Below are 144,179 nucleotides of genomic sequence, written 5' to 3' on the forward strand. Positions count from 1 at the left end.
ATCGAATGGTATTTATGATGTGCAGTCCTGCGTTGACGTGGTGCTAAGGGCCATATGAGGAAAGGTAGACCGTCTTGAGGCTTTTCCCTTAGGAGCTTCCATTTGGAAAGTGAGCACTGAAGCATACGTAAAAGTTATGACCCAATTCACCATGTACAGTGTGGAGCAAAAATGTAATTAACTTTGATTTATTGCGCGTAGTACAAACCTCGATCTACTCAACCTTTCTGGGCCACCAGAAGGTCTTTTTTGTTTCAATCATTTAATATCTTATAGATCGGTCTTGGGCCCCCTTTCCTATTTAGGAAGCAGAGTTTACCAATTATAATCTTATCTTTCTTGGATGGCCAAGGATCTTGCGGTATCAGACTGATGTTTGTAAATGTTCTTTTGCTCCCTGAACTCCGTGGTGGACTGGGGATTAAGGCGACTGGCTTTGATGTCAAAACCTGGCTCTGTTGCTTATGGTTCTGTTGCTTAACTTAACAAGCTGGGTGGCCTGGGGCAAGCTGTGTCACCAGGCTGAGCTTCTGAGCCTTAGTGTTCTCATCTGTAAAATGGAACTGATAGTAGTTCCTTGGCTAGGATTAGAGATGATGAGTGTAGATTCTTAATCGTAGTATCTGCTACGTTTGTTGTTCATTCACTAACTTGTGTCTAATTATTTCTGACCCTATGGACTCCAGCGTGCCAGGCTCCCCTGTCCTTTACTGTCTCCCAGAGGTTGCTCAAATTCATGTTCATTGAGTTGGTGCTGCTATCTAACCATCTCATCCTCTGCTTCCCTCTTCTCTTTTTGCCTTCAGTCTGCTACATAAGAAGCACCAAACAAATCAGAGTTCTTATCCATTGTGTCAAGATAGGATAGAATGCGAATAGAGCTCAGATAGATCTCTCCTTGGAGAAGGCAATGGCACCCCACTCCAATACTCTTGCCTGGAAAATCCCATGGACGGAGGAGCCTGGTAGGCTGCAGTCCATGGGGTCGCGAAGAGTTGGACACGACTGAGCGACTTCACTTTCACTTTTCACTTTCATGCATTGGAGAAGGAAATGGCAACCCACTCTAGTGTTCTTGCCTGGAGAATCCCAAGGACGGGGGAGCCTGGTGGGCTGCTTTCTATGGTGTTGCACAGAGTCAGACATGACTGACATGACTTAGCAGTAGCAGCAGTAGCAGATCTCTCCTACCCTAGAAATATTGACTGCTGGTAGTGAATACTATTATGCCTGCCCAGATCCCCTTCTCAGGGTTTAGCCACCTGTCCTTAGCAGCTGGAAACATCAGCTGCTGACCATTCACAGTTGTGTTCCTGGCTGGGTACAGCCCATAGCCATCAGGCACTGTCTGGCCCAAGGTTATACTCCCTCCCAGGCTGGATGACCTAGAGACAGCCCCATTGCCTCAGTTTGGTACAATTCTGAAGGGCTGCCCCGGCTCCTGAGTTGCCCGTCGGATCAGCTAAGGCCTCAGATGCAGGTCAGTGTCTCCTTCTGCTGTGAGTTTCCCCTTACAGGTGCACTTGCTGAGAGCTCTCCCCAGGACACCTGCGGCCCCCAACTTTTCCAGTTGAGAGTCTATCTCAATCTAAGATCTCGCTTGAAAGTACATTGTTGATTTAAAATTTTCTTGAAATTTGTATGTTTCTCTTAAAAGTAATAAGCAGTAAAAAAATATTAGTAGATTGTATTTTCTGGTTATTTAGGTCTCAGTTATCTGTATTTGTTTCCTATTGCTACTGTGACAAATCATATCACCATCAATTTAGTGGCTTAAGACAGCACACATTTATTATTTTAAATACTATAGTCTGTAAGTCTGAAGTGGGTCTCATCAGGCTAAAATCAAGGTCTCAGCAGGACTCTGTTCCTTTTCAGAGGCTCTAGGGGAGAATCTATTTCCTTGATCTTTCCAGTTTCTAGGAGCTGCCCTGGTTCCTTGGCTCTTGGCCTTCTTCCTCCATTTTCAGGGCCGGCGGTAGTGGATCTACTAAAATTTGACATCACTCTGACCTCCTCTTCTGCCTGTCTTACACTTTTAAGGACCTTGGGATAACATTTAGGCCTACCTGGTTAATCCAGGGTTATCTCCCTGTGTTAAAGTCAACTGATTAGCAACCTTAATTCCATCCGAAACTTTAATTCCCCTTTGTCATGTAATGTAACATATTCACAGGTTCCTGGATTAGGATGTGGACATCTTTAGAGGGTCATTATTCTGTCTACCACACCAATCAAAGTTTTACTGTTTAACTTGATAAGACAAATGGGAAGCAGAGCAAAGTAAGCCAAGATGGACTTACTTGGGCAATTACAGTGTGCATACATTTTGTCGTCTGGGATGTTTCAAGGTTCCGAACATCTGGGAAGCACAGTCTGGTGAGAGGGGGAGCTTTGGGAGGAAGTGGCAGTAGCATAGGCAAAACTAAGCGTGACAAAAGCTTGAAGGCCCCTAACTTATGCAATGCAAGAAACTAGAAGGTTGTGCTTTGAATATATTTGAAAAGAGAGTCTGATGTAACGGCTAAGCCCAGTTATGTCTTTGGGCTATGTTAGCTATCCTGACTTATCAAGAGTTGGAGGCCAAGAGAGGCTATGGAAGGATGGTACCCTTTGTCTGGCATGAAACTGATTGTCACATGGGCAACCACATGAAGAAATTTTGTCTAAATTTAACCAGCACTGTTTGGGATCAAATGCAACACCAGATTTCCAGCATTTGGGAGGCATTTAAATTTAGGATAGCTCCATCAGTGAGAGAATTGCTGACTTCCAATACTCTTATTTGTGTCTTTAGAGCCCAAGACTCTCTAGTTACTATTAGTAACTGACATCTCTGTCTTGTTGTTGTTCAGTTGCTTAGTCATGTCTGACTCTTTGTGACCCCATGGACTGTACCATGCCAGGCTTCCCTGTCCTTCACCATCTCCTGGAGTTTGCTCAAACTCATATCCATTGAGTCAGTGGTGCCATCCAACTATCTCATCCTCTGTCATCCCCTTCTCCTCCTGCCTTCAACCTTCAACTGCCTTCAACAGCATCAGAATCTTTTCTAATGAGTCAGCTCTTGGCATCAGGTGGCCAAGGTATTGGAGCTTCAGCTTCAGCATCAGTCCTTCCAATGAATATTCAGGCTTGATTTCCTTTAGGATTAACTGATTTGATCTCCTTGCAGTCCAAGGACTCTCAAGAGTCTTCTCCAGCACCATAGTTCAGAAGCATGAATTCTTCGGCTCTCAGCTTTCTTTATGGTCCACCTCTCACATCCACACATGACTACTGGAAAAACCATTGCTTTGACTAGACAAACCTTGGTTGGCAAATTAATGTCTCTGCTTTTTAAATACACTATCTAGGTTTGTCAGAGCTTTTCTTCCAAGGAGCAAGCATCTTTTAATTTCATGGCTGCAGTCACCATCTGCAGTGATTTTGGAGCCCCTCAAAAAATAAAATCTGTCACTGTTTCCATTGTTTCCCCATCTATTAGGGCTCACCATTACAGGACAGAAAGCAGGTTCAAGGTGCATATGAGGATGGTGTCCCTCTCCTCAGTGAACCCTTTTGTTCACATTTATAATCCACTAAATAAGAGCTTAAAAGTCCAGGCAAGATGCAGTTGAAAAAGGCTGGATGATCTGATCAGGTTCCTCTGCTTTAGCAGAGCTGAGTGTCTGGGGCTTCCAGGCAAGTTACTTGTGAATATATATAAGGAAATCTAAGGTATGTTTTAAATAAACATACCAGAGCATATGCCTCCCACATGACTCTCTCCTTTAACACAGTCCCCTTGGAAGATGAATCACTTATTCCAAAGATACCGTTAAATACAATCTGGATCATTTCTTTTTAGACACTTAAGTGCATACTTTGGAGTATCTTGATGGAGGCAAATGCTTATCCTTTAAAGGTAGATTTGATTTTTACCAACAGTCAAAACTCATTTGTATCAAAGTCTGGGAAATCAGGTGACTAATCAAATGAAGTTATACCATTTTAGATTAAAGATGAGTCTGATATAATTGAATGAGACTAGTTTTCTCCTGAGGATTGTAGATGGCTCTGAGTAAGAACAATGGACTTATTGATGGGGTTATTTGGCACTTTTCAAAGTGATTTCATTAAGACATTGTGCACAGTTGAGAGTAGTAACTTCTAGAATTTGTCTTAAAGTTTATTACTTCGAAGAGACATTGTATCTTAGTGAGTAAAAGCACAGATTCTAAAGTCAATCCTGGAACCAAAGTTCAGCTCCATAATTTTTCAGCTGTATGACCTCAAGCAAGTCACTTATCCTCTCTGAGCTTCATTTTCTTCATCTGAATAGGAGGCTACCCTCAAGATACACACACCTTCCAGGGAGAGAGCAGTATCGCTGCTCTGAAAGCCTCTGGTGATAGCCTAAGTATGGAAAACAGCCTCACTGATAGTGGGAAATTCTCCTGAAAGTGGGCAAAGTGTTTCCATCAGATTGTGGCCAAATTCCAGGGGAGGCGGAGGAGGTGACAGACAGAACCACTTAGTGTTCCTTCTCGGTCCACAAGTTGACACTCTGATCGAGCACTTTTCCTAACGCATGTTCCTGGAGAGCAGTTTGTTATCTGGGGTGGAGGGGGCTGCTGGCTGCCCACCCCCATTCCTGCCTGGAACTGCCCCCCACCTCCTCATGTAGTCCCTTCTCACATGGTGACTTAAGAAAAGCCCTGAGTGGCCAGAGGAAGCATAGCATCGGTTGCAGCTTATTGTCCTGCTGGTCTTCATTTGTTCATTCATTCATTCACCTTTTGCAAGAGAGAAGTCAGCAAACAATCTTGCAGCTAAGAGGCCTATTATGGGCTGAAATGTGTCTCCTCCAAATTCACATGCTGAAGTCCTACTCTCGGTATGTCAGAATGTAAGTGTATTCGGAGATAAGACCTTTGAAGAGGTAATTAAGGTAAAATGAAGTCATATAGGTAGGTCCTAATCCACTATAACTGGTGTCCTTATAAGCAAAGGGAATTAGGACACAGATAACAGGCTGAGGATATAGTGAGAAGGTATCTTCTGGAAGCCAAGGAGTGGCCTCAGAAGAAACAAACCTTGCAGATGCCTTGATCTTGGGTTACTAGCCTCTGGAACAGTTGAGGAAATAAATTCCTATGTTTATGCTACCCAGCCCATGATATTTTGTTAGGGCATCCTGAGCAAACGAATACAAGGCCTAAGCTTCATTTTTGGGCCTGAACTTAAGGTTTGGGGAGGGTGTGGAGGCCTCCCAGAAGAGTCTGGCACAGAGATACTCTCAGAAGATCTGGGTGCCAAGGCCGAGTGGTGCTGGGTATTTGGTACAAATACCTCCTGGGTTTTCCATCCCACCAATGACCTGGCTGTTCCATCTGCACCCGCTGAGTAGCCTTCTTGACTTCTAAGCCAGTCCAAGGCAGCTCACCCAGGTGACTCCACACTAGACTGCCCTGAAAACTGAAAGTGGCTTTCAGACCTCTTGGGAGTGACTCAGACCAGGAGGACACTCTCAGTTCAGTTCAGTTCGGTTCAGTCACTCAGTCATGTCCAACTCTTTGTGACCCCATGAATCGCAGCACGCCAGGCCTCCCTGTCCATCACCATCTCCCGGAGTTCGCTCAGACTCACGTCCATCGAGTCAGTGATGCTATCCAGCCATCTCATCCTCTGTCGTCCCCTTCTCCTCCTGCCCCCAATCCCTCCCAGCATCAGAGTCTTTTCCAATGAGTCAACTCTTTGCATGAGGTGGCCAAAGTACTGGAGCTTCAGCTTTAGCATCATTCCTTCCAAAGAAATCCCAGAGCTGATCTCCTTCACAATGGACTGGTTGGATCTCCTTGCAGTCCAAGGGACTCTCAAGAGTCTTCTCCAACACCACAGTTCAAACGCATCAATTCTTTGGTGCTCAGCCTTCTTCACAGTCCAACTCTCACATCCATACATGACCACAGGAAAAACCATAGCCTTGACTAGACGGACCTTAGTCAGCAAAGTAATGTCTCTGCTTTTGAATATGCTATCTAGGTTGGTCATAACTTTCCTTCCAAGGAGTAAGCATCTTTTAATTCCATGGCTGCAGTCACCATCTGCAGTGATTTTGGAGCCCAGAAAAATAAAGTCTGACACTGTTTCCACTGTTTCCCCATTTATTTCCCATGAAGTAATGGGACCAGATGCCATGATCTTCGTTTTCTGAATGTTGAGCTTTAAGCCAACTTTTTCACTCTCCTCTTTCACTTTCATCAAGAGGCTTTTTAGCTCTTCTTCACTTTCTGCCATAAGGGTGGTATCATCTGCATATCTGAGGTGATTGATATTTCTCCTGGCAATCTTGATTCCAGCTTGTGCTTCTTCCAGCCCAGCGTTTCTCATGATGTACTCTGCATAGAAGTTAAATAAGCAGGGTGACAATATATAGCCTTGACGTACTCCTTTTCCTATTTGGAACCAGTCTGTTGTTCCACGTCCAGTTCTAACCGTTGCTTCCTGACCTGCATACAGATTTCTCAAGAGGCAGGTCAGGTGGTCTGGTATTCCCATCTCTTGAAGAATTTTCCACAGTTTCTTGTGATCCACACAGGCAAAGGCTTTGGCATAGTCAATAAAGCAGAAATAGATGTTTTTCTGGAACTCTCTTGCTTTTTCCATGATCCAGCAGATGTTGGCAATTTGATGTCTGGTTCCTCTGCCTTTTCTAAAACCAGCTTGAACATTAGGGAGTTCACGGTTCATGTATTGCTGAAGGCTGGCTTGGAGAATTTTGAGCATTACTTTACTAGCATGTGAGATGAGTGCAATTGTGTGGTAGTTTGAGCATTCTTTGGCATTGCCTTTCTTTGGGATTGGAATGAAAACTGACCTTTTCCGGTCTGTGGCCACTGCTAAGTTTTCCAAATTTGCTGGCATATTGAGTGCAGCACTTTCACAGCATCATCTTTCAGGATTTGAAAGAGCTCAACTGGAATTCCATCACCTCCACTAGCTTTGTTCGTAGTGATGACACTCTACTGAAGTGATTAATTTTTTTTTTTTTACAAAAACAGGCTTATTTACACGATCCTATCTGCTAACTGCTTTTATCCATTCTTTGCTGTTGCTTGCATAAGAACCTGTTAAATGACCCAAACTGGACCTTCTATCTGCCTTTTGAAAGGACAGAGTCACAAACTTAAATGCATATTGAGTAAAGGTGCTTTATTTTCCAAGAGAACAACTATATGATCTGGAACTGACTATACCCAGCCATGATTATTTTTTTCTGAAATTCTTCTCCATCTGTCTGTTTCTCACCTCATGGGAAGTCAGATGCTGTCCTAGTCATAGAGCTCACTCAACAAGTCACTGTGAGCATCAGCTGTTATGAATACAGACATATTCCTACGTGGTCAGCACCAATTTGTAACCCAGGAAGTTTTTGTTGAATATTGAAATGAAAATGGCTTCCCTGTGGTGGTATTTCCATTTCCTCATCTGTAAATAAGGAGCTTTAAAGTGATTTCTAAGATACCTTCCCTCTGCCAAGATTGTGATTCTGTTCTATAAGATGGGCAAATGTGTGAGTCTTTCTCTGCGCTCACCCAGCAAGCCATCATTCTAACCCAAATACCATTTATTGCATTCATTAGCTTAATAAATGCTGTGAGTGAGGGACAGAATTAATTAATGAATGCCTACTGAGTTCCTAGCCCCAGGGAACACACAGATAAATAAGACAGTTTCTGCCTGTCAGGAGCTCATACTCTGAGTGGGGAGACAGATGTGTAAACAGATGTGCTGCTCAGTTCGACTTTCTTTTCAGTTAGTTTTACTTATTACGATAATAAACACTTTAATTTATTTCATGCCTTCTCGGCATCAAGCAATCTGATGGGTGTTGTACAATGAGTCCTCATACTCACTTTCAAGGTATTGTTATTAAAGGTTAGAAAACAAAGGTCAAGAACCTGTGTCTGGTTAACTCCCCGTCCACAGATGTGAGAAGAGCTACATGAGCTTTACTGATTCTGGAAAGAAGAGCCAAATGACACCATAACTCCATCTCAGTGAAAGGCAGCAAGTGCGGTTGATTTTATTTTCCATTCATTTGCTTAATCAACATTTATTGTGCATCTTCTCAGGGTCTGTAAAATTTTAAAATTAAGTAATCTTCTCTCCTGCTCCTGGTGCAGATGGTTTTAGCAAAGGAGAAAAAGAAACGTCAGCTAGTGATTACACCAAAATGGAACAGGGTGCTCTGGGATCCCAGAGGAGAGAGCAGCAGCTAACTCAGGGCTGGAATAGTCGGGGAAGATGAACTTTGAGCTGAGTTTTGAAGGATAGATAGGAAGAATTCATTAGGCAGAAGGAAGAGGTGGGATGCTTCAAGCAGAGGAAACAGAAAATACAAAACGTAGTGATGTGAACAGAACACGGCATTTGGGGAACAATGAGCAATTCTGTTTGGCTGAGCATGGAGGAAGTGAATGAGCCTTGAGGATGGAGGAGCCAGATGGATAGGTTGGAAAGGGTGGTGTTGAAGGGTCCCGTTCAGAATTTATCTTTTGACTGATGGAGTCTTTTCCCTGGGGGATGGTGACATCATCTGATTTGCTTCAGTGCAGAGCAGTGTTTTTCAGTCCTCGCTGCACATCAGAATAACATGGGGAGCTTTAAAAAAAAAAAAAAACATCCTGATGCCAAACGCTGCACTTCAGTTCAATCAAGCAAGAATTCCCAGAAGTAGGATTCAGGTATTCGGTAGTTTTAAAAAGCTCTCCAGGCGATTCCAATGTGCAACCAAGGCTGAAAACCACTAGTGTGGAGAATTACTCCAAAGAAGAAAGAAGTTGTGACCAGAAGGCCAGTTAGGGGACTACTGGAGGCCTGGAGAAGTGCTCCAGGGCAGTGGTTTTCCAACTTCAATGCATCAGGATCACCTGGAAGCCTTGTGAACTTGCTGAGCCCCTGCCCCAAGCTTCAAGAGGTCTAGGGTGAGACCAAAGAACTTACATTTCTAGCCATTTCCCAGGTGGTGCCAATGCTGCTGGTGCAGGGACTTCATTTTGAGAACCACAGGTCTGTGGCTAGGCTGTGGGATGGAGAGGAGAAAAAGGACTGGGAGGTATTTTAGAGGCAGGGAGAGGGGGATCCGGCAACCAGCTGAATGGTGAGGCACTGATACTAACCAAAATGGGAGCGGAGAAGGCCTTTTTGTTCTGCTTATGATATGGGAGAGAAGATGATTGGGCATGTCGGACTAGACTTATTTGTCGGGAAGATCTAGGCGAAGGCAACTAGACAGCATCTGGGAATACTTCTCTAGCTATCTGGGAGAAGTGAGGCAAATTCTGGGACGAATCAGGACCTCAGATTCAACCTAATTCAAGATAGTTATGAACTGTTGACTCTGCACTGCTTGAGAGTATATACTACTTCTACTGGAGCCACATTTTTCTGGTTATGTTTAATCAATAAAAGACTGCGGTGATGTCTTTGGAACCACTCTATAAAAACAAAAGATCCACATTACACAAAACCCATTAAACCTGGTAGTTAAATATACATAAGTCAAAAGTTAAAACCACCTCCCTCCGTTTTTTTGCATTTATCTTCACACACGAATGCGAAAAGCCAAAAAAACCCACCCAAACCCTTTATTTCTCTATTAGATTGGTAATTTTATGTTTTCCTCTAATTTGCGAGCAGAATCCAGGACCCTTGGCTGAGCCTCAGTTCTTCAGTGGGTTGGATTTACTGGAGTGGGTTGCCATGCCCTTCTCCAGGGATCTTCTTGACCCAGGGATCAAACACACGTCTCTTATGTCTCCTGCATTGGCAGGTATGAGCTTTACCACTAGCGCCACCTGGGAAGCCCAGCAATGGCTCAGGATGCTTTTCAACTCCAGTGTTCCTCCAGTTTTCCTTTGAGTCAGTGTCAATTTTACCAGAAGGATCTTCAGGAGCTGGTAACACTGGTAAAGTTTCTGGGTTTTTTTTTTTTTTGCCCGTTTGAATTTAACTTTTTCAGAGTACATTTCTATCAAAAAATAGTAAGGCCCTATTGTCAGAGCTCTGTCCTTAAAGGTATTTCCAAACTTGTTTCTTATTCCTTACTTGACAAGTGCTGTCACAGAGCTCCATCACTCCTGGCCTAACAGCTACCAATAAACAGAAAATTATTTCTAACCAGCTAACATGCTGTTTACTTTCCAGAGAAATTGCACTTTCCAATCTGACAGTTGATCAAGGGGTATCCCGCTGCTGTCAGCAGGGAGAATGTTTAAACACAGAGATGGGAGTTTAAACATTTTCTCATTATCACAGAATAAGGGGGGAAAAAACACAAATAAATAAATAAGTAAAAATGGCAACCAGACTCTCTAACCCCCCGCTGGGAGCGTAATGAAGCTGCATCATGTGACCAAGAGGAGCGGGCTTTTATCTCTGGCCCCAGTACTGTTACTCAAGTGACACCTGTCACATGACCCAACTTCCGTCTTTTATCTGCCTTCCCCAGCCACCCTTGTGGGGAATTGTCTTTTCCAGAGATGTGTGGCCCGTGGTGGCCATTGTAGTGGGTTCTGTCAGTGCCATCAGCCTGGCCTTTTGCATTTCCTGCCTTGAATCCCCTAGATGTCTCCTCAAACCTTATTTAAATATGAAAAATCACAAAAACCCTCCAAACCTAAAAGATAAAAAAAAAAAAAAATCTCAGGGAGGGCAAAACACATCAGTGCTGTTATTATATTTCATACAAGTTTGCAGGATTTGGAATTCGGAGAGAAACAAATTGTAGAACACTAACCTTCATTTCTGAATGTTTATTAGAGCAGGGGGTTAATAAAACACAAGTGTACTTTGTTTACGGGCTTCCCTGGTGGTTCTGATGGTAAAGAATCTGCCTGCAATGTGGGAGACCTGGGTTCGATCCCTGGGTTGGGAAGATCCCCTGGAGAAGGGAATGGCAACCCACTCCAATATTCTTGCCTGGAGAATTCCATAGACAGAGGAACCTGGTGGGCTGCAGTCCATGGGGTCACAAAGAGCTGGACACGACTGAGCAACTCACACACACACACTTCTGAGAATGCCTGCAACTTTAACTAGCAAGGCTCCCACAGAGAACCACAGTCACAAACAACCAGCGCTGGGTGTTGCAGCTTTTCCTCCCCAGCTTCATTCTAAATCCCAATTTAACTCTTTTACTTGATTTCTTTTTTAAAAATATTTATTTGTTATTTAAGTATTTGACTGCACCTGGTCTTCATTGTAGCATGTGGGGTCTTTTAGTTGCTGCATGTAGGACCTAGTTCCCTGATCGGGGATTGAACCCGGCCCTTCTGCACTGGAAGCTCAGAGTCTTAGCCACTGGACCTTTAGGGAAGAGGAATAAGAAACCTCTTTTACCTGGTTTCTCATTGTCCTTCTGGCCTCCTGCATCACTTTGCTAGCTAGAACCCTATGGCTTTGAACCTTTCTTTTCCCTGGTCCTTTTATCTTCCGCTTTCTTATGGCTATGATGGGAACCAACCTGACATTCATCACAACCACCATCCCTGAACACCACTACCACCACAAGTTAGCTGATTTTTATAGTGCTTACTGTCTGCCAGGCACTGTTTAAAATACTTTAAATGTATCAACTCATTTGATCCTCACAAGCAAGGCTGTGACATAAACATTATTATTATCCCCATTTTACAAAGGAGGAAATGAGAGCACAGAGAAGTGTAGTAACTTGTCCAAGGTCACACAGCCAGATCCAAAAGCTGTCTGGCTCTTAATCCTGCTCCACATGGAGCAGTCTTCAGTCTTTCCTCAATCTTTACCCAGGCACTTTTCTTTTTTCCCTGTCATAGAGGATGCATGTCTCTTATCCTCTTCCAGGCAAATGTAAGCTCTTAATCTCATTTCCTTCAATCTATGATTTTTCACTGATTCATTCGTTATGTATTCCACTAATATTTATTAAACACAGATTATGCATCATGCACAATTCTAGATGCTTGTGATACATCAGTGAACAAAACATTAAAATCCTTGCTCCTGTGGGACTCATTTTCTAGTAGGGGGAGAGAGAAAGTACAGTTGACCCTTGAAAAACCTGAGTTCGAACATGGGTCCACTTATACGCAGATTGTTGTTTTTTTTTCAGTGGTGAACAGTACAGTGCTATAAGACCTGCGGTTTGTTGAATCCATGGGTATGGAGGAACCACCACTATAGAGGACTGACTATAGTTTTATTTAAATTTTTGATGGTGTGGGTGGGGTCGATGCCCCCTAACCCCTGAGTTGTTCAAGAGTCACTTGTAAACAATAAATATAAAACATCAATATGTCATATATAAAGAAAAAACCCAGAGTCAAGGGGGTAAAGAAGGGTGGGGTCACAATTAAACAACTGGCAGACGAGTTCATTCATGCAAAAGATATTTATTAAGGACCTACTATGTACAACGGACTATTCAAGGTGATCAAAATACATCAGTGAATAAAACAAAGTCTCCTATCCTCATGAAGCTTACATTTTAGCAGTGGTGAGAAAAACAATGAACACCATAAATAAGTAAACCATAAATTATAGAGTATGAAATCCTGTGATATCTTGCTTTAGAAAAACCAGACAGGGTCAGAGGGATTTGTGTGCAGGCAGCTTGGGTGTTGAATAAGGGTGGCTGGGGTGGGCTTCACTGATAGATGGCATTGGAGCAAAGGCTTGAAATTGGTAAGAGCATTGACTGTGTGGATAATTGTGGAAAAGAGTTCCAGACAGAGGAGCCAGGCAGAACCCTAAGGAGGGAGCACATCTGTGTATTTAGATTAGCTGCTGATTCTCCCAACTTTTTTCTTTTTCCTTCATTTCATAAAGTGCATAGATCTCTCCTGTGCTTAGAAAAGAGAAGGACCCTCTCAGTGCTTTCGTATTCTACCTAGTACTCCATCTTATTTATCTTCATGATAGGGTTTCTGAAAGATATGTCCTGCTGCTACTTTCTTATCACTCCTTCTTTAATCCATTGTGTTTTTCTATGACCACAATTCCATGGAAACTGCCCCCCCCCCTTTGAGGTAACCCATGGCCAGTAGCCATAAAATCCGTGGACTGCCTTGGATTGCGCCTTCCTGATATTTTCTCTGTAGGCCCCGCAGTCTACAGAGAAACGGTACTGAAACAGTCTTCTTGACTCTTGTCACTCAGAATGATTCTGGTTGCCTGCCCCACCCCTCCAGTTTCTAGACATTAATATCCTGTCTCTTTTGCAGATTCCTCCTTCTCCCACCCTTGTGCTTCTTCTCTTTGTATTTGTCCTTTGGGGTACTCATATCTTTGGGACTTCAGGGACTTGCATGTAGGTGATAACCACATGTAGCTACTCTTCATTTCCTTAGTCCCAGGTCAGCAGTTCCAATTATCTGATGCACACCTACAACTCAAGATGTCCAGAAATGAGCTCATAGCCTCTTCTGCTGAAATAATTGCTTGACTTAAGATGCTATAACAAGTCATCCAGGTTCCCAGACTGGAAGCCTTACAATCATTCTTCCTCTCCTACCGCATAGCCAATTAGTTGCTATGGCAGTTCCTTTGGTTGACTGTCCAACAGCCATTCTCCCTTCCTCTCCAGCTAAAAGAAAACTGATTATTCAGGAACTTGCCTCTCAGGAAAAGGTGATTCGCTGCTTCAGATGAGTAGCAAATCCTGACTATTTTAAAGCTGTCATCTAATTTCTGTTGCTAGCAGTTTAGGAGTGGATATGTGACAGTTTGATCAGTAAGATATGAAGAGAGTTCTGCTTTCTTTGAAAAAGAAGCAGACAGGAAGAGACACTCTCTCTTCAACTGGGCATTGTCAAACCTACATATGATCCCTGGGGACCGTGGCAGCATCTTGTAACCATGATGGGAACCAGCCTGAGAATTAAGGCAACAAAGGACATGAAGATGAATTAAAGAAAGATGGATGGAAACTGGGTTGTTGATAATGTCATTGACCCATCAATTAATCAGTCATTGAACCATATACTTCTTGATTTCTTATGTGAACTAATATTCTCATGGATTAAGCCATTGGATGGGGTTTTTCTATTCTTAACAGCCAAAATCATCTGTCCTTTCTTCCTTTCCCAATTGCCTGCCTGGCCAACTTTTATTTAAAGACAAAGATTAATTGCCATCCTCCTTTATGACAATGAAGAATGAACTGTCATTAGATCTTGTATTTATTTCCAGCTAATGTCCCATGCAACTACAAGATCCTTGGGGGAACTTTAATCTTTATATTTCTACTGTCCTGATGTTTGTGGAATAAATCAATGAATAGATGGTTCAGGTTTATATTTTGGTTCAGTTTGGGGCTCCCACAAGGTTTTCTTGTAATACCCAATGAAAATTCTTTCAAAAGAAACAATTGTTTACAAGGATGCTAATAAACTTGAATGAATTCATTACCTAGTATGTCAGATCATTTACCAGGTGCCCACAAACCTACTTAGGGATGGAGAGGAGTTAGAAGGAGAAAATGTGAATAGGTTTAGAGAAGAGAACTAAAATAAAACTACTCTGGGAATTTATTTATGAAAGGCATTGAGAGAAACAAAAAGGTGTTAGTCAACATCAGTCAGTTCAGTTCAGTTCAGTCACTCAGTGGTGTCCGACTCTTGCGACCCCATGAATCGCAGCACGCCAGGCCTCCCTGTCCATCACCAACTCCCAGAGTTCAGTCAGACTCACGTCCATCGAGTCAGTGATGCCATGCAGCCATCTCATCCTCTGTCATCCCCTTCTCCTCCTGCCCCCAATCCCTCCCAGCATCAGAGTCTTTTCCAATGAGTCAACTCTTCGCACGAGGTGGCCAAAGTACTGGAGTTTCAGCCTCAGTATCATTCCCTCCAAAGAAATCCCAGAGCTGATCTCCTTCAGAATGGACTGGCTGGATCTCCTTGCAGTCCAAGGGACTCTCAAGAGTCTTCTCCAACACCACAGTTCAAAAGCATCAATTCTTCAGTGCTCAGCCTTCTTCACAGTCCAACTCTCACATCCATACATGACTACTGGAAAAACCATAGCCTTGACTAGACGGGCTTTTGTTGGCAAAGTAACATCTCTGCTTTTGAATATGCTATCTAGGTTGGTCATAACTTTTCTTCCAAGGAGTAAGTGTCTTTTAATTTCATGGCTGCAATCACCATCTGCAGTGATTTTGGAGCCCCCAAAATAAAGTCTGACACTGTTTCCACTGTTTCCCCATCTATTTCCCATGAAGTGATGGGACTGGATGCCATGATCTTCGTTTTCTGAATGTTGAGCTTTAGGCCAACTTTTTCACTCTCCACTTTCACTTTCATTAACATAACCTTTATTAAAGTCTGAGCACCTTGGTTCTAAGAAATGTAACTTCTCAGAGTCATTTATTTTCTTCCAGAGATAACCTCTATTGGGTGTTCACAGATGTTTTGTCATAAAAAAGGCAAAAATTTTTGAGTAGAACTCCAAGGTGGTATTAAGCACAAGCTGGAATCAAGATTGCCAGGAGAAATATCAATGACCTCAGATATGCAGATGATACCACCCTTATGGCAGAAAGTGAAGAACTCCAGAGCCTCTTGATGACAGTGAAAGAGGAGAGTGAAAAAGTTGGCTTAAAGCTCAACATTCAGAAAATGAAGATCATGGCATCCGGTCCCATCACTTCATGGGAAATACATGGGGAAACAGTAGAAACGGTGGCTGACTTTATTTTTCTGGGCTCCAAAATCACTGCAGATGGTGATTTGAGCCATGAAATTAAAAGACACTTACTCCTTGAAAGGAAAGTTATGACCAACCTAGACAGCATTTTGAAAAGCAGAGACATTACTTTGTCAATAAAGGTCCATCTAGTCAAGGCTATGGTTTTTCCAGTGGTCATGTATGGATGTGAGAGTTGGACTATAAAGAAAGCTGAGCGCCAAAGAATTGATGCTTTTGTACTGTGGTGTTGGAGAAGACTCTTGAGAGTCCCTTGGACTGCAAGGAGATCCAAGCAGTCCATCCTAAAGGAAATCAGTCCTGAATATACATTGGAAGGACTGATGCTGAAGCTGAAACTCTAATACTTTGGCCACCTGATGCAAAGAGCTGACTCATTTGAAAAGACCCTAATGCTGGGAAAGATTGAGGGCAGGAGGAGAAGGGGATGACAGAGGATGTGATGGTTGGATGGCATCAATGGACTCAATGGACATGGGTTTGCGTGGACTCTGGGAGTTGGTGATAGACAGGGAGGCCTGGTGTGCTGCAGTTCATGGGGTCACAAAGAGCCTGATCTAACTGAGCAACTGAACTGAAAAATACCAAGAAATGTTAGAAGACAACATTACAAACTCTCATGAAAATTCTACTACTCTATGTCCCGCATCATGTAATGAAGACCCTATGCGCCACACTAAAACCCGAAGCAGCCAAATTAATATTTTTTTTAAAGTGTGATGGATAGAGTTAAATTTAGCAATAATTTAGATGTGATCTGACTAATTCCCTTCTCTGGGACACCATCCTATTCCTTCATTTATATCACCAACAAAAGTGAAAGTGAAAGTGAAGCCGCTCAGTTGTGTCCAACTCTTTTGTGATCCCATGGACTCTAGCCTACCAGGATCCTCCATCCATGGGATTTTCCAGGCAAGAGTACTGGAGTGGGTTGCCATTTCCTTCTCCAATCACCTGCAAGTATTAGCATTATTTTTGTGGTCAGTCAAACCTACTACTGGGGCTTCCCAGGTGGCGCAGTTGTAAAGAATCCACTGTAATGCAAGAGACAGAGGAGACACAGGTTTGATTCCTGGGTTGAGAAATCCTCAGGAGTAGGAATGTCAACCCACTCCTGTATTCTTGCCTGGAAAATCCCATGGACAGAGGAGCCTGGTAGGTTACAGTCCATACAGTCACAAAGAATCAGACACAACTGAGCTCACAAACACACAAACATACTATTAATTCATCAGTTCAGTTCAGTCCTTCAGTCGTGTCTGACTCTTTGCGACCCCATGAATCGCAGCACGCCAGGCCTCCCTGTCGATCACCAACTCCTGGATTTCACTCAGACTCACGTCCATCGAGTCAGTGATGCCATCCAGCCATCTCATCCTCAGTCATCCCCTTCTCCTCCTGCCCCAAATCCCTCCCAGCATCAAAGTCTTTTCCAATGAGTCAACTCTTTGCATGGCCAAAGTACTGGAGTTTCAGCTTTAGCATCATTCCTTCCAAAGAAATCCCAGAGCTGATCTCCTTCAGAATGGACTGGTTGGATCTCCTTGCAGTCCAAGGGACTCTCAAGAGTCTTCTCCAACACCACAGTTCAAAAGCATCAATTCTTTGGTGCTCAGCCTTCTTCACAGTCCAACTCTCACATTCATACATGACCACAGGAAAAACCATAGCCTTGACTAGACGGACCCTAGTCGGCAAAGTAATGTCTCTGCTTTTGAATATGCTATCTAGGTTGGTCATAACTTTTCTTCCAAGGAGTAAGCGTCTTTTAATTTCATGGCTGCAATCACCATCTGCAGTGATTTTGGAGCCCAAAAAAGTAAAATCTGACACTGTTTCCACTGTTTTCCATCTATTTCCCATGAAGTGATGGGACCGGATGCCATGATCTTCATTTTCTGAATGTTGAGCTTTAGGCCAACTTTGTCACTCTCCTCTTTCACTTTCATCAAGAGGCTCTTTAGTTCTTCCTCGCTCTCTGCCATAAGTGTGGTGTCATCTGCATATCTGAGGTTATTGATATTTCTCCCGGCAATCTTGATTCCAGCTTGTGCTTCTTCCAGTCCAGCGTGATGTACTCCGCATAAAAGTTAAATAAGCAGGATGACAATATACAGCCTTGACATACTCCTTTTCCTATTTGGAACCAGTCTGTTGTTCCATGTCCAGTTCTAACCGTTGCTTCCTGACCTGCATATAGGTTTCTCAAGAGGCAGGCCAGGTGGTCTGGTATTCCCATCTCTTTCAGAATTTTCCACAGTTTCTTGTGATCCACACAGTCAAAGGCTTTGGCATAGTCAATAAAGCAGAAATAGATGTGTTTCTGGAACTCTCTTGCTTTTTCCATGATCCAGCGGATGTTGGCAATTTGATCTCTGGTTCCTCTGCCTTTTCTAAAACCAGCTTGAACATCAGGAAGTTAACGATTCACGTATTGCTGAAGGCTGGCTTGGAGAATTTTGAGCATTACTTTATTAGCATGTGAGATGAGGGCAATTGTGTGGTAGTTTGAGCATTCTTTTGCATTGCCTTTCTTTGGGATTGGAATGAATAGTGACCTTTTCAGGTTCCTGTGGCCACTGCTGAGTTTTCCAAATTTGCTGGCATATTTAGTGCAGCACTTTCGCAGCATCATCTTCCAGGATTTGAAACAGCTCAACTGGAATTCCATCACCTCCACTAGCTTTGTTTGGAGTGATGCTTTCTAAGGCCCACTTGACTTCACCTTCCAGGATGTCTGGCTCTAGATGAGTGATCACACCATCGTGATTATCTGGGTCGTGAAGATCTTTTTTGTACAGTTCTTCTGTGTATTCTTGCCACCTCTTCTTTATATCTTCTGCTTCTGTTAGGTCCAGACCATTTCTGTCCTTTATCAAGCCCATCTTTACATGAAATGTTCCCTTGGTATCTCTAATTTTCTTGAAGAGATCTCTAGTCTTTCATATTCTGTTGTTTTCCTCTATTTCTTTGCACTGATGGCTGAAGAAGGTTTTCTTATCTCTTCTTGCTATTCTTTGGAACTCTGCATTCAGATGCTGATATCTTTCCTTTTCTTCTTTGTTTTTCGCCTCTCTTCTTTTCACAGCTATTTGTAAGGCCTCCCCAGACAGCCATTTTGCTTTTTTGCATTTCTTTTCCATGGGGATGGTCTTGATCCCTGTCTCCTCTACAATGTCACAAACCTCATTCCATAGTTCATCAGGCACTCTATCTATCAGATCTAATCCCTTAAATCTATTTCTCACTTCCACTGTATAATCATAAGGGATTTGATTTAGGTCATACCTGAATGGTCTAGCGGTTTTCCCTACTTTCTTCAATTTAAGTCTGAATTTGGTAATAAGGAGTCATGATCTGAGCCATAGTCAGCTCCTGGTCTTGTTTTTGTTGACTATATAGAGCTTCTTCATCTTTGGCTGCAAAGATTATAATCAATCTGATTTCAGTGTTGACCATCTGGTGATGTCCATGTGCAGAGTCTTTTCTTGCATTGTTGGAAGAGGGTGTTTGCTATGACCAGTGCATTTTCTTGGCAAAACTCTATTAGTCTTTGCCCTGCTTCATTCCGCATTCCAAGGCCAAATTTGCCTGTTACTCTAGGTGTTTCTTGACTTCCTACTTTTGCATTCCAGTCCCTTATAATGAAAAGGACATCTTTTGTTGGTGTTAGTTCTAAAAGGTCTTGTAGGTCTTCATAGAACCGTTCAAACTTCAGCTTCTTCAGTGTTACTGGTTGGGGCATAGACTTGGATTACTGTGATATTGAATGGTTTGCCTTGGAGACGAACAGAGATCATTCTGTCGTTTTTGACATTGCATCCAAGTACTGCATTTCGGAGTCTTTTGTTGACCATGATGGCTACTCCATTTCTTCTGAGGGATTCCTGCCCGCAGTAGTAGATATAATGGTCATCTGAGTTAAATTCACCCATTCCAGTCCATTTTAGTTTGCTGATTCCTAGAATGTCGACGTTCACTCTTGCCATCTCTTGTTTGACCACTTCCAATTTGCCTTGATTCATGGACCTGACATTCCAGGTTCCTATGCAATATTGCTCTTTACAGCATCGGACCTTGCTTCTATCACCAGTCACATCCACAGCTGGGTATTGTTCTTGCTTTGGCTCCATCCCTTCATTCTTTGGAGTTATTTCTCCACTGATCTCCAGTAACATGTTGGGCACCTACTGACCTGGGGAGTTCCTCTTTCAGTATCCTATCATTTTGCCTTTTCATATACTTTAAATATAAATATCCACTAAGTCACAACTTTATTTAACTTGTTGACATTTTTAACCTAAATTTTAAGAAATTAAACCATGAAATATGGTAGAAATGTACTGGCTTTCTGTTCATTAGGCTTTTTTATTTTCTGTGTTTTAAAAAATTTTTCAGTATTTATTTTTCAGAGCAACTTTAGGCTCAGAGGAATATTCAAAAGAAGTTACAGATTTCCGGTATACACCCTGCCCCCACACATGCACAACCTGCCATTATCAACATCCCCCACAGAATGCTACTTATGCCACACTGTGTGAACCTACACAGACTCATCATTGTCATCTAAAGTCCGTTTCACAGCAGCATTCAGTCTTGGTGATAGTCTATGGGTCTGGACAAATTTATAACGAATGATGTTATCTACCATTACGGTATCATATGTAGTTGCCCGGTCCTAAAAGCCCTCTGTGCTCTGCCTATTCATCACTCCCTTCCTCCTAACCCCTGGCAACCAGCAATCTTTCCACTGTCTCTATAGTTGTGCCTTTTTCAGACTGTCAGTTGTAATCATGCACTATGTAGCCTTTTCAGACTGGCTTCTTTTACTTAGTGATATTCATTTAAGCTTCTTCCATGTCTTTCAGGACTTGACAGCTCCATTTCTTTTTCCTGTTGAATAATATTGTCTGGATGTACCACAGTCTGTTCATTCATATGTTGTGACTGAATGGCATGTGGCCTTCTAAAGGCCATGTAGAGGTCTTTGGTTTCTAGGCTACTACATTTCCTGAGTAGATGATCCTCAACCAGAACAGCATCTTGGTTGTTTCAAAGGTTTGGGGATTATGAATAAAGGTGCTATAAACATCTGTGTGCAGATTTTGGGGGGACATAATTTTTCAGCTCCTTTCGGTAAATAGCAAGGAGCGTGCTTAATGGATCTAAGAGTGTGGTTAGTTTTGTAAGAAACTGCCGAACAGTCTTCTAAAGCAGCCTCTACAATTTTGCATTCCCACCAATAATTAGGGTTCCTGCTGCTCCACATCCCTGGCAGCATTGGTGCTGTCAGTGTTCTGGAATTTGATCATTCTAAATCCAGAACGAATGTGTAGTGTACGCATCAGCTTTTAGCAATGCTCAGTCTTTTGAATCATGATCCAATGCTAAACATCAGCTGCTTCTTTGAGAGTTGTGTGTTCTACAGATTTGATAGGTACATGATGACTGGAAAGATCATCGACCTTGAAGAGAGCCAGGCCTAAGAGCTGTACCTTAACTCTGGTATACTACTATGGAGGAGTTAGTTAACTTCTCTGAGCCTCAGTTTCCTTCTTCTGTAAAATGGAAGTAATAAATGAATGACGACAGTACTTACTTTAATGAGTTGTATGAATAAATTACATGCCTTCTCTGATTTTATTCAAGTGATTAATAAAAACATTTGACCAGAATAGCACTCAGGGCTGAACCTCATACCACACCACTTCCAGCCTTTCTCCAGCAAGGCCACTGTTCTTTGAGCACACACATCCCATCATCCAGCCCACACAGTTCCCTCTTTCAGGTATATCTGAACAGGCTTTGCTAAATGCCTTACTAAAATCGAATATTCAGTAAAGAAGATTATTTTGGACTATCTGTATGTAGTTTCATCTCAGACTTTGAGTGCATAGGTACTATTTTTAAATTCTCTCTTAATTAGTTCCTCCTTGTTCTTCTAAAGGCCATATAGAGGTCTTTGGTTTCTAGGCTACTACATTTCCTGAGTAGATGATCTTCAGATGAAGTAATCTGAGTTTCCCCAGCTTCTTTCAGAAGGACCCATTGTAGAAAATGAAACATGTGTTAGCTGAGACAGATCTCTCATTTTATATGAGGCTTATGTGTGTGCACACATGCAAGTGTGTGGTGCAATAGGATTTGAATTACTACTTTGGAACTCTTGGCCTTTATCTTGGCCTTTATTCCGTATTTCTGCCATCAAATCAGAGCTGAGATTCCTCATCACTTTTGCTATCATCACAGACAATAGAGTTCAGCAGAAGAGGACAGCCTGGAATTTAATTTTAACCAGCAGCTCAATCCAAACTCCTACTGAAGTCTAGCTGGGATGTGTTTTGATAATCCAGTTAGCGAAGGAAGAGGCGCCCCCTAGGAAATCATAACAAAGAGTCTTCAGCAAGTACTTTTGTTGACAACTTTATCCAAGAAACCACCTTCCCTGGAGGCTTTTTTAAACTTTAGCCTAATCCTCTCCTTGGCTACAGAAGTTCTTTTGTTGGGGAAAATCGTAAGTGAACACAGGAGTGACAGGCCTCTGTTAAGCATGAGCTCTCTCTCCAAAGTCTTTCAATTGTCCCCATCTGTCCTGTTCTTCTGGCCCAAGGATCTCTCTATCAAACAATAAAATGGATGAAATTATTCAGAAGTCCTCTTCTCAGATGATTTCTGTCTATGTCTAATTTTTGAGCCAATCACTGTTAAATTCTAGGCAAATGACAATAGCAATAACTGTTCACTGCTTTTTCTTCAAGTATTGAGCGCTGTTGGCTTGGACATTGTATTTAAAATGTTCCACATCACAGGTGATGGTATAAAACCCTTGGTCCAGTGTGGAGTTAGATTTGAAGCTTCTTAGTAAGCTGAAGCCGGAGAAGGCAATGGCACCCCACTCCAGTACTCTTGCCTGGAAAATCCCTTGGACGGAGGAGCCTGGTGGGCTGCAGTCCATGGGGTCACTAACAGTCAGACACGACTGCGACTTCACTTTCACTTTTCACTTTCATGCATTGGAGAAGAAAATGGCAACCCACTCCAGTGTTCTTGCCTGGAGAATCCCAGGGACGGTGGAGCCTGGTGGGCTGCCATCTATGGGGTCGCACAGAGTTGGACACGACTGTAGCGACTTAGCAGGAGCAGCAGCAGTAAGCTCAAGCAAATTAAAATTGAAGCAATAGTAAAGTAGCCCTGGAAGTGAACAAAGAATAAAAAAATGAAAATCATGAGTAACATCTTACAGATTGAGTGGGGAAATTCTGTGTAATATTGTTGCAAAGTTATTGATGGAATTACATAGATATTGATAGAAAGCTTGATAACAGATATGAACAGAGGTAGCATCTTACCCTGGTAATAAGAACTAAGAAAGCTTTCCCTAAGAAAGCTTTAAAAATAATAAAAATTTATCTCCAAATGTACAAACTATAGTTATACCTCACCACACCCTAACTGTTCAAAACACATCAAGCTTTGAAGCACTGTTTGTAAAGCGCTTGGCACATGTTATGGTGCCAGTAAATTTTAGTCCTATTTCTTTATTGTAGATGTTAATGTACATTTTTTCCATACCTGAAACTGACATTTTGAGGATCTTTTCAGAGTCTTAATTTTCAGGCATTGCTGCTAGTTATAAGTCCTAATATCCCAATTTACATTTTGAATCTCCTGAAAAGTGAATATTTTAACATAAATTCAATTTAGTGGAAAAGATTTACAGGCCCCAAGTGTCCATGTGAAAACCACTTTTAGTCCCTCACTCTGGCACTTCCAGATTTTGATCATCCCAAGCCATTTATTAAACAGTTTAATTGCTCCAGCCTTTCCTTATTGTGGTTCATCTTCTACGGGTTTATCTCCTTACATTAGTACCGAAGGCCTAGGGACATCAGATTACTCCAATGCATATTCAGCCTGCCTTCTCGCTTCTTCAATTGCTGGCATAGGCATCACGTTTGTCATGCTGCTTTTAATTGATTTTCTATTGTGACCAATATACACCTACAGGTAATGATTCTTTGACTGTAGTTCAGAGAGGCGGATAATCTCCCTACCTTCTGGCTGCTTAGTAAAACAAAATAACAACTCAATAGAATTAATTATTAATTCTTATGCAGCACTACCATCCAAGACCATTTCCATCAATGTCTTTGATAATTTTATCAAGGGCAAATCCTTCATGCTATAGAATGTAGCTAAAGTACATCCTACTCTCATAACTAGTGGGTTTAAAAATGACATAATTACATAGTAAAATCTCTGCTCTAGAAAATATTTTACTTGGGAAATACCATATTATTATTGTATTGCGCATTGTAATTCCAGTTGTATATTGTCAAAATATAAACTTCAGAATTATAGCTGAGGAAGAACTATAATTCTAAACTTCCCTGATCTCCCCAAATTTCTAAACACAATGATCCTAGAAAATCCAAAAGGCAGACATTCTTGATGTGTATATGTCTTTAATAGAGAAACTGGCAAAGAACTGAATCCTGCTATGCGAATGACGTTAGGGCAAGGGTGGTGCAGGGCGCGTGCCAGTCATTGCCATCTAGACCCCAAAAGTTCTGTTGGGAAGCATGACAAGCTGTGGTTGCCTGATGTATAGTCTGGGGTATAGCCAGAGTCACCTACAGGGATGGCTGGCTCTGGGCATGGGTCTCATCTTGACTCCTCTGTCTAGATTACTGTCCCCTCTACTCACCGTGGAAATGCTCCTACAAGATCTACGAATGTCTGGACTATGGTGGCTTTAGGAGCTGTCCCTCCTGGCTTCCTGTGCCTATCAGCAGAAGTCTACGGTATGGAAGCTCTGGGAAAAACCTCCACAGCACCCCTGTCCCTCAGGATTGCCTTGGAAGCTTGGGCTGCCCTGGGCTGATGGAGGAGACTCCTGAGAGCAGCCGAGTCTGTGACATTGGTGGATGGCTCCTGTCTCCCAGGACCATGAGGTCCTGGTGGTTCCCAGAGCGCACCCTGGAGAGGACACTCTATAACCAGTGGTGCAAAAGCCTGTAGTGGTGATGACTGGATTTTTACAGTCCTCCAAAACCACCTCCTAGGTGGGGCTAGACTCTGAATCAGGTCTTCTCTGGCACCTGGGGGCAAGCCAGGTAGTAATTTGTACCGCTATGGTGACCAACCATCCTGGTTTATCCAGGACTGTGTCTGTTTCGGCACTGAACATCCCACATCCTGGGGCACCCCTTGGTCTCAAGCAAATGGGGACAGCTGGTCACCCTGACCTCTGATTTTTGTCTTGTCAGCTGACAGTGAGAACTACATAGTTAAGGGAACTTAACATGCCAATGGCGGAGAAGGCAACGGCACCCCGCTCCAGTATTCTTGCCTGGAAAATCCCATGGATGGAGGAAGGAGCCTGGTAGGCTACAGTCCATGGGGTCGCGAAGAGTCAGACATGACTGAGCAACTTCACTTTCACTTTTCACTTTCATGCATTGGAGAAGGAAATGGCAACCCACTCCAGTGTTCTTGCCTAGAGAATCCCAGGGACAGGGGAGCCTGGTGGGCTGCCATCTATGGGGTCACATAGAGTCGGACACGACTGAAGTGACTTAGCAGCAGCAGCAGCAGCAGCAAATGCCAATGGAGTCCTGTATTCCAGTGCATCAGCTCAAGGCCTTACAATGACATGTAAGGGTCATCTTAGGAGTCTTGTCCCTCCCCTGGGAGGAGGAGCTGATGTACGCTGATGCCACCTCCTCTCACAGCCTGTGGAGCCTAGGCCTCTGTGCCCAGAGTGAGAATGAAGAGCCAGGCACAGGACAGAGGTCTCTGAACCCAGGAACCAGGTCTTCACTGGATAGTGAATAACTTTCAGTTCCATCCATAGGGCCCACACTGTTGGAACCACTTACCTGGAAGATCTTGGTAATCTCACCCTTTCTTTTTACCAGCATTTGCTAAACCCGGCTGGGTGGTGACCTTTCCGGTAGGAGGCCAAAAGGTCACACATTTCTGGCTTCAGCCTCACTCCTGAAACTGTAAACAATGATTCCTCTGTAGGAAACAAAAGAGAAAAGCACCAACATATTATTTCCTGGGATTTTTCACGGTGTGTTTTTTATGTCTGTTGTAATATTTGTCACCCAAAGAGATGTCAAAATGTGAGCCGGATTTATCCACCAGTAACTTATACTGACTCACAGATAACTCACTTTACTGAATAGCTGTTAAGTGCCTTCTGTTCGATTCAATTCATTTCAATGCATATTTACTGGATGAACACTTGGGTAAGGCATTAGGCTTGGTGTTGAGGGTGGTAAAACTAGGAGTAGAACTGGGAGGCACACACACACTAACAACAAGGGCCAGAATCAAGCCGAGGAGTCCCAGTGACAACCGGCAGTGAGCCTGGTGCTAGGCCAGATACATTTTGGAAAGTTTCAAATTTCTGTTATATTAGATTCATTTGGCAATCTATTTAAATAGACTCTAAAGTGTAACTTTTGTAAATTAAAAAATGGGGGGCGGAATATATGTATATTATACATTTGGTTAGCTCAGAATGCTGGCAGTTTGCATATTTATAAATGGATTAAATGGGTAATATTTGTTTGTTTGTTAAATGGGTATTATTCCTGGGTGCTTATTATGCTAAAGATATGGGCCAAGTTCCCTAAAAGTTAACATTTTAAGGAGCTCACTTGCAAAATGGGGATAATAAAACTTCGGGGCAGATTGCTGTAAGTTTAAAGAAGATAATACATGCCAAACATCTTGGGTTGTTCTGATACTATATATATGTGTGTGTGTGTGTATGCTAAGTCATTTCAGTCATGTCCAACTCTTTGTGACCCTAAGTACTGTAGCCCACCAGGCTCCTCCATCCACGGGATTCTCTAGGCATGAATACTGGAGTGGGTTGCCATGCCCTCCTCCAGGGAGTCTTCCTAACCCAGGGATTGAACCCATGTCTCCTGTGTCTTTCTGCATTTGGCAGGTGGGTTCTTTACCACTAGGCCCATCTGGGAAGCCCATTTATATATATAATTAATTAAATTAAATTCCTTTATTATAGCTTTTATTGGGGTTTCCAGAGCAGTGCAATAAGATACACATGCTATACCTTGCTGCTTGTGGCATCTTAGCTCCCTGACCAGGGATGAAACCTGGGCTCCCTGCAGTGGAAGCATGGAGTCTTAATCACTGGACTACCAAGTGAGTCCCACACCCTATATTTTTAATAACTAGTAGCAACTGTTATTAACTAGTTATTAACTAGTTAACTAGCCACTGTTATTAGCTAGTAGCATCAGCACAGATACCATCTGAGAAAAATCTCCAGGGACAGCAGCCACATGTCACGAAAGCACATCGATAAAACCTGCTCAGGACATCTTTCTACCTGGGCACCCGTTTTCCAAGGCTCACAAGCTGCACAGACCAGTTGCTCTAAATCCTGCACAACTTCACAAAAAGAGAAGACCCAGCTTTGGTGCACCACAAGCCTAAAATGCATCAATATTGTTTGCTGGAAGCTCCTCACACCAAAAGGGGAGAAATAAACCTGCAATGCCTGCTCTGTCTCAGCTGCCTGGGATAAACCCTGACTCCTTGGGTTTGGAATTACATATCTGCCAGACTGGAAAGGGGAGGCATCAAGTCTTGTTGATATGCATAATGTATTTTCCCAGGCACATTATGATGCGCAATTTTGTATTCTACTTTCTTTTCAGCTCCTGTTGTAGCATCAACAGTTCAAATAAGCAGTGCATATTAAGCTTTACAGATAACTCTCAAATTGGCTCAAGTCCAAATCATTTTGGGAACTTCCCTCAGGGAGATACATCCTCTTGCCTTGGGGACAGTGACATGAAAAATGTCCCTCAAAATCAACAGTTCCTCAGCACCAATGAGGGAGATGGGGGAGAGAGAGCAGAAAAAGGGAGGGGAGGGAGAGAGAGGAAGAGAGAGACAGATAGGGAGGGAGAGAGAGGCAGAGACAGAGAGAGGGAGGGAGAGAGAGAAAGAGAGAGACAGAGAGGGAGGGAGGAGATGGGAAGGAGGATTGGTGGGGTGGGGGTGGGGGGGACACGTGTGGCAGAACAGTGCTGGGAAAGCAACCAGTTAATCAAAGGGATTCCAATTTGGCCACGGACTGCTCGACTCTCCTTCCCAACTCATAGAAAAAGAAAAAGAAAACAAGAGGGAAGAAAAAAAAGAAAAAAGGAAAAAAGCAGCCGAGTGGTTCTCCTGTAGCAATCTCACAAATGCAAAACCTTCCATTCGCTGACTGCTCATTAGCTTACTGAATCTGACAGCATAATTATCGAAGCTGCTTTGCGCTTAGAATAAATAAATACAAAAGCGAGTGTTAAAAATTTTTTCGAGAAGGGAAATTCAGTCATCTAGACAGTCAGTAGGACAAGTTTATTTAAAACTTTTAGATTCTTATGTATTTAGATCATTTCGGAATGAGATAATGAGAGAGTTATCTTTCAGTCTAATTGAGTTCTAAGCTCCTGGCTGTTGGCTGTCACCGCTCTCAAACTTCGCTTTAACTTTCCTTCCTTTAGAAATCTGATCCTGGTGTCTCCATTTACTCTTCCTGGGCTGATAACCTGGTGGAGTCTCAGTGCACTGGAGTGCAGAGAGTGACTTAATGGGATTGAGGGGCTAAATAACCTTTCACAGGAAACAAGATAATCAAATCTCTTCTACTAGCCTGTTGTGGCTGAAAGAGAAAGCCCAAGTAGAAAAGAAAGCTTGGAAATTAAACCATCATTTCTAAATGTCTTGTAATTTCCCTTGTCACGTGGTTTTTGCGCTGCTCTTGCACATCATCAGTCCATCAGCTGGAGTTGCTTAGTGCATTTAATCATTCAGAGTGCACACAGCCTCCGTGACTGCGCGGTAATTTTAGCTCATGTGTATGTATATAGGCTTCATATCTTCAAAGCCCAAAGGATCACACAGTACTTTAAACTGAAGTTGCTAACTAACACGGAGTGCACTTAAAACTCTGACTAGGGGCATAGCACATATGCATTTCCGATTAAAGCAGCTGATCTTTCCTTTTAAAATTAATTAGTGCCTATTTATCTTTTCCTCTCCCTCCCTCCTCTCATTCTCCCAGGACCACATTTACATTGAACTCTTGAATTCAGTGAGTTAAAAGCTGTATAAAATAAACATTCTGTTAATCTGGGGTACAGGAAACTAATGTTAACCCATTGTGCAGACTGAGAAACTGAGATTTATGAAGGCCAATAATGCATGTGATGCTGGAGGAGAAAAGAAGAAAACTTAGGTTCTTTAACTCTCGATTCAGAGCTTGAACTCCCTGTACCATTTGTCTTACCTCATTCCTTTAAACACTAAGGGCAATATAACATCTACATGAAAGAAAACTGAAAAAAGGAAAAAATTACCCACCATTCCCTTTAACTAGAAGAGCATTTTTAGTTTTGTACTCTACATCCCAGTTTTGTTGATATGCATAATACATTTTCAGTGGTGCGTTATAATACGCAATTTTGTATCCTACTTTCTTTTAGCTTGTGTCATAGCATAAACATTTCCATACTACTCCACACTCCTGCGGATTACCATTTTAAATGGTTATATAGTACTATATGCTGAGTCAATATAATAGTATCTATTCAACCAGTTCTTCTGTTGAATATTTAGTTTCTTTATTTAAAAAAAAATTATAGGCAACACTGCAATGAACATTTTTATGCATCTAGGGTTCCCCCCCAACCCCATTCAATTGTTTCTTTGGATGATTTCCAGGAACCTGAGTATAAGGTTGAATGTTATTTTTATGGCTCCTGGTAGGTATGGCAAAATGCTTTGCAAAGGCTGCCCGAACTAAAACCACCTTCTGCAAAGAGTCATCTTACTACAACCTCCCCAGCACCGGGAGTCATTCAGTTGAAGGGAAAAATAGCTACTATAACAGTTATTTGTATTTATTTAATCACTAGTTCGACTGCCTATTTATCCCATGTGTTAGTGTGCTCTTTTCATTTCCTTTGTGTAATTTGCCATTTTATATGTTTGCCCAATTTTCTGTTGGATTTGATTCCTGATATTTTTCTGACAAAACTGAATAAGTAATGCTGCTGCTAAGTCGCTTCAGTTGTGTCCGATTCTGTGCGACCCCAGAGACGGAGGCCCACCAGGCTCCCCCGTCCCTGGGATTTTCCAGGCAAGAACACTGGAGTGGGTTGCCATTTCCTTCTCCAACGCATGAAAGTGAAAAGTGAAAGTGAAGTCGCTCAGTTGTGTCTGACTCTTAGTGACCCCACGGACTGCAGCCCACCAGGCTCCTCCGTCCATGTGATTTTCCAGGCAAGAGTACTGGAGTGGGTTGCCATTTCCTTCTCCGAATAAGTAATAGTAAGGAAAAAATAATAACCACCACTGATTAAGAAATCTTAAAACCCAAGGGTGACTGTGTTACTTCCCACCTCCACCCCACCCCCCACCGCAAAAAAAACCCAACAAAACAAAACCCTAACAAAGACAAGATAACATTAAAGACTAAGGAAGAGATCAGGAGTTTGAATCTTTATTAAAGATAAGATTGAGTCCTCTTAGTTGTGAGATATTAAATATGTTACCTGGGGGCATGTGACATCTTCCCTAGGATGAGGAGTGGAAGAGAGTGGCTTGGGAGTCTGACCTACAGTCAAATCTTGCCTTTCCCACTTACTAGCTATATAACTTTGAGTAATTGGCCCCCATTTTTTAATATGTAATATTAGGAAAACAGCTCCATCCCTGCCAGTTACTATCTATACTGAATGAGAATTTATGTAAAACACATAGATGTCCAAGAAATAGCAGACATTCTTCTTCTTCTATGGGTATTAGGGACTCATCCATATAATGAAGATATAGAACAGTGAGTCCCAAGATCCTTTTCTTGTCAAAGGGTCTCTAACTCCTTCTTGAAGCATTTATCTTTATTTGGAGATTCAGTTCATGATGCTAACAAATTTAACCAACTTAAGAGCTTGGTAGAGCTGAGGAACTTGGTTAAGTCAGACTTTTCCTACCGAGGCAACTCTACACAACACATAAGCCAAATCACAACCCTATAACTTGTATGCTAGTGTATTAAAATGGGCTGGGGACAACACTGAGCATAGAAGGTGAAGAAGTGTGTTATAGAGGATACTTTCTAGCTTGCTTCTTCAGTACTGATTAGTGGAGGATTTAAAAAGTAGACAGTCAGTTCAGTTCAGTCGCTCAGTCATGTCTGACTCTTTGTGACCCCATGAATTGCAGCACACCAGGCCTCCCTGTCCATCACCAACTCCTGGAGTTCACTCAAACTCACGTCCATTGAGTCGGTGATGCCATCCAGCCATCTCATCCTCTGTTGTCCCCTTCTCCTCCTGCCCCCAATCCCTCCCAGCATCAGAGTCTTTTCCAAAGAGTGTAGACAGAGTGGTCTGAGTTAAATTACAAACTCCTAGAAATAGAATAGGATTGAGAGACTTGGCTTGGAATCTCCCTTCCCCACCAAACCCAACCTCTAAAACCTAACCTGTGGAATGACAAAATATTCTGGTTAAACTTTGACTAGACTAGACAATAAAAGCAATAAACACAGTACGATTTGATATCATTAGCACACAAACAGTGAAACTAAGCTTTTCTAGTACATGTTAAAGAATGTTTAAATTGAATGCCATTGCAAGAAGGCATACACTGACAAAGAGTAAAACTTAGGATGGAATATGAGTCAGGATTGCACTATAACAAAGAAGACACCTTTGGATGACATTAGATGGCATTCAGAGGAGGATGACTTTCCTCTCCCTGGATATCCTTCCGCCCCATCATCTTTCAGGGCTTCCCTGATCCTCAGTTGGTAAAGAATCTGCCTGTAATACAGGAGAGCCCAGTTTGATTTCTGGGTTGGGAAGACCCCCTGGAGAAAGGATAAGGCTACCCACTCCAGTATTCTGGCCTAGAGAATTCCATGGACTGCATAGTCCACAAGGTCACAAAGAGTTGGACACAACTGAGCGACTTTCACTTTATCATCTTTCAAGACCTCGTAGACCCATCCTGGGCCCCTACAGCTGGAGTTTAATCTCACCTCCTTTGAACTCCCAGAGCACTTCACACGTGGTCTACGGCTGCTCATCTTCTTGTCTCATTTCCTTAAGGACTGCAAGCTTTTTGAGGACAGAGTCTAAGACTGATTCATTTTTGTGTCCTTCAGTCTCCTATCTAATCTTCAAGTGCTTAGTTGCTCAGTCTTGTAACTGCATGGACTGTAACCTGCCAGGCTCCTCTGTCCATGAGATTTTTCAGACAAGAATACTAGAGTGGGTTTCCATTTCCTTCTTCAGGGGATCTTCTCGACTCAAGGACTGAACCCGAGTCTCTTATGTGACCCTATTAGCAGGTGGATTCTTTATCTCCAAGCCACCAGAGAAGCCCCTCATATCTAATAGATCCTCAGCAAATCTTCCATGAATGAACTGGAAAATAATTCTCCCACTCTGTTAGAAACCTGAGCCTGTGGTGGGTTCATAGTCTCAGAGATAAGCAGAATAGTTGGAACAAGTTCAGAATAGAATAATGAAACAAAATAATTAAAAGGTAAAAGAAACAGAATCTATGCTGGGGTTTGTGTATGTGGAGAGAAAGGTCAAGGGAACCCAGCTTTCTAATGTGATATTGAGGAACCTTTAAATATATTGACGAGATATTATTAAAAGAAGGCTGAAAGTTCTATTATTGGAGCAAAACAAAAAATTTCTCAGATTTTTAAGGGGGCAAAATGAATAAGGCCTGCTGATGAATTACCAGAGTATAGATAGTAGAGTGATGTGATGAAGTGTTAGTTAGTTGCTCAGTAGAGTCCGACTCCTTGAGACCCCATGGACTGTAGTCCGCCAGGCTTCTCTGTCCATGGAATTCGTGAGGCAAGAATACTGGAGTGGGTTGCCATTTCCTTCTCCAGGGTAGAGGTCAATGCCATACCTACAGGTACCAAAGTATGTGATGACAAAAAGGACTCCAGTAAATTGTTTTTGCAAAATTACTTGTGAAAAAATTGCAAGCTTTTAAGCTTTAATATTTTTTTAAGATGCTGAAACCTGTTTTAAAGGAGAAGGGGGATTTAGTCCAGGAAGGAATGGGAGAGGCTCAAGCCTGGGATTTGGAAAGCAAAATGGGACCAACCCACAGAAAGAGGCAGCCTTTGATGTTCTGACGATCAAGGACCATGGCTTAAGCACCAGACTCTTAAATCACGTGGCATTTACTGCCCGAGATTTAAAAAAAAAAAAAAAAAAAAAAAAAAAAAAAAAAAAAACTTTTCTGGATCAGTGTCTGGTTCCAAATGGCTCCGTTCCAAAATTAGTCTTAACTTTCCAAGGGTAACATTTGGAAGTCTGGCAAGAACTGAGTGGAGCCAGTTTCTAGAAGGGGCAACTTAATGATTTTCTACTCCCCTCACTTTCAAATCATTAAGCAGCGTTCTTTTCCCAGAGCCCAAGTTCATGCTGAGGGCAAAGGGAATTAAACGAAGAAGCTGAACCTGCAGCTAAGATTAGAGTGTTGCCAAGGGCCTAATTTTAGGTCCTAGCTGCCCCAGCTGACGTCCTGCACTGCTGGCTCAGCTGTGAGGGCCACAAATGTGGCCATAAGCCGATGGCTGTGTGGGTACAACGTCTCCCCGGCCATCTGCAAAAGCAATTAGCTTGCTGTTGGGTGTGTTTTGAGAGAGACTACCAATAATTTCTCCTTCCACAAATGTTTCTTCAGGTGTTCAAGAGTCAATAAGGGAGGATGTCAGCGCTTGGCAGAAATTTCCACATGCTTGCCATTCTAGTAATCACGCTTTTCCACTTAAGATTGCTCTCCAAAGGGGAACTAAGCCTAGAATTCCTGGGTTTTGTGGCAAGTGATCCTTCCCCATCAATTTCTTCTGGCCATAAGTTTACTTCCACAGCCTCGGGACAGTGGTATTTGGGACTTCAGCTTCATGAAAACACACATGGATGGACAGGAACAGCCCTGGCGTTTGCAGGGTGGATTTGGGTGCCGCGCTTTTGCTGGGATGTAGACTGTCCTTCCACTGTTCTCACGGTTCCCAGACTCAGGCTTCAGGCTTAAATTGTCTTCGTCAGAGGGCAGACAATAAGAGCTGGCATCTCCCAGATCAAAGGGGAAACAGAATATATTTTAAAGTGACAACTTTGTTATCCTGCAACCGGAATAAAGCCAGAATAATAAAATGATACAAATATAACCCACTAAGTGATTCCATACTGCCACCAGAGAGCAAAATTTCTTGCATAATTATGGCAGGGAAACTCTCTTTACAAAGCACTCACAAGAGCATATCTGACTTTTGCACAGTCCTTACGCCTGGAGCAGCCCGCCCCTGGGATGGGGACTCTGGGTCCCTGAGGGTTGGGAACTGAGAGGACCCGTTGGTGCACCCTATCTGCAAAGGAGGCCCTTAATAAAGGCTCATTGCCATGAACAATGAAAACGTAGACTGGCACTGCCAGGCCAAGAGAGGGCACGCTTAGAAGACATGGTGACATCATGTCACACGTGGTGATGGCCACTGTTCTCAGGGTGCCCAAACTGGCCTCAGTGCTGCTCTCGCTTCCTCGATTTTTCTTTCCAGTTTCCCTGGTAGTTAGTTGTGCTTTCCCCATCTTCTTGTCCACGTCCTGTCTGTCAATCTGTATCTAAACCTGTTTCTGCACACTGCCCTCCCCCAAACGCGCGCGCACGCGTACACACACACACACACACACACACACACACACACACACACAATCTGCCCCCCTTCGCCTATCTCTTGGTGCTGGCCCTTTCATCTTCTCCCTTGGGGATTCGAGATGTCGCTGCAGGAAGTGCTTGTCGGCCGAGGCAGCAGCAGCAGAGCCCTGTGGCTTTGACAAACCTCATTTAATTGGGAGGAAGCCAGGAGAATTTGAAAGAACTGAAACATCCACGAAACTCCTTTTATCAGGCATAATTTAAACTCTGCATGGAAAAACCCCTATATGTATAAAGAAAAGTCAACTTCCCTCCTGCTGTGAGCACTCCTCGTCTCCCCCCTCAGCGCAGGCAGGCTCCTGCAAGATTCCATCTTTTCATTTTTCTAAAAGTGTCAAAGTAGATTTGGGCTCTGTGGCTGGGTGAACAGAGGAGGAATACAGATGGGTCCCTCTCCTGTGCCCGCATGTGTACGCACACACAGGCACATACACGTACAATGGAGCCCCTCTGTTGGTGACTTTGCTTCAGATGACCAGGAAGAATCAAAACCCGGGTTTCTAACAAACACATCCCGTTTGCACAGCGATTGTTTCCTGCTAATTACTCTAAAGGAAAATCTGGTACCCAGAAAACTCTGAAGGTCCTCAGTAGTGCTCAGGACCTAGAATAATAAATCCTGGAGGAGGATTTATTTATATTTGTTTCTTTACATATGTCTCTCCATGGGAGATATGTTGTTAAGTGGAGAGAAAGGGTGTGAATGTGTGTGTGCACACACTCAGTGTGTATATTTGCGTGAAGCGGGAGTTAGAAAAGTCCCATTCTCAAGAGGAGAAGGCTAAGAAGGGGGAATCTTGGGGCTCAGACTGGGAAGAGGGTATTAAGATAGGAGTGGGGGATGGGGATTAAGCTTGGGAGGAGGTACCAAGAAGGGAGTAAGAATTGTTAAGTCGCCTGGAATGTCTCTTAGTCTACCCATATGCCAAACCGTGTCCCTCCCCTTCTTCCAAGTTCCTGTCCGGAGTCACCTCCAGTCTCATCTGTCTCACTGGAGTTATTCTACAGCGGTTCCTCCGAGGACTGCCTTCAGTGCACACGTACTCTCTGAACATCTGTAGCTGATTATGCACAGACTTTAGCTGTTTAGATATGATTTGTGCTAATATGTGTACGAGGGTGTCCTGTTTCCTCTTCCTCACCCTCTTTTCCTCCCACTTCATATGCTCCTTGAGGTCAAGGACAAGCCTCCTTTTTCCCTCAAATGTTATAGCACTTAATATGTTCTTGACACTTAATGGCAACTTAACAAATACTGATGATCGACTCTTCTTACAGGGTTAAGTATGACATTAACCTCGGTTGTATGATTATGGTTATTTTTAGAGATTCTAAATGACTCACTTTAATAACAAAATACCTCGAGAAACCCCAAATTAAAAGATTTGGACGGATGCAAAATCACATCCCAGGTACTGTGGAGCTGTGCCTGCAAATCCTGGAGACATCAGTCAGACCCTACGTCTGAGCCTCTTGGACAGTAGTTCGTGACCACACCCCATCCCAGTTCCCTCCTCTCAGTCAGAGCCCCTACAACCTTCCTTAGTTTTCTTTTCTCTGGCTCAGGACTTCTAAAAACTGTTTTCACTTGAATGGTGGGTGTTTTGAAAGCAACCCCACCTAAGGAGGGTCCCAGGCAAACAGCCAGGGCCGTGGTTGCAGTACCCACAACCTCCGCACAGCCCTTCCTTGCCACATTCTGAGAAACATGAGGAGCGCTCCAGCCACATGATCCCTCAGCAGTTTTCAGATTTGGAGGATGACTTCAGGCCCGGGCAGCAAGGCTGATTTCTGAGTAACTTGTGCGTTCCGGGCGCATCTAGCCTGGGAGGATGCTCCCCTCTCACCATGACCCACCCGCACTTCCTCGGGCAGCATCAGATTACCAATCAAGGCAGGCCCAGCTCTCCTCTCCTGTTGTATCCATGTCACCTATCATCTTACTCAACGGAAAGAGAAAAGGGGATTGTTAGAAACTTAGGTTTGGCTTCTCCTGGCAGATGCTAGGGAAAGCAAACTGAAAGGCAACTTTCATCTCTTCTACTTTCTAAGTGTGTGTATAGAGGAAATGTTTGGATGGTTACAAGGAGGCCTGTGTCACCTCAACCCTCAGCTTTTGAGTTTTAGAAAACCACAAACAAAACTTGGGCAAGATTTTGTCCCATCTTGCTTTTCCCAGCTCTAAGCATGTTTCTGGTTGCAAATTCTATGCTTCTCTAGTGATTCAAGAAAACAGACACCAAGACTTATGTGTGTCCATGTATACCCCACCCCCCGCCACCACACACATACACACACTCATTCACTCACCATCTGGAAGCTGGTGCAGCTGAGCTGGCAGGACACTGAAATAATTGTGAACCAACGCATCCTGGGCTGAGACACGGTCTCTTGGAAAGCCCTTCAGCATTTGGGAGGCCAGATCTTCTGCTTCAGGAGCCCTGCCCAGCCTGGAAAAGTGAGAGAGACAGAGAATTTCTCCTGAGGCCTCATTTCTGAAAAGTCAAGAGGGAAAGAAGAAAAGCAAAGAAAAGGAGATGGCTAGAAAAATTTCAGATAGAATTTTCCTGGGGCTAGTAAAGTTGATGGAAATGGAAAAATCACCCCCACACTGAAACTGTTACCTGTCCCGTGACTAAGATGAAGGGAAAACTTCAGCATTCCATCATTCAGCCCCCAGCCCACCCCTCCACCATGGCTCTGGGTACCCTGTATGCATAAAAGACCTGGAGATTGTAATTATAGAAACGGAAATATATAATTAAGGATTCTTTCTTTGAGGGATACAGCAGCCCCTTGCAAGCAGAAAAGCCCAGTTGGAAATAGGCTCCAACGGTGGTGAGCACAGAATTCTGGAATGGGAAGGAGGAGAGAAGAGATCCTGGAAGGTGAAACTTGAGTGGGAAAAAAGCCTTGTTTACAGCATTTTTGAAGCTCAGCTCCCAGGGCTTTCTCTAAGATGCTCTATTGGTTTCCCTGGAGATAGAGCATAAGCAAGAAAGATAATTAAATACTCAAATTACAGTAAGGACAAATCCTCAAGTTGACCTTATGCTGAATTATAAATTTGGAGTAGAGCAAATCCATTAGTTGAGCAACTACTATGTAGGTGGTTAGATCTGGGAGATACAGGAATGCTATTTTCTGGCAGCTTAATCTAGTAGAGGAATCAGACACTAATTAAATGGTCATACAGATGCATAAACACAACTGTGAAGAAGGTCTAGATACTTGACTTAGGAGGGGGTCAGGGAAGACTCTCCTGAGGAAGCAGCATTTGGGCTGAGAACGGAGGATATGGGGCGGGGGAGGGGCAGGTGTTGCAGACCCCCAGGGTGAGAGGGAGAAGAGTGATTTTAAAGAAAGAAAGAAAGGCCAGCTGGTGGGCCTGGGATAAAGAGAAGAGGGGCTTGCTGTGAAGCCATGGAGAGTGGCAGGGGCTGACCCTGCAAGCCCGGTGGGTCTTCATGCTTCCTATTTACTTACAAAGTCTGAAAGTCTTTGCTAATCTAGTGCCAATCATTCAAGTATACCCATCTCTAGAGGCCACAGACAGGTTTACAAGTGGAAAGCACAAGACAGAAAACTGCTGATTCTGAGAGGCAGTTAACTGCAGAACTAATGCCTGACTTTCAGAACTAAATTGCATTGCCATGCAACTCCCCAAATAAACAAAAACAGATGGGCTTTCTTAATGCTGAATGTACACACCAACCTGAAGCCATCAACAGATACCCTTTCCTCCCCAGGTACCATGATCCAGCGATGCTGGAAGCCCTGACCCTGACTCGGAATTTGCCTATTTTTTGCATAAGATTTGCATAAAAACTTTCAGGTATTTGATTCCCATGACATAAAACTGTTTCTGCAAATAGAGAACTTTACTCTCAAACTCAAGAGTAATTGCTTCACAGACTTAAGGCAGAGAAGAAATTTGCAAATCCCCAGTCCTTGCAAATTTTCAGGCCAATTAGGAGAGAAGGGAACCAGAGGTGGAGGCTGGTTTAAGAGATTGTAACCCAAAGGGCTGGTGGATATTTTCTCCATCACAGGTGCCCTGCCCAGGCACAGGTTTTCAGGCCAATGAAATAGGAGTCTGGAGTGGGTAAGCAGGTACAAATCAGTAGGACTCAGTATCAGTCTCAAAGGAGAATCAGGGGAAATCTGAAAAAAATTTTAGCCACTCCATTTTCACTATAGGATGGTGGAGTTGGATATGCGCCCAAACCAGGGCATCCCTCCTAACGTTAGTCCCCTTTCCATGACAAAACCCTTCTCAAAGCCAAGACTTTTCTCATGTGATAATCTAGGCCAGTGCTGTCTAACAAAACTTCTGGTGAGGATGAACTGAGTAGCTTCAGTCATGTCCAACTCTTTGCGGCTCCATGGACTGTAGCCTGCCAGGCTCCTCTGTCCCTGGGATTCTCCAGGCAAGAATACTGGAGTGGGTTGCCATGTCCTTCTCCAGGGGATCTTCCTGACTCAGAGACCAAACCCACACCTCTTGTGTCTCCTGCATTGGCAGTCAAGTTTCTCCTGCCAGTGCCACCTGCTCCATGATGATGGAAATAGTCTATTTCTGCCCCATCTCATATGGTAACCACTACTCACATGTGCCTAGTGAGCCCTTCAAATGTGGCTGGTGCAACTGAGCAACTAACTTTGCTTTTTTGAATTGAAGTACAACTGATTTACAATATTGCACTTGTTTCAGGTGTATAGCATTGTGATTCAGTTTGGGGAGTTTTCTTTTGAAGATTTTTCTCCATTCTAGTTTATTACAAGATATTGGATATAATTTCTCATGCTATACAATCAATCTGTAGAGTAACTCAATTTTTAATCTAATTTTAAATAACTTAAATTGAAATAGTCACATGTGGTTAGTGGTTACGGTATGAGAGAGCGCATCTCTAGACGTTACTCCTTACTTTGAGAATCTGAGCAAAGAGAGTCTGAGCTAAGGCAGCTGGGCTAAGGCAGAGGTGTTGCATACGGTCAGAAAAGCCAGAGGGATATTGGGCCAATCCAAGTCCCACTCAGCCTGGAAGGAAGGGCTGGTAGGGTAACTGTGGGGGGCTTGCAGCAATTTTCCTGCCATGCGATGGTGCCAACAGCAGCATAGAGTAGTAAGAGAGTCTGCATCTTTGGAGCTACCATTACTTTGGAAGCCAGTGGTGAGACGGAAGAAAGCCACAGGACAGCACTAAAGTCCAGATTTCTCTAGCTAGGGGTTAGGGAGCCTGACTATGCTAGCAAGAGAAAGTTTGCGTTTCTTGGATGAAATGATAAACAGCAGTTCCCTGGAACCTGTCTCCAAACAAGAGAGTTTCAGGTGATATAGTGCGTTTGAAAATAAGAGTGGAGCGTGGGGATACCCTGGGGAGAATCGTCCCTCCCAAAAAAAGATCCTTTGCTAGTCCACAGTTCTGTGTTCCGACCTATTTTACTCTTTGTGCTCTGATATTCACTCTCTATGGAGGCTTTTTTAAAGCACATGAACAGTAACTATGAAAAAAAAAATCAAACACAACTTTGGCTGGGTTAAACCCTACCACATTTTTAGGGAAGAACAGTGTTCAAACATTCAGTTGGGATGTCTTTCTCTTCTCTCCACCTGCGAGAGTGTGTTTTTCTTTGACATTTGAGCTCCTTTCCCCTGTCTCTGATGTTTTCCTCACTGCCCTTTTTGCCTCCTCACTGAAGCAAAAAGAACAGAGCCTTGGCTAATTACTCTCAGATCAAATAATACTGGTTATTGTAATTGGTCATTGTCCGAAAACACTGAGTTCTTCTTAGCCCTGAGGTTGCCTGGCACAGCTTAGTTAGCTAACTATTCCGGGAATGTCTCTATTATCTGTTTTACTTTGCAAAAGAAACTAGGGATTTGTTGAAAGCTGGTAATAAAAGTCTGCCCTGGTCTGAGCTGAGACTGCGTAGAGAGGGCCTGGGAAAGCATGACCTCCATGAATCATGTTGCCCCCCTCTTCCAATAGCCACTCAATGATGTTATTTGGTTTCTCTGTGTCGAAGAATAATAAACCCACTAGGTTTTCTTACAGGCCAACACTCCCTCGTTCTCAGGGCCTCAGGCGTGGTTGAGGGGCACAAAACAATTTTAATGACCAAACTCACTGAAAGTAAAATGGTTCATAGAGAAAAACTAACCGACTCACAGGTGGCTGCCTCTTCAAGAGGCATCTTCATGGGGTTTGAGCCCCCAGATCGAGGTGCTCAGGGGCTGGGTGTGTGAAATATCCCTTCAGCACTGCTGAAAGGTAAGCTTTCCAAGGTGGTTCTTACCTGTTGAAGACATTCTGAAGGCTCTGAGGCTTAGGCAGTGGGAACCATTCTGAAAAACATACACGGACATGTTAAAAGACAAAAACAACCCTAAAATCCTGTTGCTAAAAATACTATTAAAATTCTAAACGCTCCTCTTGGCTTGGGGTAAGACAGAATCGAGTCATCAGATGGGCATCACTAAATGAGTTTAAGGGCTTGTCTCCCTCTGAAATTTTATGATTCTGTGGATGGTCACTATTCTGGGTTGAATTGTGTCCTTCTCCCAAATTCATATGCCAAAATCCTAGCCCCAAATACCTCAGAATTGGGCCTTATTTTGACATAGGATTGTTGTAATTAATTAAGATGAGGTCATTAGAGTGGACTTTAATTCAATATGACCAGCATCCAAATAAAAAAGGAAGCTTTGGATACAGACCCATGTATGGAGGAAGACAAAGGCAATATGAAGAGACAGAAGGAGAAGACAGCCGTTTACAAGCCAAGAAGAGAGGCCTGAACAGATCCTTTTGTCAGAGCCTCGAAGGAAGGAATCCTGACAACACCTCAGCTCCATACTAGCCTCCTGAGTGTGAGACAATACATTTCCATGGCTTAAGCCACTCAGTTTGTGGCACTTCGTTATGGCATTCCTAGCAAACTAAACTAATACAGTCACAATACTCAACATCCGGTGTGTGCAGAACACGTGTGAGTGCTGGGAGAATACACAGGTAATCGTGAGAAACTTCCCCACTCTTACCAAGCTTATAATTCATTTGAGGAAACAAAAGTGCTCCCCTCCAAGAAAATTCATGTGACAAGTGAGGCGGCAAAGTCTCAAAGACTCAAAAATGGTAAAAAGGAATGGGACTAATTTTATATGTCACTTACAGTAAAAACAGAAGTGAATCCTGGCTTGAATAATCCAACATGAATGATAATAAGATTTTTAATTTTCACTGGAGCACTCCTTACAACATTTACCTGTGGACGCATGGTTTTCTATTATTTTTTTTTTTATATTGACACTGTTTAATCCAAAATGAAATCTGTAAAAGGAGACGATTTCATTTTCATTCAAGAAATACTAGTTAAATGCTTACTCTGTGTAAAATGATAAAAGGAGCTGCAGAGACACAAGCTGGTGCTGCTTCAATCCTGACTCCAAATTGAGAAAAGAGTATTTCAACTCTCATCCACAATTATATCTTTGCTTTATACTTTCCTTGGGTCTGAAATGTAATCATTTTGGTTTTAAAAGTTTTCTTCTTCCAGCTCCTATAGGAATGGGATACACCAAGACTGTTTATTCAACAAAGAATCTAATGTAGCTGGGCAAAAAATGGTTTTGATAATACCAACCTGTTGGTGTCTGTAAGTGTACAGAAAAGAACCCAGGAGGACCACTCACCTGATTGTGATAATGGTTATGGGGGCTTACCCTACTCACTTCTACGCTTATTTTCTTACATTTATTTTTAAACAAAAATCACATATTACTGTGTAACTTCAAAAGGAAGTTCAATTAAAGATGGACTTTATGGTGTTAAGAGTTGGGGAGTGAAAGCCATGATCAAAGAACATGATTTAAGCTGAGTTTTCAGGATCAGATACAATCAAATGTGAGCCACTTGGGAGACTGAGCTTGACCTCTGTGTACTGCCATGTGTAAAACAGATCACTAGTGGGAAGCTGCGGAATAAATAGCACAGGAATGGTTATGGGGGCTTACCCTATTCACTTCTATGCTTATTTTCTTATTTCTTATTTTCTTATTTTCTCAGTGCTCTGTGCTGACCTAGAGGGGTACAGTGGGGGGCTGGGGGTAGGAGGGAGGTCCAAGATGGAGATCTATGCATATAAATAGTTGATTCAGTTCATTGTGCAGTAGAGACTTAACACAACATTATAAAGCAAGGATACCTTCCCCACTCAAAGAAAAGTGAGCCACTCTGCTGTCATTTTACAGTCCCGGGTGGGCACTAAGGGAAGTCCTTGTCTATACTGGCTATTTACTTTCTCTCCGGGTGACTGTGCCCAAATTCAAATAATCAGTAAAGATCAGAATACCTGGCCCTCATTCAGAACGTTCATTTCCAAACCACTTTCTGCTACCTATTGATAGTTTTCCCTGGCCAAACAAAATTAAAATATGTCCTCATCCAGTCATATCTCAATTTCCAATCAGTGTAGTGAAATCCAGTTCAAAGTTTTTCCCATGTTTTATTTATCCCTTTGACAAGCCCTAGGTGCTGGGGGTTTGGGCATTTAGTATTTTAATATAATTGCTGGATTTAGTATTCTTGTTGAGCATGGGTTTGAAACTGCTGCTTCAGGTTAATGGAGACCTTAAGCAAGACTCTTTCACTATAGCCAGCCGTGTTTTTGTACCTCAAGTTGGAGGTCATGGTCACCTCACAAGGACAAAGTGATTTGTTGAATTTATGGATATATTCTGGTCCCATCATTTCATGGGAATTAGATGGGGAAACAGTGTCAGACTTTATTTTTTGGGCTCCAAAATCACTGCAGATGGTGATTTTAGTCATGAAATTAAGAGACGCTTACTCCTTGAAAGGAAAGTTATGACCAACCTAGGTAGCATATTGAAAAGCAGAGACATTACTTTGCCAACAAAGGTCCATCTAGTCAAGGCTATGGTTTTTCCAGTGGTCATGTGTGGATGTGAGAGTTGGACTGTGAAGAAAGCTGAGCACCGAAGAACTGATGCTTTTGAACTGTGGTGTTGGAGAAGACTCTTGAGAGTCCCTTGGACTGCAAGGAGATCCAACCAGTCCATCCTGAAGGAGATCACTCCTGGGTGTTCATTGGAGGGACTTATGCTAAAGCTGAAACTCCAGTACTTTGGCCACCTCATGCAAAGAGTTGACTCATTGGAAAAGACTCTGATGCTGGGAGGGATTGGGGGCAGGAGGAGAAGGGGACGACAGAGGATGAGATGGCTGGATGGCATCACTGACTCAATGGACATGAGTTTGGGTGAACTCCAGGAGTTGGTGATGGACAGGGAGGACTGGTGTGCTGCGGTTCACGGGGTTGCAAAGAGTCGGACATGACTGAGCGACTGAAATGAACTGAACTGAACTAAGATAATGAATGGAATGTGCTGGCCTCAGCATTAAACAAAATAAATCCTCTTGGCTTTTCCTTCTTTCTCTTCCTTTGAAAAGTGATGGGAAATGTAAACTGTACGTAGTTGGGACTCTGACTTGCATTTTGAATCCACACTAATGCCACAAGATCAAACCAGTCAATTCTAAAGGAGATCAACCCTGAATATTTGTTGGAAGGACTGAGGCTAAAGCTGAAGCTCTAATAATCTCGCCACCTGAGGTGAAGAGCTGACTGGAAAAGACCCTGATGCTGGAAATGACTGAGAGCAGAAGGAGAGGGGGACGACAGAGGATGAGATGGTTGGATAGATCATCAACTCAATGGACATGAATTTGAGCAAACTCCGGGAGATGGTGAAGGACAGGGAAGCCTGGCGTGCTGCAGTTCATGGGGTCACAAAGAGTTGGACACAACTTGGTGACTGAGCAACAGCATGCCACTTAACCAGCTGTGTGACTTGAGGGTGTTACTCCCTGGGTCTCAGTTTTCCCATCTGCAGAAAAGAGACAATTAGAGCTCCTACTGCATGGGGTTATTGTGAGAATTAGAACAATGAGTGTGGTATAAGTATTTCCTTACCCTTTGCCACTTTTCTTTCTGCCTCTTTCTCTCATGTGGTGTATCACTTCTTTCTCTTTCCTCCCAGGTGTCTCTGCCTTATTGTTCTCCTTGGAAACCCATAACTTGCTGTTCCATTCTACTGAAATTTTAATGTGTTCCAAGCTTGAGTTCTTACAAGCTTGGCTTAATTTCTGAGTCTTTGGTGTGGGCCAGAGGTGTGCGCCTTAGCTGTGTGGTGCAGCAACATGAACACAGCCTGGGCTCACACGTCTCCTCTCTGCCACTTCTGAGCTCTGGGATTTGGGGGAAATTACTCCACCTGTATAGTTAAATGACTCAGAAGTTTCTCATCTGTTAAGTTGGAACCCTTTTCCAGTTGCCTGGGAGGATAAGACAAGATTAAGCACTCGGCCTGTAGTAGGTGCTCAGTCAATGTCAGTCTTATTTCTTTTACTTTTTCTCCTTGGTTCTACCTTTCATTTTGGAGAGACACCTAGTCTCATACAGTGGTCCTCAAGCCAAGCAGCACACTAGCATCACCTGGAAGAGTTTTTAACCAAAAGGAAACCTCAGCTTCACCCCACAGAGCCTGCTTCAACGAGCCTGGGGAGGCCCACATTGGTCCATTATTGTGTTATGATATTTAATGGGGTCTTCCCAGGTGGCACTAGTGATAAGAACCCACCTGCAATGCGGGAGACATAAGAGACACAGGTTCCATTCCTGGGTTGGAAAGATTCCTTGGAGGAGGGCACGGCAACCCATTCCAGTACTCTTGCCTGGAGAATCCCATGGACAGAGGAGCCTGGTGGTCTACAGTGCATGGGGTCACAAAATGTTGGACACAACTGAAGTGACAGCATGCACAAATGCACAATGTTTAATGACCTCCAGACGTTTATAGAGTGGCACTAAATGAAGGAGAGGACACTGGTCTAGTAAGGAGGGCGGGGTGGACCACTCACCAGCAACTCCCACACACTTCTCTGAGGCCCATTTTCTTAAGTGGGCTTGTGAAAATTCAACTAATCAACGGACATAAAAATTGCCAAACATCATGTCTGATGCCTACTTCACATGTTTTTCAAGGATGTGAAAAAGGAAGCATGATGAGAGAAAAATCAGCCCCTCAAAAGTAGAGGATGGCTTATAAGAGTGGCCCCAGGAGACTAGGACACAACGTTGAACTTCAAGTTCTGTGTCTTGTGTAGACTGGGCTTGACTCTTTCCCCGCATCTCTTCTGTAGCTACGTGAGCCCAGATAGAGGGCCTGAGGGGTCCAGGGTCAGCCAGGTTGCTGTTATAAAGTCAAGCCCTGTGCCTGTCTGTGGCCAGCCCTCCATGCTTATGCAGATAATTTTCTGCTGAGTGACCTTGCCTTGCCCCCATTGATTTTTCCCAGTAGTTAAACTGCAAGCAATCAATGAGAGAGTGATCCACAAACAGTCATTTTCAGTTCAGTTCAGTCGCTCAGTCATGTCCGACTCTGCAACCCCATGAACCACAGCATGCCAGGCCTCCCTGTCCATCACCAACTCTCAAAGTCCACCCAAACCCATGTCCATTGGGTCGGTTATGTTATCCAACCATCTTGTCCTGTGTCGTCCCCTTCTCCTCCTGCCCTCAATCTTTCCCAGCATCAGGGTCTTTTCCAATGAGTCAGCTCTTTGCATCAGGTGGCCAAAGTACTGGAGTTTTAGCTTCAACATTAATCCTTCCAGTGAACACCCGGACTGATCTCCTTTAGGATGGACTGGTTAGATATCCTTGCAGTCCAAGGGACTCTCAAGAGTCTTCTCCAACTCCACTGTTCAAAAGCATCAACTCTTTGGTGCTCAGCTTTATAGTCCAACTCTCATATCCATACATGACCACTGGAAAACAGTCATTTTACCCAATGCCATTTCAAGACAAGTCTGTTTCTCTGGTTTCAATAACCTCTCAAATCATAGATCTGTAGGTAGCTTATTATCCTTTTCCTTCCAAAGATGATGGTAAATCGTTAGACCTGATTCTTCTCCATCTCCCTGGTGGCTCATAGGTAAAGCCTCTACCTGCAATGTGGGAGACCCGGGTTGGATCCCTGGGTCAGGAAGATCTCCTGGAGAAGGAAATGGCAACCCACTCTAGTACTCTTGCCTGGAAAATTCCATGGGCTACAATCCATGGGGTCACAAAGAGTCGGACATGGCTGAATGACTTCACTTTCACTTTTCTTTCCGCCATCTCCTAGTTCTGCAGTTCTCTTTAAAGGAGTTCTCCTTTGAGTTCAACTGGAATTTGAGGCAGGAGGAGCAAAGTACATTGCAAGAGGTAAGTTTGAAAGTAGAACATTTTCTTTGAGAAAATAAACAAAATTGACAAACCACTAGCCAGACTCATCAAGAAAAAAAGGGAGAAAAATCAAATCAACAAAATTAGAAATTAAAAAGGAGAGGTTACAACAGACAACTCAGAAATACAAATGATCATAAGAGATTATGAGCAACTATATGCTAATAAAGTAGACAACCTAGAAGAAATGGATAGAGTCTTAGAAAAGTTCAACCTCCCAAGACTGAACCAGGAAGAAACAGAAATTATGAACAAGCCAATTACAAAATCAAAACTGTGATCAAAAATCCCCAAAAAACAAAAACCCAGGGCCAGATGGCTTCAGAATTCATAGGGGAATTCTATGAAACATTTAGAGAAGAGCTAATGCCTATTTTTCTGAAATTCTTCCAAAAAATTGCAGAGGAAGGAATACTTCCAAACACATTCTATGAGGCCACAATCACCCAGACACCAAAACCAGGCAAAGACAACAAAAAAGTAAATTATAGGCCAATGTCACTGATAAACATAGATGCAAAAATCCTCAACAAAATTCTAGCAAACAGAATTCAACAACATGTTAAAAAGCTCATGATCAAGTTGGGTTTATTCCAGGGAGGCAAGGATTCTTCAGTATATGCAAATCAATCAATGTGATACAGCATATTAACAAATTGAAAGATAAAAACCATATGATCATCTCAATAGATGCAGAAAAAGCCTTCAACAAAATTCAGCACCCATTTATGATTAAAATATTTCAAAAAATGGGCATAGAAGGAACCTACCTCAACATAGTAAAGGCCAGATATGATAAACCCACAGCAAACATTATTCTCAATGGTGAAAAACTAAAACATTCCCTCTAAGATCAGAGGCAAGACAAGGGTGTCCACTCTCACCACTATTATTCAACATAGTTTTGGAAGTCCTGGCTATGACAATTAGAAGAAAAAGAAATAAAAGGAATCCAGATTGGAAAAGAAGTAAACTCTCGCTGTTTGCAGATGACATGATACCATACATAGAAAACCCTGAAGAAACTATCATGAAATTACTAGAGCTAATCAGTGAAATCAGCAGTCATGGGATACAAGGTCAATACACAGAAATCACTTGCATTCCTATATACTAACAATGAAAAATCAGAAAGAGAAATTAAGGAATCAATCCCATTCACCACTGCAACAACAATGAATATCTAGGAAAAAAATCTACCTAAGGAGAAAAAAGAACTGCATATAGAAAATTATAAGACACTGGTGAAAGAAATCAAAGGTGACATAAACCGATGGAGAAATATTCCATGTTTCTGGGTAGGAAGAATCAATATTGTAAAAATGACTATACTACCAAATGCAATCTACAGAGTCAATGTGATTCCTATCAAATTACCAATGGCATTTTTCACAGAACTAGAACAAAAAAATTTCACAATTCATATTGATGCACAAAAGACTCCAAATAGCCAAAGCAGTCTTGAGAAAGAAGAATGGAGCTGGAGGAATCAACCTTCCTGACTTCAGACTATACTACAAAGCTACTGTCATCAAGACAGTATGGTACTGGCATAAAAACAGAAATACAGACCAATGGAAGAAGACAGATAACCCAGAGATAAACCCATGCACCTATGGGTACCTTATTTTTGACAAAGGAAGAAAAAATATACATTGGGGCAAAGATACCCTCTTCAATAATGGTGCTGGGAAAACTGGACAGCTACATGCAAAAGAATGAAATTAGAACACTTCCTAACGCCATACACAAAGAGAAACTCAAAATGGATTAAAGACCTAAATGTAAGCCCAGAAACTATAAAACTCATAGAAAACATAAGCAGAACACTCAATGACATAAATCAAAGCAAGATCTTCTATGACCCACCTCCTAGACTAATGAAAATAAAAACAAAAATAAATAAGTGGGACCTAATTAAACATAAAAGCTTTTGCACAGCAAAGGAAACTACAGACAAGGTGAAAATACAACCCTTAGAATGGGAGAAAATAATAGCAAAGGAAACAACTTACAAAGAATTAATTTCCAAAATACATAAGCTCATACAATTCAATACCATTAAAAACAACCCAATCAAAAAGCGGGAAAAAGACCTAAACAGACTTTTCTCCAAAGAAGACATACAGATGAATAACAAATAAATGAAAAGATGCATAACATCGCTTATTATTAAAGAAATGCAAATCAAAACTATAATGAGATAGTCAGAATGGCCATCATCAAAAAGTCTACAAACAATAAATGCTAGAGAGGATGGAGAAAAGGGAACACTCTTGCATTGTTGGTGGGAATGTAAATTGATACAGCCACTATGGAAGACAGTGTGGAAATTCCTTGAAAAACTAGAAATAAAACTACCATATTACCTAGCCATCCCACTCCTAGGCATATACCCTGAGGAAACCAAAATCGAAAAAGACACATGTATCTCAATGTTCATTGCAGCACTATTTACAATAGCTAGAACATGGAAGCAACTTAGATGTCCATCGACAGATGGATGGATAAAGAAGCTGTCGTACATATATACACAATGGAATATTACTCAACCATAAAAATGAATGCAGTCAGTTCTAATGAGGTGGACAAACCTAGAGCCTATTACACAGAGTGAAGTAAGTCTGAAAGTACTGATGCGTATATATGGAATCTAAAAAGATGGTACTGATGAATTTATTAAAGGTCAGTTTTCATTCCAATCCCAAAGAAAGGCAATGCAAAAGAATGCTCAAACTACCGCACAATTGCACTCATCTTACATGCTAGTAAAGTAATGCTCAAAATTCTCCAAGCCAGGCTTCAGCAATACGTGAACCGTGAACTTCCTGATGTTCAAGCTGGTTTTAGAAAAGGCAGAGGAACCAGAGATCAAATTGCCAACATCCTCTGGATCATGGAAAAAGCAAGAGAGTTCCAGAAAAACATCTATTTCTGCTTTATTGACTATGCCAAAGCTTTTGACTGTGTGGATCACAAGAAACTGTGGAAAATTCTGAAAGAGATGGGAATACCAGACCACCTGACCTGCCTCTTGAGAAATCTGTATGCAGGTCAGGAAGCAACAGTTAGAACTGGACATGGAACAACAGACAGGTTCCAAATAGGAAAAGGAGTACATCAAGGCTGTATATTGTCACCCTGCTTATTTAACTTCTATGCAGAGTCTATCATGAGAAACACTGGACTGGAAGAAACACAAGCTGGAATCAAGATTGCCTGGAGAAATATCAATAACCTCAGATATGCAGATGACACCACCCTTATGGCAGAAAGTGAAGAGGAACTAAAAAGCCTCTTGATGAAAGTGAAAGAGGAGAGTGAAAAAGTTGGCTTAAAGCTCAACATTCAGAAAACGAAGATCATGGCATCTGGTCCCATCACTTCATGGGAAATAGATGGGGAAACAGTGGAAACAGTGTCAGACTTTATTTTTTTATGCTCCAAAATCACTGCAGATGGTGATTGCAGCCATGAAATTAAAAGACACTTACTCCTTGGAAGAAAAATTATGACCAACCTAGATAGCATATTGAAAAGCAGAGACATTACTTTGCCGACTAAGGTCCATCTAGTCAAGGCTATGGTTTTTCCTCTGGTTACATATGGATGTGAGAGTTGGACTGTGAAGAAGGCTGAGCACCAAAGAATTGATGCTTTTGAACTGTGGTGTTGGAGAAGACTCTTGGGAGTCCCTTGGACTGCAAGGCAATCCAACCAATCCATTCTGAAGATCAACCCTGTGATTTCTTTGGAAGGAATGATGCTAAAGCTGAAACTCCAGTACTTTGGCCACCTCATGCAAAGAGTTGACTCATTGGAAAAGACTCTGATGCTGGGAGGGATTGGGGGCAGGAGGAGAAGGGGACGACAGAGGATGAGATGGCTGGATGGCATCACTGACTCGATGGACGTGAGTCTGAGTGAACTCCGGGAGATGGTGATGGACAGGGAGGCCTGGCATGCTGCGATTCATGGGGTTGCAGAGAGTCGGACACGACTGAGTGACTGAACTGAACTGAACTGAACTGAATGGAGAAATAGACAAAGAGAACAGACCTATGGACAGGGGAGGGGGACGAGGTGAAGGGGATGAGGGAGAGAGTGAGATATAGGGGAGAGAGTAACACGGAAACTCATAAACCATATGTAAAATAGATAGCCAATAGGAATTTGTTGTGTGGGAACAGGACTCAGGGAACTCAAACAGGGGCTCTGTGACAATCTAGATGGGTGGGATGGGAAGAGAGATGGGAGGGAGGTTCCAGAGGGAGGGGACATGGGTGTACTTATGGCTGATTCTTATTGATGTTTGACAGAAAACAACAAGATTCTGTAAAGCAATTATCCTTGAATTAAAAAGTAAAGTGGCAAATAAATAAAAAAAGCTGAACATTTTAATTTCCCAACTGAATGGAGTAAAAGTAAAACGAGGGCCCAACTGTTGCTACCACAGTAAAATAATGCATTTTTTCATAAACCTTTAAGAAAGCTCATTTCACAAGTGATTCAAGTCAATAGAGGTTTGTTGATTGGTTGATAAAATATCACCATGACCATTTGGAGCCTTAGCTCAAAGCGAAACATTTTCTAGTTACTATAGTCTTAGCACAATTACCCTACTCTTATCTTATAGCCCGGTCTACTGATCTACGCCTCTGGAATTTCCCGAACCCAGTGCATTCTTAAGATATCATATATTTAGATAGTTGATAATGCTGTTAGCCTATTTTGGTATCTCCAGCAGGAACTTTAAAGTGGCTTTGCAAAAAATCTGTAGCTCTTCTATCTCACCCTCAGCCTCAGCGCATATACACGCACTCACACCCTCCCAACTGCTCGCCCTCCTTTCTCAGGTGGCTGGCTTAGAAATTGCCTTAGTCTTCTACTCAAGACGTCTGAACTTGGCTTTGCGTTACCAGGCTCTCGATTCCCATTGAGAATCATTGGGATACCAAAAGTCAGTGCTCTCATGCAGGGCATTACTTGGCACTTCAATGTGCATTGGAGGCTTACCACTGTTCTAGAGAGAGAGAGTGAAAGTCGCTCAGTTGTGTCTGACTCTTTGCGACCCTATGGACCCTATGGACCCTAGGGATCCTCTGACAGGTTCCTCTGTCCATGGAATTCTCCAGGGCAGAATACTGGAGTGAGTAGCCGTTTCCTTCTCCAGGGGATCTTCACAGCACAGGGATCAGACCCAGGTCTCTAGCATTGGGGGTGGATTCTTTACTGTCTGAGCCACCAGGGAAGCCCCACCCACTATTCTAACCATGTATCAAAACTTTTTGTGGATTCTCTAAGAAAATATTCTATCCTCAGAAGCCTGTTCCTAAGATAATGGTCTATAGAGCAGAAGGGGAAGCTAGGCTTTGCTCCCGGTGCGTGGATGGAGAGGGTGGAGGTGACAGAAGATATCAGGAGTCTCCCCTCTCCTGGAGGCAGTGCTCTGTTTAATGTCTGTCCACCTTCAAAGTCGATGTTTGAGCTATAGCTTGATCATGCCATTCAGTGTTTATGGTATTTAATGATTCATCATTTGGCAACATGTATCATTTCCCCTGTAGTCTCTACAAACATTTACGGGCCCCCACATGCAGCTGTTGTGTTCAGTGCTGAAATGCACAGACGTGGTACTTGGTGCTCTCCCCTAATTTATGAGTTTCATGGGATCATAGTCTTTGCCAGCCCCTCTGGCTCTTCTTTCTCAGTTTTCAAAGAATCCATCCCCTCTACCAGATCCTTCAGTATTGGTTCCCATGAATTCCATCGTAGTCTTTCTCTGCACACCCTCCCTTGGGCAACTGAATTCACACCTGGAGTTTTAAATACCACTTTAAGCCGATGACTTCCAATTTTGTATTTCTATATTAGACCCCTATAATCACAGGCTTCTATTTCTTTCTTTCTTTTTTTTTTTTTGCTATGCTGAGTGGCTTGTGGGAAACTTAGTTCCCCTAGCAGGGACAGAACCTGGGCCCTAAGCAGTCAGAACATGGAGTCCTAAACACTGGGTCACCAGGGAGGTCCCCACAGGCTTGTCTTTCTATTATAATTGCTTTTTAGATATCCCTACTTGGTGGTCTCACAGATAGCTTAAACTCAAAATGTTCAAACCTTGTACTCATTATGTTCCCCCCAATCTGTTCCTTCCCCACTTTATTTCCTGTGCCAGTAAATGGTACTATCCTTCTCTCACCCACTGGATTTCAGTTTCTCTTTCACAGTCAGCTACAATCTCCCCTTGACGGTACCTCCCTCTTGCTTTTTAGATTTGCCCCAATGTTCCTCATCCATTGCCACTGCTTTGGTTGAGACTTCCTACTTATCTTCTAGAATCTGGAGCATTGCCATACTGACTACCACCAACTTAATTCTACATATAGCCTTCCAAGCAATTTTTTCTAAAATTCAAATCCTGCCATATCTCTTCCCTACTAACAACCATCCAATGCCTTCTCTTTGCTTATTAGTCAAATCTAATACTTAGGATGTTTACCATTAATTTTCCAATCTGGCTGCTGTCTACCCTTCCAGGTTAATCTCCAGCAATTGTTGTTTTAGTCACTAAGTTGTGTCTGATTCTTGTGACCCCATGAACTGTAGCCCCGCCAGGCTCCTCTGTCCGTGGGATTTCCCAGATAAGAATACTGGAGTGGGTTGCCATTTCCCTCTCCAGGGGATCTTCCCGATCCAGGGATCAAACCTGTCTCCTGAATTAGCAAGTGGATTATTTATCAATGAGCCACCTGGGAAGCCCCAATCTCTAGCAATAGTCGCCACAAGCCAACATTCTAGCTTCCCTGAGCAATTCACCTACTTTTATATTAAGTAAACCTGCTTACCTACTCCTCTGTTGAGTTCCTTTGTCTGGAATGTCCTTCCCCTCTTGCTCACGTAGAGAAAGCCCTCTTCATGATTCTTGAAACCCAGTACATGTCTCTTTCTCCCAAACAGTCCCTAGATTCCCCAGACAACCAAGGCATTTTTTCCTAGTTCCTAGAGGTCCTCAGGGGACCCTGCTATAATAATACTTGCCACACTGTATTATTTATTTGTTTCTCCCTCTAGACTCTATGCCTTGAAGGCAGGTATCAATGTCTTATTTATTTCTGAATCCCAGTCCCAGCATCTAGCATTCAATAAATATTTGTTGAACAAATGCAAAATCGATGCTTGGGTAAAAAAATAAAAAATGAGATAAATTTACTAAACCTTATTTTAAAAATGTAAAAGTAATTCAAGACAGCCCACTTGTGATTCCCACTGTATATCTTACAGAGATCCATGATGCCAGGCAGTGGCTATGGGGCTGGGGAAGGAGCCTGTTTTGAACCAGATCCAAGATACTTATGACCTTAAGGCTTTTTTCTTGAACTGGGAAGAAACACAGCAGGATGTTACTTGGAAAAAAATTCTTTTTAACCTGCTTTCTTTCATTTGCAATTTTTCATAGTCTTAATTACTTTGAGATCATCCAGTTCCCCCAATAAAAACTAATTATTGAAATAAAATAAATTAAAGATGAGAAAACTAAAAATAAATGTAGAGACTATTAATGAAGATCAAAGTGGGCCATGTATATAAATGAATTTCACTGCCTTATTTGGGGGACAGGTTAATAAAGATGTTAATTGTAACTCCCAGGAGCTTTTGCCATACTCCAGAAGTGTGACAGCGATGAGCCTGATGGTAGTTCAGACCCCATGAACATCGTGGATTCGTTAGCTGAAGTGAGGGGTGGAGGGGTTGCCTGCTGGGGTCCCAGGGCAGGGGTTCCACTCACATTACACTTCAGAAACATGTTTCCAAGCTCACAGATTCTAAAAGCAAATCTGGGTTAAAGGACATAATCATTTGAAAATGAACCTGGAAAAATGTTATTGGCTAATGTCAGCCTAGGGTATTGCTTTATTACCAAATTATATTTGTCCTTGGAAATTTTATTTGCTTATGGAATCACCTATGAGCACCAACTTGGAGTCCAACAGATTGGATATTCTGGGTCACCCTGGCTAGGTAACCCTGGGCAAGACACATACCTCCCCAAGCCTCAGCTCTCTCAGCTATAAAGTAGAAATGATAGCACTGCCCCTATCTGATAGGGCTGTAGTGAAGCCAAGTAGAATTATGTATGTAAAGTGCCTTGTTGCTCAGTTATGTCCAACTCTTTGTAATCTTACGAACTGCAGCACACCAGGCTTCCCTGTCCTTCACAATTTCCCAGAGCTTGCTCAAACTCATGTTCATCAAGTCAGTGATGCCATCCAACCATCTCATCCTCTGTTGTCTCCTTCTCCTCCTGCCTTTAATCTTTCCCAGCATCAGGGTCTTTTCCAAGGAGTTCGCATCACGTGGCCAAAGTATTGGAGCTTCAGCTTCAAGATCAGTCCTTCCAATGAACATTCAGGGTTGATTTCCTTTAGGATGGACTGGTTGTATCTCCTTGTAGTCCAAGGGACTCTTAAGAGTCTTCTCCAACACCACAGTTCAAAAGCATCAATTCTTCAATGCTCAGCCTTCTTCACAGTCCAACTCTCACATCCATACGTGACCACTGGAAAAACCATAGCCTTGACTAGACGGACCTTAGTCGGCAAAGTAATGTCTCTGCTTTTCAATATGCTGTCTAGGTTGGTCATAACTTTTCTTCCAAGGAGTGAGTGCCTTTTAATTTCGTGGCTGCAGTCACCATCTGCAGTGATTTTGGAGCCCAAGAAAATAAAATCTGTCACTGTTTCCATTGTTTCCCCATCTATATGCCATGAAGTGATGGAACTAGATGCTGCAACTTTTGTTTTTTGAATGTTGAGTTTTAAGCCAGCTTTTTCACTCTCCACTTTCACTTTCATCAAGAGGCTGTTTAGTTCCTCTTCACTTTCTGCCATAAGGGTGATGTCATCTGCATATCTGAGGTTATTGCTATTTCTCCCGGCAATCTTGATTCCAGCTTGTGTTTCATCCAGCCTGGCATTTCACATGATGTACTCAGTATAAAGTTAAATAAGCAGGGTGACAATATACAGCCTTGATGCTCTCCTTTCCCAGTTTGGAACCAGTCCGTTGTTCCACGTCCGGTTCTGATTGTTGCTTCTTGACCTGCATACAGGTTTCTCAGGAGGAATGAAAAGGCTAAGCCAAAGTAGAAACAATGCCCAGCAGTGCATGTGTCTTGTGGTGAAAGTAAAGTCTGATGCGGTAAAAGAACAATACTGCATAGGAACCTGAAATGTTAGGTCCATGTATCAAGGCAAATTGGAAGTGGTCAAACAGGAGACGGCCAAGAGTGAACATTGACATTTTAGGAATCAGTGAACTAAAATGGATGGGAATGGGTCAATTTAATTCAGATGACCATTCTATCTACTACTATGGACAAGAATCCTGTAGAAGAAATGGAGTAGCCCTCACGGTCAACAAAAGAGTCCAAAGTGCAGTACTTGGGTATAATCTCAAAAATGACAGAATGATCTTGGGTCTTTTCCAAGGCAAACAATTCAATATTACAGTAAAATGCCTAACTCACACTAACTTATACTGTCTGCTGGGATCCGTTCTGGTCAGAGAAGCACAGAGTTCCAGAGAATAACAAGAAGAGATAAGAAAGCCTTCTTCAGCGATCAATGCAAAGAAATAGAGGAAAACAACAGAATGGGAAAGACTAGAGATCTCCTCAAGAAAATTAGAGATACCAAGGGAACATTTCATGCAAAGATGGGCTCGATAAAGGACAGAAATGGTCTGGACCTAACAGAAGCAGAAGATATTAAGAAGAGGGGGCGAGAATACACAGAAGAACTGTACAAAAAAGATCTTCAAGACCCAAATAATCTTGATGGTGTGATCACTCATCTAGAGCCAGACATCCTGGAAAGTGAAGTCAAATGGGCCTTGGAAAGCATCGCTACGTACAAAGCTAGTGGAGGTGATGGAATTCCAGTTGAGCTATTTCAAATCCTGAAAGATGATGCTGTGAAAGTGCTGTACTCAATATGCCAGCAAATTTAGAAAACTCAGCAGTGGCCACAGGACTGGAAAAGGTCAATTTTCATTCCAATCCCAAAGAAAGGCTATGCCAAAGAATGCTCAAACTACCACACAATTGCACTCATCTCACATGCTAGTAAAGTAATGCTCAAAATTCTCCAAGCCAGGCTTCAGCAATACGTGAACCATGAACTTCCAGATGTTCAAGCTGGTTTTAGAAAAGGCAGAGGAACCAGAGATTAAATCGCCAACATCTGCTGGATCATGGAAAAAGCAAGAGAGTTCCAGAAACACATCTATTTCTGCTTTATTGACTATGCCAAAGCCTTTGACTGTGTGGATCACAAGAAACTGTGGAAAATTCTGAAAGAGATGGGAATACCAGACCACCTAACCTGCCTCTTGAGAAATCTGTATGCAGGTCAGGAAGCAACAGTTAGAACTGGACATGGAACGACAGATTGGTTCCAGATAGGAAAAGGAGTACGTCAAGGCTGTATATTGTCACCCTGCTTATTTAACTTCTATGCAGAGTCCATCATGAGAAACGCTGGACTGGAAGAAACACAAGCTGGAATCAAGATTGCCGGGAGAAATATCAATAACCTCAGATATGCAGATGATACCACCCTTATGGCAGAAAGTGAAGAGGAACTAAAAAGCCTCTTGATGAAAGTGAAAAAGGAGAGTGAAAAAGTTGGCTTAAAGCTCAACATTCAGAAAACGAAGATCATGGCATCTGGTCCCATCACTTCATGGGAAATAGATGGAGAAACAGTGGAAACAGTGTCAGACTTTATTTTTTTGGGCTCCAAAATCACTGCAGATGGTGACTGCAGCCATGAAATTAAAAGACGCTTACTCCTTGGAAGAAAATTTATGGGCAACCTAGATAGCATATTGAAAAGCAGAGACATTACTTTGCCGACTAAGGTCCGTCTAGTCAAGGCTATGGTTTTTCCAGTAGTCATGTATGGATGTGAGAGCTGGACTGTGAAGAAAGCTGAGCACTGAAGAATTGATGCTTTTGAACTGTGGTGTTGGAGAAGACTCTTGAGAGTCCCTTGGACTGCAAGGAGATCCAACCAGTCCATTCTGAAGGAGATCAACCCTGGGATTTCTTTGGAGGGAATGATGCTAAAGCTGAAACTCCACTACTTGGGCCACCTCAGGTGAAGAGTTGACTCATTGGAAAAGACTGATGCTGGGAGGGATTGGGGGCAGGAGGAGAAGGGGACGACTGAGGATGAGATGGCTGGATGGCATCACTGACTCGGTGGACATGAGTCTGAGTGAACTCCGGGAGATGGTGATGGACAGGGAGGCCTGGCGTGCTGCGATTCATGGCGTCGCAAAGAGTCGGACACGACTGAGCGACTGAACTGAACTGAAAGAGAAGCTTTCTCTCAGGTCCACACAGAGGCATTTCCAAGGTTGGGAAATGGGTCAGTCCACTGCCAAACCATGTTCTCCTTCTTCTATCCATGTTAGCAGATAAACAACAGTTATTTTACCCAGCAAAAGGTGAATAGTAACTTACATGTACTTTCTTGATAAAGCAGCCAGAACAAGGATTATTAGTTCAGTGGATACAGTTGGAACTGGAACCCAGGGTTCCTCGCTTCTGGTTATTGATTTCATTCAACAGATATCTATTTACTCTTATGTGACAGTTACAGGGGCAAGTGTAAGATACTAGGAACACTGGAAGTGGTCAGGTTTGCATTGCAGAAACCTTTAGTGCTCTTTCCACTGTATCGAGATTTAAGTGAAAGCAACGATGATAACACGATTGGCGTCTGTGATGTAGCGGTCCTTACTGGAGGACCACCATGAAGATAAAAAAGGTCTCCAGGGGAAGAGTCCTGTGGCCACAGCATCTCACAGTGGTTCAGGATGAGGAGAAAGGAGCCTTCACCAGAAGGGACAGCTTTAACAGGTGCTCAGACTGACTCAGGTAGGTGTTGGAAAATTGCAGGTCAGCTCTTACAGTGTGTGAATTCAGGCAGTGTTTAAGCCCAAGCAAGCAAAAATCAAGTCAGTTCTGGCCTAGGAGGTGTGCCTGATATCTAGAAGGAAGTCAAGAACTCTAAGGGAGCTAAACAGAAAGAAGGGGCCTCTTAGGTGGCACTAGCGGTAAAGAACCCACCTCCCAGTGCAGGAGACATAAGAGATGTGGGTTTGATCCCTGGGTTGGGAAGATCCCCTGGAGGAAGAAATGGCAACCCACTCCAGTATTGTTGCCTGGAGAATTCCATGGATAAAAGAGCCTGGCTGGCTACGGTCCATGGGGTCGCAGGGTTGGACACAACTGGGCAACTGAACACACATACAAACAGAAAGAAACCGGCATAGCATCATCTCTCACACACCTGTCATTGAGTCTAAACCCTGACGCGTCACTGAGCAGCTGAATGAACTTCCACACTGTGTAAAAAAAAAAAGGATGGGAACTACCTTTTGGTGGGCAATGCCTAAAAGTTAGACATTGCGGATGTTAACTAAACTTATGGTGGTAATCATTTTGCAGTGTATACATATACCAAATCATTATGTTGGCTGCATAATGAGACAGGGACATAACATAGTTAGTAGAAGGAGAACAAGGTTTGGCTTTGGATGGACCCATTTCCCAGCCTAGGAAATGCTTCTGGGTGGACCTGGGAGAAAGCTTCTCTTTCCTCAGGTGTAAAGCTGTGCTATTCTGACCAGCATGGACCCCAGCAGACAGTATGCTGTGCTATGCTGCACTTGGTCTCTCTTGTTTCTTTGCGACCTCATGGACTGTAGCCCTCCAGGCTCCTCTGTTCATGGGGATTCTCCAGGCAAGAATACTGGAGCGGGTTGCCATTTCTTCCTCCAGGGGATCTTCCCAACCCAGGGGGAACATATTTTAAATCATAGGATCTTTCTCACTTTTACAGATTAGGGAACTGGAAAAGAATAACTTCCTCAAGCACCCCCAGAGGATGCCAGATGGAGCGTGGACCTGCCACTCCTGGAATTGATGCCGATTATTAAAATCTCTCTTATCAGTATCCTTCCCCTTAGTTCAGCCCACTGAGCAACTCCCTTGTCTAGCGGTTCACTGAATCGAGTGGATGCGATGCACACAGCTTAGGCTGTGTTCACAGCAAACACACAAAGACATAGTCAGACCCCTTTGAGCCCAAAGCATGGCAGCTCTTGGTCACCGCAACACGGACAAAGATCAATTTAAACTTTTAATCATCCTCTGTCCTGTAGTGGTGTCACGTGAAGTGAAGTGCTCACGCTGGATTTCAGGTCAAAAGAAAACATTCCCAGGGTGGGGCTAGATGGCTGTGTTTTAATGCTGTCTGATGCCAGTATTCCGCCCATGTTATTTCTTGCTTCCCCCTGGTGGTCAAAAACTGGAAAAGCAGTCGTACTGAAAAAACTAGGTGTCAGCAGGATCCATTTGCCTATCGTTTATAGGACATCTGAATCTGGGTCCCTGCAGGGCTTTTAGAACCGCTTTCCTGCCTTTTGATTTTTACTAAGTTCTTCCAGTGGAAAGTCTTTCCATGTGCGGCGTTCTTTCCTGGGGCTGAAAGAACCAGGATAATCCCGGATGCTTCCCTACAGCTGAGCTCATGTCACAAATCAAGCATATTTTCAGCAGATATTTCTTTAAAAGTTTGAAGGCCTCTGTGGATTCTATTCCCTTCTCAACAGGAACAGGCATCAAAGAGACAGGAATAAAATGCTTTGCACGCACATCAGGAACTAATTGCCAATTTGGCAAATGCATTGACTAATGTCATGCACTGTTATTTCTAAATCCTCTCCTGTCCTTGACCCCCAGTATCTAGATGTAAACTTGGAACCATTAGTGGAGAAGGATAAAGTCTTCTGGTGCCTCAAATGGAATTGAGAGGGATTTAAACTAGGCGCTTTTGAGCATGGTGAAATGAACCCAGCAGTACATTAATGCTAGGATTTGAGCTCACACAGCGTGAGCGCTTTCAAAAACCGTGTTTAAGGAAGCAAACAGAGCCACGACAGACCCTTTCAGGGGAGCAAAAGGAGTTGGATGAAACAATCAATGACACATTAAAAAACCACAACTGGGCTGCAATCATGTGGGCAGGAAAAAAAAAGTTTTTCTTTATCACAGGATCTTTGCATCTAATGAGATGGTGACTGGACAAGGTCCAGAGGAGTAAGGCCTCTGTTTACTTTACCTAAGAAATGTCTAAATATTTAGTTGATTCTCTTAAAAGCCTTATGGGAGCCTCTAGCAAACTGGTCTTTAATGTATGATCTTATTGGCTCTATATTGCCATTGGCAGAGCTTTTTAAAGGGAATTTGGAAAAGTCAGGAGATACTACCACTGAAAGTACAAAGGTTAACTTTTCTTTTCCTCTCAAAATTAACTCTTTTTATTGTCCTCCAAATATTTAGTTTAGGACCAACACCTTGCCAGTCAATACTTTGTCTTAATTATTCCTGAAATGTTCATCTGTTCCTCACTGTTGTTATTCAGTTGCTAAGTCACGTCTGACACTTTTGCGACTCCATGGACTATAGCCCGCCAGGCTCCTCTGTCCTTGGGATTCTTCAGACAAGAATATAGGAGTGGGTTGCCATTTCCTTCTCCAGGGATCTTCCTGACCCAGGGATCTCTACCCCTTTCGTACATTTTATTCTTATCGGGTCCAGGTGGGCCCAAAGTGCTTGAGGCTGAAAAGGGGAGGGGTATTTTCTTGGGAGTGGGAGGGGAAGCTAAGAGGCCTGAGAAAGCTCTGTAAGAATGTCTATAGGGGTCCACCCTTTAAATTCACGCTACTGTTGTATTGGCAGACTTCAGTCAAGACCAATACCCAGTTTGCGCTAAGCTTCTGGGATCCCCTGTGTCAAAAACCCAGTGCTTCCCAGACGTGGCATCAACTGGGGCTTTAACCTTTTTCAGACTTTCTCCAGCATGCCTTCTTTATCACTGCTTCCTGCGTACTCTTACTAAGGGTCACCGAACTTCTCCCCTCCCCCGCTGCAGGAGGCCAGCACAGACCCCTGTTCCCGCCAGTTTGATTAATGTGTCTTGGCTGATTGTGTGCAAGATGGCAGGCCTTTAGCAAGTGTGACCAGTTTATTGTTCAGCCAATCACAGGCGCCTCAGTTAGCATGTGAAAAGGGGGTGTGTTGCTGGGGAGGGCGAGTGTTCTGGCGGCTGAGTCAAAGGAAGAGCGTTTTGGGGGGTCACGGAGCAACACCCACTTCTTTGAGGGGATGTTACTATGCTCTACTAAACCTGTAAACCTCTTACTCAAAGCACTTTTTTTTCTCCTCCCTCTTTTTTCAAGGAGATCTTTTTTTCCCATGGTGCAAGCAAGGCAAGACACTGGCTACTCTGCAGATGGAGTTCACGTTCCAGGGTTTTTAATATTTCACTTTTATATTTCTGTTAGAGAATGATCCTGCTGAGAGTCTGGGAATCCGTGCTCGTCAGAACCCCCTCACTGACACTTGGATATATTGCTCTGAAAGCTATCCCAGGAGAAAAGATTAAACAAAAAAAGCCTACTTTTCAAAGCCTACTTCTCAATCTGCCCACATCAAAATAAGACAACTGGCCCTTTGAAGTGGAAGACACGGAGTTCTCAGCCAGCTTGCTTAAAATGGGGGGTGGGGTGGGGAAGAGAAGGAAGGAAAGAAAGAAGGAAAGAAAGACTAGGGTATAAAATTATATACCTCTCTTTCCTCGGCTAGATTTAATCTGGCAAGGGAGTCTAAATTGATGGTGAGAAAACTGACAACCTGCTCATCATCACCCCAAGAAAAGAGGTAACTGGTCAGAGAAACCTGTCCAGCTGGGTCAGCACCAGGTGTCTTTTAAAAAACCTGTATAAATAGAAACTGTGTTGTTCATACATAGTCCAGACAAGGTCTGGAAAGGGCAGAGTGGATGCAGATGGACACTGGATGGTTCTTTAGGTTCTGAGCTCTCCAGTTTCCTCAGAGTGATTGTACTGCTGAATTCAAAGTTTGGGGGCCCGGGGAATGAAAAGGAAAGGAATGGAAATCTCATCAAGAATGGTGTTAACGGTTCTCTGTGATGTTTATCTGGCTCCCATACCCTCTTCTGGTCCCTTAATCACTAGAGCTCAAGTGCCTGCAAATAGCAGCAGTGGCTTGGGGATGGAGGTGGGTGGGGGATGGCTTGAAGGGACTTCTTAATTCACATAAGGGGATGTTCCTGGAACACATATGTGGGTGGTTGTTTTAAAACATACTCCTTATGATTGAGCTATCAGTAGTACTGACCCCACGCTCAGGATATGCTGGACTTCTAAGATTTACAAGCTTAAGTTTACAACATCTTGCCTGTGACTAAGGTTACAATTTGCTTCCCTCCATAAGCCTAGCCGGACCCATGGTCTATACACTGTCCAAGCCCATGGAAGTGGGGTTTGCAAATGAACACCCTCTCATAAGCTGAACTGGTGAAAGACTGTGGGTGAGTGACTACAAACCCAACCTCTTAGAGATCCAAGAATGTGCCAAATTCATCTATGCAGGCCCAGCATATAACACAATGCCTGGCAGATAGCAGGTGCTCAAAAATTTTTGACTTATTTAAATTAAATTGAATCCTTACTAGAAAAACAATGCAAAGTATGAACGCTATTGATGTTGGGCCTGGAAAATTCTCTTCATAAATAAGAAATTGCATATTACTTTGGAATGACAACAAAATGAAAAATGCAACATATTTTTCACTGGTTTATTGGAACCCAGTTATCTTATTTAGTACAGAATCTGGCAGGAAAGCATTTCGGACAAGTTCCTTTCATTATTGTTCTCACCAAGGATCACTGTTTATTGCTGGAATCAACTTGAAACCCAAATAGTTCAAGTTTGAGGGAATAGCATATGCTCACCGTGGCAGCTTTGTGTTGAGATCATTCCAATTATTTTCTACAACCCATCTGTGACCCTAAACTTCTGCCTGCACCTACTTTAGGAAGCTAAGGGGTCCCATTTTCACCTGGAGAGCAGAGTAGGTAGGGAGGGGTACAGGCAGGGTGGAAAAAGATGAGACCCAGTTCTCCTAGAAACTGAAGCACCTGGAGAAAGGCTCTATTGTCAACTGGACCATCATCTCTATGAGAAGCCTGGTCGTTTTTCTCTCTGTCTCAGACCAAATGGAAAAGGCATTATTCCAAGCCCTTAGGTGAGAGAGTGACATTTTTCTCGAGTGCTAATTAGAAATGGCAACCTATTTGTAAATGATCCAAACCCCATCTAGCAAAGCATATAGATCATTCACAAAGCAACTGAAATGATTTTAGAGTTGGTCTTTAGCTGCTGTAGGTGTTCCATAATCTTAGTCAGTTCAAGATGACTAAACCCTATATACAGCTGTTTGAATAAAAGTATGAGATGCTGGAGGAAAAAAGAAAATTCCTAGCCTTCTATGTCTTTTGTTTTCCACTTTAATTGCCTTTTAAATTTTCTTACAATTTCTTACTCTCATAAAAACCCTTCCAGGATAAGCTCATACCAAAGTTAGTAATACAACAATTTGGGGAAATTTCATTTTTAGTTATGGGACAATGGAAAGATATAAAGACTGGAAAATCAAACTTGGGCCACATTCTCCCTAATCGTGTACATATCTGAAAGTGAAAGTGAAAGTCATTCAGTCAGGTCTGACTTTTTGCGACCCCATGGACTATATAGTTCATGGAATTCTCCAGGCCAGAATACTGGAGTGGGTAGTCTTTACCTTCTCCAAGGGATCTTCCCAATCCAGGGATCGAACCTAGGTCTCCTGCACTATACATATCTACCTCCCCTTTAATCCTGCCTGCGAGAGTCCAGCTCTGGTATGGCCATGATGTGGTCCTTCATCCTATCGCTCATTGCTTGCCTTCTCTCTTTTGTTTCAATGTCCTTGAAGTGACAGTTCGGTGATCTGACCTCTCTGGAATGTCCTTGGGACCATTTCTCGAAAACATCCCCCTTGGAATAATTGCAACACTTCCAAATCCACCCTCAGGAGCCAGTCTTGGAGGACCAAATATGGGACAGAAAATGACAAATTGTTAGGTCTAGAGACAATGGATGAACTCTTGTATAATCTAGAGACATCTTACCTGGCCTGTCCTAGGCCCAGGAAGCTTCTATTTCCCCTCTAGCTTTCTTTTTATACTTTATGAAGTACAATAATCTAGCAAATAGACTCAATGATAGTCATTGGGCCCAAAAATGAGATCTTCTTTTGAGTTTTCCATTTAAACCATTGGGTGTTTGGAAATGGATGTGGAGTCCACAGTAATAGTCATTCCCAATTGTTATTCCGCTTGTTACTTGTGTTTTACAGAGCTGGAAAACTGATCTAACCTCAGATACTATTTCAATGTTTTCCTCTTAAAAAGATTAGTCAGGTAATGTAAGAGTCTAAAAATCTGTCTACACTGTTAACAATTAAAGGAAAATAGCTTGTGTGGCCAGTGCTCTCACACCGATAACTCACAGAGCTTTTGGAAGCTCAAATCAATATTACCTGGGTTGTAGTTGGGTAGCTTGGAAACTCCAGGCCAGGTATCCTCTGTAGGGACTCCCAGCACCTATATAAAGACAAAGAAAGATGCGGGGAGAGATGAAGTGGATGGAGCAGGTATGGAGACATGGAGGACACATCGGGGAGGAACAGGGAAAAACTGGATGTATGTCACACTGTGCCAGCTGATGTGTACAAGAAAGAAATTTTAGTGTTTCCAACATTTGTAGTTTCACAGGCAAAATTGCAGTATATTTCCATGGTCCTGTGTGTCAACTTGACTGGACTAAAGGATGCCCAAGACAGTCAATAAAACATTATTTCTGAGTGTGACTGCGAGGGTGTTTCTGGAAGAGGTTAGTATTTGAGTCAGTAGATGGAATAAAGAGAACTGCCCTCACCAATTTGGGTGGCATCATCTAATCACTAGAGGGCCTGAACAGAACAAAAGAGTGGAGGAAGCACACATTTTTTGTCTCTCTTTTTGAGCTGGGACATCCATCTTCTCTTGCCTTTGGAGCCCCTAGTTCTCTGGTCTTCAGATTCTGGGACTTACACTAGTGGCCCCCTTAAACTGACTTACACCACCAGCTTTCCTGGTTTTCCAGCTTGCAGAGGACATATCTCAGCCGCCATGAAATCACATGAGCCAATTCCCACGATAAATCACTATATATATATATGTATATGTATATAAAATATCATGGGAATTGGCTTATGTGTATACACACACACACACACACACACACACACACACCTTTCCATATCTCCCATTGGGTCTACTTCTGTGGAGAACCCTGACTAATACAGATCATATAACATTACTTAAAGTAAGGTTATATGTCATATTCTCATATTCTCAAGGTTAAAGTCATATTCTCATCCCTAAATATCTACAGGCATATCTCAGAGATATTTTGGGTTTAATTCCAGACCATGGCAATAAAGCTAATACTGTAATAATGTGAGTCACACAAATTTTTTGGTTTCCCAGTATATATAAAAGTTATGTTTACACTATATTATGGTCTATTAAGTGTGTAACAGAGCAATGTGCATACCTTAATTTAAAAACCAATGTACATACCTTAATTTAAAAAATGCTTCCTTGCTAAAAAATTGCTACCCGTCATCTGACAAGGAAGCGTTGCTGCAAACCTTCAGTTTGTTTTAAAAAAGCAATGTCTGCAAAGTGCAATAAAGTAAAGCACAGTATAATGAAGTGTGTCTACTGTATGAATGCATGATCACCATAGATTGGGATGCTATTTTTAGAGTTGGAAATATAGAAAGACGTGAGTGGCAAAGTGTCCCTTTGCCTTACATTAGATAACTCTCTGTATATATATATCTCAACAGGAGACACTTGACAGTTTAAATTATGCCTCAGCATGGGCATTCAGCTGTTCACCAATGTGCTCAAATTAAAAAGGATTCAGATTACTGACCTTTAGGCAGTGGAATGTTGGCTAAAAATGATCCTAAACCTAACCTAGTCTTTTCTACTGAATTCATCTTATCTGCTTTTTCTCTCTGTGGCCCAGCAGTTTGGAATATGGTATTTGGTTTTTAACTGGTGGATCATAACAGTAACAACATTGCTTGAAAAAGAGCTCATTTATGCTTTGAATTACTAAACTGAAGCTTTACTTTTTAATTACTATGAAAAGAAAAATCTTTTAGAATTTAAAGTCAAAATACTTCAGATTTTAAATGATTCTGTTACTCTGAGTTCCCTTGTAGACAAAACCTTACCATTCTTTTAAGATAATCATAAATGCTCAATGTCAGTTGGGAGCTGGAATAATACTGTTTTTGTGAAATACTAATGAAACATTAGTAGCTTTCATTAGTAGCTATACAATATAGCTCTTCTGGGAAGTATGCCTCAATACAAGCATCTCTCATAGAAGAAGCCTAGTGAAGCCATTTGTAAAATGCTGGAGGCAGATGCTGGTCCAGTTGTTACGGCAGGAATTCAACTGCCCAACAATGACTGGCTTCCTCCTCCAGGTGATCTTGCCAACCTAGGGAATGAACCTGTGTCTCTTGTGTGTCTTGCACCGGCGGGTAGATTCTTTATCATTGCACCACCTGGGAAGCCTCGACTGATAAAAATTGATGAGGAATTGGAAGCCTCTTAATATGTACCAGTTAGCTGAGTAAGACTCTGGCTGAGAAGTATACTTTGTGGTGCTTGTTAAGCTTGTCCTCAAACAAAAGCTATCAAAGTGCCGTTTTCCCTCATATAATAATGAAAAAAAAAAATCAAGCCACCCAGTAGAAGCTTCTTTCTTTGATCCATTCCCTAAACAAATTGAAAAGTTACTGAGAGGATTATGAGCTTTTCCTAGCAGCCACCCCAAGCCAGAGGGAACACTGAGAATCCTGGAATCCATTTTGAAAAACCAACTGGACTAATTCTTCTTTTGTGGGAGAGGGCCAAAGGATGGGGAGTTAATTCTTCTTTGCTAAACTGCCATCTTATGTATTTGCAAAGATGTGTGTGTAAACAAGTGGGTGGAATGATTCACAAATACCCCTACATCTTCTGTTGCCTGGCAAGAAAATGACAAGAGCAAAGATAATGAAGAGAAAGCAATAAAGGAAATAAATAATGACTGCATCCATATTTTCTCTAAGGCAAAAGCTACCAGAATTGTTGGGTACTTTGTATTATTGTGTAATTAAAGCCAACAATGGATACCAACAATTTTAGAATATTGTGCTAAAAGCTTTAAGCTTTGAGATTTTAAAAGTTTAAATAATAATTCAATATCCTTCATTTGGAAATTTGATGCTCAGTTTTTATTTGAAAATTATTGAGTTCATTTTCACTTGAGAAAATTACTAAATCTCCACTTCACTGACTGGGAAACTGAAAACCAAAAATAGTTGATTTACTCTCTCCCTGAAGGCTCTTAAAAGGCAGTTAGTGAGTGCTATGTTTGAAACCACAGTGGGCTGAAGAGGCTGTTTTCTGCCTTTGTTGAAATGGAAACTGAAGGCATTTTGATTAATGGCTTTAAAGTCTGCATAGTTTATTTTATCTGGATTTTAGAGCTACATCCGGTATTATTTGCTAAAAATATTTATTGAAAGAATTAGATTTCTAAAAAATTGATCAAAACTTGATGGTAGCCATTCAGGTGTAAACGTACTCACATACATACGCAGCTAGGGGTATTTCAGAAATACGATAAAATAAAGATTCAGGACTTCTCCAGAATGAGATCTCAGAATAAATGTAAAGAAAAGTTGTGATTAGAGGTTGGGAGATATCCACTAGTCCCTCCATCACATATCACAGAGCCTGAAGCAGCTTTCCTTTTTTGTCTATGTACACCATTTTTAGTAAAACACAATTCAGGAGCCATTTGGAGTGTTTGAATTTCCAAGCTACTTGGGATGGAATAGTATAATAGACAACACACTGATGAATATGTTTCTTCCTTGTTCTCAGAGCATGAAACTATAGATGTGGTAACAAAACTGGGGTCTCTACTTGCTTGGACAGAAGAAGGAGGGAAATGAGACATAATGAATCTGACCTCCTGGTGCCCAGTAAGGAGAGAGCTAAGCAATATGGAACTATCTCCTGATCAGTACAATCTGGAGCTCAACAATGAGCTGCTGCTGCTGAAAGTGAAGTCGCTCAGTCGTGTCCGACTCTTTGCGACCCCATGGACTGCAGCCTACCAGGCCCCCCCATCCATGGGATTTTCCAGGCAAGAGTACTGGAGTGCAACAATGAGCTAGGCAAGTCTATAAGCTTGAGAAATAACTTCAGAAGTGGAGGAGGGGGAGACTTAATAAACAGAGAAGAACGTTATGATTAAAAATGATAGGAGCTATAATATTCTCATAACACTTTGTTCAAAGAGGTCACAAGTTCAGGAGTCAGAAAACCAAATACACCAGAAGACACTAAAGACCTGACAAATTAGTTTGTGAGACTTGCTTTACCTCCTAACCTCAAGTTAGAGCTGAGTTCGGAACTCGCGACTCTAACATCATGCCAGTGTTATTTCTAATGTGTTTACTTGTTTTAAAGTTGTAATGAGTTGTCATAAGTGTCACAATAAAGTCCTTCTGATTTATTGCAGTGTGATAAGCATAATGTTAGACATGAACATGGCAGCCTGGGTAAGACCTGTTGGACCCCTTTGTTAAGATATGCTTGCTTTGGTTGCATCACTCATGTCTGGGTATTTTATGTCCAGATACAAGTCCAAACTTCTCACTTACTGAGTTATTAATACCTAAAACATCCTTCAGATGGCCAGGGACAGTCACCAAGACCAGTCCTGGAAACCTGATCCAATAACTGGAAAACCATCAGATTCTGGGAAGTGTTGTAACTCATTCTTTCTGATCTATGATTTCTAAGGGCTGCACTAAATGCAAAGAACTATAAAATGATTGCTTTAAGAACACAGTCATTTAAAAATAGGAAGTAATGTTTTAAAAAACCAACTTATATACAACTTTTCGAATATCCTAATGGTATACCTTATCTCACTATCATAATTGTTATTAACTATCTAGTTATACATACATCTTTTGCATCTATACATAGTTCATGTTTGTTTGGCATGTATTTACTTATATACCACCCATCACCCCACCTAGATGAACAACAGTTCAAAGCACAGATTATGCGTTTTTCCTATTCTTTCCATTTTTCCAATGTCTTGTAACATCTTATAAGATAATGAGTACCCAATGATATTGCTTCCTGATTAAATGAATGGGAAAAACTTTCCAAGTGTGTAGAAGATCACTTTTACAGGGTCAGACCTAAGCAGGGTTAATTCTGCTTCCTCTAATGTGGACAAGAAACTAATAGAGAGAATAGAACAATTAGGTTAAATATTAGGAAATGCCTGTCAACAGTTTGGTTGGTCTTTGAAACATGGCTAGGAAAATAATTTCTCCAAGAGAGAAAGAGAGCAAACATTTGTTGAGCACTTAGGGTACATGGTGCTTGTTACTCACATGATCTTTTAAAATTCTCACAGCAGGTTATAAAATCATTATCACCAGCCCCATGTAACAGAAGAGGAAACTGAAGCTCAGAGGGACTCTATAACTTGCACATGTTCATTTAGCTGAAAAATGGCTAGAATTCAAATGTTCAACTTAAAAGCTGTTATTTACATTAGGCTACCTCCAGTATGAAAAGGCAAAATGATAGGATACTGAAAGAGGAACTCCCCAGGTCGGTAGGTGCCCAACTCGCTACTGAAGATCAGTGGAGAAATAACTCCAGAAAGAATGAAGGGATGGAGCCAAAGCAAAAACAATACCCACTTGTGGATGTGACTGGTGATAGAAGCAAGGTCCAATGCTATAAAGAGCAATATTGCATTGGAACCTGGAATGTTAGGTCCATGAATCAAGGCAAATTGGAAGTAGTCAAACAGGAGATGGCAAGAGTGAACGTCAACATTCTAGGAATCAGCGAACTAAAATGGACTGGAATAGGTGAATTTAACTCAGATGACCATTATATCTACTACTGTGGGCAGGAATCACTTAGAAGAAATGGAGTAGCCATCATGGTCAACAAAAGAGTCCAAAATGCAGTACTTGGATGCAATGTCAAAAATGACAGAATGATCTCTGTTCGTTTCCAAGGCAAACCATTCAATATCACAGTAATCTAAGTCTATGCTCCAACCAGTAATGCTGAAGAAGCTGAAGTTGAACGTTTCTATGAAGACCTGCAAGATCTTTTAGAACTAACACCCAAAAAAAGATGTCCTTTTCATTATAGGGGACTGGAATGCAAAAGTAGGAAGTCAAGAACAGGCAAGAACAGTCAAGAACAGGTAACAGGCAAATTTGGCCTTGGAATAAGGAATGAAGCAGGGCAAAGGCTAACAGTTTTGCCAAGAGAATGCACTGGTCATAGCAAACACCCTCTTCCAACAACACAAGAGAAGACTCTACACATGGACATCACCAGATGGACAAGACTGAAATCAAATTGATTATATTCTTTGTAGCCAAAGATGGAGAAGCTCTATACAGTCAGCAAAAACAAGACCGGGAGCTGACTTTGGCTCAGATCATGAACTACTTATTGCCAAATTAAGACTTAAGTTGAAGAAAGCAGGGAAAACCACTAGACCATTCAGGTATGACCTAAATCAAATTCCTTATGATTATACAGTGGAAGTGAGAAATAGATTTAAGGGATTAGATCTGATAGATAGAGTGCCTGATGAACTATGGACGGAGGTTCATGACACTGTACAGGAGACAGGGATCAAGACCATCCCCATGGAAAAGAAATGCAAAAAAGCAAAATGGCTGTCTGAGGAGGCCTTGCAAATAGCTGTGAAAAGAAGAGAAGTGAAAAGCAAAGGAGAAAAGGAAAGGTATAAGCATCTGAAGGCAGAGTTCCAAAGAATAGCAAGGAGGGATAAGAAAGCTTTCCTCCGTGATCAATGAAAAGAAATAGAGGAAAAGAACAGAATGGGAAAGACTAGAGATCTCTTCAAGAAAATTAGAGATACCAAGGGAACATTTCATGCAAAGATGGGCTCGATAAAGGACAGAAATGGTATGGACCTAACAGAAGCAGAAGATATTAAGAAGAGGTGGCAAGAATACACAGAAGAACTGTACAAAAAAGATCTTCACAACCCAGATAATCATGATGGTGTGATCACTCACCTAGAGCCAGACATCCTGGAATGTGAAGTCAAGTGGGCCTTAGAAAGCATCACTATGAACAAAGTTAGTGGAGGTGATGGAATTCCAGTTGAGCTATTTCAAATCCTGAAAGATGATGCTGTGAAAGTGCTGTACTCACTATGCCAGCAAATTTGGAAAACTCAGCAGTGGCCATAGGACTGGAAAAGGTCAGTTTTCATTTCAATCCCAAAAAAGGCAATGCCAAAGAATGCTCAAACTGCCGCACAATTGCACTCATCTCACACGCTAGTAAAGTAATGCTCAAAATTCTCCAAGCCAGGCTTCAGCAATATGTGAACCATGAACTTCCAGATGTTCAAGCTGGTTTTAGAAAAGGCAGAGGAACCAAACATCAAACTGCCAACATCCGCTGAACCTGGAAAAAGCAAGAGAGTTCCAGAAAAACATCTATTTCTGCTTTATTGACTATGCCAAAGCCTTTGACTGTGTGGATCACAAGAAACTGTGGAAAATTCTGAAAGAGATGGGAATATCAGACCACCTGACCTGCCTCTCGAGAAACCTATATGCAGGTCAGGAAGCAACAGTTAGAATAGGACATGGAACAATAGACTGGTTCCAAATAGGAAAAGGAGTACATCAAGGCTGTATATTGTCACCCTGCTTATTTAACTTATATACAGAGTACATCATGAGAAATGCTGGGCTGGAAGAAACACAAGCTGGAATCAAGATTGCCGGAAGAAATATCAATAACCTCAGATATGCAGATGACACCACCCTTATGGCAGAAAGAGAAGAGGAACTAAAAAGCCTCTTGATGAAAGTGGAAGAGGAGAGTGAAAAAGTTGGCTTAAAGCTCAACATTCGGAAAACTAAGATCATGGCATCTGGCCCCATCCGTTCATGGGAAATAGATGGGGAAACAGTGGAAACAGTGTCAGACTTTACTTTTTTGGGCTCCAAAATCACTGCAGATGGTGATTGCAGCCATGAAATTAAAAGATGCTTACTCCTTGGAAGGAAAGTTATGACCAACCTAGATAGCCTATTGAAAAGCAGAGATATTACTTTGCCAACAAAGGTCTGTCTAGTCAAGGCTATGGATTTTCCAGTGGTCATGTATGGATGTGAGAGTTGGACTGTGAAGAAAGCTGAGTGCTGAAGAATTGATACTTTTGAACTGCGGTGTTGGAGAAGACTCTTGAGAGTCCCTTGGACTGCAAGGAGATCCAACCAGTCCATTCTGAAGGAGATCAGTCCTGGGTGTTCATTGGAAGGACTGATGCTAAAGCTGAAACTCCAGTACTTTGGCCACCTTATACAAAGAGTTGACTCATTGGAAAAGACTCTGATGCTGGGAGGGATTAGGGGCAGGAGGAGGAGACAACAGAGGATGAGATGGCTGGATGGCATCACCGACTTGATGGACGTGAGTGTGAGTGTACTCTGGGAGTTGGTAATGGATAGGGAGGCCTGGTGTGCTGTGATTCATGGGGTTGCAAAGAGTCGGACACAACTGAGCGACTGAACTGAACTGAACCGAACCTCCAGCTTAGACGATGTTATGGAACCCAGTGATACTTTTTGAAGGTAGCTTTTACCAGTAGCACTTATCAGTCTTGCAGGGAAATTTTGAGGAAGAAAAATCTTTGGCTTGAAATTTTTTTTAGTGTATGAATGTTTCCCAATTTGTCCTGTGTTCCTCCATTATATCCTCCATGTTTCCAAAAGAAAACTTAATGGCAGTGATTAATCTCTATAAAATATCTGAATTTCACAAAGGCCATTTTATTTCAGCATTCACAACACACTGTGTTTTCTGGGTCATGAATCTGTAGCACTAGACTGGTTTGCACAGAATATCTTCATAAATATGAGTCATTGACCCTCCAGACACTAGCAACTAACTCTTCCTTTTTCTTAAAAGTTTCCTGAGGATTATCCTCACCTTCTTGTTGTAAAATTCAACTGTAAAAAAATGATATAAGCGTTTTTTACATGGGCTTTTACAAATATTTGTTCATTTATTTTTACTTACTTGGCTGTGCCAGGTCTCAGCTGCAGCACAATGGATCTTTGGTTGTGGCATGTGAGATCTAATTCCCTGAACAGGGATCAAACCCGGGCTCCCTGCATTGGAAGCACAGGGTCTTAGCCACTGGACCACCAGGGAAGTCCCCCCCTTTTTTAATTTTTAAAATGAAGGACTCCACAGTGGAAACATAATTCAAAAATGAAATTTTATATTATTCCTCAAGGCAAAATGTTTGGTGACATTAAGTCAAAATCATGAAGGGTTTGAGAAAAGATTAGTTTCCTCACCTGCACACAAAAATCCCACTTTGCATTATTTCCCAAGATACCTGATTTGGAGGCTGTTAGCAAGAATGCTCTAGAAGCTTGCTTGAAACAAGCAAACTTGAAAGGAAGCAGAATCCAGGATACAAGGAATACCCTATCCACCCCAGTTTAAAGAACATGATACATGCTACAATATGGATGGATCTTGAAAACATTATGCTAAGTGAAATAAGCCAGACACAAAGGACAAATACTGTATGATTCCACTTATATGAATACCTAGAATGGGCAATTTCATACATACAAAATGTAGATGAGAGGTTACCAGTGGCTAGGGGCAGGAAAAATGGGGGGCTGGTTGAATGGATACAGAGCTGCTGTTGGGGATGATGAAAAGTTGTGGAAATGGATGGTGGTGATGGTTGCACAGCAAGGTGAATGTATTTAATGTTATAAACTGTACTTTAAAAAATGGTTAGAATGGTAAATTTTATGCTATATATATTTAATCACAATTTAAAAATCATCAGAAAAAGAGAGTCACATGTAAATGACTATCGCTGTTGTTGTTTAGTCACTAAGTCATGTCCAACTCTTTTGTGACCCCATGGATGGTAGCCTGCCGGTATCTTCTATCCTTGGGATTTCCCAGACAAGAATACTGGAGTGGGTTGCCATTTTCTTCTCCAGGGGATCTTCCTGACCCAGGGATCAAACTGTCATCTCCTGCATTGGCAAGCGAATTCTTTACCACTGAACCACCAGGGAAACCCAAAAATATAAGCTACAAGGGACATAAAAATGAAGTACATAATGTGCAACTGCGTGCATGTGCGTGCTAAGTTGCTTCAGTTGTGTCTGACTCTTTGCAACCCTACCTATGGACTATAGCCCACCAGGCTCCTCTGTCCATGGGATTCTCCAGGCAAGAATACACACTGGAGTGGGTTGCCATGCCAGCCTTCAGGGGATCTTCCCAACCCAGGGATCGAATCCGAGTCTCCTGCGTGGCAGGCAGATTCTTTACCACTGAGCCGCCAGGAAAGCCCCAATGGTGCAAATGAGGGAGGGATAAAAAATGAATAAAGAAGTGGAAACACACATACATAAGCATCTTGTCACCTTAGAAATCTAGTTTTGGAGCATAAGTAGTATATTTCTCTCACACTAACATGGGAAGTTAACATTCTGTTTTATCAGGGCTCTGTGAAAATGTAGTGTTTTATCTTCAGTTGACAAAGATCCATGGCCAAATATGTGGTTTAGACCTGGGGATTGCAGGGAAGGGATGTGTTTAATTAGTAAAGGCAGAAATTGCCCTGGGATGTTGAGATAATAGTCATCAGGAGCAGGAGGATTCAAAGGCATCCATGGGACAAAAGGGGGGTTCCTGACCAATCATTCCCTAGGTGCTTAAGCCCCTGGCAAACACCACAGTTTCCGCAACCTCAAAATATGGTTTACTCTCTCAAAGCAGATGGAGTGTTTTATTTGTTTCTAACGCAAATTTGGATCAAAGTTTTATATGCATATATTTTTTCTTCCTAAAGAGGAATTCTTCTCTTACCTCCCAGATCTTCTCCAGCTGTTCAAGGATGTTGGAAACCCCAGGAAACAAGGGTTGACCCTGGAACATTTCAATAAAGATGCAGCCTGCACCCCTAAAAAAGGAAATAAGAGTCAACCCAATACTTTCAAGGAAACCATACATGCAAAACCGAACTACTAGCATTTCATCTCTTAAGAAATATTTTGAGGATAATTAAATACGGGCCATGCACTAGAAAAGTCTTGGCAAAAAAAGTCCCTATGTTAAACAAAGATAAGAACAGCTGGCAGGTTTTTGTTAAAATGGAATGCATTGGGCATTTAGGATCACAGTATAGATAGCAAACATTTTAGTTCATTCAAGCTCATTAACTATCTATTTTATGTGAGATGGAGAATCGCCAAACTGAATACCCTCTTTTACTGAATCTAGGGTGCTATCATTGTAAGAAGCATCATTATTATATGTACTTTTAAGAAACCAAAAAAAAAAAAAAAGCCCCACAAGTTAAACTATGACATGATCAGAATGTTTCTTTTATACTCATTGAAAGGGCTGTTACAAATTTAATCAGACATTATTTCATCAACTATCATACTTGTACAATGAAAAATATTAAATGAAAGAAATTGATTCAGGTACTCATCAAACTTTCTAACATTCAGCATTTGACAAAGACTGTTTAATGTCTGTGTTTATATCCATGATATCGTCCTTTGATGGTATTGTCCAGGAGTTTGATGATACAGTATTTCTTAAAATAATCCTTATTTCTTAAAATAAAAGAACTAAGAGTTATTGGTGCTGGGCTCCTAGGCTGACCTTGCAAGTACAAGTTACACTTTTGACTCCAGCTTAAAAAATATTGCTAACCATGTCTGATTCACTATTCTCCACAACCATTTGGTTTCCTAAGAGTTAAAAAATAAAGAAAGAAATAAAGCTCTCCTGTCTTCAAAGTCACTGACTCCCATTCAGCAAGTTTTGATGCTGACATGTTTGATGTCCCCACACATACAAGGGTAACTATAGTCACAACTGCAGCATGGTTGATGGCTATACTAAGATGTTACTGACTGAAATGCATCCTGATTTAAACAAAGAATGCACATTTTAAAGGACTTCCCAGGTGGCGCTAGTGGTAAAGAATCCATCTGCCAATGAAGGAGACACAGGAGTCGTGGGTTTGATCCCTTGGTTAGCAGGATCTCCTGGAGAGGGCATGCCAACCCACTCCAGTACTCTTGCCTAGAGAATCTCATGGACAGAGGAGCCTGGGGGGCTACAGTCCATAGGGTTGCAAAGAGTCAGACATGACTGAAGCGACTTAGCACTCATCTTAAAATAAATTGTCTTTCCTGCTTAGTCAAACTGGAGGGTAATTCCTAAGGAACAGTAAGAAGTAAGATTTTGCTAGTAACACACATTTTTACTCTCACAAAACTTTTTTGAGAATGCTGCAAGGGGCTTCCCTTGTGGCTCAGCTGGTAAACAATCTGCCTGCAATGCAGGAGACCTGGGTTCGATCCCTGAGTTGGGAAGATCCCCTGGAGAAGGGAAAGGCTACCCACTACAGTATTCTGGTCTGGAGAATTCCATATATTCCATGGGGTCACAAAGATTGGACATGACTGAGCAACTTTCGCTTACTTCAAATAACTGATTATAGAGATTATCCCCATGGTCTAATACTTTCTGATTTTTGACTCCAAATCTCTTTCACCATAACACATAGTTTTGCAAACTTCCTTAATCATCTTGATGTTTTGCTGTAGCATGATACAGAAGAAAATTTAAGTAAAATAGTTTAGTATAGATCATCATATTCAGTTCAGTTCAGCTCAGTCGCTAGTCATGTCCGACTCTTTGTGACCCTATGGACTGCAGCATGCCAGGCTTCCCTGGCCATCACCAACTCCCGGAGCTTACTCAAACTCATGTTCATTGAGTCGGTGATGACATCCAACCATCTCATCCTCTGTCGTCCCCTTCTCCTGCCTTCAATCTCTCCCAGCATCAGGGTCTTTTCTAGTGAGTCAGATCTTTGCATCAGGTGGCCAAAGTATTGGAGTTTCAGCTTCAGCATCAGTCCATCCAATGAATATTCAGGACTGATTATCATCATATTATTAAAGGTTTATTATGAAATTGATTTTAAATCATTTTTAACATTGTTCATATTAATATAGTAAAGAATCTGCCTTCAACGCAAGACACCCAGGTTCGATCTCTGGCTCGGGAAGATTCCCTAAAGAAGGGAATAGTTACCCACTCCAGTATTCTTGCCTGGAGAATTCCATGCACAGAGAACACTGGTGAGCTATAGTCCATGGGGTCTCAAAGAGTTGGACACAACTGAGTGACTAATACTTTTTCATGATAAATATTCACTTTTCCATCTGACTGTCAGTTCAGTTCAGTTCAGTCACTCAGTTGTATCCGACTCTTTGTGACCCCATGAATCGCAGCATGCTAGGCCTCCCTGTACATCACCAACTTCCGGAGTTCACTCAAACTCATGTCCATGGAGTCAGTGATGCCATCCAGCCATCTCATCCTCTGTCATCCCCTTTTCCTCCTGCCCCCAATCCCTCCCAGCATCAGAGTCTTTTTCCAATGAGTCAACTCTTTGCATGAGGTGGCCAAAATATTGGAGTTTCAACTTTAGCATCAGTCCTTCCAAAGAACACCCAGGGTTGATCTCCTTCAGAATGGACTGGTTGGATCTCCTTGCAGTCCAAGGGACTCTCAAGAGTCTTCTCCAACACCACAGTTCAAAAGCATCAATTCTTCAACGCTCAGCTTTCTTCACAGTCCAACTCTCACATCCATGCATGACCACTGGAAAAACCATAGCCTTGACTAGACGGACCTTAGTTGGCAAAGTAATGTCTCTGCTTTTGAATATGCTATCTAGGTTGGTCATAACTTTTCTTCCAAGGAGTAAGCGTCTTTTAATTTCATGGCTGCAGTCACCATCTGCAGTGATTTTGGAACCCAGAAAAATAAGTCTGACACTCTTTCCACTGTTTCCCCATCTATTTCCCACGAAGTGATGGGGCCAGATGGGGCCAGATGGGACCATGATCTTCGTTTTCTGAATGTTGAGCTTTAAGCCAACTTTTTCACTTTCATCAAGAGGCTCTTTAGTTCTTCTTCACTTTCTGCCGTAAGGGTGGTGTCATCTGCATATCTGAGGTTATTGATATTTCTCCCGGCAATCTTGATTTTAGCTTGTGCTTCTTCCAGCCCAGTGTTTCTTATGATGTACTCTGCATAGAGGTTAAATAAGCAGGGTAACAGTGTACAGCCTTGATGTACTCCTTTTCCTATTTGGAACCAGTCTGTTGTTCCATGTCCAGTTCTAACTGTTGCTTCCTGACCTACATGCAGGTTTCTCAAGAGGCAGGTTAGGTGGTCTGGTATTCCCATCTCTTGAAGAATTTTCCACAGTTTCTTGTGATCCACACAGTCAAAGGCTTTGGCATAGTCGATAAAGCAGAAATAGATGTTTTTCTGGAACTCTTTTGCTTTCTCGATGATCCAGCAGATGTTGGCAATTTGATCTCTGGTTCCTCTGCCTTTTCTAAATCCAACTTGAATATCTGAAGTTCACATATTGCTGAAGCCTGGCTTGGAGAATTTTGAGCATTACTTTACTAGCATGTGAGATGAGTGCAATTGTGTGGTAGTTTGAGCATTCTTTGGCATAGCCTTTCTTTGGGATTGGAATGGAAACTGACCTTTTCCAGTCCTGTGGCCTGCTGAGTTTTCCAAATTTGCTGACATATTGAGTGCAGCACTTTCACAGCATCATCTTTCAGGATTTGAAATAGCTCAACTGGAATTCCATCACCTCCACTAGCTTTGTTCATAGTGATACTTCCAAAGGCCCACTTGACTTCACATTCCAGGATGTCTGCCTCTAGGTTAGTGATCACACCATCGTGATTATCTTGGTCGTGAAGATCTTTTTTTGTATAGTTCTTCTGTGTATTCTTGCCACCTCTTCTTAATATCTTCTGTTTCTTTTAAGTCCATATGATTTCTGTCCTTTATTGAACCCATCTTTGCATGAAATGTTCCCTTAGTATCTCTGATTTTCTTGAAGAGATCTCTAGTCTTTCCTATTCTATTGTTTCCCTCTATTTCTTTATTATCATTTTGAGACTCCTTACTGGCTTGCTTTTAAATATTCATACTCTTTTTACTTCTTGTCTTTAAAGCAACAGATACAAAAGGTGTAAATTAAACAATACATGGAGAATAATGAAAGTAATAGCAAACTGTCAAATGGTTTAAAAACATCCTGGTTGCTAGCAATGTCAACTGTGAGACAAGCCAGCTGAAAAACTGAGATGGTGAATACCATCAAATGGTCTCCACCCACTTCCCTTCATGCTTTCTCTGCATTCTTGAAAAGTCTCAAGCCATTTCAATTTGAAGTGAAAAAGAAAAACACACACAAATATATATTTATGTATCTGTGGGTATAGAACACAAGTGATTATTTATTAACTGATACAAAATAGAAATGAAAATGTCCTGGCTTTTGAAGATTTGAACCAGCTCTCCATCCAGTATTGCGGCACCTCCAGAAACCCCAGGAGCTCACCAATTACCAGAAGGCTTGAGGGTGCTCTAAATGAGGTTCAAACCATAGTCATTGCTAGTTTACTGAGCCTTTTCTCCCCTCAATTTCATGGCTAAGAAAGAGCTTGTTGCCTTTTCATGTCCTTTTATAATGGTGGCTGTGAGGAACCAAAAAGGAAGTCCTTTTCATTACACAATTTCTTAGTGTCCTTTATCTTCTACACCACTGGGACAGTGGTATTATGTAAAATATACTGGAGAAAGCTGGACTTTAAGACTACTGTGTAAGTACTACAAAATAACATGAGATGTTTGCATAAAAGAATAAAATGCTGATATTGATTGAAATTCCATTTATATCTGCATTTGTGTGTTTCGTGCCATATAGGCATTTTCTTGAGTCTTTCTTTTTAAGTTTCACTTAGGGGCAGATTAAACCTTCCTCACCTACCAATCTAGTCTAAGGTTTTTTATAAGGGCTTCCCTGGGGGCTCAATTGGTAAAGAATCTGTCTTCAATGAGGAGACCCAGGTTTGATCCCTGGGTGGGAAAGATCCCTTGGAAAAGGGAATGGCTACCCACTCCAGTATTCTTGCCTGGAGAATTCCATGGACAGAGGAGCCTGGCAGGCTAATAAAATATATGTGTGTATGTGTGTGTGTGTGTGTGTGTGTGTGTGTGTGTGTGTGTGTGTGTGCAATGCACTTATGTACTTAGAATACTTACAAGACAAACAAAATTCCTAAATCAACTGTATTTCAGAAGCTGGACTATTTGTATCATAAATATCAGTGCACTGGAAAGAAAATAAGTCTGTGTACCTTAAGTTTGAAGAAGGAAGGATTTTTTTCAGGTAAGTACTGTTCTTTAAAAAATGTACAACTCACTTTCTTATTTTTTCCATTTATTCCTCAGAACTGTTTTTTTTTTCAATTTGCTTTGTGAACAAGTTGTGTGACTTTCATAGTTTTTATTTGTTTCTTAAGCAAGTTGTGTGGCTATCACCTATTTTGTCCACCCCAGACTAGTCTTGAAGCAAACATTTTAAGTATTCTGAACATTCATGTCCAGATAGGGAGCCAGCTCCTATTTCTTTTTATTCCTCTGTTTTGTTCTTAAATCTTCATTCCTGTGGCTCTTCTTACCCTACATATCTTTAGGCTTCTCAGAGGATTTCTGCTCTGTGGAGATACCCTTGGGGCAGCCCATGTAGATGAAGAGAAACTTCACACGCAGGGGAAAAAAGAGCTGGTGACATCAAACAGTGAATCCTTCCAGAAGGGAGAGATGCACTGGGTCATTTTATTGCTCCAACTGTGGTTCTTCAGTCATGTTAGAAGAAACAGCTAACATGTTTTCTGCTTTTTCTGGCTTTCTTCCTGGTCTTTTCTCTATTCTGAGCATGAGCGAATTTCTTCCCATAAGAGAGAGAAAGATTCCTCAAATTCTTCAGGCAATCTCTGGAGAAATAAACCATCCCAGGAGTTTTAGTTTTGGGGAGATGCAAGGAGTCTATAAGAACATTGTTGGGAGAAGTGAGTCAATATTTCACTTTTCACTATTGAAGTTAATTCAGAGCAGCCTGATATATGGCAGTGACATGATATTTCTATTTGCTTTTCCCTGGGCCACTCTTTATATTTGGAAGTTTGCAGCAAGAGATTTGACCATAAAGAATCTCTCAGGCACTGAAAACTTTCTGTAGTTCTAAATCCAGCATCTGCCTGCAGTTAGTTTTGGATAGAGGACTTGACTATCAAAGGAAATTCTTCTTTAAAACCCAGTTTGCCATAACACGGATGAACCTTGAAAATATTATGCTAAGTGAAAAAAGCCAGACATGGAAGGACAAATACTGTATGACTGCATTTATATGAGGTACTAGAGTGGTCAAATTCACAGAGAGAAGAAGCACAATAGTGGTTCTCAGGGACTGAGGGGAGGGAGCAAAGAGAAGTGATTGTTTAATGGGTACAAAGAGTCATATTGGGATGATGAAAAGTTCTAGAGATGGGTAGTGGAGGTGGTGGTACTTGATGCCACTGAACTGTACATTTGAAAATAGGTAAAATGGTAATTTTTGTTATATACATTTTAACACAATACAAAAAGTAAAAACAAAAAGTGTAATCATCCTAAAGCATTGAGGTTTTTTTTTTTTTTCACTGAAGTTGCTAATGGAATCTTTTTAGGTCTGAAAAAGTATCAGAAAGAGAGGAAAAGATGATGAGAGATTAGAAGATGCTGGTTGTAAGTGCTAGGAATAACCAATGTGTCTTACTGGTATATTTTCCATATTTTAAGTGTTTGCTTTGGGCCATGGACTCTGTTGCTCCCAGGGTTTACCGTGAATGAGAGGCTCTTGTTATAATTAGTTTCATTAGGACAAAGGCTCTAATGCTCAACCACTGTCACCTGCCTCCTTACAAAAGCATTCAGTTTGTACCCTATGGGGTTGCATGGCCTTTTCTTCCATTGTGAATTGGAAATCTTTTCCCTGCTCATTTTCCTCACCCTGAAAAGAAAAAAAATAGGAGAAGAGGATTCCCAATGTAAACATCTAATATCTAACAGTTATGTAGAGTGAACCATTATAGTAAATACTGAAAGATAATGATTATTCTATTTCTACATTACTTTTTGAGTTTTACTGGACAAACAACAATCATCAAATTAATAAGAGTAATGACAATAATTTTAACTTATGACTGAGTTTTTATTCTGTAAGCATCACATCATTATTCATGATTAAATTAATGAAACACTTATCAGTGGAATAACACACACTTTAGTATATTCAGTAAAAACTAAGGTATACATAGTTTAAGAGGGGTTTAAAGAACTGGTAGATGAAGAAATTATCCAAAAGTAGCACAGAGAGTTAAAGGGACTGAAAATATGAAAGAGAGAGGGTAAGAGCCAAGGGTGATAGAAAGGTAATCTTTCATTGGAGCTCCAGAAAGAGAGACTGGAATAGAGGCAACACTAAAAAGAAAATGGCTGATGGAAAACATGAATTCATAATTAGAAGAAGCACAATATATACCAAGCAGGATAAATAAAAAGAAGTCCACATTGGACACATTATAGTGAAAACTGCATAATAATGAAGGCAAAAAAAAACAACAACCAATGTTTATAATATCCAGAGACAATGGAAGATCACCTGTAAAAGAGAAAGACAATAAGGCCAAAAACAAACTTCCCTACAATTAGGCTAAAAGTAATCTTCACAAGAGCAGCACTGGAAGACAAAGCTGGTGAAATATCCTCCAAGTTCGGAGAGAAAATAGTGTCAGTCTAGAATTACATCCCCAGCAAGGGGATACCTTTCACAATGAGAGTTTACCTTAAGAAACAAAAGCAGAGTTTGACATCAACAGGCCAACACTAAAGAAAGCTCTAAAAGGTTTATATCAAAAGAGGAAAGTTATTCCAAAATAATATTTAAAGTGCATGAGTGAATGATGAACAGTTTTGAATTTATTTTTTCTTGATGAAAATAGCTTCAAAGTAACTAAAGCAGAAACGAATAGAAATATGACAAGTCAACAACTTCAATATCTCTTTCCCTGATAGCTTAAACAGACAAAAATTATATAAATAAATTGTGTAAATAAATAAGTAAATAAATAAATAAATATTGAGTATATAAATAAATAAGTAAATTGAGAATAACACAAGTAACAACCTTGAAATTTTGAACATATGTAAAATCCTGTACCCAACAATTTGGGAATACACATCCTTCTCAAACACACAGGAAATGACTGAAAATATTGACTATGTACTGGGCCAGTGCTTCTAACAAAGCCAGTGCTACTTCATTTTCTTTGGTGAAACATCAGGTTTTTCTCAACTTTTTTTTTTTTTGGCTAACCTTTAATTTTGAAATAGTTTCAAAATTGAAGTTACAAAAATAGTAGAAAGAATTGTCTTATATACTTCAAACAGATTCCCAATTGCCAACACTTCGCCTTTTTGGTTTTATCATTTTTTCTATCATCCATCTGCTGCTAAGTCGCTTCAGTCATGTCTGACTCTGTGTGACCCCATAGACGGCAGCCCACCAGGCTCCCCTGTCCCTGGGATTCTCCAGGCAAGAACACTGGAGTGGGTTGCCATTTCCTTCTCCAATGCATGAAAGTGAAAAGTGATAGTGAAGTCGCTCAGTTGTGTCCAACTCTTAGCGACCCCATCATGGACTGCAGCCTACCAGGCTCCTCCATCCATGGGATTTTCCAGGCAAGAGTACTGGAGTGGGGTGCCAATGCCTTCTTCATCATCCATCTATCTCTTATCTATTTTTTTTTCCTAAAGCAGTGGAGAGTAAGTGGCAGATTCCATGGTTCTTCACCCTTATATACTTCCACATGTATCTTCTAAGAACAAAAGCATTCTTTTACACAACAACAATGCAGTTATCAAAATCAGGAAACTTAATACTGATCTCAATACCGCAATCCACCGATTGTCCCAGGAGGGTTCTTTAGCTCTTTCTCCCCCAGTATCCAATCTAGGACCATGCATTGTGTTTAGTAGACATGCTTCTTTAGTCCCTTTAATCTGGGACATTTCCCTAATTTTTTTTTTTTTTGGTCTTTTCAAACATTGATCCTATACAGGAACAGAAAATACCACCCCAAAAATATGCCATTCGAGTATAAGGATTAGTATGAGCTGAAGGCAATTGAGAAAAAGCAGACACAGGATGAGCTTTTGCTTCTCTCAGGCTGTCTGAAAGTGTGAAAGTGTTAGGTGCTCAGTCCTGTCTGACTCTTTGCTACACAATGGACTGTAGTCTACCAGGCTCCTCTGTCCATGGAACTCTCCAGGCAAGAATACTGCGGTGGTTTGCCATTCCCTTTCCCAGGGGATATTCTCAACCCAGGGATCGAACCTGGGTCTCCGGCATTGCAGGCAGATTCTTAACCATCTGAGCCACCAGGGAAGCCCATAAGGAGGACATAAAATCCCCTTGTGAAGATGACCCCTTTCCCAGCCCCAGAGGGGAGAAAAACCTTATCACCAGAGGCAGAGATGGCACCAACAAGAAGGCATGTAAACAGTTGTTGATAAGTCACCCTTATCCGCCACCGCTCCTGCTGCTAAGTCGCTTCAGTCGTGTCCGACTCTGTGCGACCCCATAGACGGCAGCCCACCAGGCTCCCCCGTCCCTGGGATTCTCCAGGCAAGAACACTGGAGTGGATTGCCATTTCCTTCTCCAATGCATGAGAGTGAAAAGTGAAAGTGATGTCGCTTAGTCCTGTCCGACTCTTAGTGACCCCACGGACTGCAGCCCACGAGGCTCCTCCGTCTATGGGATTCTCCAGGCAAGAGCACTGGAGTGGGGTGCCACTGCCCTCTCCGTATCCACCACTAGGGTTCCCCATACACATATGTACCTTCCCACAGTTATCACCCTAAAGAGTTCAGAAGCCCCTTTTCTTTGTCTTGTTAGTTCTCTTTACACAGGAGTGTATCATCTTTTGTCAGAATGGTATAAAAGCCTCCAAGTCTAGCTGTTTCTTTGGGGATTTTCTCTCCTTTTTATGAAGCCACTTACCCCATGTCACATAAAACTTTTAACATAAAATAAAACATGTATGCTTTTCTTCTGTTCATCTGTCTTTTGTCAGCTTATTTCACAGACCCATCCACTGAACCTCAGAGAATAGAAGAAAATTTTTTCTTCCTTTATAGCTCTTTGAAGGAGTACAATCTAGGGGCTTCCTTGGTGACTCAGTGATAAAGAATCCATCTGCCAGCGTAGGAGACACAGGTTTGATTCCTGGTCTGGGAAGCTCCTACATGCTGTGGGGCAACTAGGCCTGTGTGCCACACATATTGAGCCTGTGCTCTAGGCCCGAGAGTTGCAGCTACTGAGCCGTGTACCCTATAGCGCGTGCTCCACAACAAGAGGAGCCACCACAGTGAGGAGCCTGCCACACTACACAACGAAAGCCCTCCACACACCACAACTAGAGAGCAGCCCCTGCTCACTGCAACTAGAGAAAACCCAGGAGCAGCAATGAGACCCAGTGCAACCAAATAAATAAATAAAAGTATTAAAAAAATAAAATGAAGAGTACCATATAGTTATGTCATAGAATGTTCCTCAAAATGAGTTTATCTGATGCTGCTCCATGATTTGACTCAGGTTATGCTCTGTTTTCAGGAAAACCACATTCGTGATACTGTCTCCTCTGATTCGTATTAGGAGGCAGATGATGTCAGTATGCTCAGTTGCTCAGTCATGTCCAACTCTTTGTGACCCTATGGACGGTAGTCAGTCCCATTATTAATGATACTGACTCTAATCACTTCGTTAAGGTGGTGTTTGCCAAGTTCCTCTGATATAAAGTTGCTATTTTTTCTTTTGTTATAAGTAATTTTTATAGAGGTACTTTGAGACTATGTAAATAAATATTTTATTTCTCATGAAAACTTCCCCACTAATTTAGGATTGATGATTCTCATTTGAACCAGTTACTACTATATATATTACAAAATAGTGATTTTATTAATTCTATCATTTCTTCCCCAGTTATTAGTTGGCATTATACTGCAGAAAGGAGCTTCCCTTCCTATGTATCTATGGATCCATCCATCTAAGCATCCACCCATCTATCCATCCATCTGTTGTTGCTCAGTTGCTAAGCTGGGCCAACTCTTTGGACTGCAGTATGCCAGGCCTCCCTGTTCCTCACCATCTCCTGGAATTTGCCCAAGTTCATGTCCATTGAATCGGTGATGCCATCCAATCTATCCATCTATTATCTATCTATCTTCCATATCGACGTATATTCTTATGTCATTCAGTGTTAAAATACAGTATCTGCACTATTTATTTGGAAGCTCAGAAGGTATTGGCTTTGGCCAGTGGGAGTCTCTTCAAGCTGCTTCCCACATGCTTTTGACATATTCCCATCATTTTTTGATCATTTTATTAGAAAATATTTTGGCCTAACAAGATGTTCCTAGCTCATTTTAAACTTTTCTTGCCCCAGTCTCAGTACTGGCTACTTCTCCAAAAAGGCCTAGTTATTTTCAGTAGGGAATGGTATTGAGAAACAATATCTTAATAGAAGACCCACACTTATGTAAAATACAATAATAATTTTTTAAAAATGTACCTAGCAGAATCAAATGCAAATTCTTTCTGACAGACTACACTTTATTCAAGGCCTCAAAAAAAAAAATCCCACAAATAAAATTCCAAGGAGAATTAGCATATCATTGTCAAAAATAACTAAATTATGCATGGAAAAAAGATACCATATGCAAGAACAAAAAGAAACAATAAACAACAGAAATCAACTTACAAGAAAAGAACATTTACTTTAGGTATGTAAGAGCTTAGAGAGAAAATTATAAAACTTTACTAAAAAGCATTATAGATGAATTAAACAGATGGAGAACTATACTGTTTTAAAATTGGAAGACAGTATTATAAAGGTGTTAACTATCCTCAAAATGTTCTATAATTTCAATGCAATTCTAAAGAAAATCCCACTAGGGTTTTTACATTCAGTAAAATTTATATGGAGAACCAAAGGGGAAAAATAACTAAGATACTCCTGAGGAAGAAGATGAAGTAGGTGGTGAGACTTGTCCTAGCAGAAATCAAGTATTATTAGAAAGCTACAGAAATTAATACAGTGGGACACTGGTACAGGGACAGATAAACTGACCCCAGTCAAATAGAGTAGAGGGCCCAGAAACAGACCTATGCATCTAGACACCTGATATATGAGATACTTGGCAAGGCAGATCACTGAAGAAATTGGGGTGAGACAATTGGTTAGTACAGAGAGAGTCAATTTCACATATATTAAAAATTTGAAGTGAAAAGAAAAATTTTACAGCTTTTAAAAGAATCTATTAGATAATATCACTTTGGTCTCAGGGAAAGAAGGATTTTTTAAACAAGGAACAAAAAGACTAACCATAAAGGAAAAGACTGCTAAGGTCAGCAATATTAAAACAAAGCACTCTTGTTTGAAAAAACAACATTAAGACAAAAATATAAGCCAGGAACTGACGAAGCTTCTTGCAACACACATAACTGATAAAAGATTAGTATTCAGAGTATAAGAACTCCTATAAATCAATAAAGAAAGAGAGAGACTATCAGAGACATAGAGACCAAAAGAAAATAAATGAAAGACACACAGAGGTATTTCATAGGAGAAAACCCACGAATAATCCATGAAAAGACTTCCAACCTCATTAGTAATTAGGGAAATGCACATTTGATCACAGCATGCTACCATTCTTCCCACAAGATTAGCAAAAATTAAGAAATCTGATTTTATAAAGCTACTGCAGATGTGGATAAGGGACTATGATACACTGCTGATGCACAAATTGTTACAACCACTTGGAGAACAACTGGACACTGTCTCATGAAGTTGAACATTTATATACCCCATGACGTAGCAAATCTACTTTGAAGTACTCTAGAGAAATCCTTAAATATAAGTACCAAGTATATTCAAAATAGCAAAAACAAAAGCATCGAATTAGATAACTGAAATGTTCATCAACAGAATATAAAGTGTAACTGAGATCAACGTGGATAAATCCTATAAATACACAGAGTTTAAAAAAAAGCAAATCACAGAAAACTAAAAACAATATAGTACCATTTTTATAAAAACTCAAAAGTAGGTAAAATAATATTTTTTAAATCCATAAAAATGTAAAAGTATTATTTAAAAAAAGGTGAGGGACTGACAACAAGAAAAAAAATTCAGGGTAGAGCCCCTCTTGTGGACGGGCAGGCTCTGGCGAATGTGGAAATGTCTTTTTTGGCCATGCCACGCAGCATGTGGGATCCTAGCTCCCCGAGCAGAGGTGGAACCCATACCTCCGGCACTGGAAGAGCAAAGTCCTAACCACCGGACCACCAGGGAAGTCCAATGTGGCAATACTGACCATGTTCTCGTTGTTTTGTTGGGTAGTGGGTTCATGGAGTTCGCTTTATTATGCTTCTTAATCTACATCGGGTTTCTCAGTCTTGACACTATTGGCATTTGGGGCTGGATGCATCTTTACTGCGGGGGGCTGCTCTGTGCACTGTAAGATATTTAGTAGCATCCCTGGCCTTTACCCACTAGGTGCCAGGAGCACCCCGCCCCTACCCAAGTGTGACAATAAATGTCTCAGACATTGCCAAGGTCCCTGGGAAGTAAAATTGATCCTGGTGAAGAATCACCGATGTGTATGTTTATGTATTTTGAATGTTTTAAATGCTCTGTAATAAAGCAAAGTTTAAAAGTGATGAGCAGAAGCTTCACTGTCTGTGAAGCACAACTAGGAAGTGATCATTAAGAGCTGAGAAAACCAGAGCCCGCTGAAAGCCTTTGAAGTGACAGCATGGAGCAGTGAGTCCTGACAGTTTCAGAGGGGTTTTGACTAGCAGGTGATACTCTGAGAAATGGTACCGGGTATCGGGAAATCAAGGACTCCAGATACACTGCAGGAAATTTTCTCCAACTTTTCTCAAGACTTTGGGAAATTCAAAAGCTTGATTTAGCCTCTTAGTGTTTTTTAAACAGGGCCTTCAGTGTATATAAGACCATCTAAAGAATTGAAAGAAGTCCGTATATTTTGTTACCTTTGAGGCGCTGGCTGTGACTGTAAATTCACCATACAAATGACTGGGATATTTCCAGGAATCAGAAGCAGACAATGTAACACTGCAGGTCTGGGATGTTGAGTGACTGATATCCCACTCACCACTGCACCTCTTTAATCCCAGAGCCTCCCCAACAATGTGTTTCTACTTGACAGCATCTGTCTGTCTGGTTTCTTATATTCACACCACAGTCCCCCTTAACCCCTCATGAGTCATGTCTGACTCTTTGCAACTCTATGGACTGTAGCCTGCCAGGGATTCTTCAGGCAAGAATACTGGAGTGGATTGCCATTTCCTTCTCCAGAGGATCTTCTCAGCCCAGGGATTGAACTCGGGTCTCCTACATCTCCTGCATTGGCAGGCGGATTCTTTACCACTGAGCCACCTGGGAAGCCATTAGAATGATTGTCTAAAATGTAACACAGTTACTAAAGCAACCTTCATGGGTAGGATGACTCACATTTTCTTGGCACTTGCTCTTACCATATGTCCAATTCAGAGGAATACTCAGTGGCTCCCAGCAAGGCATCAGGAGGGCGGTACCAGAGAGTCACAACTTCTGAAGAATATGTCTGGCTGGGAATGGACTTGGCTCGAGCAAGACCTGAGCGAAGGGGGAAAGCACAGAACTTGTTGTCCTGAGACTTCCTGGAGAGGCACATCGATAGAGTCTGCCAAGGGGAGTGCAACTGGCAGAGTAAACGATATTTTAAAAATAATACACAAATTTCAGTGCTTTTAATAGAGCTACTCAACTATCTTGATTCTTGTGTACCTCTTCAGCGCATTAATTTCTCTAAATTTAGCCTACTTTGCAGCTAGATGTGGCCTTCCTGGCAGCTAAGTGTTGCAAGGCAACTAAATTTTTGCCTATTTGATATGAATAAAAGTGACACGTGAACTTCCTGGAGGGGTTAAGTGTTGGTCCCTTTTCTCCTTCCTCCAGGCTGTGGTGAGGAGGAGGTGGCTGCCATCTTGAAATATGCCAATGGGCAACACCTAGGGGTGGTGGGGCTCACATGACAGAAGGAGAATGAACCAAGACATTTTGGGGCTTCCACAAAGCTCTGACTGCCTAGGCCAGATGTTATATGAGAGAAAATTAAGCTTCAAGCTTGTTTGCACCTCTGTAATTGGAGGTTTCTGTAACAGCAAGGGAAGGTCAATTCGTAACTAATGTGACCACCCTCCATTTCTGCAGTTCAGGAATCCCCAGTTTAGTAGACAAAGGGTAGGGACTGTTAATCCACATTAGCTAGTTTGGCAGGAACTTAGATGAGTCATTCTCAACTGCTCCTCTGCAAAACAGTACATTTATCAGTTAACTATTTAGCTCACAGAATCACATGATCTATAGCCATATGAAATCTCAATAGATGAGTTTACTCTTGTAGTGAATTTGATAAACGAATGTCTGTTACATGCTTACTGCAGTTATAGCAGTGTCATTTGACATCTGCCAAACAGAGAAGAGGGTCTTCTCAGCTTATATGGAACCAGTTTTTCAACAAAAATGTATTGAGTACCTGTGATGGTGGCAGGTACTAGGGATTTAATGAGAAGCAAAAATGGAACCAGGCTGCCCTCATAACATAGTCTAGTGGAGGAGACAAAACCATCATATAAGTACATATGTATGTGCATATGTATAAACAGTGATAACTGCTAAAGTGGAAAGATAGTGACACTCAGGGTAAATCTGCATCACTCTGATGGGAATGAAAGCCTCAGGTACCTGGTGGCTCAGTGGCAAAGAATCGGCATGCAATGCAGAAGACTCGAAAGAAATGGCTTTGGTCTGAGGGTCAGGAAGATCCCCCGGAGTAGGAAATGGCAACCCACTCCTGTATGCTTGCCTGGAGAATTCCATGGACAGAGAAGCTTGGCAGGGTACAGTCCGTAGGGTCAAAAAAGTTGGACAGGACTAAGCGACTGAACACACGCACATACACACACCATACAGTCCCACCTGTACAGAGACATAGGTGTGCTGGAACCTCCATTCTAGCAAGAGTCCAGCCTACTGTCTGGGGGTGACCTCTTTATCTGGTCATCCTGGGATAACTTTGATCTAGTCTGATGGAATTTGTACATCCACCCAGATTTAGGGAAACCTAAGAAGTACCATTCACTCTACAAAAGTCTCTGCATCAAAAACAGCAGTGAGGTAATAGGGGTGCCCCCTTTTTAGGATCTGATTAGACTGAGGCTTGATGGAACCCTGAGAAGCGATCAATCTCTCTCAGTTTCTTGCCTCACAGTTACTGTATGGTTGTTTGATATCCTCAAAAAATGTCATGTTCCCTGGTCCCCACTTTTCAAAGTCCAGGCCTATTTGACGCTTTAAACACATGCACACAAAGGCATCATTGTTCATAGCCTAGAAAGAGACTCAGGGGGTGACTTACCAAAATCAGCCAGTTTGAGCTCTCCCAGGTGACTGATGAGTAAGTTCTGAGGTTTCAGGTCTCTGTGAAGAACATGTTGGTGGTGGATGTATGCCAGGCCCCGCAAAAGTTGAAACATGAAAAGCTGGAAGGAATGAACACCTTATCTAAGCAGATTTGAGCCACTATGTGTTGATTTCTCCTCTAAATCAAAACCAGTCATCTGAAAGAATATAGTAAAAGTGTCTCTTAAGAGACCAAAAAAAAAAAAAAAAAGATTTTACATTCAAACAGGAGAAAAAAGGACAAGGAAAGTCAAATAAGTAGACCATGTCCTAAACAAAGGGATTCTGGTTTTTCCTGACATCTCATTTCTTTGATACTGAAGGAATTACCCTTCCTTAAAAATCTAAACTGAAACTTTGAAGTTTCCTTTGGAACACTAGTTATTGATTTAGATGTGAAAGATTTAATTTTTTTCCCACCAATGAACTTGGCATACAAGATCAAAGTTGACCTGGAAATGATATTCTAAGGTTTACAACTGCTTAAGGTTTCCAGGCTCTCTGATATAAAACCCTTTTAAAAACAGAACACAGGGAGACCAGACTGGGAAGTATATCCTTAGATGGTGTTAGGAAATAAAGGAACCATTATCTTTTTAAACATATTTTTAAAGTCTTAAGTTCAAAGTGAAAACAAGGGAAATAGACAGTATAGATTCAGAGGGAAAAGACACCAAAATAAATTAGACCAAGAAAAAAAATCAAAAGAGAATAAGGAATAAATAGTAGAGAGAAGAAAAAAAAAAAAAAAAGAGGAGGGAAGCAAAAGGAAAAATACATCCTGGATCCAAATTTTAAAACATTGCTGGTGATTACAAGGTACAGAAACCAAAGACATTAGTAGATTCTCACCAATATAGAAGCCTAAGGGAAAAAAAGAGAATGATTAGTATTCCAAGTGTCTTTTGCTATTTTCCAGTGCAACTGGCAACTGAGAGTGCAAACACCAACGTTGGTGTTTACAAAGACTTATGCCAACTGAGAACATGTTCTAGCAGTTTTGAAAAGAAAGAGCCAGCCCCAGCATTTCTGGGACATGAACCTAATAGAAGACACAAAGTTGTGCAGATAAATTCACTTTTTCCATCACATCTTGGAAACTAGGAACTTCAGAGATGCTTTTATAGAACCTGTAATGACCTAACAAAGACTTGGACACATTGGGATCAAGTTGATATGCGCCATGGTCTGAGCAAAGCAAGATCCTGGAGAGTTTGCCTCCCATGGCACAGCTGTGGCTGTGTGAGCTCCATGCAGGTCCCATATCAAGGCCCCCAAACCATTTAAGAATGTGTTTATATGTCGGTATAGGATTTTTGTGCCTTGACAGTTGAGTGATGGTAAAAATGAATAACAAGTGAATAAAAAGTGAATGGTAAAAATGAATAACAGTGTGTGGTACCAGGAAGAAAGAGAAAGAACTGGGATGAGAAAGACTCATAGAACCAGCAAATATCTGAAATAGGAGCCTCAAGAGAATTTTAACATTCTTAAATGGCTTGGAGACCTTGATATGGGACCGGTATGGAGCCCATACAGCCACAGCTGTGCCGTGGGAGGCAAACTCCCCAGGATCCTGCTTTTCTCAGACCAGACCCTTGTGCTCATCAACTTGATTCCACTGTATCCACCCTCATGTAAAAACCCTTGTCCTTGGATTTCCATGCCATCTTTCTCTACCCCTCTTCTCACTGTCATCCACACAACTCCTACCACTCTCCATTCACTCAAGACTTGGACACCTGGATCACAGCTGTTGTTCCCTTGACATCAGTGCTCAGGAGAACATGTCCAGCCGACCTCCACACTCCAACTCATGCTTCTCCAACCCACTTTAGCCCCTCGCTCTCATGGTCACACACCAGGTCCCACCATCATATATAACTGTTTGTCCTCTGAAATGTAAAATTCCTCCCCCTACAAAATGATTTCTGCTACGATCTCTTTATTCATCATGTTTTCACGGTGCTCACCAGTGTCTTTTTAAAATATTCATTTTTTTGGCTGTGCCAGGTCATAGTTGAGGCATGCAGGATCTTCAATCATTGCTGTGATGTTTGAAATTTAGTTGCAGTATGTGTAAACTAGATCCCTGAAAGGGATCAAACCTGATCCCCCAGCATCGAGAGCTTGGAATCTTAGCCACTGGACCACTAGGGAAGTCCCACCAATGTCCTTTGCTACAAAAATCCAATGGATGTCTTTCACTCCTTCACTTTACAGGATCTGGCTTTGTTGCTTCTGTCTTCCTTCCTGATGCTCTTTCCTCTACTTGGTACCAAAATCTCTTAATTTTTCTCCTACAGCTCTGACTGTACTTTCCATAGGCTCCACTTTCTCTACTGATATCTAATATGGTGATATTCCTTAGGGCTCCATCATTGACCTTCTCTTATCACCTTACATGCTCGTCTTACCCATCTTATCCACTAACATTGCTTCAATTAACAACTGTATTCTGATAATTTGAAAGTCTTTAGCTTCACTTCAGATCTCTTTCCTGAACTGTTGGACCCATATAGTCTGAAGTTCACCTGGACATCCCATAACATCTCAAACCCAGTATGCCAGAACTTAACTAGAAAAAGCACTGCTGATGCTTCTATCTCCCAACAATTCTGGTGAAGTAATCAGTGGCCCATACGTCCACTTTCTTCTACCACCAATTCACACCTACACCACTGCTATCCTCACGTCCTAGCCGAACCCTTCTTTGTTGTTGTTTTCCACAGTCCTTTCCATTAGTACCTTCACTCTCCTAATTTAGGCCTTTATCACTTCTGACCTAGAACCTTGCCTTTCAAAGTTTAGTCCTCAACCAGCAGCATCTGTATCACTTTGGAGTACGTTAGAAATGCAGACCTCGAGCTTTGAATCAGACTTACTGAATCAGATCCCCAGGTCATTAGTGTGCTCACTGAAGCTTGAGAAGCACTGGGCTAGCCCACACGGAAACTCCTAACTGAAATCTTTGACTCCAGTCACCTCTCTTTAATCTATCCCACAGACCACAATTACATAAATCTCCTTCTGATCATGCCATTCTTTTTCAATCAAGCCCCTTTAATGACTCTACTGTCTAAGAAATAAAGTCCATATCTTAGAAAGTAAGGCTCTCAGCCACATACCCAATCTACTCCCCCAGACTCATGTACTCCATGTCACTAAGACAGTATCTGTTTCAGGCCTACAGGACCAGAGATTCAGGATGGCACTAGTGGAAAAGAACCCCAACCAAGAATCTCTCTGAGCAATGGCAAAAGCTGGTTTTATAACTTCAGGAAAAGTATTTCTTTTCAAACTTGAATTCTAATTCTGCAAAATAAGGAAGTTAGACCAACCCAGTGTTTTAAGGTTTTTTTTTCCTTACTGCATTGCACAATAAGAAATAGATATGCTTCCAGTTTCCACATTCATACATAGATAGAAGCATAGTTTCTAATGGAAAAGAAGCTGCACAAAATAAAACTTATTCTTACCAAGTGTTGCATACTATATTTTCTATTCCTTTCTCAAGAGGGTTTCTCAGGTAGCACTAGTGGAAAAGAGCCTGCCTGCCAATGAGGGAGACATAAGAGATGCAGGTTTGATCTGTGGGTCAGGAAGATCCCTTTGAGGAGGGCATGACAACCCACACCAGTTTTCTTGCCTGGAGAATCCCATTGGCAGAGGAGCCTGGTAGCTACAGTCCATAGCGTCGCAAAGAGTAGGACATGACTGAATCAATTTAGCACACAGATACACATTCCCTTCTCACCCATTCCATTAAAAAAAAAATGCTGGTTGCTGATTACCAGTTGATTTCATAACCCACTAATGGACTAGCACCTGGAGACTGAAAAAAACTATAGTCCCTTCGACCCCAACAGTCCGTGTGACTTTGGGATCTTCTTCCTTGAACACACCCTCTACTTCCCTGCTCTGAACCTTCGCTGAAAACATTCCTTCCTCCTCTAGCATCTTCCCCTAATCCAGCCTCTGAAAAGCATTGCAGCTTGTAAGGTCTGGCTTTTCAAAACCTCTAAAAATGAGAAGATATCTTTTACTTCCTTGCACATCTACAACATTAGATCTTATTTCTTACTTGATATTGTTCACAAATGTCCTGGAATAGTGGTGGTATATACATCTTACCTCCTGTTTTTGACTCTACATCTTTTGAGGATAGGAATCATGTCTTCTACATCTTTCCATCCTGCTAAACACTTAGCATAGTGCTTGCTACAAGAATCCCTCAAGTCTGAAATGTTCTATCTTTCATACAGTTACTCTTTTTCCAACTGTTCTATTTAATCAAACCTCTGGTTCCTTGACTCTTCTGCTCTCTCCCTAGCTATCAGTAACCTGCCCGTCTTCACTTCCTTCCCTCAGATTGGACTCAGTTTAGAAGCCCCTGACCATCCCTTTAGCCTCTCTCTTGATAGTCTCCAAATATGTGGCCCAACATGTCTGGCACAGCCCCAGTGTCTCAATCAGTCCAACTTTCTACTTTCTCTGCTCCTCTATTTGAACTAAGTGCTGCCATTAAAAAAAATAAAAAATAAATCCCACGATCATGCAGATAATTTAATAGATTCCATCTTCATCAGAGTCCTTAACACACTACTAGACATTCCTTCTTGGTCCCCCTAGTTAGTTTTCTATTTTAGTTTCCTCTAAGTATTTTTAAATGTTTTCATTCTCTTCAAAACCCTGTCTTCAAACCTTCCTTGCCCCTTGCCTCCATGACTGGAGTCCCCTATGAGTCCTCATAGTGTTCCTAACTAACATGGCCATAGCCCCCGTCACCTTGCTTCTCACTACCTATCTAAGTCCATATATCTTGCTGGGCTTCAGCTCATTGAAAATAAGAAACACAACTTTTTCATTACTGAAACCTTAGGATTTAATATGGTACTGAGTACTCAAATATATCTTGAATGAATGAATAAATGAACACATAAATATTAGTTAAATGAATGGGTACATCACATATAAATCTCTTATGGTTATGTTAAGGGCCAATCAATTAATGCCAATAAAACCTTAGAGAATGAAAAATATGACATAAAATGGTTTCTAAAATTTATAAGAGATGTGGAATTATAGCTAGTTAAGAGTTTAACATTTCTATTCCAATAACTGGAAAAATGGAAGTCGGTCCCACATGTAATAGGATCTTATAGAACAGGTAGAAAGATAACTGATAAAGAACCAATCAAGGTAGTTTGCTAGTTCTAGTTGGGAACTTCAAGTGCAACATGAACTTTATCACAGAGCACAGTAGTCTGCTATGAAGAAAGTATTTATTTTATGATAGCTTAACTTCACTTCTTTCCTTTTGAGGAAGTTCTTTTAAATTGGGTTATACTTCTAAAGACACATTTGCTTGATGGTGATGACTGACAGGGTTAGGTTGCCCAGAAAGCAGCTGGACTTTGCTCCATATCTTGAGGGCAGATTTTTTTTAAACTTTTCTCTAGAATATCAATGGTGTCCATCTTCTTAGCTAGTGTCATGGGCTTTCAGTTTGTGATGGCAGTCTGTTTCAGAATTCTGCTGTGGGCAAGCCAGAGGGGAGTCCCAGCCCTCAAAGTACTTACCCTGACATTATGAGGATGAAGCCCTCCTGGGTGCTGAGACATATACTGAGCCAGGTCTGTGTGCTACACGAAACGGTGGAGAGAGTGATGTTTAGTGCTTGGGCAGTGTCACAAAGCAGACCGCAGACTTGACTCTCAGAGGTATTACAAAGCTCAGAATTTTTGAGAATGACGTGCAAAAGGTACACAACCAGGTTTTCTGAGACACCACTGTTGAAGTCAAACGCAGTGTGTCTTTCTAATTAGCTGCTCTTAGAAGGAACCCTGTTTCTTGACACAAGAGAGGCTCATTTTTTAAATTTTTTATTATTTTTTTAAAATTATGAAAGTATGATAACACATTTATAGGAGACTTGGAAAGTAAAGAACAAAGTTACATATAGTTCCACTATATATTATAATTTTTTAAAGTAGATAAATTAAGATTTTTAGTTGGAGTTTCAATACCATACTCAAAAATTAATAGAATGACTATACCGAGAAGTAGTAGGATATAGTAGACCTGATAAGCACTGTCAACCAATTCAACATAATTAAGATTTATACAATTTTCACACACCAGTAGGACACAAATTCTATTCAAATCTCCATAGACTGTAAACTGGAGACACTGGAACATATCCAGGAATGTAAAACAATGTGTAAAAATTTCCTGGTCTAAAAGTATTGAAATAACACAAGAGAGGTTCATTTTAAATGACTCCACTGAATACAACGATGTAGGGATATTTGTACTCTCCAAGTGTCCTGAAAAGCAAGTCAGATACAAATACTTTATGCTTTCTCTCTGCTAATATTCAAATGGCTTTTTATCTTTCAAAAATACAAAATGATTTATTCTATAGTAAACTTATATGGAGTTTTTTAAAACCCTGTGGTTTATGTCATTATTGTCAGTGAAAAAAATTGTGGTCTCTCCTCACATAGTGACTAAAACTAGATTAAAAAATAAGTGCAAAAGTTTTATTTAGGAGGCAAATTTGCAACGTTCATTCTTGCTAGTGAGAGGGGGAAAAAGGCAACAAAAATAGTGGGTAAAAAAGCGTAAGAAGAGTAGTGAAATTTCCAATAATGAAAATTTTCATGACACTTTTCACATGGTTATGAAAGTTCTGTCATGCCATAAAATATTAACAGATTCATCCTACAAGCACCAGGCTTTTCCCTTACACTTTGCAAAATGCTGGGACAACTCACCACATATTCAAATACGAATGTCAGTGTCTCTTTGGTGTGTATTATGTCATGCAGCAGCACGATGTTGGCATGTTTCAAACCCTTCAGGAGTGAAGCTAGAAAAATTAAACAAAAATTTAATTAAATCATTGACCATGAAAGTACTGCTTTAAAAATATCAAGCACTATTTGTTTTTTAAACATTTCAAGTCAAGCATTCTGATTTTTCAAGCCTGTAAAAAACTTGTTGTGAAATAATATTTAAAACTATTTTAAAACTTCATTATTTAGTAAATGGTCAGTCACTGCATTTACATAACTTATTTTTCTTACAGTCCAGAGAGGCTGCAAAAACAAAAAAGATTCCATTTACCCAGTCAATTTCACCAAAGTACTCAGAGCACTTTGAACATGCCTCTCTCTGGAAAGCTTATCAACTCTGCTTCAGAGCTACAGGAGAGGAAGCCTGGAGAGATAAAGCCCATTGGAGGAGCAGGGAAAGGGATGTTCTGCCTTCTAGAGCAAGACTTTGCAAGATGTGACCATACTCTAAAATTCAAAGTCCCACAGGAGGTCAGCAGAGCCTGTGGATGTGATTGATGGAGGGCAGGGATAAGAGCATGGGATGAAGGACTGCTGAAGCATAATACAGAGACTGGAGGGGATTTTCATTTCACAATGGGAGAATTGAAAACCTGTGGAAAGGAGGAAATTCTGTTTAAAAAGAGGAGAAAGCCAAACTTGGGGAGCCCAGATGAGTGGGAAGGGCTGAGGACTGGCTCTTGTATCTTCAATAACAGGTTATTATTAGATCACTAAGGGCCCCTCTGGGCTTCTCTGGTAGCTCAACTGGTAAACAATCTGCCTGCAATGTCGGAGACCCTGGTTTGATTCCTGGGTCGGGAAGATCTCCTAGAGAAAGGATAGGCTACCACTCCAGTATTCTTGGGCTTCCCTGGTGGCTCAGATGGTAAAAAATCTGCCTGTAATTAGGGAGACCTGGGTTCGATCCCTGGGTTGGAAAGATCCCCTGGAGGAGGGCATGGCAACCCACTCCAGTATTTTTGCCTGGAGAATCCCCATGGACAGAGGAGCCTGGCAGGCTATAGTCCATGGGGTTGCAAAGAGTCAGTCATGACTAAGCAACTAAGCATCACTGACTCAATGGACATGAGTTTGAGCAAGCTTCAGGAGATGGTGATGGACAGGGAAGCCTGGCATGCTGCGGTCCGTGGGGTCACAAAGAGTTGGACACGACTGAGTGAACAAAAACAACACTTCACTGTATCACCTTGTAGAGGTGCCTTTGTCTATTTTTGGCTTTTTCTTATATATGGACTGAAAATAATTACTCTGTAATGTTTTCTACTAGAGAATGATATTAAAAGATTCTCAGCTGAAGCCATTTTCTAACTTAGAGATTTGGAATTATAGTGCTATGCTACTACTACTACTACTAAGTCACTTCACTCGTGTCCGACTCTTAGCGACCCCATGGACGGCAGCCCGCCAGGCTCCTCCGTCCTTGGGATTCTCCAGGCAAGAACACTGGAGTGGGGTGCCACTGCCTTCTCCGTATAGTGCTATAGAGTATATGAAAGAATCAGAATTGATAAATATAAAATATCGTATATTTTCTTTAAAATGTTTCTCTTGCATTTACTTAACATTTATACAACATGCTTCATAAAAATAGATTTCTATTTTTATTTTTACTTTTGCAAAAGGAAAAAATGCCTGAGTTAAGGATTTCTAACTTTACCATAATAAAATAGAAAGGCTTTAGAATAGAATAGAATAGATCTGAATATGTAATGCCTGATTACTAGCTCTGTGACCTCTGACCAGTTATCTAACCTCTCTGAAGTTCAAACTCCTTCATCACTATGACAAAAATCACACTTTATCAACTAGAGTTGATGTAAAGTTTCAAAAAAAAGATTGAGGTGGGGGGAAGATGATATTATGTGCCCAGTCCTCAAAGAAGATTAGTTCTATGAATGCTTCCTAATGAATCCCGCTAATGGGTTGAGGGTCCTGGAAGCGCTTTTTAAACAAAGTTTCTATTTTTATAGAAAGATATTTAAAATAATGTACATTATTAAGACATTGATATATAGGTTAATAAAACTAGGGAACATGTTCTTATATAAAAACATCATATTAGCCTATTCCAATGAAAGTGTTATCTCCTAGTTGCAAAAAAAAACACTTAAAATACAGAGCCCATTGGGAAAGATTCTGTAAGTTTCAATGAAGGTGTCTAATCTTTTCCACTAGCAGAGGAATAAGGATGGGCAATATGCCTATTGTGTCCACTGTTGTGTATATAGCAGTCAGCAAAATACCTGGCCATAGTAGGTGCTCAATGAATACTCGTGGAATGAATGCAGGGAGAGTGTATGGATTTTGACTCAGATTTTGCTTGACTCGCAGCTCTGTACTAGAATTGTAATAATATCTACCTCCAAAGGACTGAAAGAGGTTAACACATAAAAAATATCTGGCGCATGTATTAAGGTATATTGCTCTTAGTGCTGTGCATACTTTTGCTGATTTCATTATATTACATGTTACAAGCAAATAATATTCCAAATGACCAGATTAATAAATTGCCACATGCTTTCTACTATACATACAGAGACTGCACATATAGTAAAATCCTACTCAATGAATCTTTGGCTGATACAGCATTAGAGCAGCCAAACTGTTCAGGAAAAGTAATTCCTACTTCAAGGCTTTTTAGAGAAGTCTGCATTGCTCATTTAGTTTTTCTGCATGTGGCTTTTGGTTGCCTTTTTAGCTAGTGACCCTGGATTTTAACTAATGAACTCCAGCTGTTCTTCTTTTGCCTTCCAGCCCTTCTCATTTAACCTCCTGTCTCCCTGGCCTCACATCCTTAAAGTTCTTACAGGAAAAATGGGACAGTGCCAAAGTTTTCAAATGAGGCCTTCTGTCTTCTTGAAGAGAGAGGGCTCCTCTATCAAGGGCTCCCAGCATTTACACTGGTGGAAAAAGAAACATGCGTTGTTGGAAACTGGATGCCTAACAACCTCCAGTGTGTCAAAAAAATCCTTTTGTGGTTTTTCTTATTTAACAAGCAAAGCATTCAGTAAGGTAAGTCCATAAAACAAACCAAGAAAGTCCACAGTTGAATACTAAATGTAATTGCAAACACCTGTGATGGAGAGGCAATTTCTCAGTAAATAAGAAATACAAGAAACATTTAGCATACAGAACAATGCAGATCCAGCATTTCTGAACCATGCTGAGAACCATCTGTTAGCAAAACCGGCAAAGTTTTCACTCTTAAAAGTCAAATGTCAACCTGAAAAAAACATGTCTGCGGAGAAAATCTGAGCAAGGCAGGCCCGTAGCAACAGGCAAGCACACCTCGCAAAGGAAACACTGAGAAGAGGGCGAACCTGGGCCTAGAGACCCACGCCTGATGCTGGCCACCTGGGGATGTCTACTATGCTCGGAAATGCTCCTTAGCCTGTCCACACATCTCTTTCTAAATCTGATCATCCTTTCATGGGGACCACTAATATGTCCATCAGTAAATATAGCGTCCATTATATTAAACACTTAAAAACACACTTTCCTCCAGAATGCACCTGATCGTACCAGGCTGAAGCCCCAGCTAACCAGATAGCCATTTGGTCCTTCTACTGAAATTCAGAATGACATATTTCCCAGGGGCTTTGGAAGGCTTTTGAAAATGGCATCAAATTCAGTTATAAACTCATTTTCTGAATTGCTTTTCCCAAGCCTGTTTGCATGACCCATCCTCCAAGCTCACTTCAAAATCTATTGGCTCAATTAGCCATACTGAGACTGACTGGTTCTCACCTCAGTTTACAAGGTCTTTTTTACCTTCATTATAACACTGCTTACAACCTGAACCATCTGCTCGATTACAACTGAAAAGATATATAGCAAAGATCAGATCTTTCTTCTCATCTTTCACAGAGCCCTGCAGTATGCTTTGTGTACAGTATGTGCTCCATAAAAAAAGGGAAGATGAAGTTGTTAAAAGGGGACAAGAAAGACCACAGAGGAGCCATTTCTCTGGGTTTTCAATGAAAAGGATAGTAATTCTATTATAATTTTATTTCAAATGGCTCATGTAAGAAGGCTAATAAGTTTCATTTTAATGATTTATCTTCACTGTACTGGCGTCTTGATTTTTAAATTATAAATTTTTAGTTATCTTGATAGTGAATGAGACATCACTAAGAGAAAGGAGCAAAAAGATAAAGATATTTGCCAACATGCTGAACTCTGAAGATGAACCCTGTGATTATTGTTTCATATGCATATTGTCACTTAACTTTCATAATAACTCAAAGAAATAGGTATTGGAGATCAAACCAGTCAATCCTAAAGGAAATCATACCTGAATATTCATTGGAAGGACTGATGCTGAAGCTGAAGCTCCAATACTTTGGCCACCTGATGGGAAGAGTCAACTCGTTGGAAAAGACCCTGATGCTGGGAAAGATTGAGGGCAGGAGGAGAAGGGGATGACAGAGGACGTGATGGTTGGATTCCATCACTGAGTCAATTGAGAGGAGTTTGAGCAAACTCCGGGAGATGGTGAAGGACAGGGAAGCCTGGCGTGCTGCAGTCCCCGGGATCACAGAGTCAGACACGATTGAGAGACTGAACAACAAATCCTCTTTCTGCAATAGACGTCTTAAATAGGAAAAGTAATCTACCCATGGTCACAGCACGAGTAATCTGTAGATCTCTGAGATTCAAGCCCAAGTCCTGCTGACACCAGACTTCTCATCTACTTGCTCTACCACCTGAGGTTCAGAGAAAATATAGGCACAACACTAAAAATACATGCTTTTCCAGAGAGATTTTCAAATACCATCTAAAGAACTTATTTTCAGGTAAGCTGCTTACTAAGGATTTGTAAGTATATTAATTTTCTTCTTTGTATGGATATTTCTAGGGTTATGTAGATATGGCCTTAGCACGCAGCATGGGCCCAATCTCACAGATGATATTTAGTAAATACTCACTGAGTTCATAGTTTGGGTCAATTAATATAATAGTTTTGAATTCTAATTTCTTCAACAGTAAGTAATAAAATGATTTGGAAAACTGGTGTGAAGAATAAAATCACAATTATAACATTACTTCTATAAATATCAAAAGCTAGATGCTGAATGGATAGATTCAATGTGATTTTATCGAATCAAAACCTTAAAACATCTCTTGGGTCCACTCTACTGTTCGTACCTTCCCGGATGGCTGTAAATGGGACTCCTTCCTCTGCATTCATACTGATGACCTTTAAAGCCACTAGTTGTCCATTTATCCTGGAAGAGTCGGGGGAAAGGGCACACATTTGTCGACATGGCTCATAGCAGCAATTTATACTAGAGATGGCTTAACAAAAGCAACTTTCCTTCAAATTTTATTCCAGCATATAAAATGTACAATTTTCTCAAAATAAAAAGTTTTAAAAGTCATATGTATATATCAAACCATTGCTTTCTCTTTACCAAAGTGATATATATTCATTACAGAAACATGGAGAATACAGGAAAGCACAGAAGACAAACCCAACAAAGCCATCCTCATGTTCCGATGTATATTGTTCCTTTTATTTACCATTGTGCACTGATTTGAGCCATCCTTATTTTTCATCTGAACTATTGTAATGAACTCCTAATAGCGTTTCTCCTTATATGTTTATACCCCTACTATCTACTCCCAATGGTAGTCCAGGGAATCTTTTTAAAGTGAAAGTCAAAACAAATCACTTCTGTGCTCAAAACCCAGCATTGTCTCCACATCTCATCCTGAATAAAAGACAAATTCTTACAGCCAGATCCTAGGTGCTACCTGACCTGCCCAGTCCCACCACTCTCTCTCTGTTCATCACCTCCTACTCTCCACTTGCTCATTGTTCTGTTTGCTGATGTGACTAAATGCCAGAAAACAGAGACGATGTTAATGCAAGTGTAACTATACTGTTTGTTTTTAATACAGTGGGTTTTATATCATATTATTAGTTTTTTTCCATTTAACTTCTAGTAATTCGTGTATTATGTGATATTTAATAATAACATTTTATCAGATACATATGTTACAATGTGTTTTGCCAGTTCCAAATATTTTAATATTTTCTCTATTAAAAATACTATTATAAAAATACCCTGACAATCATATTTGTTTGTATTTGCACATAAGTCTTTTCACACAGCCTCTGTTATTTTTTCAGGGTTGAGATAGAATTGCTATATCAGAGTATGCAGCAGACAAGTTTTTATTGTTTTGCACACATGTTCCCAAGTTGGGTCACAGAGTGGTCGCATCACTAACTGGTCATGAGGCTGGCCATTCTAGCACCCACTCACTGACACCAGACAGATTCCTTGCTTTTCAGTGTTGTTGCTTCAATATTTCATTTTTTAGAACTGTTTTAGATTTACAGAAAGGTTGGGAAAATAGTACAAAAGTTTCCCATATACCTCACATCCATTTTCTTCTATTGTTATCGTACTTATATTAGTTATCATACATTTGTTGAATTAATGAGGCAATATTGATACATAATTATTAACTAAAGTCCATAATTTATTAGGAATTCTTTAGGGTTTTTTGCAGTAAAATTGTATTGCTTCTTGTGGCGGCTGCTGCTGCTGCTAAGTCGCTTCAGTCGTGTCCGACTCTGTGCGACCCCATAGACAGCAGCCCACCAGGCTCTGTCGTCCCTGGGAATCTCCAGGCAAAAACGCTGGAGTGGGTTGCCATTTCCTTCTCCGATGCGTGAAAGTGGAAAGTGAAAATTGAAAGTGAGGTCGTTCAGTCGTGTCCGACTCTTGGAGACCCCATGGACTGCAGCCCACCAGGCTCCTCCGTCCATGGGATTTTCCAGACAAGCGTACTGGAGTGGGTTAAAGCTTGGGAGAGTATAACTAACTCAGTTGGTAAAGAATCCACCTACAATGCAGGAGACCCTGGGTCAGGAAGATCCACTGGAGAAGGCATAGGCTACCCACTCCAGTATTATTGGGCTTCTTTTGTGGCTCAGCTGGTAAAGAATCCACCTGCAATGCGGGACACCCGAGTTTGATCCCTGGGTTGGTTGGGAAGGTCCCCTGGAGAAGGGAAAGGCTACCCACTCCAGTATTCTGGCCTGGAGAAATGCAAAGGGGTCACAAAGAGTCCGACGCAACTGAACGACTTTCACTTTCACTTTTCAACATGACCATGGGATTCCCTCATAGCTCAGTATTGCAGCATATGCCTGCAATACAAGAGACCTGGATTTGATTCCTGGGTGGAAAAGATCTCCTGGAGAAGGAAATAGCAACTCACTCCAGTATTCTTGCCTGGAGAATCCTATGGACAGAGAAGCCTGGCAGGCTACAGTCCATGGGCTCGCAAGAGTCGAACACAACTTAACAACAAAACCACCACCATAACATGATACGATAAGCCATAAGATTATCATACTCAGGATTTTTCCCAATAATGTTAATTAACAAAGATTTTAATAATTCCAAGTAATGAAAGACATTGTTGTGTTAGTTACAATAGAAAAAAAAAGAAATAACTGAAATGTTCAACATTAGAGAAACAGTTAAAAAAATTGTGGTACATCAGTATAGTAGAGCATTTTGCATTCATAACAAAAGTTAAGTCCAGAGGCATACAGAAAGAAACATGAAGCTTCCCTGGTGGCTCAGTGGTAAAGAATCTGCCTGCCAATACAGGGGGAGATACAGGTTTGATTCCTGGGTCTGGGAAGATCCCACATGCCACAGAGCAACTAAGCCCATGCGCCACAACTACTGAGCCTGTGCTCTAGCACCTAGGAACCATAACTGCTGAGCCCACACCTCGCAACTGCTGAAGCCCACATGCCCTAGAGCTCGTGCTCTGCAACAAGAGAGGCCCCTGCAACTAGAGGATAGTCCCTGCTCACTGCAACGCGAGGAAAGCCCACGCTGCAACAAAGACTCAGTATGGCCAAAAATAAGTTACATTTTAAAAAGCCATAAAGCTTATGATAATATGAAAAATAGAATACACAATAGAAAGCACACCGTATTTGTAACTAAACAATCTATGTGCGTGTGGAAGACAAAATGCACGTGTGCATATTGCTATGATAAAGTGATGGAATGATTATACAGTAGATGGATTTTTAAGTTTTAAAAATTCATCTGCTGTTGTATATTGCCTAGTAAAATAGCATTTACAAGTTTATTACAACTTTCCAATTTTATTTCAAAATGCTTTTATCACAGAAACTATCCTTTCTAGTTATGTATAAATTTATGAAAATCAATTTACCTCTCTTAGTCTTTCCAAAAATTGAGATATATAGCATTGCATATTCATATACAGTGTATATACATATAATCCTGTAAATTTAAGGTACATATGATCCTGTAAATTTGCATCAGGTTGATTTGATACATTTAGGTACTGAACTATGATTACCAAGATTTCTTTAGTTCTTACCTGATATCCTTTTTCTATTCTATGATCTCATCCAAGACAAACATTGCATTTAGTTGTCATGTCTCTTTAGGCACCTCTTGGCTGTGACAATTTCCCAGACTTTCCTTGTTTTTGATGACACTGACAATTTAGAGGAGTACTAGTCAAGTATTTTGTAGGATACCTCTTTATTGGAATTTTTCTGATATTTTTCTTATGATTAGACCATGGTCATGGGTTTTGGTTTTGTCACATGGTGTTAGGGTACATGCTGTCATCATAATACATGACTTTTGAAGCAGCCTTAATCACTTGTCTCAGGTAATATCTATCAGATTTCTTGTAAATTTATTCTCCCCCTAATCCCTTTCCACACTGTATTTTGGGGGAATGTCACTCTCAGTAGCCCACACTTAAAGAGTAGAAAGTTATGCTCTGCCAGCTTGAAGGTAGAAGAGTTACATAAATTGTCTGGAAATTGCCTCTTCTCTCCCATTATTAATTAACCACACTACTTCAAATCCCTTGTGATTATACAGTGGAAGTGAGAAATAGATTTAAGGGTCTAGATCTGATAGATACAGTGCCTGATGAATTATGGAATGAGTTCGTGACATTGTACAGGAGACAGGGATCAAGACCATCCCCATGGAAAAGAAATGCAAAAAAGCAAAATGGCTGTCTGGGGAGGCCTTACAAATAGCTGTGAAAAGAAGAGAAGTGAAAAGCAAAGGAGAAAAGGAAAGATATAAGCATCTGAATGCAGAGTTCCAAAGAATAGCAAGAAGAGATAAGAAAGCCTTCTTCAGTGATCAATGCAAAGAAATAGAGGAAAACAACAGAATGGGAAAGACTAGAGATCTCTACAAGAGAATTAGAGATACCAAGGGAACATTTCATGCAAAGATGGTCTTGATAAAGGACAGAAATGGTCTGGACCTAACAGAAGCAGAAGATATTAAGAAGAGGTGGCAAGAATACACGGAATAACTGTACAAAAAAGATCTTCATGACCCAGATAATCATGATGATGTGATCACTAATCTAGACCCAGACACTTGGAAAGTGAAGTCAAGTGGGCCTTAGAAAGCATCACTATGAACAAAGCTAGTGGAGGTGATGGAATTCCAGTGGAGCTATTTCAAATCCTGAAAGGTGATGCTGTGAAAGTGCTGCACTCAATATGCCAGCAAATTTGGAAAACTCAGCAGTGGCCACAGGAATGGAAAAGGTCAGTTTTCATTCCAATTCCAAAGAAAGGCAATGCAAAAGAATGCTCACTATCCACACAATTGCACTTATCTCACATGCTAGTAAAGTAATGCTCAAAATTCTCCAAGCCAGGCTTCAGCAATACGTGAACCATGAACTCCCTGATGTTCAAGCTGGTTTTAGAAAAGGCAGAGGAACCAGACATCAAATTGCCAGCATCCGCTGGATCATGGAAAAAGCAAGAGAGTTCCCAAAAAACATCTATTTCTGCTTTATCGACTATGCCAAAGCCTTTGACTGTGTGGATCACAAGAAACTGTGGAAAATTCTGAAAGAGATGGGAATACCAGACCACCTAACCTGCCTCTTGTGAAAACTGTATGCAGGTCAGGAAGCAACGGTTAGAACTGGACATGGAACAACAGACTGGTTCCAAATAGGAAAAGGAGTATGTCAAGGCTGTACATTGTCACCCTGCTTATTTAACTTCTATGCAGAGTACATCATGAGAAATGCTGGCCTGGAAGAAACACAAGCTGGAATCATGATTGCCGGGAGAAATATCAATAACCTCAGATATGCAGATGAAACCACCCTTATGGCAGAAAGTGAAGAGAAACTCGAAAGCCTCTTGATGAAAGTGAAAAAGGAGAGTGAAAAAGTTGGCTTAAAGCTCAACATTCAGAAAACGAAGATCATAGCATCCTGTTCCATCATGTCATGGGAAATAGATGGGGAAACAGTGGAAACAGTGTCAGACTTTAATTTGGGGGGCTCCAAAATCACTGCAGATGGTGACTGCAGCCACGAAATTAAAAGATGCTTACTCCTTGGAAGAAAAGTTATGACCAACCTAGATAGCATATTCAAAAGCAGAGACATTACTTTGCTGACTAAGGTCCATCTAGTCAAGGCTATGGTTTTTCCTGTGGTCATGTATGGATGTGAGAGTTGGGCTGTGAAGAAGGCTGAGCACCAAAGAATTGATGCTTTTGAACTGTGGTGTTGGAGAAGACTCTTGAGAGTCCCTTGGACTGCAAGGAGATCCAACCAGTCCATTCTGAAGGAGATCAACCCTGGGATTTCTTTGGAAGGAATGATGCTAAAGCTGAAACTCCAGTACTTTGGCCACCTCATGTGAAGAGTTGACTCATTGGAAAAGACTCTGATGCTGGGAGGGATTGGGGGCAGGAGGAGAAGGGGACAACAGAGGATGAGATGGCTGGATGGCATCACAGACTCGATGGATGTGAGTCTGAAGGAACTCCGGGAGTTGGTGATGAACAGGGAGGCCTGGCGTGCTGCGATTCATGGGGTCGCAAAGAGTCGGACATGAATGAGCGAATGAACTGAACTGAACTGAACTGAACTTATTAATAGCCCTTTGGATTCATAGGTATTCATTTTATACTTTGGGTTACAACCCAATACTATTTTATTTTGTTGCTCAAAATTTTCCACATTTGTTCTTTGGGAGCTGTTTCAGTTGGCTTCTGGGTCCCTTTGACATATTTCCGCAAATGTGGGGCTTGTTTATCAGGTGCATGCTTTTATCTTCAGTTTAGGTATTTTTAAAAGGTGAAAAGGAGGATTCTATTTTAATTTCTATTCCTTCAACTACCTGTGGAACTGAATTTTTATAAGCTTATTGGTCTTTTATGTTTTTTGTAGTTTACCTATTTGTCCATTGGGGGAAGTAATTTGCGTATACCTCTTACCAATTTCTTTTGTTGGCCTTATCATTTCTTTGAAATTTTAAACTTTCAATTTCTTATGACATTCAGTATTTTTCAAAATGCTTTACTCAGAGAATAGGTCTGTGAAATTTTCCCCACCCCCTATGCTAAAAATTTTCTGGTCAATAATGAAGGTGAAAGTGTAGTCACTCAGTCATGTCTGACTCTTTGCGACCCCATGTACTGTAGCCCTCCAGGCTCCTCCATCCATGGGATTCTCCAGGCAAGAATATTGGAGTGGGTTTCCATTTCCTCCTCCAGGTGATCTTCCTGACCCAGGGATTGAACTCAGGTCTCCTGCATTGCAGGCAGACTCTACTGTCTGAGCCACCAGGGAAGTCAAATATGTTTAGAAAATGCTTTATACTTTAAAACTTTTCTTAATCTTTTTTAGACAGTCATGCTATACATCAACATTTTAAAGATGCTGAGAGCACCTATGATGAAGGATCACATTATATTTTGATTTAGGGTTACCTGTGTCAATTTGACCATGATAAATGTTTCAGTGAACCTCTATTAAAGTATCTCAGAATTGAGGGGTCCCAGCTCTTTCAAATCCTGAAAGATGATGCTGTGAAAGTGCTGCACTCAATATGCCAGCAAATTTGGAAAACTCAGCAGTGGCCACAGGACTGGAAAAGGTCAGTTTCCATTCCAATCCCAAAGAAAGGCAATGCCAAAGAATGCTCAAACTACCACACAATTGCACTCATCTCACACGCTAGTAAAGTAATGCTCAAAATTCTCCAAGCCAGGCTTCAGCAATATATGAACCATGAACTTCCAGATGTTCAAGCTGGTTTTAGAAAAGGCAGAGGAACCAGACATCAAATTGCCAACATCCACTGGATCATGGAAAAAGCAAGAGAGTTCCAGAAAAACATCTATTTCTGCTTTACTGACTATGCCAAAGCCTTTGACTGTGTGGATCACAATAAACTGTGGAAAATTCTGAAAGAGAAAGGAATACCAGACCACCTAACCTGCCTCTTGAGAAATCTGTATGCAGGTCAGGAAGCAACAGTTAAAACTGGACATGGAACAACAGACTGGTTCCAAATAAGAAAAGGAGTAAGTCAAGGCTGTATATTGTCACCCTGCTTATTTAACTTCTATGCAGAGTACGTCATGAGAAATGCTGGGCTGGAAGAAGCACAAGCTGGAATCAAGATTGCCGGGAGAAATATCAATAACCTCAGATATGCAAATGAAACCACCCTTATGGCAGAGAGAGAAGAGGAACTAAAAAGCCTCTTGATGAGAGTGAAAGAGGAAAGTGAAAAAGTTGGCTTAAAGCTCAACATTCAGAAAACGAAGATCATGGCATCTGGTCCCATCACTTCATGGCAAATAGATGGGGAAACAGTGGAAACAGTGTCAGACTTTATTTTTGGGGGGGCTCCAAAATCATTGCAGATGGTGATTGCAGCCATGAAATGAAAAGACACTCATTGGAAGAAAAGTTATGAGCAACCTAGATAGCATATTCAAAAGCAGAGACATTACTTTGCCAACAAAGGTCCATCTAGTCAAGGCTATGGTTTTTCCAGTGGTCATGTATAGAGGTGAGAGTTGGACTGTGAAGAAACCTGAGCGCCGAAGAATTGACGCTTTTGAACTGTGGTGTTGGAGAAGACTCTTGAGAGTCCCTTGGACTGCAAGGAGATCCAACCAGTCTATTCTAAAGAAGATCAGCCCTGGGCGTTCTTTGGAAGGAATGATGCTAAAGCTGAAACTCCAGTACTTTGGCCACCTCATGCGAAGAGTTGACTCATTGGAAAAGACTCTGATGCTGGGAGGGATTGGGGGCAGGAGGAAAAGGGGACGACAGAAGATAAGATGGCTGGATGGCATCACCGCCTTGATGGATGTGAGTTTGCGTGAACTCTGGGAGATGGTGATGGACAGGGAGGCCTGGCGTGCTGCGATTCATGGGGTCGCAAAGAGTAGGACATGACTGAGCAACTGAACTGAACTGAGAACGTACTTGAATAGATGGGCCACCATGAACATGTCCTATCTTCCCTAACAGGTTCTGACTTAAGTGTTATGTACAGATAGACCTTTCCAGTCCAAAAGTTATATAGCCTTCCCTTGTTTATTCTTCTAGATCTTCTATGTTTTCTTTTTCCACTCCTTTCAGTTCAGTTCAGTTCAGTCTCTCAGTTGTGTCCGACTCTTTGTGATCCCGTGGACTGCCGCATGCCAGGCCTCCCTGTCCATCACCAACTCCTGGAGCTAGTTCAAACTCATGTCCATTGAGTTGCTGATGCCATCCAACCATCTCATCCTCTGTTGTCCCCTTCTCCTGCCTTCAATCTTTCCCAGCATCAGGGTCTTTTTCAGGGGGTCAGTTCTTCGCATCAGGTGGCCAAAGTGTTGGAGTTTCAGCTTCAGCATCAGTCCTTCCAGTGAATATTCAGGACTGATTTCCTTTAGGATGGACTGGCTGTATCTCCTTGCAGTCCAAGAGGCTCTGAAGGGTCTTCTCCAAAACCACAGCTTAAAAGCATCAGTTCTTTGGCACTCAGCTTTCTTTACAGTCCAACTCTCACATCCATACATGACTACTGGAAAAACCATAGCTTTGACTAGACAGGTCTTTGTTTGCAAAGTAATGTCTCTGCTTTTTAATATGCTCTCTAGGATGGTCATAGCTTTTCTTCCAAGGAGCAAGTGTCTTTTAAATTTTATGGCTGCAGTCACCATCTGCAGTGATTTTGGAGTCCAAAAATAAAGTCTGTCACTGTTTCCACTGTTTCTCCATCTATTTGCCATGAAGTGATGGGACCAGATGTCGTGATCTTAATTTTCTACATGTTGAGTTTTAAGCCAAATTTTTCACTCTCCTCTTTCATTTTCATCAAGTGGCTGTTTAGTTCCTCTTCGCTTTCTGCCATAAGGGTGGTGTCATCTGTGTATCTGAGGTTATTGATATTTCTCTTGGCAATCATGAGAACCCCTGAACAGTGATTATATATTAGATCTTACTAATACTTGGATTTGTGACTTTTTGGGGCCTTACAAATCATATTTCTTTGATCTGTCTTTTCTTGTACTCATGCTACACTATTTCAATTATTGTAGTGTTTGAACATATTTAGAATACATTAAAATTCTAAATTATAGAATCATTAACATCTTTGTATTACTGGATTTTTAAATCTAAATATCCTTACAGAGTCCCTGGAATGATCTACAAGACCCTACACAATGGCCCTACTGTATCTGCGACTCCTCCTATCTTCAAGTCCTCCACCCACTGCCTCTAATGCCAGGCATGCTCCTGCCTCAGGGGTTTGCTGCTTACTGTTCCCGCTGCCTGATCCTCTTCCACTACACACCCATGCAGTTCATGCCTCACCTTTGTCAGAATCTCTGTTCAAGTGTTCCCTTCTCAGTGAGCCCGCCTCTCATCACTCTGTTTAAAATAGTAATTCACCACCCCATGCCGGCACTCCCTATTCCTCTTCTCTGTTTTATTCTTTTCCAGCATTTTCACTCTTTGACAAACTTGGTCAAAGAGTTTGTTTGTTTATTGCCTCTCGTATCATCACTAGAACATACACTCCATACTTACCACTTTTTTTCTTCAATGAATCCTTATTGGCTAAAATAGTGCCTGGCACATAGTAAGTAGGGCTTCCCTGGTGGCTCAGTGATAAAGAATTCACCCTGCCAATGCAGGAGATGCTGATTTGATCCCTGGGTCAGGAAGATTCTCTGGAGAAAGAAATGGCAACCCACACTAGTATTCTTGCCTGGGTAATCCCATGGACAGAGGAGCCTGACAAGCTATAGTTTACGAGGTTGCAAAAGAAATGGACACGACTTACTAATTTAGTTGTAAGTTGGTTAAGTTGGTAAGTTGTGACTAACCAACAGCAACAACATAGTAAGTGCTTAATAAATATGAGTAGAATGAATCCCTTTCTGGCTTTTGCAAGTCTTTATATCCTTTAGTAAATCTTATATATAAATCCTGCCCATTTTTTAATGTTAATGAGTTTTTATTGTGGCTATTTTAAGAATAATTTCCCCTAAAATATTTTCCATTAAATGCTTATTGCTAATACATAAGGCAATTGTTAATAAGTATATTTTGATTTTATAACTGATGACCTAGTTGGTCTATCTCACTATTTCAAGTTTCTTAGATGATCCTCTTTGGATTTTTCAAGTAGACAATTCTATGATCCATAAAAATTATATTCAGTCTTTTTCCCTTGTTGCATTAGCTAGAATGCTTCTGATAATCTTTAACAATAGAAAATAATGGGCCGTCTTGCCCTACTCTAACTTAATGGTGATGTCACTAGTATTGAGCAAAGAAAAAGTATACAAGTTGTTGATCTGAAATTACATCATGATGGGTAATTATCATTCTATTCTTATTTTGTTCAGAGTTTAAAAACTAGTAATTGATGTTGAGTTTATAAAATGCTTTCTTGACATTTATCTTTATGGTATGTTTTAACTTGTTTTAAATTATGAATATAACACTTATATGGTAAGAAATACAGTGAAAAGTTTGAGCGATCTTCCTCCATTCCAGTTTCAACCACTAAAAGTAGCTACTTTCAATAGTCCCTTTTAGATTTTTCCAGATTCCTCTAAGCACACACAAATTTATACATGAACAGTGCTTTTTTTCCTAAATGATATCATATATTGTTCTGTAACTTGCTTTTCTTCATATATGTCTACCTTATACTCTAGATGTTTGCATACTATTTCACTATGTAGTAATAATTTAGCCAGTCTTCCATTAATGGATATTAGTAACCAGGCTTGCACCCTTTCTATTATAAGTCTTGCTGCAATTAACATACTGTTACATACATCTCTGTGAACTTGGACAGAGTGTATATTTCTAGTGTATTTTTCATTCTGTTACTAGGATGAATCTTTTGAAGGAAATTTTTTATATTCTTAGTTCCTAAGATAGTCTATGGAAGTGAGTTAAATCTTGTTTCTACATAATATATGTAAAATGGTATCTCCTCCAAACTTGCCTTTAACAAGTAAAAACAATACTACAATACAAGTATTAAGATACATAATAAATACTTAGTTTTGTAGTATTTATATTAAATTTAAAAAATTAACATTAAACCACTTTGATCCATTATTTTTCTCCACTGGAGTAACGTAAATTAAGGAAATCAGAACTTCTTGACTATCCCACCTTGAAAAAGCAGTGAAGTTCATGACTCTCTCAAATAAGTTTAACATAGTTTTTATTAACCAAAATGGGTATTCGCTTTCTGGATTAACGGTCTTTTTTATTCTCCAGCCATTTTTGTGTAATTTGCAAGTGTAGAAAACTCAGGATAAATCAATCTTTGCATACTAGGTCTTACTTTGTAGAAACCAACTTCAGTATCTTCTAAGAAGGCTTCTTCTACTCTGAAGAGGGAAGGAGCAAACTCACGGGTGCTAGTGAAACCCTTGTCATGTTTCAGGAAGCATATGACACCTTATCCACTGTACTCCCCACAAAGTGATGGTCAGTAATTGAGAAAGTTTAATGTGAATTGACTCAAAAGGAGGAAAAGCTGATAAACATCTTAGTGGGCTGATTTTAACTGGGGCAAGGGAAGTCTGTCTTCTTTCAAGGCTACTTCAGTCATTATGTCGTTCCATATTGACAGTGGGGTCTTGCATAGGCCCTGAATTTCTACCATGTGTCAGCTGGCTTCATAATGTCAAATCCTGGGGGTGAAATCCTCATCTCTTAAGTCTCTCCCAGCTAATGAGTCACTTACCTGCTAATCCCTTTGTAAACTGTTGCATAAGAACCTTCACCCAGCTTCTCCAAGTTCAAGTAAGATGAAGCTGCCCCAAAGGGGAGGCTCTTCCTCTGCATAAGGGGAGTGAGGAGTGAGGAGGGGGGAAAGAAAAGAGCATTTTTTTAGTGCTGACTTTTCCCCCCAGAGAAATTAGACAATGTTGCAGAATGTGCTTGGGAAGGTCTGCTCAGTAATTGTCTTGAAAAAAGGGCCAGCCTTCCTAGACAAGTACACATTAAATTCCTGTTGATCAACATCAGCTGCTTACTCACCCACTGAAAACCTTGCCTCAGATCCTCTTCCTGAAAAGAATCGCTGTTACTCCGTGGCCTTTCACTCTTGAACTTCCGGGCATGCACAGCCTGAAGTCCCCTGAGGTGAAATGAAGTCATGGAACATGATGCTCCTTTTAGGTCTGTTAGCTAGAGAAAAAGGAAAGTGTAGGAATAAAATTTATGCAAAGTCAAGACAACGGCTAGCATAAACCACTTTTTCTTTATTTGCCTGATGTTAACTCTTCAAATGTTTTCTAAGCTTCCCACACTTCCAAAATGTACCTTTCTTAAACATCAGTTCCTTTAAAAAAACAAAAAACCCATAATGATATCAGCTGCTAAAACACAACATTCTTTCTTTACCTAAAAATCTATCATTAGACACTTAGGTTAACCTAAATTTCTCTGATGGATGGGTTCCAATTTTTATGTTAAATCTAGACTTTTCTTTTTCCTGTCCCTTTAATTTACCTCTTTAGGGGAATAACTTTCCTGTACAGCATTGCTGATAGCCATGAGCTAATTACTGAAATTTTTAATCCATAGGATACCAAATACTGCAGCTTGTTTTTTGAGGTTCAGCTCGCTAATTTAGTACTTCAGAGATTTCAAGAGAATAACTTTCTTGACTGCAAGGCAAGTGAATTTTGTTCAGCCCAAAGCATAGGGTTATTTTTCCCTTTTGGCTTAAAAGAAAATCCCCAAATTTGATAACAACAGCCACACATTCTTTGTGACTTAGTAGAATTTTCTTTTTATTGCCTTAGTCCTAATGCAGGAAAAGCAGACCCTGCTACAGAAAGGGAGCCTCTGAACTCTGTTTATCAGTAGAGAGAGATGCTCCTGGGATATGAATACCTCGATCGCAGCCTCCGTCATCACAGGCGCGCTCCTCTGACAGCTGTGTGCGTTGCCTCCCTCCCAACAGCGATGGCAGCTGCATCCAGGCTGCAGAGCCTTTGCACATAGCTCTTGACCCATAATCTTCTAGGTTCAAGGAGAGCACCGGCGCTTGAGCCTCTCTCCCTCTGCCTCTCCTGTCCTTGTTCACTCCCTTTTTTGCCAGAGGTCAGCAGTGCGGGAGCTTTCATATGACTCACATGAGGGCTGTCTGGAGCAGCCTCATGACTTCAGCAGTTTTCCTTGATCAGCTAGAGAGTATACCTCAGAAAGGCAGCCGCCTGCATTCATATGTGCACAATGGACACAAAGACAGCTAACGTTAGATAGAATAAACTTTGACACAACTCAAGTTCTTCCAGCCACAAGTTAGTGCCACTGATATACACCTTTTTAATGAATTTGCATTGCTTATCCATATTACTGAAGGTATTTATTAGATTTTCCTGGACATGTTGAGGAATATTTTCTCCCTGCCTTTTATGTGAAGGTATTTTGTTTTTAAGACTACAGAATAAATTTGCAACCTAACCAACTTTTAGTAGTCAAAGAAACCACAGAACCCTAGGACAGAAGGAGAGCTGAAAATACCTACTCCATCTCTTTGCCTTCAAGTAACAGTGTAACTAATAGTCCCAGAGGGGTACCCATTCATTCACTGATTCAAAAGCTATCTAGTGAGCACCTGTGCTCTTCTTAACAATGTTATCCAAGAGTGGAGAGACAGGAGTTTGCAAGAAATATTTTCTCTTCCTCTCTCCTTCCCTCTCCCAGCCTCCTTCTTTCCACATAAACATAACTAACATTTACGAGTTCTAGAAAAACATCTATTTCTGCTTTACTGACTATGCCAAAGCCTTTGACTGTGTGGATCACAAGAAACTGTGGAAAATTCTGAAAGAGAAAGGAATACCAGACCACCTGACCTGCCTCTTGAGAAACCTATATGCAGGTCAGGAAGCAACAGTTAGAACTGGACATGGAACAACAGACTGGTTCCAAATAGGAAAAGGAGTATGTCAAGGCTGTACATTGTCACCCTGCTTATTTAACTTCTATGCAGAGTACATCATGAGAAACGCTGGGCTGTAAGAAGCACAAGCTGGAATCAAGATTGCCGGGAGAAATATCAATCACCTCAGATATGCAGATGACACCACCCTTATGGCAGAAAGTGAAGAGAAACTCGAAAGCCTCTTGATGAAAGTGAAAGAGGAGAGTGAAAAATTTGGCTTAAAGCTCAACATGCAGAAAACTAAGATCATGGCGTCTGGTCCCATCACTTCATGGGAAATAGATGGGGAAACAGTGGAAACAGTGGCAGACTTTATTTTGGGGGGGCTCCAAAATCACTGCAGATGGTGATTGCAGCCATGAAATTAAAAGATGCTTACTCCTTGGAAGGAAAGTTATGACCAACCTAGATAGCATATTCAAAAGCAGAGACATTATTTTGTCAACAAAGGTCCGTCTAGTCAAGGCTTTGGTTTTTCCAGTGGTCATGTATGGATGTGAGAGTTGGACTGTGAAGAAAGCTGAGCACCGAAGAATAGATGCTTTTGAACTGTGGTGTTGGAGAAGACTCTTGAGAGTCCCTTGGACTGCAAGGAGATCCAACCAGTCCATTCTAAAGGAGATCAGTCCTGGGTGTTCTTTGGAAGCAATGATGCTAAAGCTGAACGTCCAGTACTTTGGCCACCTCATGCGAAGAGTTGACTCATTGGAAAAGACTCTGATGCTGGGAGGCATTCAGGGTAGGAGGAGAAGGGGACGACAGAAGATGAGATGGCTGGATGGCATCACCGCCTTGATGGGTGTGAGTTTGAGTGAACTCCAGGAGTTGGTGATGGAAAGGGAGGCCTGGCATGCTGCAATTCATGGCGTCACAAAGAGTCGGACACAGCTAAGTGACTGAATGAACTATCAATATATTAATACAGTGACATGTCAGGGCACGACCTCAAGCTAGTTTGCAGTCTTTGAACAGAACTTCTTTCTCTCATAGAATCCTAAAGGTCATTGCCACTATAATGCGCTAATTAGAATGAGATGGAAAATAAGACACATACACACATGATCATTAAGGAAAAAACAAGAGTCATCTCTTTTATCACAACAATATTTATATATATTTGATAATTGAATCGTATAAGAATAATTATAATTATTGTAATTATTCAGATGATTTAATTATGAGCATGTGTGAAGCTTTATTTCAAAATTGCCACAAGAATACCTGGAAAAGGTCAAGTCAAAGATCCACTCAAATTAGAGATATTTAGCAAAAACAACAAAACAACAACAAAAACAGACTGGTTACACTAATACAGGGAAGAGAACATTTGGTTAAGTGATTAGACTTTTGAGTGATAATCAATAGATAATGAAAGAAGCTAGTTTCTCAAAATGTTTAGAATTTAACATAATATGCTTATAATACTTAATAATTTTATCAGAAATTCTGATTTCTTCCTAAAAAATCATGAATTTTGTTATACAAAAGTTATATCTCACACAAAATTTGAGAAAGTTAGCCTTTATCATCCTCTAATTATCATGTTTTAGAATTTTTAAAAGATTAGTATTTTTATTAGCCTAAGGGTTAATCCACCGAAGTCTCACGTTGCTAAATTAGAATAGTCAGTTTTTTTTTTTTTAAGGTTTAAAATGGTATGTTTAGAAACTGGAAAGGGCTACTGAGGTAAATTGTGAAATACCCATTAGAATTTTAAAAAATAAAATAATTTATGGTCTTGCTTAAAGTCAAGGAAAAAATATTAGATGCATTAAGATGCTTTCTAGCTCTGTTTCATAAATTATTTTTCTACCAAAGACATAGAAAACTTAGATGATTTCATTTAGAATTGTGAATCAGACCTGGCTCATGTGCCACTGCAGACTGGTTGGACCTACCACAGGGTCTGGCTGGCCTCTTGGTGGGAGAAACCCACACTGCCACTCTGCCACCTCATAGACCAAAGAGCTCCTCAACAAGAAGTTGACAAGGAGAAAGCCCTCTGTCTGGTCACCAGTCTGAATGGACCAATACAGGCTCTGGCTTCTCTAGCAACCCTGCCGGGGCCAGGTGACACAACCGAGGAACACAGGAAGTCCCATGCAAGGACGTCCACTATGAAACCAGCAGGGTTCCTTGTAGAGCTGAAGCCAGCTCAGAAACATGTTCCATTTATGCTCTCCTTTCCCTCCTCTACTTCCTTTTCCCTCTCATTTCCACTTCCCTGGGATCACACGTGACCCCTCCCCATCAAAATTAAGTGTTTGTATATAAGCTTTTGCTTGAGGTTCTGTTTTCAGAGAATCCATGTTGACAAATGGGAACCATTTTCTAATTAGCAGTAAAATGATAGGTTCCAGGCTAGATTCTCCCACGTACAATTTTGGAGTCCTTTTTTCTCTCTCAACTGGTGTGTATTTAAACAGCTATGTTTAGTTGAGTGTTTGTACTTTTTCTAATAATATTGCATTCTATCTTTATTTCATTTAGCCAGATTATTAGGAATTTTGGTCTAATTATAATTTTTCTGGAATATGTAAATTATCATAAACATTCAACAGATATTAACATGAGAAATAATATGAAGTCTGTGTCAGAAAAATTTAAAATAATCCACATAGGTCCAATGGAATGCAGCTATAATTTTAAAAGTCTCTATATAATGAAATGCAGTGATCATCAAAATAAATTGTTAAGTGGAAAATGCTTTTGTGTGTTATTTTTTGTGGCAAAGACTTGTGGGGAAATTAGTAAGTTTTACTAATAGTTGCAATATTACTATTTCTATTTTAAAACTGTTACTGGTGTATTTTAGGATTAAACATGTAAGTGATTATTTAATGTCATTAGAAACCAAACATCAGCTTAAGAGAAAATAAACATAAACATCAGATTGAAGACATCAAATAAAAATTATGTACTCTTCAATTTGATTTGGAAATATTGGTACAAATGTTTTGATTTTGATTTTTTTCTCTTAAAAAAATAGCCTCTGTAAACCAAAAAGATATAGATATAATGACAACTCAATAGCAATGAGCAGTCCTGGTGCTCAATTTGTGATCTCTAAATACCATTTTCCATTAAAAAGAACCAAGGATCCATGGAGGAGTGGTGGCCGAATGTCTGGAGCATGAAATGTAGAAAGTTATCAAGAAATTCATCAAAGGCTCATCTTAAATCAATGAAGTCACGTCAAAAAGGACATAGGAACCAACCTGAAAGCATCTCATTTGGTTTAAGAGGGGACGATTTGAAAACCAAAAAAGAATAATGGCTACAAAGGATTGGCACACACCAAATACATAAAATCCATAACTTTATAGTTATTTGAAATAAAAAGGACCACTTGGAGGTTTCTAGTGCAGCAATTCATTACTTATGATATTTAGAAATAAAGGGGAAAATCAAGTACTTTCTTTGTCTCTTCTATACAGATTATTTTTCCAGGGTTATCAAGTGGTTAATGAGGCAGAAATTCTTCTTCATGGAAGAATTCCAACTAATAAATGCAGAAGAAATGACAGAATAAGAAATTCACTATTATGCAGTCCCTAATGCAATAATACTTCAAAGCAGCGATCATTAATGGATGTTAAAATGGTTAGGTGAAAGATTTCTTTTTAATGTTTGGCCACGCCAGGTCTTTGTTGCGCACTCAGGAGTTTTGATCTTTGCTGCAGCATGCAGAATCTTTAGTTGTGATATGCGAACTCTTAGTTGTGGCATGTGGGATCCACTTCCCTGACCAGGACCTCCTGCTTTGGGAGCATGGAGTCTTAGCCACTGGACCACCAGGAAAGTCCCTAGGTGAAAGATTGATAAGGAATTCTGCAATGAAGGGTCAGGTAGACACCAAGTGAGTCCTCAGATCAGTCTTAGCTCCACTAAATTTGGGACATCCAGACATTATGTGCCTCCTGATGTGATGATACAACAGAAACTGCACACCATCACTTGTGGTGCATTTTTGACTAAGGAAAAAAAAGTTAACCTGAAGCCAATCAAATATCTACATCTAAAACCAGATTGCAAGAAACACAGAGAACAGAAAAGTTACATAATGCCACAAGGAAGCAAATCCCTAAATCAGAAAGGTCAGTAAAGCTGATTTCTCTTAAGGCAGCAATGGCAAAAAAAGAAAAAGTCAAGAGACAGGACAAACTAATGCAATATGTAGACCTTATTTGGATCCTGATTTGAATCAACTAACTGCAAAACAGTTTCTTTTTAAAAAATAAATTAACTGTAAAACAGATTTTCCCTCCAGCTTTACTGAGGTATAATTGACCAAAAAATCACACGTAATTAAGATGTACAAGGTGATGTTTTGATATACGTATACTTTGCAAAATGTCTACCAGAAGGAAGCTAATTAACATATCAATCCCTTCGCGACTCATGAGTATGTGAGAACAATTAAGATCTACTCTTAGCAAATGGCTTAGGCGGTAAGCGTCTGCCAGCAATATGGGAGACCTGGGTTCGATCCCTGGGTTGGGAGCATCCCCTGGAGAAGGAAATGACAACCCACTTCAGTATTCTTGCCTGGAGAATTCCATGGACGGAGGAGCCTGGTGGTCTACAGTCTGTGGGGCTGCGAAGAGTCGGACACGACTGAGTGACTTCACTTTCTTAGCAAATTTCAAGCATACAATACACTATGGTTAACTATAGTCACACTGCTGTACATTAGAGCCCCAGAATGTATTTATCCTGCATATCTGAAACTTTGTACCCTTTGACCAACATTTTCCCATTCCCCCCATGTCCCAACCCATTAATAACTGTAAAATGACATTTCTAAGACAAATATGGGTATGTAAATATGGTATTAGATGACGTCCAAGGTAAGGAGCAGCGGCTGTGCTTTGCTGGAGCAGCCGTGAAGAGATACCCCACGCCCAAGGTAAGAGAAACCCAAGTAAGATGGTAGGTGTTGTAAGAGGGCATCAGAGGGCAGACGCACTGAAACCATACTCACAGAAAACTAGTCAATCTAATCACACTAGGACCACAGCCTTGTCTAACTCAATGAAACCAAGCCATGCCTGCGGGGCAACCCAAGATGGGTGGGTCATGGTGGAGAGGTCTGACAGAATGTGGTCCACTGGAGAAGGGAATGGCAAGCCACTTCAGTATTCTTGCCTTGAGAACCCCATGAACAGTATGAAAAGGCAAAATGATAGGATACTGAAAGAGGAACTCCCCAGGTCATTAGGTGTCCAACATGCTACTGGAGATCAGTGGAGAAATAACTCCAGAAAGAATGAAGGGATGGAGTCAAAGCAGAAACAGTACCCAGTTGTGGATATAACTGGTGACCGAAGCAAGATCCGATGCTGTGAAGAGCAATATTGCATAGGAACCTGGAATGTCAGGTCCATGAATCAAGGCAAATTGGAAGTGGTCAAACAAGAGATGGCAAGGGTGAACGTTGACATTCTAGGAATCAGCGAACTGCATGGACTGGAATGGATGAATTTAACTCAGATGACCATTATATCTACTACTTCGGGCAGGAATCCCTCAGAAGAAATGGAGTAGCCATCATGGTCAACAAGAGTCCGAAATCAGTACTTAGATGCAATCTCAAAAACGACAGAATGATCTCTGTTCATCTCCAAGGCAAACCATTCAATATCACAGTAATCCAAGTCTATGCTCCAACCAGTAATGCTGAAGAAACTGAAGTTGAACGGTTTTATGAAGACCTACAAGGCCTTTTAGAACTAACACCTAAAAAAGATGTCCTTTTCATTATAGGAGACTGGAATGCAAAAGTAGGAGGTCAAGAAACACCTGGAGTAACAGGCAAATTTGGCCTTGGAATGCGGAATGAAGCAGGGCAAAGACTAATACAGTTTTGCCAAGAAAATGCACGGGTCATAGCAAACACCCTCTTCCAACAACACAAGAGAAGACTACACATGGACATCACCAGATGGTCAACACCGAAATCAGATTGATTATATTCTTTGCAGCCAAAGATGGAGAAGCTCTATACAACCAACAAAAATAAGACTGGGAGCTGACTGTGGCTCAGATCATGAACTCCTTATTACCAAATTCAGACTTAAATTGAAGAAAGTAGGGAAAACCGCTAGACCATTCAGGTATGACCTAAATCAAATCCCTTATGATTATACAGAGGAAGTGAGAAATAGATTTAAGGGCCTAGATCTGATAGATAGAGTGCCTGATGAACTATGGAATGAAGTTCATGACGTTGTACAGGAGACACGGATCAAGACCATCCCCATGGAAAAGAAATGCAAAAAAGCAAAATGGCTGTCTGGGGAGGCCTTACAAATAGCTGTGAAAAGAAGAGAGGCGAAAAGCAAAGGAGAAAAGGAAAGATATCAGCATCTGAATGCAGAGTTCCAAAGAATAGCAAGAAGAGATAAGAAAGCCTTCTTCAGTGATCAATGCAAAGAAATAGAGGAAAAGAACAGAATATGAAAGACTAGAGATCTCTTCAAGAAAATTAGAGATACCAAGGGAACATTTCATGCAAAGATGGGCTCGATAAAGGACAGAAATTGTATGGACCTAACAGAAGCAGAAGATATTAAGAAGAGGAGGCAAGAATACATGGAAGAACTGTACAAAAAAGATCTTCACGACCCAGATAATCATGATGATGTGATCACTAATCTAGAGCCAGACATTTGGAAAGTGAAGTCAAGTGGGCCTTAGAAAGCATCACTACGAACAAAGCTAGTGGAGGTGATGGAATTCCAGTTGAGTTATTTCAAATCCTGAAAGATGATGCTGTGAAAGTGCTGCACTCAATATGCCAGCAAATTTGGACAACTCAGCAGTGGCCATAGGACTGGAAAAGGTCAGTTTTCATTCCAATTCCAAAGAAAGGCAATGCCAAAGAATGCTCAAACTACTGCACAGTTGCACTCACTTCACATGCTAGTAAAGTAATGCTCAAAATTCTCCAAGCCAGGCTTCAGCAATACGTGAACCATGAACTCCCTGATGTTCAAGCTGGTTTTAGAAAAGGCAGAGGAACCAGAGATCAAATTGCCAACATCTGCTGGATCATCGAAAAAGCAAGAGAGTTCCAGAAAAACATCTATTTCTGCTTTATTGACTATGCCAAAGCCTTTGACTGTGTGGATCACAAGAAACTGTGGAAAATTCTGAAAGAGATGGGAATACCAGACCACCTAACCTGCCTCTTGAGAAATCTGTATGCAGTCAGGAAGCAACAGTTAGAACTGGACATGGAACAACAGACTGGTTCCAAATAGGAAAAGGAGTAAGTCAAGGCTGTATATTGTCACCCTGCTTATTTAGCTTCTATGCAGAGTACATCATGAGAAATGCTGGACTGGAAAAAACACAAGCTGGAATCAAGATTGCTGGGAGAAATATCAATAACCTCAGATATGCAGATGAAACCACCCTTATGGCAGAAAGTGAAGAGGAACTAAAAAGCCTCTTGATGAAAGTAAAAGTGGAGAGTGAAAAAGTTGGCTTGAAGCTCAACATTCAGAAAACGAAGATCATGGCATCTGGTCCCATCACTTCATGGCAAATAGATGGGGAAACAGTGGAAACAGTGTCAGACTTTATTTTTGGGGGCTCCAAAATCACTGCAGATGGTGACTGCAGCCATGAAATTAAAAGATGCTTACTCCTTGGAAGAAAATTTATGAGCAACCTAGATAGCATATTCAAAAGCAGAAATATTACTTTGCTGACTAAGGTCCATCTAGTCAAGGCTATGGTTTTTCCTGTGGTCACGTATGGATGTGAGCGTTGGACTGTGAAGAAGGCTGAGCACCAAAGAATTGATGCTTTTGAACTGTGGTGTTGGAGAAGACTCTTGAGAGTCCCTTGGACTGCAAGGAGATCCAACCAGTCCATTCTGAAGATCAACCCTGGGATTTCTTTGGAAGGAATGATGCTAAAGCTGAAGCTCCAGTACTTTGGCCACCTCATGCGAAGAGTTGACTCATTGGAAAAGGCTCTGATGCTGGGAGGGATTAGGGGCAGGAGGAGAAGGGGACGACCGAGGATGAGATGGCTGGATGGCATCACGGACTCGATGGATATGAGTCTGAGTGAACTCCGGGAGATGGTGATGAACAGGGAGGCCTGGTGTGCTGAGATTCATGGGGTAGCAAAGAGTCGGACAAGACTGAGCGACTGAACTGAACTGAACTGACATTAAGAATTCATTTTCCGTGTTGCATGATGATTATGTTTTCAAAACAATTATATGGTTAAAGATGAATACTCAAGTATTTGCAGGTGGAATGATTTAACTTCCTTGCTTTGAAATATTTCATAAAAATAATATTGGGGATAAAAATCCCAAAATTGGTAAAAATGTTGATCATTGGTTAAGCTGAGTGATGGCTATAGGGAGGTTCATTTCTGTGTGTTTAACAATTTCCTAAACAAGACAGAAAAAGAATAACACTTTTGCAAATACATTCACATGAAATGCATGCATTTTGATTATTTATTTATTTCCTTATATCCCTGCCTATTTTCAACAAGGTGGGGGCTAGGGGGAGGCTTTAGATAAAAGTATAGTAGTAATAGTAATGACAACAGTTACCATATCAGTGCTCACTGTATGCCAGACTCCAGGCTGATCCTGCAACTCCATGACAAAGAGTAGGTACCAGTAGTATCTTCACTTAATCATAAGGGAACTGAATCTTAGAGAGTTTAATTAACTTTCCCAAGATTAGGTTTGGGTTTAGTCACTAAGTTGTTTCCAACTCTTTGTGACCCTATGGACCATAGCTCACCAGGCTCCTCTGTCCATGGGATTTCCTAGGCAAGAATACTGGAATGGGTTGCCATTTCCTTCTCCAGGGGATCTTCGCCACCCAGGGACTGAACTCGAGTCTCCTATATTGGCAGGTGGATTCTTTACTATTGAGCCACCAGGGAAGGTCCCTTCCCAAGACTTCTAGACTACAAATAGTAGAAAATATTTAAAAAGCAGCTCAAAGACTACTAAATTCCCTAGGTTTTATTTAATGAGGACACACTGATAATTATATTTGCATAAAGAGCACAAAATCTCTCTGTTTGGTCTCATTCTTTATTAATTATTAGGCCTACACTTAAACTGGCTTCCCCATGTGGTGCAGTGGTAAAGAATCCATCTGCCAATGCAGGAGATGCAAGAGACTCAGGTTTGATCCCCGGGTTGGGACGATCCCCTGGAGCAGGAAATGGCAACCCACTCCAGTATTCTTGTCTGGAAAATTCCATGGACAGAAGATCCTTGTGGGCTACAGTCCATGGGGTCAAAAAGAGTCGGGTAAGACTGAGCGACTGTGCACATACATATTTAAATTAGTTATTATATTTAGAATAAATCAGTACTAGGTAAGTGACTCTAGTCTGTTAATCAGGAGGCATGTGACATCATCTTCGGTCCCGATACAAGCTAGAGTACGATTCTGAAATCTCTTGCCTTAGTTCTTCCTGGAATTCTTTGACCTGACACTTCCACATGCTGAGAGTGCGGTCTGCTGACAACAAGCAGAACTGCAAGCGCATGGCATCTGGGTTTCCTCTGCACCTTTACATGCATCTGTGATCTGTAATTACATCATACTATCATTGCCTGTTAGAGTGTTATTTTTTTCCTTGTACTCAGTTTTCATAATGAAGCTGATGGTGTAAACCCCAGTGTTACATTTTATTTCTACTTCCTTCAAGAAAGAGTAAATTTTAAAACTGATGAATTAACGAGGACTTTTGTGGAGCAAGATGGCCATTTTCCAAATTTCACAAGTTCTCACTGATTTAAGAAGACGACTTTGAAGCTTGGAAACTTCAGCTCAGTAATGCACAATGCCCCAGTTACAGTTTTCCAGACTTAAAATCTGTCCTGTGCTCCTGCCTCTGACACTTTTGGACTCTGCCTCACATTCAGGCTCTCCTCATATCCCAGCTTTCCCTGCTGTGGATCAAAACGGTGAGCTACAGATAGAACACTGAAGAATGCTGAGCAATTACATATGTGCAGACCCATATTCTAAAACCACCTGAAAGCAATGACAGGTTACGAGATATTTCACAAGTAGGAAAAAAAATCTAATTGTAAGGTGTTCCTGTGACAGAATGGCTTAGCTTATGAAACTACCAAGTTACACTGAACTTTTTACCTAAGGGGCTATCCTGGTGGCTCAGATGTTAAAAAATCTGCCTGCAATACAGGAGACCCAGATTCAATCCCTGGGTGGGGAAGATCCCCTGGAGAGCGGAATGGCAACCCGCTCCAGTATTCTTGCCTGGAGAATCCCATGGGCAGAGGAGCCTGGTGGGCTACCTAAAGAGGTATACCTAAAGAGGATCCTTTGTCTAAAACTGCCTGAATCCTTGGGATATTTGTAGATGAAGGGAAAGTAGAAAGACACTATTTCCAGTATGAGCAAAAAATAAAATTCTTCTAGAGACTAGATATTTCCCTGTTTCCCTGTTATGCATAACTAATGCATAACAAATTTGAATTTGTTATGATTGCTTGTTTTAATTTCTTGAGTCTTGATTTATTAAGGGAAAATTCCAGAAATGACTTAAACTGATGCTGCTAAGTCTGCTGCTAAGTCGCTTCAGTCGCGTCTGACTTTGTGTGATCCCATAGATGGCAGCCCACCAGGCTTCCCCGTCCCTGGGATTCTCTAGGCAAGAACACTGGAGTGGGTTGCCATTTCCTTCTTGAATGCATGAAAAGTGAAAGTGAAGTCATTCAGTCGTGTCCGACTCTTCACGACCCCATGGACTGCAGCCTATCAGGCTCCTCTATACATGGGATTTTCCAGGCAAGAGTACTGGAGTGGGGTGTTAAACTGATGATTTAGTGCCAAATGAAATGGGGGACATCAACAATATTATAATTTTTAAGAGGAATGATTTCACATTATTTTTATAAAGAGTAGATCTGTATTCATACCATAATCACTTTCCATGATGAGGCAACTGTTCATATATTTAGTCTAAGTATTCAGGCTAAAGGGAGGAAAAAAATGACAATAATAAGGCAGACACATGGTTTACTTGTGTTTACTTATAACAATTCTGTAGTCAGAAGCATTAAACAATTTGACCAAGGCCACACAAGAAAAGGTGGTGGAGTTCAGTTTGGTCGCTCAGTCATGTCCAACTCTTTGCAGCCCCACGGACTGCAGCATGCCAGGCTGCCCTGTCCAACACCAACTCCCGGAGCTAGCTCAAATTCAAGTCCATCAAGTTGGTGATGCCATCCAAACATCTAGTCCTCTGTTATCCCCTTCTCATCCCACGGTCAATCTTTCCCAGCATCAGGGTCTTCTCCAATGAATCAGTTCTTCACATCAGGTGGCCAAAGTACTGGAGTTTCCTTCAACATCAGTCCTTCCAATGAATATTCAGGACTGATTTCCTGTAGGATTGACTGGTTTGATCTCCTTGCAGTCCAAGGGACTCTCAAGAGTCTTTTCCAACACCACAGTTCAAAAGCACTCAGCTTTCTTTAAGTCCAACTCTCACATCCCTACATGACTACTGGAAACACCATAGCTTTGACTAGACGGACCTTTGTTGGCAAAGTAATGTCTCTGCTTTTTAATATGCTGTCTAGGTTGGTCACAGCTTTTCTTCCAAGGAGCAAGCGTCTTTTAATTTCATGGCTGCAGTCACCATCTGCAGTGATTTTGGAGCCCCCCAAAATAAAATGTCACAGTTTCCACTGTTTCCCCATCTATTTGCCATGAAGCGATGGGACCAGATGCCATGATCTTAGTTTTCTGAATGTTGAGTTTTAAGCCAACTTTTTCACTCTCCTCTTTCACTCTCATCAAGAGGCTCTTTAGTTCCTCCTCGCTTTCTGCCATAAGGGTGGTGTCATCTGCGCATCTGAGATTGTTGATATTTCTCCCGGTGATCTTGATTCTAGCTTGTGGTAGAACCAGGATTTAAATCAAAGAAGAACAGCTCTGATGTCCATACTCTAAATCTACTTGACCATTTTCCTTCTTGATCTAAATTAAGAGTTGGGAGATAATGTCACAGCAAAGACTTTATACATCTGCTGTTGGTCTCCGTTTTTTATTAGGTATTGCCACCTAATACGGGCTTCCCTGGTGGCTCAGATGGTAAGGAATCTGCCTGCAATGCAGGAGATCCTGGTTTGATCCCTGGGTTGGGAAGATCCCCTGGGGAAGGGAATGGCTAAATATGGCTAAAAAATTTTTTAAATCTGTTCTCACCAAGCACTTCATATACATTATCTCATTTAGTTCTGTGACAGAGATATTTATTCTCCCAATTTTAGATGAGAAAACAGAATTTCCCAAAATTTCTTAGAGTATAAGTGTCAGAATTAGAATTTAAACACACTAGTATTGATTCTAGGATCCATGCTCTTAATTACATCTCCACACAGTAAGCACCCAGGTGGTATGGCTATCCTTTTCCCTGACACACAGGTGGCCCATCAACTCAGCACACTGTTCTCTTGTACATGGAAGGGAATTATGTTTCCTGGTGTCCAGAAGGGTACCCTAAACCATGTGAAAGAACATCCCCTCTGACAGGAAACATGCATCCTTGAAAGTAGAGGCTCCTCCTGTAGACTCCACAGCCATCTGCATCTCTTTCCAGTAGCCACTCACAATTTCAACGTACCATCAGAACAACTAGTCTACTACAGAAGTGCTCATGCTGGTGATTAAAGAATAATGGTAATTTTGTATAACTCATCATTGTTAATTTCTGTGAAATGGATTAAAATGTTCTCATAACCTTCTTTAACACTGCCTTAAAGTTTCTTGCTCTGTCAGTAAAATAGTGTAGCCTTAAAACCCATCATTTTTCATGCTGAAGCATAGTACCCTCCACAGTACTAAAATTAGTAGTTTTAGAAATGCTTGAAACCCTCTCCTGCAATTCACTATCATTTTAAAATATGTGTATATTGTGGATCTGTAAATACAGATAAACACAACTTACAAAAACCTGAGTGGTCAATTTCTGATCCCCACGAACTCTGTGGCAGAATCTGAGACTCCCTCTCCCTACATCCACCCCAGGATGCCCGATCCCCTCTAGTCCTTCATTCTAGAAAGCAACCAGCCCTGTTCCAATAGCACCACTAGGTGGCCAGGATGGAAAACAGGTTGAATCGACATTTCTTCCCTCCAAACATTTTTTCCTCAAGAGAATGCCTCTCCCCAAACCCAATCTCTCCTCCACCACATACTCACCTCAATTTTCTTTGGACTTTGTCATTTCACAGCCAAGGTGATTCCACTTCAGGTAATCTTTCTCAAATTTACACACATCCTTTTTGTTTTTGCTGTTGGCTTAGAACCCTTTTTTAAATCAATTTTTATTGGAGTACAGTTGTTTTACAATGTGTTAGCTTCTACTGTACAGCAAAGTGAATCAGTTATACATATACATATGTTTCCTCTTTTTTGGATTTCCTTCCCATTAAGGTCGCCACAGAGCACTGAGTAGGGTTCCTTGAGCTAAACAGTAGTTCTCATTACTATTTCATGCATAGTATCAATAGTGTACACATCCTTCTTTTAAAAAATCTTTTTCTCTTCCTCATCCAGTTACTTCATAAGCTTTTCTCAGTCTTCCAACTGCCTTTATTACATGCATAAGGCTAGCAGTGACTAGGACTGAGTAAACCACATTTGGTTCCAGCAGGAGCCCTAACAGGCTGGGTGGGTTTATGAGGTTTGATTAACAGGGACATGCAAGAGATTGGCAATGCAAAATTTTATATCTATCATCCATCTATCTATCTATCCATCATCTACCTATGTTTTTCCAAACTATAGGGCTTTATTAACTTTTTCCAATTGCTTATAAGATATGGGAGGATATTTTGATCCAGGTATGTGTAAAAGCGCAGGTTTTTCCTGTTGCCCAGGCTCCAACATGGCTGGCAGGGGTGCTGCTTCCCGCTCTAGAACTCCACAACTTCCAACCAACTTTTTGTGCTTGACCCTTAAAACCCACCTTTCTTTAAGTACCAGCATTCATGAAAAATTATTCACTCAATACGAAGGGGTTTTCTTTCTCATTTTTTAAATTGTAAAGCATTGCAGAAGTATTGCTTATGGGTACATTTTTAATTGCAAATGCACATTATTTGAATGACATCACAAATCAAATAACATTTGTAGATTAGCCCAGGAACTAATCCATTATTTACCTCACTCTGACATGAGAAGGCCAAGTTCTAAGTTTCAAAGAACTCACTTGCAAATAAATATTTGAGATGCTGTTTTTAAATATTTATAACAATTTACAAGTTTCACTTTGTAATACACACCAACAAAGGATGCCCTTTAACTCAGACTACTGCTTTTTACTTTTAAGAAAAACAGTAACTTGTGGGGCCCAGCTTGAGATCAGAAGACTAAGGTACGTCAGTAGAATGGGTTTTGTCAAGAAACTGAAATAAGGGAAGAATAAAAGAGAAAAGTATAACATTATTAGGCGCATATTACATAGAAATAACTCAGATCCAGAAAAAAGCATTTCATTTAAATACAAATACTTTTTAAAAATTACACTGTGCTGTGTATGCTAAGTCACTTCAGTTCTGTCTAACTCTTTTTCACTCTAAGGGCTATACCCTTCCAGGCTCCTCTGTCCATGGGATTCTCCAGACAAGAACACTGGAGTGGATTGCCATTTCCTCTTCCAGAAGATCTTCCCAACTCAGGGACTGAACCTTTGTCTCTTAGGTACAGGTGGGTTCTTTATCACTAGTGCCACCTGGGAAGCTCCTTTTTATTATGCTTGTTCTAATGGTTACTTCTACGTCATAATATAGGATTTATCAAAATATGTCTCACCAAGTCTCATACAGCTAAGTGTTTCCATTTTAAAAATAACAACTTAGAATCTGCTTACCTATATCTGCTGGTTAGTCATTTAACTCACTGATTATTTTTGGTACGAGATGAGTAGAAGCATTTCTTTTTAAACCATTCCCCCAGATTGCAGTATGTCATCAGCAGGACTTTGCTCCTCATTTCAGTCATTATCTTCTTACATGAATTTTGGCCATAGAGTAAAATGCTCCCAGATGTCAAAGAGAGTTGGGTGCCTCTTTAACATCTCAGCTACTTAGAATCTCAGGATGCATTTTAAAACACAAAAGTCTAAGTTGTTTTAGGGCGTCCCTGGTGGATCAGACAGTAAAGAATCCACCTGCAGTGTGAGAGACGTGGGTTCGATCCCTGGGTGGGGAAGATCCCCCAGAGGAAGGCATGGCAACCCACTCCAATATTCTTGCCTGGAGAATTCCCATGGACAGAAGAGTTTGGCAGTCTACAGACCATGGGGGTCACAGAGTTGAATACGACTGAGCAGCTAAACACAAGTTGTTTTAAACTACGCTATGGAACTTGGGAGAGAATGTGTGCGGGCAAGGGGCTTCAGTCGTGTCCGACTCTTTGAGACCCTATGGACCGCAGCCCACCAGGTTCCTCTGTCCACAGGATTTTTCAAGCAAGAATACAGGAATAGGTTGCCATGCCCTAAGCTGGGGGATCTTCCTGACCCAGGGATTGGACTCACGTCTCCTATGTCTCCTGCATTGGCAGGTGGGTTCTTTACCACTTAGCACCACCTGGGAAGACCTGAAAGAGAAATGTAATCTAATTCAGTAAGAATAAAATGTATCACACACACACACACACACACACACGCACTCTCTATTTTAATGGTTAAGTAAAATAAGAAACACAGACTATAACTTTTCTTTGGAAGTTCAGTAGATGTTTCTGTGGCATAGTTTAAAAATTCCTCATAGACCCTTAGTACAAAAGTACAAAGTGAAGTCGCTCAGTAGTGTGCGATCCCATGGACTGTAGCCTACCAGGCTCCTCTGTCCATGGAATTTTCCAGGCAAGAGTCCTAGAGTGGGTTGCCATTTCCTTCTCCAGGGGATCTTCCCAACCCAGGGATTGAACCCGGGTCTCTGGCATTGCAGGCAGACGCTTTACTGTCTGAACTACCAGGGAACCCATAGACCCTTAGTTACCTATGAAATCAAGTCTAAATTCTTCAGTTTGGCTTCAGACAACCTGACTCATATCCCGCTCCACCCACCACTATTTCCCAGTCATCCCCTTCTGTAGCCACACCTGTAGCTTCAATGTGCAACAGACCTTCTTTCATGCGTCTCCCATCTGGCACATTCTTCCTTCCCCTATTCATGCCGATCCTCCAAATCGTGGCTGAGCTTCTATTTCCTCTCTCTAAACCTTCCCTTGCTTCCTTGATTCTCCCCACCCGACTCCCATCTCTTCCAAGGACGAGTTCCTGAATCATTGATTGTCTGAACATCCTAATCCCTATTTTCAATGTTTTCCTAACAAGTTGAAAAGTATATTCTTGAGAGTGTGAACTTTCAGATTTCTATTAAACGGCAGGTACATTAAGTAATGACAGGTACAAATTGTATGAATATACCACCACACCCACTCATATTCACATAGGGGATGGGAGCCTAAAATCAGGGTTTATGTTATGTTATGTTCATGCTGATCCCACTCTGAGACAAGACCCTGAAGCTTGCCCTCCCATGAGTGTTATTCTCAGTGTCTAATAGTGGCCTTCACTAGCTCTGTTACTTCTTGTCATCCTCTATCCTCCTCTTTTTGAACCCAACTTTTTAATCTTAGTTCAGAACTCTGTATTCAACATATTGGTCCAGTAAGAGTTGAAGTAGGGGTCAAAACAAAGAACTTGGGGTTCGGAGATCTAGATTAGGAGATGCGGGGCTGAGTCCCTCTGCCACTTGGAGTAGTTGGGTTCACTTGGACAAGTCAGTGGGCTTCAATTCCTTCATGTGATTCATGTCCGACTCCTTGCAACCCCATGGACTACAGCATGCCAGGCTTCCCTGTCCTTTACCATCTTCCGGAGTTTGCTCAAACTCACATCCATTGAGTTGGTGATGCCATCGAACAATCTCATGCTCTGTCTCCCTCTTCTTCCCCTGTCCTCTATCTTTCCCAGCATCAGAGTCTTTTCCAATGAGTTGGCTTTTTGCATCAGATGGCCAAAAGTAATGGAGCTTCAGCATCATTCCTTCCAATGAATATTCAGGGTTGATTTCCTTTAGAATTGACTGGTTTGATATCTTTGCAGTCCAAGGGACTCTCAAGAGTCTTCCCCAACACCACAGTTCAAAAGCATCAATTCTTTGGCACTCAGCTTTCTTTACAGTCCAACTCTCACATACATACATGACTATATAAATAGAAAAGCACTGAATAAAATAATTAACTTCAAATATCTGTTCTTTGTGGTTAGCAGTAGTCTTTTGATGCTTGACTCCATGTTTTTCCTAGCAAAAAAAATAAAAGTTAATATATGTATATACTGGCTCCTCCCTTACCTCTTCAGAGCAGTTCCTCAGAGCTATCTCAGAGGCTGGCTTCCAGATTGTTGTCCTCAGAAAGGTTCCTCAATAAAACTTAACTCACAACTTTTATGTTGTGCATTTTTCTTTCAGTAGATATTGACAGGATTAGGTTCAGTGGAACAATAGACAGAGGTTTTATCAAGGGTGAGTTAAAGAAAGAATAGGAGATGTGGTAGCCAGGACATCTCATTCAGGAAGTTTTGTTGTGAAGTGGACTAGAAAACTGGGTAGTGGCTGGAAGGGAATGTGATATTAAGGCAAAGAACAGATACCCAAAACCCAAGCATTAAAAAAACAAATAGTTGATGGCAAACCCAGATTTCCTATTGGAAAGAAACTGATCCTATAAGGAAAAAAAGGAAACACATCCAAACACATCTTTCTAGATATCATCACAGATTTAGTACTGTAATGCAAAATCTGAGTTGAATCTACTTATAAATATAAGTTCTTTTAGGATGGCACGTGTTACACTAATTTTCAAGCCCGTATATCTCTCTTGTTAGGTTTTAAGGTCCCAGACAATATGTTTCTTATTTTTGAATTCTCTAGAGACTACCTACAGTGCCTTAAACTTAATAAATTGTTCAGTAATATTGTTTCTTGAAATCTAGCAATTCAACAGTTTGTTGAAGTGAAGTTCATTGAAAGCGACATAAGTGGTTGCCTCTTCTGCCAGCTAACCTGACTGACATGGGCTCTTGTTCCTGTCCTCTGACCACTGGGAAGAATTGAGGCATGATTCTCCTAATTTCCTCTCTTTAAAAGTGACAAAATAAAATTCCTATTTGATGGCAAGATGAGAAGAACTAAAATATCAAATTTTTCTTTGCTCATTTGGCCCTCCTCCATCCCCTTTAGTATGTATTGTGCTTCTGCATTAGCCAGACCTTCTTAGGGGATACGATTTCTTCTGAATCTCATTAATGGTAACAACTCCTTAGGAAATAATCTTCCTTCTAAGTATTGCAAGGGGCCGTGACAATCTATGACTCACTACTCACTTTGTACATGTAGATCTGGATTGTGTAAACTGTCAACAACATTTGATGCACATAATATAATCCTTTGTCTCAACTTGAATGGGTGGAACACTCTTCAGAGCTTTCTCAAAGACTCTCTCCCAGGTTATAATCCTCAAATTGGCTCATGTAGAATTTTCTATTTCTTTCTTAGATTGGCTATTGATTAATTTTTCCATCAACAAAAGTCATACAAGATAAGCTCCTTCTGGGCTCAAAGGGCAAAAGGATTGAAGGCAGTGGTTTACCTGCCCTGAGGCAATTGATGGATGAGTGTGTTGAATGTGTGTGTTCATGAGGTGGGTGTTATGCCCACCGGAAGGTAATGTAATTTAAATACTATTGCAATAAAATATATTTTAGAATGTACAATTTGAAAAGTGCTTTATATGTGTGTTTTCTCTTCCAAAAACTCACAAAAACCTATGATAGATATAAATAAAGGTATGACGAACCTAGTGCGTGCATCCTCACTTGCTTCAGTCATGTCCCACTCTTTGTGACCCTATGGACTGTAGCCTGCCAGACTCTTCTGTCCATGGGATTCTCTAGGCAAGAATACTGGAGTGGATTGCCATGCCCTCCTTCCCAACCCACAGATTGAACCCGGGGCCTCGTGCATCTTCTGCTTCACAGGTGGATTCTTTACTGCTGAGCCACCTGGGAAGCCCCATGACAAACTTAGACAGTGTATCAAAAACAGAGACATCACTTTGCCGACAAAGGTCCATACAGTCAAAGCTATGGTTTTTCCAGTAGTCATGTATGGATGTGAAAGTTGGGTCATAAAGAAGGCTGAGTGCAGAAGAGTTGATGCTTTCAAATTGTGGTGTTGGAGAAGACTCTTGAGAGTCTCTTGGACAGCAAGGAGTTCAAACCAGTCAATCCTAAAGGAAATCAGTCCTGAATATTCATTGGAAGGACTGATGCTGAAGCTGAAACTCCAATACATTGGCCACCTGATGCAAAGTACTGACGCACTGGAAAAGACCCTGATGCTGGGAAAGACTGAAGGTGGGAGGAGAAGGGGATGACAGAGGATGAGATGGTTGGATGGCATCACCAACTTGATGGACATGTGTTTGAGCCAACTTCGGGAGATAGTGGGGGACAGAGGAGCCTGGTATGCTACAGTCCATGGTGTTGCAAACAGTCAGAAATGACTGAGCAACTGAACAATGACAACAACCCCTCCGTGCTAGATATTTTTGCCTTCTTTCTATTTCTCCTCTCAAAGAAACTCGCAGGATTCTGGGCTAGATTCTCCCTACCTTCTTAGTCTCTAGATAGAATCTGGACCTAAGACTGCTTATCTTTTCCTTGGACAGCTTCCTAAATTTTATCTCCAGCCATAATCTTTCTCCCCAACACAAGATTTGTATCTGCAATTGTCTACCTGGCATTTCCATTCAGATGCTTATTAGCCATATAATCTAAAAAAAAAAAAGAATATTTGGTACTTCCTCCCTATACTCCCAGACATACTCTTTTCTCCAGTCTTTCCCATCTCAGTAAACAACAGTGCATTTTTACCAATAACTCAGACCTTGGTGGTGGTTTAGTCACTAAATTGTGTCTGATGCATGAGACATCATGGTCTGGAGCCTCCCAGGCTCCTCTGTCCATGGGATTCTCCAGGCCTGGAGTGGGTTACCATTTCCTTCTCCTGGGGAATCTTCCCAAGACAGGAATTGAACCTGGGTCTCCTGCATTGTAGGCAGATTCTTTACCAACTGAGCTATGAGGGAAGCCCAAATCAGACCTTAATTCCTCTTGTTATCTCAAGTTCAGTTCAGTTCAGTCACTCAGCCGTGTCCGACTCTTTGCGACCCCATGAATCGCAGCACACCAGGCCTCCCTGTCCATCACCAACTCCCGGTGTTCACTCAGACTCACGTCTATCGAGTCAGTGATGCCATCCAGCCATCTCATCCTCAGTCGTCCCCTTGTCCTCCTGCCCCCAATCCCTTCCAGCATCAGAATCTTTTCCAATGAGTCAACTCTTCGCATGAGGTGGCCAAAGTACTGGAGTTTCAACTTTAGCATCATTCCTTCCAAAGAAATCTCAGGGCTGATTTCCTTCAGAATGGACTGGTTGGATCTCCTTGCAGTCCAAGGGACTCTCAAGAGTCTTCTCCAACACCACAGTTCAAAACCATCAATTCTTCGGCGCTCAGCCTTCTTCACAGTCCAACTCTCACATCCATACATGGCCAATGGAAAAACCATAGCCTTGACTAGACGGACCTTAGTCGGCAAAGTAATGTCTCTGCTTTTCAATATGCTATCTAGGTTGGGCATAACTTTTCTTCCAAGGAGTAAGTGTCTTTTAATTTCATGGCTGCAATCACCATCTGCAGTGATTTTGGAGCCCCCAAAAATAAAGTCTGACACTGTTTCCACTGTTTCCCCATCTATTTCCCATGAAGTGATGGGACCGGATGCCATGATCTTCGTTTCCTGAATGTTGAGCTTTAGGCCAACTCTTTCACTCTCCACTTTCACTTTCATCAATCTCAAAGCTCATGTCTAATCCATGAGCAAATACTCATGACTCCACTTTCAAAATACATCAGGAATCCAACTTCTTTTCACCTTCTCCTCCAATCTAGCCAAAATATCATAACTGTTTGCCTTGATCCTCCTGTGTCTGTGGGCTCTGCATCCATGGATTCAACCAACCACAGGTTGAAAATATTCAGAAAAAATATCCAGAAAGTCCCAATAAGAAAAACTTGAATTTGCTGTGCCAGGCAACTATTTATGTAACATTTACATTGTATGAGTTGTTATAAGTAATTTAGAGATGATTTAAAGTATATGGGAGGATGTGCATAGGTTACGTGTAAATAATACATCATTTTCTATAAAGGACTTGAGTATCTGCAGATTTTGGTACCCACAGGTATCTTGCAACCAGTGCCTAGTGGATACTGGCTATGTGTTGCAATAGCCTCTTCCTGCTCTTCCTGCTTCTGCTCTTAAACTACTATACTTTGATCACTATGATCACAGAGCAGAAGTCATTCCTTAAAAACAGAAGCCAGATTACAGCACCCTCTGCTCAAAGCCACAGTGGTTGCTCTTATCATTCAGATAAACCTGAAGTCCTTTCCATCCTTTCCCCAGCCCAGAGGATCTGCCTCTACTTTCAGATCATTACCTACCTGATCGTATCAATCTACCCTGAAAGGGAGTCCAGGGAGGAGATCAGGAATGAGGCACTCTGTGCTCTGGGAAAAATGGACAGAACAGGGTTTCACACAGTTAGATATTTTCAGAGAATTCTATGAGCCCAAATTCTTGCATAGTCTCATCTTTTTGTTTAGTTGCTAAACAAACAACTCTTTTCAGACCCCATGGACTCTAGCTCGCCAGAATCCTCTGTCCATGGGATTTTGGAGTGGGTTGCCATTTCTTGCTCCAGGGGATCTTCTGGACCCAGGGATTGAACCCGCATCTCTTGCATTGGCAGGAGGATTCTTTACAGCTGAGCCACCAGTAAGTAGCTTACCTCCTCCCTTTCATCCTCTTCTCATTCAGCTCTAGCCTCATTCAGTCACTTTTAGTCTCTTATTCAGCTCTAGCCACATTGCCCTCCTAGCCTAAGAGGATACTCATTTGGTTTGCCCAGAGTGTCAGATATTCACATGGTTGGTGCCTTCACTTACTTTTAGATCTCTGTTCAGATATCTTCTTATTAATAGAAAAAGAGGTTTGTCCTGTCCACCTTACATAAAATTGCACTCTTTCCTGTCTATTCCCTTACCTTTCTTTATTGTTCAAAATAACAACATTTATATAACATTTATACACCAGGTACTATTTTTTTTTTTTGCCAGGTACTATTCTAAGTAACTTATATTTAATCCTATCACCCTGTAAAAGTGACTTTACTATTTCTGTTTTTTAAAAATATTTATTTACTTGGCTGTGATGGGTCTTGCAGCATGCAGTATCTTCATTGCAAGTCATGTGAGATCTTGGACTCCCTACATCTTCCCAGGTGGCTCAGTGGTAAACAATGTGCCTCCCAATGCAAGAGACACAGGAGATGCAGGTTCGAATCCTGGGTCGGGAAGAACCCCTGAAGGTGGAAATGGCAACCCACTCCAGTTTTCTTGCTAGGATAATCCCATGAACAGAGGAGCCACAGTCCATGGGGTCCCAAAGAGCTGGACATGCTTGGCCACGCACGCATGCACGGACTCTCTGGTTGCGGCACGAGGGCTCAGTAGCTGCAGCTCTTGGGTTCTAGAGCACAGGCTCAGTAGTTGTGGCCCACAGGTTTAGTTGCTCCAGGGCACGAGATCTTCCTGGATCAGGGATTGAACCTGTGTCGCTTGCATCACAAGGCAGATTCTTAACCACTGGACCACCATAGAAGTCCCACTATTCTTGTTTTATGAAGAAACAGAGGTCCAAAGAGCTGAGATTTGAACCCAGGCTGTTTGGCTCCAGCCTGTGCTTTTAGCTACTCCACTATTTCGCCTCTTGGTAGCCCCAGTCACTGCTGTATTTATTTATTATATCTCACTCTTCCCATATGTTTCAGTTATTGTGGCAGAATCAACCATCCCAGACTTACCAGCTTGAAGCAATAAGCTACTATTTCTTGGGAACTTGGGTCAGAAACTCAGGCAGGGCTTAACTGGGCTGTTATGTATGCTCCCCTTCACGTTGGCTGGTGTCACTCAGCTGCATTAAACTGACTGACACTGGGGAGAAGAATTGGGAGCAAAGGTAGGGAAAATAGTCAATTTTCTCTTTATGCCATATTGCACTGTTTGAACTTGTAAGTTTACAAATGTAGATTAAATATGCTTTTTTAAACTTAGTTTTAGGAGGATAATTTTCACTCTTATCTTCCTTTCCCTCTTTTCTTAACTTCTGGGATACATTCCTTCTGGGCTTTTCTCCTACTTCTTAGACCTTTCCTTAACCTTTTCAGACTCTTTCACTTGTCCCTTAAATACATGGACTAAATAAACATACCGCTCGTTAGAAGGCCTTCATTCAGAAGTATCAGATCTTCATTTCTGTCACATTAGGTGGGGAAAAAAACATAAGCCTAGCCCGTATCCACAGGAGGAGGAAACAGACTCCATTTCTTGATGTCAAGAGTGGCATCTGTATACACGTAGGGAGGAACTGATGGCTGCTACGGCTGGAAACTGTCTTGCACACCACAGAGTGCAAGTTCCATGAGAGGAGGGGCTCATCCGTTTTGTCATTGTCTCTTTAGGGCCTAGAGCAGTGCCTGGCACATAATACATGTACAACAAATATTTATTTAGCCCATGTATTTAAGGGACAAGTGAAAGAGTCTGAAAAGGTAAAGGAAAGGACTAAGGAGTAGGACCAGTAGCCCAGAAGGAATGTGTCCCAGAAGTTAAGAAAAGAGGGAAAGGAAGATAAGAATGAAAATTATACTCCTTTCTTTTCAGATTTAAAAGCTTTAAAAATAAGTTTTAAAAAGCATATTTAATCTACATTTGTAAAGTTACAAGCTCAAACAATGCGAAATGGCATAGAGTGAAAAGTGAGTTTTTTCCCTACCTTTGTTTCCAATTCTCCTCCCCAGTGTCAGTCACCTTAATGCATCCTTTCAGAGCTAAAATATGAATATACAAAGACAAGGATATTTATCCTCTCTCTCTCTCTTCTAATGTATGCAATTAGTAGAATACAATTCACATGATTCAGCCTCTGGCATTTTTTCTCTTAACCTAACTTCCAGATCATTCCACATCAGTACATATAGAACATTTTCTTTCTTTCAAATGGTTGCATAGAATGGTTCCATTCTTAGGCTGTATCTTTAGCTTTCAAAATTAGAAGGCAATTACTGATTTCATTAGACCTGAAAAAGTAGAGATTGCAGATTGGGATGAAGATTGAGGGGTCAGAAAGTAAACAAGGAGAGGACAAAGGAAAAAGAAATAAAAGATGAATATGCAGGAGCAGTCTTATATCCTTAAGAATAAAGGTAACAAGGGACAGGGGGATTGAAAACGCACAAAAGGGAAGCGATAAGTAATAGAGCAAGCCTCTAAGGGGATTGGAAGGGATTAACTCTGAGAGGACAGAACACTTCTAAGGAGAAAGAGAGAGAAGGAAAGGAAGGCTGGGGCTGCAGGTAGTCTTTGTAAAGGTAGCAGTTGGGAGCTAAGGAAATTCATCCTTCAGTTCAGTTCAGTTCAGTAGCTCAGTTGTGTCCGACTCTTTGGGACCCCATGAGTTGCAGCATGCCAGGCCTCCCTGTCCATCACCAACTCCTGGAGTTTACCCAAACTCATGTCCATTGAGTTGGTGATGCCATCCAGCCACTTCATCCTCTGTCGTCCCCTTCTCCTCCTGCCCCCAATCCCTCCCAGCATCAGGGTCTTTTCCAATGAGTCAACTCTTTGCACGAGGTGGCCAAAGTATTGGAGTTTCAGCCTCGGCATCAGTCCTTGCAATGAACACCCAGAACTGATCTTTAGAATGGACTGGTTGGATCTCCTTGCAGTCCAAGGGAGTCTTCTCCAACACCACAGCTCAAAAACATAAATTCTTCAGCACTCAGCTTTCTTCACAGTCCAACTCTCATATTCATACATGACTAGTGGAAAAACCATAGCCTTGACTAGATGGACCTTTGTTGGCAAAGTAATGTCTTTGCTTTTTAATATGCTCTCTAGGTTGGTCATAACTTTCCTTCCAAGGAGTAAGTGTTTTTTAATTTCATGGCTGCAATCACCATCTGCACTGATTTTGGAGCCCCCTCAAAATAAATCTGACACTCTTTCTACTGTTTCCCCATCTATTTGCCATGAAGTGATGGGACCAGATGCCATAATCTTAGTTTTCTGCATGTTGAGCTTTAAGCCAACTTTTTCACTCTCCTCTTTCACTTTCGTCAAGAGGCTTTTTAGTTCCTCTTCACTTTCTGCCATAAGGGTGGTGTCATCTGCATATCTGAGGTTATTGATATTTCTCCTGGAAATCTTGATCCC

At 41.3% G+C, this 144,179-nt stretch overlaps 1 protein-coding gene across 2 annotated transcripts; it reads right to left on the reverse strand.

The window, feature by feature from the left end:
* On the reverse strand, positions 25,622–117,853 carry CDK15 (cyclin dependent kinase 15). 2 transcript variants are annotated; one of them, XM_005676378.3, is made up of 13 exons: positions 117,675–117,853; positions 116,814–116,963; positions 116,518–116,612; positions 104,580–104,659; positions 99,348–99,442; positions 98,151–98,213; positions 92,525–92,648; positions 90,600–90,720; positions 75,898–75,991; positions 65,364–65,427; positions 40,831–40,879; positions 36,838–36,977; positions 25,622–25,737 (listed from the first exon to the last, which is right to left on the reverse strand). In XM_005676378.3, exons 1-13 carry the CDS (start codon positions 117,795–117,797, stop codon positions 25,646–25,648), a joined length of 1,290 nt encoding a protein of 429 aa, XP_005676435.2. In that variant the 5' UTR covers positions 117,798–117,853; the 3' UTR covers positions 25,622–25,645. The 2 variants fall into 2 exon arrangements, with proteins under 2 accessions (XP_005676435.2, XP_005676434.2); XM_005676377.3 differs by having other exon boundaries at positions 25,622–25,755.

Source organism: Capra hircus, chromosome 2 (genome assembly GCF_001704415.2).
Source record: "Capra hircus breed San Clemente chromosome 2, ASM170441v1, whole genome shotgun sequence".
In the NCBI taxonomy this organism is placed as follows: Eukaryota; Metazoa; Chordata; class Mammalia; order Artiodactyla; family Bovidae; genus Capra; species Capra hircus.

What these genes read in the sequence shown, in the direction of transcription:
- CDK15 (XM_005676377.3), bottom strand. Translation starts at nt 117,797, where the DNA reads ATGGGTCAAGAGCTATGTGCAAAGGCTCTGCAGCCTGGATGCAGCTGC. An exon ending in TCCTCTGAATTGGACATATG is followed by an intron (nt 75,992 to 90,599) that starts GTAAGAGCAAGT and finishes TTCCTTTTTTAG; the next exon opens with GGGTGCAGGCTGCATCTTTA. An exon ending in AGCTGGAGAAGATCTGGGAG is followed by an intron (nt 65,428 to 75,897) that starts GTAAGAGAAGAA and finishes GTCTTTATATAG; the next exon opens with GTGCTGGGAGTCCCTACAGA.